The 144,179-nt window shown below is 41.4% G+C and overlaps 2 protein-coding genes across 9 annotated transcripts; both read right to left on the bottom strand.

The window, feature by feature from the left end:
- Positions 1-27,651: 27,651 nt before the first annotated feature.
- Positions 27,652-91,348, bottom strand: epb41a (erythrocyte membrane protein band 4.1a). Of its 7 annotated transcripts, XM_072447811.1 has the most exons (21): positions 91,153-91,342; positions 68,664-68,989; positions 66,977-67,270; positions 65,512-65,616; positions 65,298-65,416; positions 63,587-63,805; positions 63,218-63,305; positions 61,711-61,863; positions 60,753-60,850; positions 60,110-60,285; positions 59,060-59,310; positions 58,036-58,107; positions 56,669-56,713; positions 54,483-54,545; positions 54,357-54,404; positions 52,553-52,723; positions 38,603-38,731; positions 34,520-34,621; positions 33,088-33,168; positions 31,912-32,027; positions 27,652-28,371 (listed from the first exon to the last, which is right to left on the bottom strand). In XM_072447811.1, exons 2-20 carry the CDS (start codon positions 68,979-68,981, stop codon positions 31,929-31,931), a joined length of 2,631 nt encoding a protein of 876 aa, XP_072303912.1. In that variant the 5' UTR covers positions 68,982-68,989; positions 91,153-91,342; the 3' UTR covers positions 27,652-28,371; positions 31,912-31,928. The 7 variants fall into 7 exon arrangements, with proteins under 7 accessions (XP_072303912.1, XP_072303905.1, XP_072303907.1 ...); XM_072447804.1 differs by lacking the exon at positions 54,357-54,404 and having other exon boundaries at positions 27,653-28,371; positions 91,153-91,340; XM_072447805.1 differs by lacking the exon at positions 54,357-54,404 and having other exon boundaries at positions 27,655-28,371; positions 68,685-68,989; positions 91,153-91,334.
- A 10,742-nt stretch (positions 91,349-102,090) lies between these two features.
- LOC140361901 (oxysterol-binding protein-related protein 3-like) lies at positions 102,091-133,399 on the bottom strand. Of its 2 annotated transcripts, none has more exons than XM_072447802.1 (22): positions 133,353-133,399; positions 118,038-118,173; positions 117,260-117,376; positions 116,251-116,304; positions 116,058-116,171; positions 114,037-114,186; positions 113,873-113,963; positions 113,004-113,107; positions 112,232-112,324; positions 111,979-112,138; positions 111,105-111,229; positions 109,766-109,897; positions 108,412-108,499; positions 107,658-107,893; positions 107,016-107,153; positions 106,842-106,905; positions 106,630-106,708; positions 106,406-106,550; positions 106,092-106,236; positions 104,751-104,877; positions 104,264-104,386; positions 102,091-102,597 (listed from the first exon to the last, which is right to left on the bottom strand). In XM_072447802.1, the coding sequence occupies exons 2-22, from the start codon at positions 118,101-118,103 to the stop codon at positions 102,501-102,503; spliced, it is 2,448 nt and encodes an 815-aa protein (XP_072303903.1). In that variant the 5' UTR covers positions 118,104-118,173; positions 133,353-133,399; the 3' UTR covers positions 102,091-102,500. The 2 variants fall into 2 exon arrangements, with proteins under 2 accessions (XP_072303903.1, XP_072303904.1); XM_072447803.1 differs by having other exon boundaries at positions 113,873-113,927.
- Positions 133,400-144,179: the final 10,780 nt, after the last annotated feature.

Here is a 144,179-nt window from a genome sequence, read left to right as displayed (position 1 = left end):
CAGACTCCACCCAGAGAGATCATGTGATATTGGTCTGGTCCGGGAATCGAACCCATGATCTCCTTCAAGAGCGCTAACCACCTTTGCAACCGTGGCATTTCATATTGTAGAAAATATGAAGAATCTTCTAAAACTACACACTACAATTAAACACACCTGAACAAGTCTGCCAATGATTTATGGACATAAAACAGCAGCGAAGATTTAAGAGCTCCATCAATGGAAGAAGAAATTAAAAGTGTTTTCTGAGGTTCAGAGGAAAGGACTGAAGAATAAGTGAGAGGAAACTGTCCCTCTGTAACATGCAGCAACCAAGAGTCCACAATATGAGCCCCAGGTGCAGAGCAGCAGTTCAAGACGCTCCTCTGTCGCTGAACTCTCGCCCGTTCTGTTACCTGTGAAGTGTTCAGATTCAAGACAGATAGAGACTGTGTGTGTCCCTCGTGTCCCTCGTGTCCCTCGTACAAATAATGCCAAAAAGTCACATCTCAGAAAAAATATTTCAGGCGTCAGACCAAATAACTTAAGGAAAATAACAATCACAAATGACACAAATACACAAATGAATAAACACGTAAAATGTGGACTGCTAAACATTAGAGCAATTTCCTCCAAATCGCTCTTAGTTAATGAATTAATTAGTGACTATAACATAGATCTTCTAGCTCTAACTGAAACGTGGCTTCAACAAGACGACTACGTCAGACTAAATGAGTCCACCCCACCCAGCCATGTTAACTTTCAGACTGCCAGGAGCACAGGCCGAGGTGGTGGTGTGGCAGTGATCTCCCACTCAAGCCTACTCATGAGCCCTAAAACTAACAATGCATTTCACTCATTTGAAAGCCTTATGCTGTCAATCACATGTCCAAATATGAAAAACCAAAAAGGAGTTTTGTTCATAGTTATCTACCGACCTCCTGGTCCCTACTCAGAGTTTTTAACAGAGTTTTCTGACTTTATATCAAACTTAGTGTTAGCCTGGGATAAAATAGTTATAGTTGGAGACTTTAATATCCACGTGAACATGAGTGATGACGCTCTCAGTAATGCCTTCAGCGCCTTGTTAGACAGCATTGGTTTCACTCAGAATGTAAATAAACCGACTCACACTCACAAGAACACTCTGGATCTTGTCCTAACGTATGGAACAGAGATTAGTGACCTCAGTGTCCTCCCTCAAAACCCTATATTGTCAGATCATTTCCTAATTACCTTTCAGTTTATTCTTAAAGATCATCCAGTCCCACAAAATAAAGTTATAATGAAAAGGACAATATCTGAAAAATCTATCTCAAAATTCAAAGAAATAATAGAGCCAATATTCAGTGACATGTCATGTGATCCTGCTGAGAACAGTTTTAGTCCCAGTTTAAGTGATCAATGTGTCGACTTGACCATGAATTCTCTGAAGTCTGCTCTTGACGTTGTCGCGCCGTTAAAACAGAAGGTCATTAGGCCAAAGCGCGCCTCCCCATGGTACAACCAAGAACTGCGTTCACATAAACAAAGAGTTAGAAAGTTAGAGGGATTATTTCGTCGCTCTCACACCGAAGAATCCCTAAAAGCATGGAAAAGTTGCCTGCTGTCCTATAAGCAGGCTCTGCGTAAGGCCCAAACCAGATATTATTCAAATCTAATAGAAGTCAACAAAAGTAACACTAAATTCCTTTTCAGCACTGTAGCTAGGCTAACAAACTGTCACAGTGCAGTAGAGCCCTCAATCCCAGCTACACTTAGCTCTGATGATTTCCTCCTATTTTTTAATAATAAAATAAAAACAATCAGAGATAAACTAGATGAAATTACCCCCGCTATTAGCCCTGAACTAGCCCAAGCTGTAAATCTAACGTCCCATATAAATCCACCTGTAAACCTAGAAAGGTTCACAGCTGTTGATCAAGCAGAGATAACTTCAGCCATTATGTCCTCTAAAAGCTCAACTTGTGTCCTAGACCCCATTCCAAGCAGACTCCTCAAAGACATTCTTCCCCTAATTATAGACCCTATTCTTAATATAATAAATACTTCACTCGAAAGTGGCTATGTTCCACAGTCCTTCAAACATGCAGTCATTAAACCTCTTCTGAAAAAGCCTAATCTAGATCCCGACCTATTGGTAAACTACAGACCTATTTCAAATCTTCCCTTCGTCTCTAAAATCCTTGAAAAAGTTGTAGTAAAACAGCTTTGTCGCCACCTGCAGGACAATAACTTATTTGAAGTTTTCCAGTCAGGGTTCAGAGCCCACCACAGCACTGAAACTGCACTAGTTAAAGTCACAAATGATTTGTTATTAGCCGCTGACGATGGACTGGTCTCAATCCTGGTTCTGTTGGACCTCAGCGCAGCGTTTGACACCATTGACCACAACATTCTACTGCAGAGGTTAGAATGTGATGTAGGTGTTGGAGGAACAGCCCTCAGCTGGTTTAAACCCTATCTATCTGATAGGTTCCAATTTGTTAATGTAAACCAGAGCTCCTCACCAAGCTCTAAAGTAATTTACGGTGTGCCACAGGGTTCGGTACTCGGTCCAATTCTGTTTACTCTTTATATGCTACCATTAGGCAACATTATCAGAAAGCATGACATTAACTTCCACTGCTATGCAGACGACACTCAGCTGTATTTATCAATGAAACCTGATCAGAGCGATCAAGTAAACAGACTTAGTACTTGTGTGAAGGAGATAAAAACCTGGATGACACTAAACTACCTGCTTCTTAACCCTGAAAAAACCGAGGTCATTGTGCTTGGCCCTAAGCATCTACGAGACGCTCTATCTGAGCAGATAGTCACACTGGACAATGTCAGTGTAGCCTCCAGTTCTACTGTAAGAAACCTTGGAGTCTTGTTTGACCAGGAGCTCTCATTTAAAGCTCATATAAATCAAGCTTGTAAAACAGCCTATTTCCATTTGCGCAACATCGCCAAAATCAGAAGAATCCTGCCTAAAAGTGATGCCGAAAAACTTATCCATGCATTTGTAACGACTAGATTAGACTACTGTAACTCCCTGCTTGCAGCGTGTCCTAAAAGCTCCATAAAAAGCTTTCAACTGGTTCAAAATGCAGCAGCAAGATTACTAACAGGAACAAAAAGAAGAGAGCACATTACTCCAGTGCTGAAGTCTCTTCACTGGCTCCCCGTCGAGTCCAGAATCAAATTCAAAATTCTACTCTTGACCTACAAAGCCATAAATGACATGGCCCCATCCTACCTCAAAGATGCTATAGAACCATATCATCCAAACAGAGCTCTTCGCTCTCAGAATGCCGGCCTTCTGGTGGTGCCAAGAGTCTCTAAAAGTACTGTAGGAGGTAGAGCGTTTAGCTACCAAGCCCCTGTGTTATGGAATCAGCTCCCGACCCATGTTAAATATGCTGACACAGTCTCTTCATTTAAGTCCAGGCTTAAAACGTTCCTCTTCGAAATCGCTTATGGTCAGAGTAGTTAGGAACAGAAAGATAAACCCACAGCTTCAGCTACGCTGCCCTAGGTGTAACTGTGCTGGGGGAAGTATGACAGCTTGAGCACTATCCTCTTCTTCTGACTACTTATGCTATCAAACAATATTTATTTTTTAATTCCACTTGCAAACTGTTCACCGCCTTCTTTTTCTTTCTCTCACTCCTGAGGACCTGTGGACCCAGATGTCCCTCTCCTGGTGAAGTGGTCCCTGCCCCATGTGGACGGTCCCTCATCTGCCTGAAGAGTGGCTCCAGTTCGCCTCAGTCGGTCCCTCATCTGCCTGAAGAGTGGGTCCAGCTCGCCTCCGACGGTGCCTCATCTACCTGAAGAGTGGGTCCAGCTCGCCTCCCACGGTCCCTCATCTGCCTGAGGAGTGGGTCCAGTTCGCCTCCGACGGTCCCTCATCTGCCTGAAGAGTGGGTCCTGCTCGACTCCGACGGTCCCTCATCTGCCTGAAGAGTGGGTCCAGCTCGACTCAGACGGTCCCTCATCTGCCTGAAGAGTGGGTCCAGCTCCAGTCTCCTCGTGTCCGTCTGTCCGTCTGTGAGAGTCGGATCTCTCCTTCACTGGAACTCCTCCAGGTTTCTACGCTTTTTTCCCAAAGAGGTTTTTTTTGTAGTTTTTCCTGGCCGAGAAGGAGAGTCTAAGGACAGAGGACCCTGGGACATCGTCCCTCGCCACCACAGACATTGTCTGACTTCATCGCCACCACAGACATTGTTGATTCATTTCTCCCTGTGGCCCTCAGAGGCAACTGTTGTTGTGATTTTGGGCCTTACAAAAATAAATTGATTTGATTTGATTTGACAATATCACCCATTCTGTTCTTTTTATAAAACACAAAAATAAAATAATCAGAATAAGTGACAAACTATAACACAATATATTAGAATAGTCCAAAGAAAGGCCCTTATGTGTGCAAATGTGTCTATTTTCATTTTCACAGTAAAAGTTTTCATTTTGTAACTTGCAACGTCCATTGTTACGTCAGTCCGGTCCTTGACAGCTGATTCTGTCCCTGTCACCCATTTCCTTGTTATTGCTTCTTTGCTGGAGCTAAATCCCACAGGTATCCATCAATTATTTCCATTATTGGAGTTTTACGTCCAAGAAGAACGTCAGTGGTGAAGACAGTTTTACAGTAGCTCATTAATCTCAACCCAGTATTAATGAACGCTGAGGCAGTACCAAAACACATAATAGTGCTTTGATATCTGACAGCCACAGTTTTTTACCACCAACTCTATTCTGAACATTCTATCTAACGTCCCCTTCATTCCACCACATTTCTACCTTAACATGTAGGACAGATGTTCCCCTGTCTGCCTCTAAGCCACTTTAACCCTCCTATCCCCGCCCTCTTCACCCCTTCCAGCATCTCACACTCGCACTAATTCACCCGGAGCGCTCGATGATGATAAATTGCTTGCTTGTCTCATTACATTATGGGCTGTCGGGTCAGCGCGGCGTTCCATCTGCTGTGTTTGAGAACGCTAACAGCACGCCGCCCCGGTCTCTTTTCATCTCTTTCTTCCCTCCACACTTCTGAGGACTTCACCGACGTCGTCAAAAAAAAAGCTCCAGGCGGGCGAGACACATGCTAATCTAACTCCCGCTGATCTGACGCGGGAGAGAGGGGAGCGACCAGGAGAGGGGCGTGTCAAATGTTCTTAGCGAAATATGACAAATATGGGGGAACGGGAAAAGTCTTGGGATGAGCGTCGGAAGGATTAGGAGATGTGAAGTTGGCGGGGCTCAGAATGGTCGCGCGATGTACCATCCTGTAATGTTTGAGGATGTAAAGCACGAGAGTTTGAGGGCTGAAGAAAGAGCGCTGAGGGAATCAGGGGGACCTCAAAAACGCTGCTACAGTTGTGTTCAGAGTTAGTTGCGTCAATTGACAAGACACTTCAGCTCTATATACTCTGTCGTTTAAATTTATTTCATGTTTTAATTATTTATCAGTTATGTTTGTTTTTTCTACCTGCCTTTTTGCCCCCAACCTTATGTGTAATACCTGCATTGTGTCCATTATTTATAAGCCTCCTTCGCCTTTGTTCTCTGCTAGATTGTCTTTGTTACCCTGTGTTATATATAGCTATAGGGTTTCGAGGATTTTGTAGTTTCCTGCTATTCCCAAGAAAATATCAGACTGTTTCTGTGTTCTTTCTGCAATTCATTTGTTTGTTTTTTCTTTAACAATTCATTAAATTCGTTTTGGCACACGGAATCCTGTGTTTTGGAGAAGAGACGCCAGGTCGATCTCTTCTTTTTCCTAGCTTTTTGTCTTTCTGTCATTTGGCTGATGATAACCACATCTGGAGATGCTTCAGGAACACCTCCAGCACTTTTCTCCTTTGTGCTGCCAGACTCCAGGTCAATCATCTCCTCTCTCAGTTCTCACTGACAGAGACCTGGACGATGACTTCTCTTCATTCCTTTTCCTCTTAGTCTTCATTTTTTCCCCTCAGATGACCAGGTCTGAAGACTCCCAGATTGTTGCATGAAGTTAAGCTCTTGACTCTGTGTGGCCTCAGGATCCAAAGCTAGGATACGGTGTAGGCCTTGTAGCAGTAGTGTAGACAGTATTAAGTAACATGTAAGAAGTAAAACAACCACGGCACAAGTTTGTTCACATAAAATAAACATAGTAGCAACAAAATAGACCAAACAAACCTTTTTGGAACCTGGCAAAGGCTGTAAATGGAGGGAAAAAAATTGCAACACACTTTTGGACCCCAGTTGAGAACCACTGCAGTATTAGTAGTTTGTAATAATAATGATAAAACTGATACTCAGATACTAATTAGCCACGTTTCGACTGGCCTTGGCCCCACAGACTGGTTCATTTGAGAGCACTTTGGGGCTGTTATTCATTCATGGTTCTGCTCGCAAAGTTACGTGAGCAGCTGACTTCATCCAATGTTTTCTCAATAAATAAAACCTAAATTGTACCTGAATTGTACTTTTTAAGCTTTAGCCACGTCTCACAGCGCCACAGACATGGAATTACTAGTAAACAAGAAACCCCTTCTTGCGATTCTAAGCAGTATTTCTACATCTCTTTATATAATGCATTGGGTTTAGACATTGTGAGATTGCATTTTGCTCGTGTGCTAGCTTTGTTTTGCTAAGTCTGTCCGTTGAACAAATAAAGAAATACTGCAGGTTATCACAGGATCACAGAAGTCAGCATTTGGTGAGCAACTATTATTTTATATATTTATGTCAGCTTTTTGTTTTGTTTTCACCAGTCTTTGTTTTCTCTTATCCAATCATCTAGCTCCAAAGCTCAAGACGCTCCAATGAGAACCCTGACTCTAGATTCAGAAACTACAATAAATACTAAACACATGTTTAAGCAGAGAAAATGGTTTTGTTTTTTTAAAGGACATTTCTGGAATCACGTTGGAATGGTCTTGATATATTTATCAAAACTAGCAAAAGGCCTCATGACTTTATTATATTCCACTGTATGAAAAGTGTTGGTTATATCAAGATGGGTATCGAGTCTTTTTTTTCCATCTCTTTTTGATTGAATTAGACATTTTGGCATCTTAAACATTGTTTATCTGTGAGTGTCTGCACGTCCAAGTATTTCTACTGTCTACAGAATGTACATGGGGCAAGTCTAATCCAGGCTGTAAGGAAGCAGTGGTGGACAAAATGTTAACAACGTGTGTGAAGCAATAATGGTAAGAACAGTAGAAGTTGAAAACAGCTCATCGATCAGATACTCGGCGAGGCGTGTGCGGGGGATGAGGGTGTTTCAGGACCTCCTCTGGACTGAATTTCCGGCTCCAAGTCCAGCATGCGTTTGAGTGATCCTCAGCTTCACTTCCTGCCTTCTCTTTGCATAGAAAATGTGTTACTCTTCCCACTGTGTGTTATTTGAGCATAAAGCAATGAGTATCTTTTTTTTTTTTAAATCAAAAAACTTCAAATTACAAAACAGATGTTACATCCAGAAAGTTGGAGAAGCTGGAGGAGGAGCTGGAGGAGGAGCTGGAGAAGGAGCTGGAGAGGGGGCTGGAGAGGGGGCTGGAGGAGGAGCTGGAGAGGGGGCTGGAGAAGGAGCAGGAGGAGGAGGAGCTGGAGGAGGAGCTGGAGGAGGAGCTGGAGAAGGAGCTGGAGAAGGAGCTGGAGAAGGAGCAGGAGGAGGAGCTGGAGGAGGAGCTGGAGGAGGAGCTGGAGAAGGAGCTGGAGAAGGAGCTGGAGAAGGAGCTGGAGAAGGAGCTGGAGAAGGAGCAGGAGGAGGAGCTGGAGAAGGAGCTGGAGAAGGAGCTGGAGAAGGAGCTGGAGAAGGAGCTGGAGAAGGAGCTGGAGGAGGAGCTGGAGGAGGAGCTGGAGGAGGAGCTGGAGGAGGAGCTGGAGGAGATGAAGTTCCCTCCTTCACTTACTTCTTTGAGGCTTCAGCTGAACTCACGTCAGACTGAAAATATAATCCACATATTTCATCTTCTGTTACAAATAAAAACTGCTTAAATTAATCCATGAATATTATACATGGATTAATTTAAGCAGTTTTTTACTGCTACAGATTCATTTAATGTGTAAATCTTGTATTTACTCAACTCCAAATATTTCTAATTGACACTAGACAATTGAAGCTCAAATTGAAAATGGACACATTAAGACAATGGGGCTCTTGTTGGACTTCCTGTGCTGTTGCCCTTCTGACACCCAGTCCTTATTTTCTAATGTAATGTTTTACTTTGTTTCTCTCTGGTCCTGCTGATTTTGTTTCTGTTGATGTATTATTTTAAGAAAAGTCCAGATTTTTGACAAATTTTTTTGAGTTGTTTTTTAAAGCAATACATTTTGGATTAACCTTAATGTATTGAGTGTTTGTTGTTGCACGTTTTATACTTTTAATCCTTAATAAATCGACCTTTGTTTGATTAGGTTTATTTGGCCTTCACGGTTGAATATTTTTCCACTCTCAGTGAGGGAATGCACAGGCTAAACGACTGTGGAGCCAGTGGGTCCAGAACCCTCCAATGATGAGTCGAAAAGTCTGTAATGTGCAGCATTTAAAAAGGGGTGTGGCTTAATTGCAGTTATATTGTTATTATTTAACATCAGGGAAGAACCCAAATGCAAAGACCAAAAATGAAAGCCTCTTATCCAGATATTGTTTGGTAAAAAGTGGATAAGTTTAAATAATGTCAGTAAATCCTCTGCAGATCGTATTCCACACAATTGTGATTTACTGCTGTGGCGTTGGTCCTTTTTAATTTCCCAGAGGGCCGTGCAAAACAAATGGAATAGTTTTCACTTATTCATGTGCTTTGAAGGGCTTTTAGGAGCGCGAGCCAAGTCTGTCAGAGCTGAGGGGAATATAGACCATGCCTCCGATTGGATTTGTAAAGCTTTTTATTTTCAGGATGAATGATTATTATAAGAGGAACAGTAAAAAAGGCTTTGAGGCCAGACACTCGATAACAATTTGAAACTTTTTGTGTAGTTTACCTACATAAATATAAGAAAAACGATTTAGATACAGCTTCTTGCTTCACTTTGTTGACATAAAGGTACAAAATAGAACAATATTTTACAGACTATTTTTTTGTGTGTGTTAAAACTTAAATAAATCAGGATTTGAATAAGATATCAACAAATCCTTCTTTGTCAAAATCTTCTCCAGTATTATTTGTCTGGTGTGTGTAAATGCTGCTAAGAATAGATCTTTATGCATTTGGAGGAAACATCTTTTAAAGTCACAATGTCCCATATAAATCTATGGATGTGATTAAATTCAATTAAATATTAAAACACCTTTAGGAGTAGATTGGATTATGTTGTTGTTTGTTGCTGTTTGTTGCTGCTCAAATAGAGTATTGGATTTCATCTTTAGATTTGAGTGCGTTTTAGTTTTAGTGTTTTTTTAATGTAATAACCCCAAGACACAATAGTCCAGATGATGCTGTTACTCTTTATTGTAGTGGTTCGTTGTGTTCTGCAGATTTCCCCCCTGCTCTTCACAATCCTTTAGAGCTTTCCTGACTGACATCTACAAAGTAAAAGTCTGACTTCTGTTACTGCAGTGAAGGAACACAACCCTCTCAATACGCAGAATGGTGAGATCTTAGGGATGTATCTTTAAAGAAAGCATCATATTTGGTGCCATCATTCATTCCAAACTGTTCTAAAGTCCTTGAAATTCATTGATGACACATTTATTTGAGAGAAAATCACTGAGAGACCACAACTGAGACTAAAGAGACTGAGACTAAAGACACCAAGGACTAAAATCATCCAAACATTTTGAACATGCTCTGTTTATGTCATTGGTCCAGTGCATGTCAATGAACAGAAGACATTGTAGCCGAGTGCTCTCCATTGTCATAAACTCACAAACACTTACTCAGTCATACACCAGAGTACAGTTGTTTAAGACTGATGTGAGAACGCTGCCTCTGAGTCACTGTTGCTCCTTTACAGTGAGACTTGTGATATTAAACCATACCTGGAGTTGTATTTTGCTTCATTTGTAGTTGTTTCATTAATCCTGTTTCACAACAAATGCATGGCACGATTGACTAAGGGCTTCATTTCTTTATTTTTGATCGTTCCTTCCCACTGCTGACAGCACCAACATATTTTAAGTTGGACAATGTAATGCAAAAGATGTTTAAAATGCAGTGAAAGCCGCAAGAATGCATGAAATCCCACCTCAAAGAGCACTTGAGTTACTGTCGTGTGGACCTTGTCTGTGCTCTGCTGACATGGTGAAAATCCCTGAGCCGAGGGTCTGTGGCTGATAAAAATACAGCTCCACATCACGTGTTCTCACTGCTCCACTCAACACCACAGTATGAGCCTGTGCTGGGCTCGTGAGCAGAGGAAGCGCCCCACCAGCCCCGGGACTCTACAACCGGCTCCATCTCACCACCAGAGCATGTGAAAAGTGGAACCTTTGCACAGTTTTACACAGACTACAAAGCTGCCCAGAGAAACGGTGCATTGTGGATTTGTTGGTACACCTGAAGATTGAAGATTGAAGATAATTCTACCCATCTTCTTCCACTTAGCAGTCTGAGAAGGCACTCCCAGAGTTACCTCACTCCAGTCCTGAGTCTTTCCTGGAAGCTCCTCTCCACCTAAAGGAGCAGTGGTTCAGACTTTCCTCTAGGTCTCCATTTAAATGAACAGAATTGCTGCTTAGCCGGAAATGCCAAAACAAAAGAAATGCCGATCAGTATCAATCAGGAGTAAAAGTGGGCGACATTATAGGAAACAAATGTGCTGCAGCTCTGTTGTGCTCTCTTTAATAGGACAGCAAACTTTTTATTTTACAGATTCTGATAAGCTTTTAGAGATGAAGTAATGTCATTGGTGGAAATCGCACTCGCATTGACTTTGGAGTAAACAGCCCCTTTCTGCTGGTAACACCATCTGTGGTCCTGTTTCTTCATTTTGAAGATTACACGCTCCACTGTGAGACAGCTGCATGTTTCCACTGCATTAATCCAACAGCAGGTCTGCTCCGTGAAGACGCAGCACAGACGCTCTTTCCTCCGGGACCCTGAGCCGAGTGGCCAGTGGGGGGCAGTAGAGGGGCTGTGGACGGAGAGCTCAGGCTAAAGTAAAGTCCCTGTGTTAGTGACAGTCAACTAACCCGCCTGGATACATGGCAGGAGGTTGTTTTCAGAGCTGTCCTGTGCTGGTGACAGGTGGAGGAGTGAAAGGTGGAGGCCATGTTAACAATGTGTTCATTAATCAGATTATTCAGTCATCAGAGTCTGCTTGTTTGGACACGCTCCAGTCCAGGTTCTCAGCAGCATTGTTACCTTTGCACAGATGAATTTCAGGGATATTTCTTGTGCATCTGTGTTTGTTGAATGAGCGTTGAACCAATCACAAGGCAGAACTGGGGTTTGGGTCAAAGGTGAAGCGCCCAATGAAAAACCAAAAGAAAAACAATATGTGTTTGAAAAATGTGCAGAAAAACACCCAAAAAGCATTGTATTTGTATTGTATTTGTCTGGATGTTCTGCCTTTTCCCAAGTGCTTTGAGCGAGAGCCAATCAACATTTATATTTACAGATTTATTTATTTATATTTATATATTTATCGTTGTGATATAAATGTGTTGAAGTCAAATCAAGAGCGCTTCACATATGAACGTGGCTTCTGGCAAGTTAGCAGCTTTGAGCTATAAGAGAGATTCTTTCTTTTTTTGACTGAATGACATGATATACAAAACCTCATAAAGCAAAGACTCTTCTCCTTCTCTGCTGGAGCATCGCTATAAAAATAATGATAACTGCAAACTGAAATGTATGTACGGTCATTTGAGCATTGTAATGAGAGTACTGAAGGTGAATGGGCTTGAAAAACTTGTAAAGGGGTTGAACAAAGCTGAACAGAGAATGTTGTGTACTGGAGGAAACACACTAAATATTCAGGACTACTGAAAGCTTCATTCATGAAATAAACAACCTCCAGTTACAGAGGCCAGATAAAACATTATACTAGTTATTATTTCAACATTATAGCATTTAAATGTAAAAAAAAGCATATCCCTCAGAAGAGTATGCTGTGCAGTGTGCTCTTCTGCTTTGATGCGCTGGCGTCTCAAGCCTCTCTAATATAAATGATCAATATATTTTCAGTGTGGAGTTTGTGCAGCTCCAGGCTTCAGTCCTCAGACTTCAGCCCGTCCATCACAAGAGCATTAATCATTTAGAGTGTGCTCCGTCAAAGAACTGTGTGGAGTTCCATTGTATTTCTATAACAATCTGACAACCCTAACTATATATTTCTTTACCATGGCTCAGTAGCATCTACAAGCTACATTAGACTTTAAGGTGCGATACCTGATTTTTACTATAAAAAACGGGGAAAACAGAAGTAGCTGATTTTAAACTATTGGCAGTGGTTCTTTTCATGTATTCTGAGCATCCCAATCAATCATTTGAGTTTATAGGCTCTTTTCACAACTTTCAGAGTCCAGACAGAGTGTTGCCATCACGACAAAGCTAACAGCAGCAGCAGCAGCATGTTAACCACACACTTCCTGGTTTTCAGAAAATAAAGCTCACTATAATTAGATGCAGAACACACTCAGCTGTCTCATTTTGTACAGGAGCGAAACTAAGTTCGCCTTTTAAGCATTTTTTATTATAAAATGCAACCTCTAACCATCACAAGGGGATATAACTTCAAATCCAAATTTATCAATGAATTTCCGGTGCCACATTTAGACATATTTTAACTGCTAAACTATTATTTTAGACACATTTAAAACACTAAACTTTAATTTTACACACATTCATCCCGCTATGTTGTTGTTGTTGTTGTTGTTAATCCCACTTGGGAAAGAACTATTACAAGTTCTTGTAGTTTGGTTTCTGTATTTATAGTGACTGTACAATATACATTCGTATCAGGAGAGATGCATTGTAACAGGTTGTAGTCTCTGGGCAGGCTGATTAAGTCCTTCTGAGGGGAGGAGCCTATTGTACATGTTTTTAGTGGTAGGACCTTCTCGCTATGAAGTAAAAGCACTAACCGCTGCACGAGTGTGAGGCTGTAGTCTATCAACAGAGAAGGCACTCAAATCCAAATTTGCAATTGGCTGTCCATCTTCACCTTAAGGGCACAAACCATTCGTTTGAAGACAGTGAGGTGCAGATGGTAGCAGGGAGAAAGAACAGTTTAGAAGAGGTGTACAGAAGAGGAAGCTATTTATGGGAAGAAAGAAAATCCCTCTTTGAACACAAAATGGTGGATTAGGAATAATTTTCCATCTGTTGGCAGCAGTGTGCTCTCACCTTGGTCAAGTGAGAAAACCAGCCAGTCAAGTTCTAATTGGTGCTTAACAGTGGGGAAGGAGGATCAGACAGATTACAATAGGAGTGGACTGTCCCGAAACAGGTTTATCTGTAATGTGACTAATTTTCAGGTGAAACCTCTCCCTGAGCGCAGTGTCAATTCTGCTCAGCAGTATAAAGTCTTGATATTTAAATCATTGTCCAGATGACTTCTTTTGAAGCTTTTTCTGGGATGGATCACTCCTGGACTAATGAGGGATTACACATTTCTCACCACAGATTAACCGTGTTGTTTAATGCTTTGCTCAAGTGTTTTTTCTATAATATTTGTAGCACATGACGCTGCATTACCTCCAGTCTCCCGTTCTTGAAGGGACTCACGGTTTCTCTCTAACTGTCCAAGGATATCATTATGAGGCCCTGATCACTGCAGTTAGTCCCAAACAGTTTTGATGGATGGGATACATTTAAGTGTGATCCATGAGGTGTAACTTTCTCTAATACAGATGTGGATCTATTTAGAAAATTCCCACTCTTCATGGGTTCTTGAAATTGAGCTCTCCTATTTCCTCTCTTCCACCGTGTGACTTTTGTTCACATGGACAATTATCCCCAATTTACACCAAAGCAGTATCAGAGCGCAAGCACAGCAGCTACATGCATGTCAAACAGAGATGATGAAAATACATTACCCTTGGAGTCTAAGCCCTGATGGTGATGGAAACTGAAGAGATAAGCTGATGATGGAAGGAGAAGGCTGCAGGAGCAAGAGGGCTGCAGGAGGAAGAGGGCTGCAGGAGCAAGAGGGCTGCAGGAGCAAGAGCGCTGCAGGAGCAAGAGGGCTGCAGGAGCAAGAGGGCTGCAGGAGCAAGAGCGCTGCAGGAGGAAGAGGGCTGCAGGAGCAAGAGGGCTGCAGGAGCAAGAGCGCTGCAGGAGGAAGAGGGCTGCAGGAGCAAGAGGGCTGCAGGAGCAAGAGGGCTGCAGGAGCAAGAGGGCTGCAGGAGCAAGAGGGCTGCAGGAGCAAGAGGGCTGCAGGAGCAAGAGGGCTGCAGGAGCAAGAGGGCTGCAGGAGCAAGAGGGCTGCAGGAGGAAGAGGGCTGCAGGAGCAAGAGGGCTGCAGGAGGAAGAGGGCTGCAGGAGCAAGAGGGCTGCAGGAGCAAGAGGGCTGCAGGAGCAAGAGGGCTGCAGGAGCAAGAGCGCTGCAGGAGCAAGAGGGCTGCAGGAGCAAGAGGGCTGCAGGAGGAAGAGGGCTGCAGGAGCAAGAGGGCTGCAGGAGCAAGAGGGCTGCAGGAGCAAGAGGGCTGCAGGAGCAAGAGGGCTGCAGGAGCAAGAGGGCTGCAGGAGCAAGAGGGCTGCAGGAGCAAGAGGGCTGCAGGAGCAAGAGGGCTGCAGGAGCAAGAGGGCTGCAGGAGCAAGAGAGCTGCAGGAGCAAGAGGGCTGCAGGAGCAAGAGAGCTGCAGGAGGAAGAGCGCTGCAGGAGCTTTCACGTCTTCGTCAAACCTGTATCAACTGTAAACCTCCAATATACACTAAACTATAGTGTATATTTGATTATAAATAATCATGTCATAGACATGTCACCACTAGCTTATTAGCCTCTATCATGCATTTGCGTCTTAATATTGGTTTTCTTTGACTTTTCTATGGTAAAAATGAATGGGAAATTGACTCACTGAATGAGAGTAAAGGCAGGTCTGTTGAGAGCCATTAGAGGAAAATCATCAAACTCACTTTGAGACTTTATGTGTGTTTTGAGACCTGTGCGAGTCCTGTGAGGCAGATGGGATAAATATGCCTGAATCCATCCCCAAACCACACTGACATCCTAACCAGCTCTTCCCTATTGAAGAATAAGAAATGATACTGATTGTGTCATTTGTTACATAGCTAAATATAGCACCAGAGTCTGCTGGTATTGCTGAACTATGGTAAGATGTCAACTTAAACCCAGGGGTGTGGTAATGACACATGGGCACAAAAGGACACCTACAGTCGTCAGAAGAACCAGCCTCGAGGAGCAGAGGGACAGTGCAAGGTCATTGACTGCACACATGAGCTGGGCCATGCTGAGCTCATGTGTCTGTCCTGTTTGATTTGTCATCTGAAGACCAGGTCCACCAGACGAGAGGTTCTTGAACTTTACAGAATATTATGGTTTTGACTTTATCTAGAACTATAGATAAAAGAAACGGCTCCTGTCTTTTATTAAAGCTGGAGGTATCTGAATTCAAACTGTGAAAAGAGGAACTGCTGACTTGTTTCTCATCCTCACAAACCCATTCATTTTGAAGTGAATCAAGCTGGACCGGCTTCACACAGCCAACAAGCACTCAAAACAGTGTATCCAGGACTTGCTTCCTTTCCGTTCCACCAGTGCCGTCAAGGTACTTTACATCGAGATAAGCAGTACACACTTGAGGTGAGTTAATGTTGTGGTCATTTTGGTCCTCGGGGACTCGGGATTCTGACATTCATGTGTTTTTTGTCTTGGAAAGTCTGGATTTTGATGTGACCAGTAATAAATTCACAGAGTCCGCTTATTTAACAGCTATGGACAGCTGACAGAAAACCTCTAAATATAGTAACGTTCAGTTAAAGAACACACAAGATAAATGAACAAACCGACTGGTTTTGAAGAAGTATGGAGCACTTCTCGATCACCACCTGATGATGTGAATGAAAAAAACTAAAATTGAATATATGATTTTTCATGGGGAAACAATATAGCATTTAAATACCTTTTGTTCACTTTTATTACACAATGCAGCATCAGCGGTCAATGTATAGGACTGTTGTGGTGCAGAAGGAGCCGAAAGACAAAGCTCTCGATTTACAGCTACGTTCCTGCCCTCACCTGTGGTCATGAGCTTTGGGTAATGACCGAAAGGACAAGATCGCGGACATAAACTCTGCAGTGCTGTTGGGGTCACTGGATTTGATCACACACTCGCCAGACCACATGCTCACGCAAGAACTAATCCTTATTGAATGGAAAAAGCTTACAGTGGAAAGAATCCGTGCCACTCCATGCTGTGTGGTCTGACCTCCTCTCGTACTTCTAAAGCTCCAGGAAGGCTGAGGTAGAGATAGGGCAAGGAGCTCAGTCACATGGGAGGAGCTTGGCGTAGAGCCGCTGCTCCTCTACGTTGAGTGGAGCCAGCTGAGGACGCCTCCCAGGGGAGGTGTTACAGGCGTGTCCCAGCAGGAGGCCTCGACTTAAAGGAGGGAGTGTATGTGGAGCGGGAAGTCTGGTCCTCCCTGCTCAGTCTGCTGCCTCCGGCCCCGGCCCTGGCCCCGGCCCCGGCCCCGGCCCTGGCCTGGCCCCAGATAAGCGTACTTAAATGGATGGATGAATAATACATCATTATCATTTCAGTCTGACAGAAGTTCTAAGGACGCAGCTATTGTCCAATGTTCCCCATAAATCAAACTAATCTTTTGACAGACTTCTATACTAACTGCATATCATGGTCTATATTGCACCGTTACATAATGCATCGGACTGTTTGCTCGCCGCTGTGTCGTCATGTGACTGGCCTGTCAGCTGAGTCATGTGACCACGGGTGAGCTAACGACCCCCCGAGGCAGAGGTCAGAGTGAGGGTGCGTTTCATTCGTCTCTGAGTGCCACACTGACAGTCACAGCCCTGGGCCCTGCTCCTCCAACACACCACTATCACTCTGAGCCCACCAGAGACCGCTGAGGGGGAGAAGGAGGGACCACATGTATTTTTAATGCAGTCAGTCTGAATACAATATCCTAATCTTTCGCTGATTTTATTTCAAACTTTAATATTAAACATGTATTTAAGTTCAGGTTGTTGTGGAAAAATATAATCTGGCCCTTTGCTTTTCAAATTCTATCTTAATTTGATTTAGTTCTAACACAGTCAACAGCCTGACACAACTCCTCTTGGCCTGGAAATCTACATGTCCGGACCTCCTGGAGTGATTAGGAAGTCCCACGTTATGTTTCACACTAGGCAAGACATGTGAATTGAATTAATGCAAATGTTATGTACTGTCTCCTTCCTGAAATCACTGTTTCTTTGATGTCCCATTTGCTCCTTGGACTTCTGTGTGTGTGTGGTCATGTGACTACGGGTATAAATATGTAGGACATGGGACAAGAGGGAGATTCTGATCATGTAATGTTCCAGAGAGAGAGAGAAACGCCTGATTAAATCACCTTAACATTGAGACAAAGCAACTCGCCTCCTTGCCTTATTTTTGCCATTACAAGGTAGAGTGTCTGCGCAGAAACCTGGGAGAGTTCATGGTGAAGTGAGGGATCTGACTCTCACAGACGGACAGGCTGGATCATTATTCTGTTCATACTCTACACCAGGGCAATCCAACTGCAGTTTACAGGGGGCCAAGGCCTCTGGGCTGGAGGTGAAAAACATGTCACTATTGTAACTACTGTAATTTGGGTTGCACAACAAACACAAACACTATTTTGATCGAAGTTAATCCAATAAAATAACTACTGAAAGATTAGATCTCTGCGAGGAACAACCAACATTGCTTTACAAAATTGCCCATCCAGGACTGAACCAGACCTAAAGGAATAATACAGGATTTTTTTGCCGATTTGAGAACTCAAGCGACTGTTAGTCCCTTTTTTAGAAATGCGCATGCCTACCATCAAAACCTCCTGCAGAAGCACACAACAGCCCCGCTGCTACATGTGCGTTTTTTTTATTAGCAGGACGGATCGCATCGCATCTCTCGTCTCCGCAGATTTCCGTCACTTCTGAGCTTGAACACAGTCTTTCTCTGTCGTCATGTTTGTCCTGTACACTGAAGGAACTCACTGAACACACCCCGGCACATCAACCACGCACGCGCAGCCAGGGAAACGTGCTGCTATCCTGGGAACAAGGCTGCAGGTGTGCAGTAGGACGCAAGGAATGATTGACATGTGGGAGAACTACTCGGCTGTCCACGCCAGGAGGAAATGAGACTCAGATTGCGCGCCAAAAATCCTCTATTATTCCTTTAAACTAGGACTGGACTCTCAACCAGGTCTGAACCAGGACTAGCCAAGAGTCAAAACAAGTCTAAAGCTGAGTTAAACCGGGTCTAAACCAGCCCGAACCCGGTCTAGAATAGTGCTAACACAAATAAATCAGTAAGAGATGAACACGAATGAGAAAAACAAAATCATACCTGAAGAAGTACATCATATTGTCAACATAAAGCTCTTGTCACGTGTAATTGACACCTTTACTCGAGTACTGTTACACTGTCAAACAAGTACAGTTTTATGAAGTAAAGGTAACAGCCATAGATCTTTCATATTTCCGTATATCTGGACTGTTATTATTCATGAGTCTGTTCATCCTGGCTCTTTGTTGCTGCAGTAGATCGGATCAGGCTTCTTCCATCACTTCTCTTGTCCAGACGTTCATTTGAATCCCACATCGCCTCAGTGTATCTCTCCCTTCTCCTCCTTTTCATCTCTCCTCTCTCTCCCTCCCTCTCTCCATATTTTCCCTCTCTCCCCCTTGTTCTTCATCTCTCAGGCTCTCTACCAAGTAACTCTTCCCTCTCTCGTGTCTCTTCCTCGCTCTTTCATTTCGTGCCCCCACAATCATTCATCCCCACTCTCCCATTTCGACTAAATGCTCTCTCTTTTCCTTCCTCTGCCCCCAATCATTCACCCTTTCTCTCTCCCTTCCTTCTCTCTCTCTCTCTGTCTCCGACTCACAATCAGTCATCCCTCCTCTCTCCCTCTTTCTCTCCCGTTCGCTCTTCGCAGGCTCACATTCATCACCCCATTCCCTCTCTCTTTCAACCACTCAACAACCATTCCGTCCTTCTTTTCCGCTCTCGCTCACGTTTGCTTCGTCACTATCATTCGAGAGACAAAGGAACAAACAGGCGCATTTATCCCTTTGTCTCCTTTTCTTTCCTTTCTCTCTCTCTCTCTCTCCCGGGCTCATGATTATAAGCCTTCCTCTCCCCTCGCTCTGTCTCTACTTCATTCCCCCATTCATTCTCCTCTTCTTCTCTTTCCCTTCTCCTCTCGTCCTTCTTCTCCCTTTCTCCCTCTCCCTCTCCTCTCTCTAGGCTTGCAAAAATGTGTCTCTCTCGCTCTCTCTCCCCCAGCCCTCCTCCATCTGAGAATTGCCCTTCTATTTGTTTAATGACCTCTGCTTCTCATGAGACTTTTTCCCTCTCGTCCCCTTAAAGCAAGATTATCCACAAAGAAATCCAATTTTAATAGAGGCATATCCATTCACTCATAAGTAATAAAGACACGAGGATACAATATGCTGCATCAACTTTGAGGATAAGCTATGAAACGATAGAGAGAGCAGGAGCGTGCTCGGGAAAGAAAGCAGGTTCACCGAGGCTCATCTTTTAGAAATGCCATGCCGCGGTTAGTATTGATCTAGTAACATTTGAAAAGACTACACCTCGAGAGAAGTCTTTTTCCAACTTTTCACACTTAATAAGAGTGGGTGGTTATTGTCTTCATTTCTGCTCTGTTTAAAACTGTTCTTTAACAAAATATTGTATTAATCAAGAAGCTTATTGTGTCTCCAACAATGAAAACACAACACACTGTGGGTATTGTCCATGGCATTTGGTCGTGGCAATCAAGGCACGCAGTGATTGGCCAATAAAATCGAAAATGACTGTGCGTCACAAGTATGTATGAATTGTTCTAGAATACATCCATATAAGCCTGTTTTTCCCTGACTTCTGCTGCTGAAGTTTGTCTGAACTCACAGTGTCTTTTACTGGCCTCTACAGGCCGCTGGGCAGTACTGCGCGGGAAGCTTGGTTATTCTTCTCCTGCAGCTGCTCAGTCTGTGGCGTGTTCAGAGGCCTGTTCATGCTCTCTAACATGAGCTTGTAGAACTAAATAAAACCACATTAGTGTTTCCTTTTCCCTTAAAACTAGCTCCTGTTTGGACTGGTAAAAGATGCCTTCAGTGTCACAAAAATGATTGCCAAAGCTGCAATTTTTTTGCCCTAACTGAGCATGTGCAGAAGAGAAGTATTAGAAGTAATTTAAGAACATAGAACGCTAATTTGTGTAAGGAATTGATCAATGAAGTCACGTTGTGTAATCCAATCAGCATCTATCTCTGGTGTGGAGGTTCAGCTCGGTGGGATAGATGCCCTTCATGTGGGAGGCCGGTGAACACATCCTGGTTTGGCATTATAGGTTCTTTTCTTTTCTCCACTAAATATTGAACAGCCCAAGTCTCCTCGTCCATCCATGAAATGCACCGCACGCTACTGGTATGGAATGTTTTTAGCAATTGTGGTGCATGTCAACCGGCGAATGCTGTTTTCGTGGGACATTACATGAATTCCCATAACCCTAGCAACTACTTGCCTAACCTTACATGATTTGCAAAGAACACAGGAGTATCAGGTGTGTATGGATTTATGCCAAGACATTCACCAAACCTGGCCAGGCAGAAGAATCCTCACAATATTAGCTTCACAGAGTCTTGATGAATGTGCAGAACTCAAGACAGAGTGACACATTAATCAAATTCACCTGTGATTGTACTATTTAGAACTCCTAATCATGAACCTCCATAAAAGGGAAAAAATACATTGTTCATGGCGATAAACAGCTGGGGCTTTTGCATACATGTCCTCTGTGCCCGACATGGACCACCACAGACTCCTTCCCCTCACTGTGATTTTCACCAATGACAGGTCAAGCACTGGTTCTCTGGAAAAGCCAGACCACTCTGAAGTTCTGAAGTGAAGAGCGTGCTCAGTTTCCTGCTGCACATGCACAAAAACAGCAAAATCTGCTGCAAGTAATGTGATTTAAAAGTGAACTAATGGAGTGAAGACAAAATGTAAGAGATGTTTCAATTTCCACCTGCACTGATAATCAATCAATCAATCAATCAATCCAACACAATCTATGTTTAGGATTATTAGCTCTTGTTTGTACATGTAAACAGTTATGTGCTGTAACTCCTGCAGTAATGAGTCTGTCTCAGTAAAAGGACTTAAACGATTGTCACCTGGAAAACATCCAACAAGAACATGTGTTGTGTTTGTTCTTGAGGTTGATGTTGCGAGTATGACACACAGTGGAGCCGCAGGAGGACCATGTCAGGCCAGATCAGAGCACACTGCAGCCGCCTGTGGGAAGGACAGGCACAGAACTATGGGACAAACAGGGACATGTACATATTTCTGCTGGAGACTTGGACAGACAAATGTGTGCGGTCATGTGTGAGGTCATGTGCGATGAAAAGTGATGATAGAATGTGTGGTAGAGTGACCACCGGTGTGTATTTACCATCCCCTGTACAACTGTACCAACGAGACCTCCAGTTCTTCTTGTTTTCTTGGTCAAATTGTTTCCCAGATGCTCTTTGCTCTGTTTCTCCATGTGTTTGACTCACTTAGATTTCACTGATGCAAACCCAGGACTAGTTAAACCTTCTGATGTGCAGTTTTACTGGTGGGGAATGTTCTGGAAGAGTGACTGCTCCTCTACACAAGGCAGGTTTCTCGTCGAGCCCTGCTCTCTCAATGCAGATCTGAACCATTGGAACTTCCATGCTACAAATCATGGTCCGGATGATTTTGTCATGGAATTCCAATGCAATTAATTTGCATTCATTTACTAGGACAATAAACAAAGCTGCGACGAGTTGGCCACTGTCCAGGATGTACCCCGCCTAAGGCCCGAAGTCACTGGGATAGGCTCCAGTCACCCGCGACCCCGAAAGGGAACAAGCGGCAGAAAATGGATGGAATAAACAATCACTTAAAGCTTGTGTGCAGACATTTATCTGCTGAACAGCAGCCAATACTAGTTAATTTTATATATTTTCAATTAGTCTATGGGGCCCAACCAATCCCAGCCTTGCAAAGTCACTTTTTGGCTGAGGTGCACATACACAGCTCGTACAAAGCACAGAAAGCACCACAAACTTTCTAATTGGCTGTCAGCTGCGTCACAGAGCAGTGCAGCACATCCGCGTGGATTTGACACTCGAGGATTAACCAGAATTTAGACGAAGAGGAGTTGGCGCACATTTGTGTTATGTAATGTCTTATGTGTTACTGTAATTATGTATGGCCCATATTGCAGCTTTGGCAATCATTTTTGTGACACTGAAGGCATCTTTTACCAGTCCAAACAGGAGCTAGTTTTAAGGGAAAAGGAAACACTGATGTGGTTTTATTTAGTTTTTGGGAGCACACACGTCAGCGTGCTGTTTTTACTCAGCAGTATCACTACTTGCTGATTTTAAATGTATTTTACATAATATCCAGGAGCACTCTGTACACTGGCCTCTCTGCGTTTATGTGAAGTCTTCAAAGATCTCTCTCCCGCTTAACCTGTTAGGATTTGCAGCATGATACAGCATGTGACCAGGAGATGGCGCTAAAAGAAATTGTTAATTTAATTTACGTAAAAGGGTCATTTATTCACCTTTAACAAAAGGGAATTAGACTAAACTCAACTCTTACAAGACAAAGCAGCTGTTACCTGAAATGACAAGAGACTTTATTCAAAAATCCTTCAGCTTCCTTCAACAGATTTTTCATCTTTAGTTACGACCGTGGAACTGGAATAAATAAATAAATAGTTTCACACCATGTAATAAAACAAAAGCGCTGTTGTACCGGTGCGGATCCAGCAGAGTTTTAAAAAAGCAATATCTTGTCCATTTTCATCACCACAAAACTATATGACCGTGATGTGTGACATTTGCAAGCACAAAAACAAATGCAAACTCCATTGTTCCAGTTGTCAAAATGTCTCAGTCTCAGAACATTGATTCTGAACATGGTTTTGTCCTGTTCTAGTTCTTGTTCAGTCCTACTTTACTCGACACTCAACAGCCAGATGCAGCACTGTTCTCTAACCAGAATCCATTGGCCACAGCACCGTAGAGAAAAGAGAAAGAAAAAACGACTTCTGTTGGATCATTTCGTGCGACTTTTTATCGTCCCTCATTGTTCATTATGTCTCAGAATTAGCTGAAAATGAAACAACTATGTTCCAAAAAGTAATTCTTCAAACATTTTGTCACTATATTTGGCAATTTGGTCATAGAGAACACAAAAAGTCTGCTTCTGTTTTCCTCCCAAAGCAGTTTATCAGTCAAATCAGTCCCTGAATTGTCAAGATGTCCTTTTGAGAACATCTTAAAATGCAACCGGAGAAAAGAGATGGTCAAGAAGATGATCTTATCTGTCAATGAGGGAGAAGTCAATATAGAGTGCGTAGTGGATTGCTCTTCCCTCCTCAGGACTGGGGAATGGAGGCCACAGAGGCTGGTAGAAGGTTTGACCTGTGGAGTTTAGGTCCAGAGACTGTGCAGGTCACTTCAGGAGTCAGAAGTAACGTCGACCACCACAGACGCTGCAGAGGAGGCATCTAGAGTAGCAGTTCTCAAACTTTTCACATGAAGTACGTCTTAATATTTAGTACATAAGATAATCCTTTAATATCCACACAAGGGGAAATTTGGTTGTTACAACGCAGTAGAACAGGAGGAAAGGACAGATTATAGGAAGTTTCAAAACACACTCTTAATAGAACTCTTATGAACAAAAACAAAAAAACTCTTATTAACAAAAACTCCTCTCCTATCTTAATAGGGAAAGGAGGGGGGGAAATAAAATAAAATATATAAATAAATAATAAAAAGATAAAGATAAAAATAAGATAATAATAATAAAATAATGATAATAGAATAAAATAAAATAAAGTAAAAATAGCTAGCACAAGACTAGGTAATAGGTAATACTATTTGCAGGTAAGTAAACAGAATAAAAACAAAATAGAACAGTCTTATTTACAGGTATTGCACATGGTTACATCAGTATTGCACATGTTCAGGGCTAGCAGTGTTTGTTATAAAGTCTGAAAGCAGCAGGAAGGAAAGACCTGTGAAACCTCTCCCTCCCACAGCGAGGGTGGATCAGTCTCTCACTGAAGCTGCTCTCCAGAGCGGAGAGAGTGTCCTGCAGGGGGTGACACTCATGGTCCAGCATTTGGCCCTCTGAGTGCCACGATGTCTAACCCAGGACGACACAATTGTTTTACTAGTTCTAAACGAGGACAAAGCCAAAAGTGAGAAGAATCCATCTTTTAGAAGATCGATCTGAGACCTACAAAAAAGCTTTGATTGAGTACAAACTATACAAAGAGCAGTAATAACAACATGTACTAAGGGAAAATATCAAGAATAAAAATAGACTTGATCTTTATACGGATCCTTCACACACCAGTTTAAGTCATCAGAAAGTACATTCTGGCTGCAGGATTTGTCCTCCCGAGCACCACCTGATCCAAACTGAGCTTCAAACGGAACTATTCCAGGTAAACTATAGGTCTATATCAGGACAACACACTTATTATATAGTTCTAAACAAAGACCTAACCCAAATGTGGAGCGTAAATCCAACAAACACTTGACATGACCACGTACCATGAGCGTACCACAGTTTGAGAACCAATGCTCTCACACATGAGATTCGGAGTTTCCCTGTGCGTCCCATGAGCCGCAAACCAAGCAGGATTCCCCTGAGCACGTGGAGCGTAAAGTGCTCTGGTTTGTAAAGATGACATTCAGTACAAAACTATGCGAGGTTTAAAGAGTGACGGTTCAGTCATAGTTCGCTCCAGAGGATTACGGTTGAGGAGGGAGTTTAATAAGTACATCCTGGACAAATCTGGCCTACATTTGGTTTAAAACAAAGACAAAAATCTGGCATGACTTGAATTCATGAATAGTGATCTTAATGTGATTGTTTTGGCTTGATTTATTTCCATGTGATACTCAGAATAGAACATAACGTACATTTCATAAATTACAGCAGCTTTATGTAACTTCTCTGGTGCTTTTCCTCATGGCCTGGAATCCATACACCATTTACAATCTCTGTCATATTCTATTATTCTATACTATAAAATATCACACCACAGCACCAGCCTATAAAGGAGCAAAAAGGTAGATTAGCCGCGGTAAATGTATGTGCAAAACATTTGTCAGATCCATGTTTGACTAAATAATATAATAACATTTGTCTTACGTTTAAACTGATGTTTCGAACGCTTCAAATATAGTTCTCCTCACGTCTGCGCTTTTTGTCCTTTGACTCTAAAACCCTGCAGTGCACACCGGGCTTCACTGTGAGCAGGATTGCCTCTCCACAGCTCTGACACGTAACAGTCTGCGGTCGTCGGCTGCTTTTCCCTGTAGAGGTGTTTAATGCCTCACTAAAGACTCTGGTTTTGCTGCGTAGGTCTGAGCTCGCATCACGTACGTCACTTGATTGATCCACTCTGGTTTTCTCAGTCTCTGAAGCAGTTTCCTGAGTAAGCACGGCCCACTGCGCCTCCGAGGGGCTCAACGCAGAGGCCTAAACTGCACACGGGGTATTGTACCTAATGAAGTACAAGCAGCTGCCAATACCAGTCCATTTAGCTGAGTGTTTTTACCAGCTCCCTCTATGACAGATTATTGATCCATATTTGTGATGATTTAAAAGTCTGATGAGCTTCACAAAAACAGCCTTTAGTAAAATGAGTATGAGTTATTAATTTGCATTTCTTAATGTCTTTGAATGTTCAAACAAAAGCTGTAATAATACCACTGTAATAACTAGAATTGATACAATTAATTGCAATGTGTATATTTTATTACATATAATAGTTTTGTAGTATATTGATGACTAGCAATAGTAACAATGTTTTCTTTGAACTTCACCTTTGTGCAAAAATGTATGTAATATATATTTTTAAACTTTCCTTGTTCACAATATATTCAGATGTTATGGATATCATGAGAATTCTGCTCTATTTCCAATCAGCTGTATTGTATTTCTTAAATAATGGATTACCGTATTTTCCGGACTATAAGTTACACCTTTTTTCATAGTTTTAGCCGGGGTGCGACTTATACTCATATTTATACTTATACTCTGGAGCGACTTTTATGTGATATTATTTGTTATTTTCACACTTGCAACTGCATTTCATACACCAGTACAACTTATGTTTTTTTTCTTTTTTCTCTATTATGCATTTTTTGGCTGTTGCGACTTATACTCCGGTGCGACTTATAGTCCGGAAAATGCGGTGTTCTTATATTTCTTCCCCAAAGATCCCGTTTGTCATCAGCATTTCCTCATTTCCGCATTTGCATATCTCCAAAACAACTGCAATATCTTTCTGTTATTGCAAGTTGCACAAAATCCACAAATCACAATCACATGTCAGATGCGTGGGAGGAGCTTGAGACACACGTGCCATAACGTGACTTTTATTTCGAGCGGCGTCAGCTCTGGACGGGTCAACAAATTGCCATGAAACTTGTTAAACACACAGACTTGTTTCATTGCTCAGGCGCACATTAGTGAGAAAATGTCATTCAGAAGTGGCGTTGTCTGCATGTACTTATTCACAAGTCATCTCATTCACATCTTTAGTATATTAATATCTGCCCACGCTCCGAGCGCGCCAGGAAAACCTCATCCGTCTCCATTAGATGTGAGAGAACAGCTCAATAACGTGCTCTCCGCCTAGTCATTTCCCCTCAGCTCCTCACAGTAATATTAATGTCCCTGGAATATCTAAAAGTCCTATGAGACTGACATCAGGCTATGCAATTATCCCATTTGATTTAGATCGATCAACTGGCACATCTAATAATAATAATAATAATCATCATCAATAATCAAAAATAACATACGTGATGATAAATGACTGAGACGGTTTATTCCATTGTCTACAATAGTTTTTTATTCTGTGCGTGGTGCTTTGTACACGATGTGATGGAAACAGAAGGTTCGACCTGAAAATAGTTCAAACAAAGACATAATTCATAATCCACGACTCAAAGAGGCAGCGGGACGTTACAGAAGAGACAAAACAGAACCCACGTGTCATATTGGGGAGTGGATTGGCCGATGGGGGACAGAGCGGGGCGGCCGAGGCGGGACAGTGCGCGCCGACAGTGGAAACGAGGCGATATTACGCACTGGATCGTTACATTCATTTTACAATCATTTACTGACATCTTAAATTTGAGGTGCGGGAGGCATCCATGGCTTGACGTCATTCGCTATATTGAAATTTGAAGGAATATGTCAAAGTAAAATGTAAAGTTTCTATAAAACTGATTGGAAAGCATGAGTTTGTGGGCCTTTTGCACCGGATCATGATTGGTTAAAAACACGGGGCTCGATACACGTCAGTAAAATCCTTAAAATGTGAAGAGAACTGGGCACGCTCAGTAAACCTCTGTCGGGAACGCTTTTGATACAAGGTCATGAGTCTACGCACGATGCACAACAAAAGTCGAACAACAACAACAAGAGTCGAAATAAAGAAATGAATGAATAAATAAATTAACAGTCACTTTTCAGCTCGCCCACGTCACGCAAGCGAGCGCGACGACAAAAAAATAATAATAATAACATGGGAGAATCACTCAAAAATACAGAATCATAAATACGGTGAGAGAAAAGAGAAAACGAGCGCCCTCTGGTTTGATAAAATTCTTTTGTACATACATTGAAAAAATACTTTTCACATTGAGAGGGAGAAAAATAAAAGACTCGCTGTACAAGAAATGGAATTTGAGAGGGACCTCAAGAAATAGCACCCACAACCCTGTCCAAAAAACTGCTCCGTGTTTTTTGCGACAACCAATTGTGACCGTATGAAAAGTTAGTAGAAAAATAAAGTTGCCGCGGTAATATCAAGGTTAAAAGACCAAATGCCGGTGAAAATGTAGCTAAAACCTCCAGACAAAACAGGAGGATTTCCGCAAATGTAAACGCTACTCTCATTTTCGCCTTAAAAAAGTTTGGAATTGGTCATCAGTCCAGCAGTTGGCCGTGGGTGGAGCCTCTGGAGATTGTGGGTGGAGCCCCAGGAGATGTGGGTGGGGCCTCAAGAGATGTGGGTGGAGCTTCCAGAGATGTAGGTGGAGCATCGTGGGGGACATTGGCAAGTCTCGTGGGGTTAGGGGTTGTTTGTGGCGTGGTCCAGACTGGCAGGGTCCGGTTTAGTCCAGAGCTGATCCCTCGGGGCGTGGCCTGGTGGGGGCGGGGGTCCGGTGGTGGGATGGGTTGAGGGAGAGGGCAGCTGGAACCATCTGAAGGGGGATTTCAGGTGGACAGAAGACGAGAAAGAGAGATCAAAAAAGAGTTAGCAATACAATACAGAGTTGGAACATATAAAAGAAGAGGGTGGGCAATATGAAAAGTATGTCACATCTCCATGGAAACGAGCAGGTGACGGACCCCGCACAATAAAAGTTACAGTGTATCTTAAAGGAATTAAGAAAATAGTACATAATCAGGCAAACCTGCTAACCCTGTAGTTTAGACCTCTGCAAACATTGTGTTGGATTCTTGGAATGTTTGTCAGAAATTCTAGTTAGATATGTTGCCAAAATTGGTCAGCCCTTGTAATCTGGCATATTTACTCATTTTTTATATACTCATATTTACATCTCCCTCTTCGTCTCACAAAACGCTCGTCCTCACATTTCCTTCACACCTCTCGCTTCGTTCACTTCATATTCACTCCGCGCACAATTTATCCCAACTCAAATCACACAAATCTCAATCCTCCCCCATCTATGCTGGTGTTCCTCAGGGCTCTGTCTTGGGTCCAGACCTCTTCATCATCTAAATTCTCCCACTTGGTTTCATCTTCTGTCGACACAATACTTTTCTCTTTCACAGCTACACTATGACACCCATCTCGACCTCTCCACTAAACCTTCTTCATCACCTTACCCTCATTATCAACTCTTCTCTAACTTTTAACTTTCGCCAAATGACCAGCTCTAAAACTGTCTTTCTGGTAGGCCAACTCTCCAATCCCAACAATTTTTTTTCCATTTCTATCAATGATTCCACGGTCTTTCCCCCTTACCCTGGGTGTCATACTCCAGAGTACACATTCTTTTCACTCACACATCACCCAACAATCACCCATTCTGCCTACTTTCACTTCCTCCTCCGTAACGTCTCTTATCAACACCCCTCTCTCACCCCTCTCACCCTTCTCTCACCCCTCTCTCACCCTTCTCTCACCCCTCTCTCACCCTTCTCTCACCCCTCTCTCACCCCTCTCACCCTTCTCTCACCCCTCTCTCACCCCTCTCTCACCCTTCTCTCACCCCTCTCTCACCCCTCTCACCCTTCTCTCACCCCTCTCTCACCCTTCTCTCACCCCTCTCTCACCCCTCTCTCACCCCTCTCTCACCCTTCTCTCACCCCTCTCTCACCCTTCTCTCACCCCTCTCACCCCTCTCACCCTTCTCTCACCCCTCTCACCCTTCTCTCACCCCTCTCACCCTTCTCTCACCCCTCTCTCACCCTTCTCTCACCCCTCTCTCACCCCTCTCTCACCCTTCTCTCACCCTTCTCTCACCCCTCTCACCCTTCTCTCACCCCTCTCTCACCCCTCTCACCCTTCTCTCACCCCTCTCTCACCCCTCTCACCCTTCTCTCACCCCTCTCTCACCCTTCTCTCACCCTTCTCTCACCCCTCTCTCACCCCTCTCTCACCCTTCTCTCACCCCTCTCTCACCCTTCTCTCACCCCTCTCTCACCCCTCTCTCACCCCTCTCTCACCCTTCTCTCACCCCTCTCACCCTTCTCTCACCCCTCTCACCCCTCTCTCACCCCTCTCACCCTTCTCTCACCCCTCTCACCCTTCTCTCACCCCTCTCACCCTTCTCTCACCCCTCTCTCACCCTTCTCTCACCCCTCTCTCACCCCTCTCTCACCCTTCTCTCACCCTTCTCTCACCCCTCTCACCCTTCTCTCACCCCTCTCTCACCCCTCTCACCCTTCTCTCACCCCTCTCTCACCCCTCTCACCCTTCTCTCACCCCTCTCTCACCCTTCTCTCACCCTTCTCTCACCCCTCTCTCACCCCTCTCTCACCCTTCTCTCACCCCTCACACCACTGCAACTGTAACTCTCCTCTTTGGCGTGCTCAACAATTCCATCCAGAAACTGTAGCTTCTCTGGCGGAGGGTCTGCCATCTGCCTTCTCCTTGGAAATGTTTACAGGTCAGATCTGTGGCGAGGCCATTCTCGTTCACAGTAATTAAGAGATTTGAGCAATAACAATACCAGTGATTCAATCAATGCAAGATTTATATGCAATACTGAAGAACAGTACAGGAAAAAGGAAAAGTTACATAGTGCACCTTTAAAGCCCTATTGCAATGCTCAAAGTAAGAAGGCGTGTATACATCACTTTAGGGGACATATTATACAGGTTTGATGAGCTTTTACATAAAAACGGCTCTAAGGACCATTCCTGTTTACACCTGCCCCCTATCCCTGGACTTAGATGAGATTATTTGAAACTAAATCTCCAAGTAATAAATGCAGAGTTCTAAAATGTCTACTAAATTTAGATTGTGGTTTACAATGGACAAAATGTAAAAAAAAAAAAAAAAAAGTTTAAAACTAAGTACATTGAAAAAAAAAACACATTATGTTTTATTAATGAATGAAATTTCCCACAATGAGGCTTTAACAACACAACCACGATGACAAGTATGACATGCAGTGTAAATGTGTCAAATCCGTGTCGAACGTTACCAGTTGACGTGTAAACACTATTTTGAACCACAATGAGCATCTGCAGCTCAGACATGGCTGACTCTGCACATCACTCCACAAACACGACTGGTACTGAAGTGGAGCTGTGCTGAGTGCATGCTGTTTACATACCAGGCTGTCAGCCCCTAAGCAGCCCCAGGCCTGAACTCCACACTGGGCATAAACAGGCAGATTAAAGCCACATGGCACCAGTGCTTTGAAGAGCCCACAGGGAGCGAGGGTGAGCAGGGTACAGTGTGTTCCCTCAGCCCCACCACCACACCCCACAGCTCAGACAACATCTCTATAAATATAACTGTCATCCAAACATTCTGGGTATGTCGCCATTCAATTTGTATTTTAGTTTAGACATTTGTTGGGGTCATTCATTGCTATGGCTGTTTTTAAAGGCGCTGTACCCGGTCTTGAAATGTGAAAAACAGAAAAAGTTCATTCTAAACATGTATTTTCACTTGCCTAATGCCTCCTGAGCATCCTAATCATTCACCGCATTGAGTTCATAAGTACTTTTCACAAATTCCAAAGACCTGAGAGAGTCAAATATAGACAAATATTAGACAGCGTAAGATAAAAAGTAATATTAGTAATCCAATTCTTGCTTCAGTGAAATGCCACTAGGAAAAGGCAGGGCTTGAAGTTGATGTTTTGCCGTTTTTAACAAGGAAATGAATGGTTCTATTATTAAGTCTATTATTAAACTAAAATAAATCCATATCCACATGTCCAAATCCATGAAGCTCCTTTGTGTTTTCAAAGTCCATACAGCTTCACCATTTTTTGTTTCAAACTTTCCTTCACAACTTGACTGATGTAAAACTATGATGAATATTTACCACTGGTTCTGTCGCACTAAACCATGTGACAATTAGAAAAACTTTTCATATGCTCTTTAAATATATTTTTTAAAGAGTTGGTTGGCCACGACTTGGCATTTTGCGTCTTATCCTCATTCTTGCCAATGTGATATTGACGAGGATGAAAACTAAATGAAGAGTAATGGCATAGGTAGTAATGATGTTGGAAGAATCCCTCCGTGCTCCTCACCTTCCCAGGCTCACGCTTCACTCCGGTGTGATCTCCGTCTCCTGATGCACCACCACTTTAGTCACAGACATATCAGGATGCTGCTCCTTGGCCTCTTTGATGGCCTGAGCCAGAGCCTGCGGAGCAAACGGGCATTCATCATTTAACTGCACCGCTTTAGCTGATAGACGAGCGCCGTTCACTGTGCGGGGAAATCCACAAAGAATAACTTCATCTGCACTTTCAACATCAAACACAAACCCACCACACAATAAGCGTGACCATGTTGTGGGGGCCCTCATTGGGGGATTAGGGATTCCTTGCCAACTTGCCAATGTTAAAGATGCACTGCAGAACTTTTCGGGTACATGTGTATAGGGATGGGTACTAAGGATTTATCGATGATACTATTACCATTATTAAATCTGCTTATCAATCCAGAATTTTAACGGTTCTCTTTTTGGTACTTTTAAACCTAAATAAATAAATAATAGTAAAAAAAAAAAAAAGAAAATTCACAGATTTCAACAGATTTCTAATTCATAAAATATGAACAGAAACAAGACACCGAGCGATCATACCAACCATTTGGTCCAAAGTCTATCAAAAGTGCCCATTTTCAGATTAAGTCAGAATGTAATTTTTTTTTTTCCATTTTGCAGATGTCCATTAGGATTTCGGTCCTGTTCTCGATCGTGAATGTGATGAGCTTGTTCCCTGCACAAGTATGTTCCAGATGTATCCATTTATTGTCCATGGCAGGAGTTTGAGGCCCAAATACATAATTCTAAGATAAAGTGTGATGGCAATAGTTGGGCTCAGTGCAATCTCAGACTAATATTGAGGAACAATTGGACAGTCCCAGCCACACTTTCTCCAGCAACCATCATTTCCCTGTTAAGTAGCACTTTGACATGGTGTTGTGACACATTTTTCTAGCACAATTTGAACTACTAGTAAGCCATTATAACTTATTTTACAATTGTCTTCAAGAGTTACCTCGGAAGCACAGAAGGCGCAGCATGTTTGCTATAATCTGATTATTTACACTATAACTGTCACAAGTTGGTGTACCTTCCACTAGAAAAGTTATGCAGTGCAGATATCTTCTTGTTTGTAGTTTTTGTAGAGGTTTGTGAACCTTATGAGTAAAAGTAATCCAAACAACCAAACACATCCCCCCCTGTCACTGCTCACCTTGTCATGGTCAATCTCTGTGTCTCCGGTGATGACAATTCTCTTCTCGATGCGCGTCTCTGAAATGCCTCCTTTCACCGTCTGAAAAACACAACAACAAACGGAGAATCAACATCTGTCATATTTACAGTTGGAAGTGGATGAGACGGGACAAAGTAGCAGAGCAAATGTGTTCCCTGAATGGATAGAATTAGCCTGGCTCACAATGTGTCATAGTAATAAAGTAATTAATTCAGGGTTTGAACTGTTTGAATCAAATCTTCTGCAATTGAGACTCATACAATAAATAAGCCCTTGCAGTTGTCATCACACAATCCCAGCATGCTTTTCACAAAACCACAGTTTGCATAATTGTTTAGAAATGTTGATGGTAAAAAAACTGAAGTTGAACCAATGATTTATGGCGGTTCATTACATAGACATGAGTGAATTAGCCTCTGACATGTACAGAAGCTTCACATTAGTTAAGAGCACTTTAGAGCATTTACGTTATGCAGTAAACGTTATGTGTACAAGGCTTTATAATAACATCTTTCTCACACAAACCTGTTGCAGATTTAGGCCGTTATCTATGCAATCTAAGAACTCCTGCGCCAGGTGAGGGTCACTAAGATTAAGCCTGATTAGTTATTGTTCATGGCTTCATTTAATGACAAAGATAAAGTCCAGGTTCTTTGGTTTAGCCCCGTGTGTGCAGGAGCTCTATAGGCGACATTAGATATTACATGCCATACAAATGTCTTTCGTAACAATAAAAAGTTCAGGCCAAAGTCATTTGGATTTTTCAGTTTCCAAAGTGATGCAGTAGGCCGAACTGTCACAAGGTTTTCTCATAAGTCTAATTTATCTTATTTAACCACAGCTGAGTGAGTTTGAATGAACAATGTCATTATAATTATTCTTCTCAAGTTAAATGTGCCGAGGGAATTAGAATAGAACTGGAGCTGCTATATGGGCACAAGCTTTATTTCTGTGAGCTTTGTCTGTCCATAGTTCAGATAAGGCTTTTTTTAAACTTTTATATAATAATATTAACCACAAACCACCCCAGCCTTTGTATGAAGTATCCACCATCATTTTACATTTCATACACATGGCATGGATAAACAGACCCCTCTCCCTGATTGGAGCGAGCAGTGCAGTGTATATTTTATGTCCGTGCTCCCCAGCGGGACCCTGCCCTCCGTTCACTGGCTAATGCACGTATCGATCAGCACACAGAGGGAGGGGGGAGGGGGCAGCTGGAGGACAGACCACCCTGATCTGATCTGTGACCACGGGAGTTAAGTCCTCACTCTCACACTGCCAGATATGCCCACAGGTCTATTGTAACTGACACCCCGCTGCGGCCCCACCCCACAACATTTGGGTAAGGAAATCCCCTTCAGGTCTCATACATACATAGGAGATCTGGGTGGTGGTGTTGGGTTACCTTGGTGATCTGGGTGGTGGTGGTGGTACTGACGGTCTCTGATGTGATGGTCTGAGCGCTCAGTAGAACTCCGGTGTCCTTCTCAGCCATGTTGTCCCCCGGCTGAAAGATTTGAAACGAGAGATCAATTTAAAGTCATAGAGAATAAGTGAAGAATATTTTGGGGAAACCTTAATGTCCCGTCTCCAGATATCAAGCGAGGTGCATGGTCAGGAATACTTAATTGAGCCCTCAAATGGGAATCCAACCTGCAACCCTCTAGCTGTGAGGTAAGGTTCTAACCGCTGTGCAGTGATAAATAAAAAACGCACACTTAATAGCAGCATTAGTCAAGACTACTAAAATTGCTACTACAAAATGACAGATTATTGATTTTGCCCATGCAGTTCATAACCCCTCCAAATTGCATGTCCTCTGATCAGTGAAACCATTTTCTACACATTTTCTACAGCAAGGTGTACGAACAAGGAACCAAAATTAAACCAAAGAGATGCGTGAAAGTGATACATCATTTTAAGCTTCAAGCATGCGGCCCGGAGAGCGTCCTGTCAGCACAATGTAAAACAGCAGTGTCTGATTGAGCACATGCACTCTCACTCACTCTTCCTCAGTATTGATGCAGGGATCCATTAAACTCTCACATGATTGATTTAAGGAGTAATTATTTACACCAGGCACTGTATATTCATTAAAAAAAATCTTTGGCTTCCGATCAGATTAGCATTAGCTGCGGGTCGGTTCAATGACCAAATCTGATCCAATATGATCATCAAAAATGCCTTGATTGGTGACTGATACTAATCTCTAATGGTGTAAGCAAACTGCAGGGTATTGCGTACTTTTCGGACTTTAAGCTACTACTTTTTCCCCACACTTTGAACCCTACAACAGTGCGTCTAATTGATAGATTTTACTAACTAACGTCCACCTGGGGGCAGGAAGTGCAAGTGTTTGACATGCTGTAGAAGAAGACGTCAGTGGACAGTGGTCACTATCTAGGGGATACATCATGTTTTCTATATTTTAAGCTTCAAAACGCTGTGTGTTTTATTACAATCAGACTCATATTCACGGAGGAATTAGTCTAATGAGGAAGTGAATCTAGACACAGCAAAACACAAAGACAACGTGGGGCGCGGACAAGCGATATACTGCGGTCTACAGTTTAGAACCTGCTGCATTGAAATGAGACTTTCTTGACCAGACCTGACCCACGAGTCAAAAGACAACATGTGCATCACTTCCATGGACCATATTTGTGTGTAAATATCTCATGTTACAACGTAACACTCACTCAATAAGTACAAGCTCAGGAGCAGATGAACCAGATGTGAAGACACAGACACAGGTAAAGCTCACACAGAGTCATCAAGGACAGAAGGAACAGAAGGGACAGAGCTGATGTGTTTTCTGTTTGTCAAAGGTCCCATAACATGCAAAATCGACTTTTCAGAGCTTTTAACCTTCTTACATTGCTATTTGTGCTTCATATATGTACAGGGTGTTTTTTTGATTGATTCCCGCAGTTTTTAGCTATATTACAGACTATCTCCTTTCCGCGAATCTCCAAACTGACGGGCGGTGGGTGCAAGACCGCGTCATAAGGGCAAGCACGCGTCATCATCAAATATTTCATGCTACATCGTCCCTCGTCTCCACGGACATCGCTTAATCCGTTTTTCACTGTCGCCCTCAGAGGTAATTGTTGTTGTGATTTTGGGCGTTACAAAAATTTATTTTATTGAATTGAAACAAGTTTCATAAGCAAAATGATAATTAGGTTTGGGGCAACAAAATTAATTGCAATCAAATCGAAATTGCAATATGAGTGGATCATGTTAGCAAATCGCTATTTTTTAAGAACTATAATTTCCTCCACAAACAACAAAAGATCCTGTTTCATTCTGCATAAAAAACTGCTAATCCTGTAGTTTAAATCAGTACAAAAATACATGTGATTATTGTATAAGTTTGTCAGTTCAGAGGCCTATTTCATAACCTTGCCAGCAAGAAGAATTCTCGCCATATTTGTGAGTGCAAAAACTCTTGAGAATCCATCTTGTTAGGCTCTTGCTTTTTTTTGCAGTCTGCACCAGTGGAAAGCGGGTGGGACTGGAATCAATCACAGAGCAGCATTGTACTTTGGGCGAAAATCAAACAACCAATCCCAAAGCAAACATGGCGGCGCAGACAGATTTAGAACTATTTTATGAGGAATACAGACTATTCTGTTAGTGCACTTTGTACACTTTGTACAGTGAGACGCAGCTCAATCTGGCATGAACCAGGTGACCTATTTCAGTTTATTTTGTAAATTCTCCTGGACGTATTTGAAATGTGAATTTGAATCAATTGAATTAAAACATAAATTACAAATCTAATCTCAATACGTGCCAGAAAAAATGCAATTAGATGTTTTTCCCAAATCATACAGCTCTAGTTAGGTTTGTAGAGGTCGAGGTTGTATACATTGCCTGTCCAAAAAAAAAAAAAGTTGCCACAGGAAAAAAAAGGTCACACACTCGTTCGCTGTCGCATAGTTTAAATAAGCTTCTGCAATATTAACACCTTTATTTCCATCCAGTGCATTATTGTTCACAGTTGATCTTGTATTGATGATGGAGAGAGTGACCACTGCACAAAGCCTTCTCCAGCTCGTCCCAAACACTCTCACTGGGGCTCAGATCTGAAGTACATTAGTTTCTGCTTCTCCTTAGATGTTTTCTCTGCTTGATGCCAATGATTTGATCCTTCTCAAACACATTGACTTCTTCTCCATGACCTCGGGATTTGTCTTTCCACATGGTTGTTTCAGAAATGAGAAGCCTCTCACTGCATTAGTCGGCTTTAAATACCATGTTGCAGCTGAAAGATCATCACCCAAGTGGCAACTCTTTTTTTAGACAGACAGTGTACATTACAAGACCCCAAACTATACAAACTAAAACCAAGTGTAACACCAGGACTAAAACCTCTGATCGTTAGTGGTGTAGTAAGTCTACTAGTCAGAGTACTGTAGTGACATTCAAAGTTGATATTGAGTAAATAATTGGATCAAGATTTCCAAACATGCCACACAGAATGAGAGTGTGGGTTTGAGGGAATTATTTAATCAATAGTAAGTAGTTAGTATGGAGGTTTGTGAGAACGTAGCCGAGACATTGACCCTTTTCTGGAAACGAATGAACACTTTACCAACTGTGGTTTATGAAGATTTATTGACCAAACAATTAAACATAAATAGGAATATGGAATATGCAAATTAGTCATTACTACATGGAGTCTCTGGAGAAGTCAGGCTGATTAGCACCGTATGAGGGCCGCTTGATATGAATATTCCTTGGCTCTAAGGCTTTCTTCTTTCCAGGTGAGGCCAATTTGAAGATTGTCCTGAATCCAAATTGTTGTAGACTTGAAAAGTCGCAAAAAGTCCTTTGCTTGAGTGTGGAAGTACAGACCAACGGGCTGACGGGCACAGACTCATGGGGAAGAGAGTGGGTGTATTGCTCTCTGGAATGTCTTCTGCCCAGGTCCTTTCTCCTGGAGGACCCCAGATGGAACTGGTCTGGGGTTGGCCTGTGCAGTAGTTTTAGTTTAGGCAATGCCTTGAATATTAGTGCAAAGATTCAACCAATCAGACGTGTGCTAGTTTGTGAGTCAGCTGACAGAGATGGGGGTCTGAATCTGGAATTTCCCCAAACACGCAGGCAGTGTTTGAACATTAATTAGGCCTACATAATTACACAGGTTAAAATGTTCACAAGACAAGTTATAAAACAGAACAGTAACAAGCATAACAACATTAACATTATACATAACTTGTATATTAGACCCATCCTGTGAGAGTTCTGACTTAGCTTAGACAGCTGATGGGTTTCAAATCGGACGCAATTCTTAAAATTGAGGCTTAATCCACATTTAGAGCACCGAACATCTGCTCAGGGCAAAGACGTTGTAAAATCCCAGAACGCTGATAGCTCACCAAAAGGGGGATGTGAGCTATCGGCAACGAAAAGGCTAATGTCCGGCATTCACCATGACAAAGCTCAGGGGTCATCTGCAGGTCGCCTGCAGTGGTCCTACCTGAGCAGACTCGTAGGTGATGGTCTTGGTCTCGGTGTGGACCAGGGGCATCTCCTTGTAGGCCACGGTTCCTCTCAGAGAGTTGGTGACGTCGGAGATGGTGATTGTCTGGGTCTTCAGCACTGGAGACTGAAACAACAGAGAGACACTGTTAGCAAAGCAGCCGAGTCTAAACAGTGAGACCCTAACACAAAGTAAGAACACCTCAAGTATTAGAAACCGTAATACTAAGACTAAACCAGGACTAAACCAACACTACACAAGGGCTGAACTAGAACTAAACCAGCAGTAAACTAAACCAGGGCTAAACTAAACCTGGACTAAACTAAACCAGGACTAAACTAAACCAAAGCTAACTCATGACTACATCAGGATTAAACTACACTAAACCACAACTAAACCAGGAATAAAAATGGGCAAAACTGGGACTAAAACAAACGTAAACCAGGGGAATAGCAGGGGCAAAACAGGACTAAACCAGTACTAAGCCAGGGATAAACTAGAACTACACCCAGAATTAACCAGTCCAGAACCAAACTTTATGGCTAAACTAAGATTTAAACCTGAATTGACTGAACCGGGACTAAACTAAAGCCGTGATAAACTTGGACTAACCAACATTTTGAATAGGATTACCAAAAGGCCATACTAGGCCTATAACTGGTCTAAAGATGGACAAGTTAGACCGGGGTCCATTACAAGTCTAAACTAGGATAAGATAAGATCTAAATATGGACAAAACCAGAATAGGTAAAGCAGGCAAAAAAGGAACCAACCAAGCCAGCACCAGCAGGAGTACTTTCCTGCATACCATTCCTGTCAGATAATACCACTTGTTTATGATATTACATTTTATTCTGTGCATGTTTTATGACAGAGAAACAGCCTGCTTCAAATTATGCTCAGGGTTCACATGCAATTAGTCAAGTGCACTTTTCAGATCGATCAGACTGAAGCTAGTGATTTAAGAAAAACTAATAGCAGGATCGAAAATTAAACAGCACAAAATCAAATTTACAGCCAAGACCTAGGAGCCATAAAGCAGCATGGATTAACACATAACTTCAAATGAATATGGCTCTACAGAAACTATACACTGTCCTTCATTAATATGCAAGTCAGAACATGCACCGTTCACAGTTCAAATGGTGAAATATTTCAATAGCAAATCAAATCAGCAAAGAAAAAGCTGTTCGCTTACATTCAAACAAAAAGAGCACAATTCTTATTTCAATTCAGACATTCTTTTGTACCCGGAACCCTTTTTGTACCTTTAGCTAACAAGCCTAATTAGCTTAAGCAGGCAGAACATTTTGAAATAATGATTTGTAAGTGTGTGGTGTACGATTATCATTGTTTAATTGTATTTAAGAAATGTATCTCACAAGACTTTGCCAACAGAAAGCTCCAAAGCAGTTTTATATTGCTATTCTAAGCTAACTTTTTTAAGCTAACAATTAGCATCCACAGCTAATCAGAATCAAAAAGGTTTATTGTCATTGTCAATGAACAGGATTGAAGCTAATGTAGGCTATTCAGGAATTTACAGACGTGAAATGCTGACAATCTTAGTTTACATTACATTGCTTGGTTTAAACATTTAATGGGAGTTTGTGTGTGATTGTTTAGTTGTTTTTGTGTTTAAATCAATATCGAAACTTTAGTAAAACACATAAGGGCGGTAAAACTAAAGGGACAAAAAGGGGCTCTGACAACAGCTCTATACTTAAACACAGACACATGCGGCCTTCTTTTCCCCACCCACTCCTCCTATGGGTGAATGGCAGGGGGAATTAATCAATCACAGTGCAGTGAAACCTTTCTGAAGAAAAAATTAGAATGAAGAACCTTGCGATGGCAATATTAAACCACTAAGTGTACAATAATAAAAAACAAAATAGAAAATTGTGGAAGTATTCGTTTTTTGCTACATTGCCCAAATTGTCACGTAAAATAAAAACAAAAAATAAAATGTCCGAGGCACAAGTTCATGTGTATCACTAAAGCACACCAGAAAAATACTATCACAGTGTTATAAAGCTGAAACACACAAATACCATCCAAATGTATTAAATCATTTTTATCACACTGAATATTTTTGTAAATCCACTTTACAGTGAAAAACACATTGAATCAAAGTGATCAATAGACATGCACTTCCTCGTCCTACAATCTACAGTGGCATGCGCACATCAAGATATTTTATTATAACGTTTTTAAAACTTTCTTACTTTTTAAGTATGACTGTTGACACAAGTACGATTCAGAGAGAGTTTCACACTCTGTGTATTCTTCAGGAAGCAATTATTTAGTAACTAAATTAGTTGACTATTATTTCAAGTCTTAGTCTTAGTCTTTATTAGTTGCAATTAATTGATAAATTAAATTAAATATACCGTTGAACATTCCTGGCAAAGTCAAAAAAGATGGTAGACCTTCCACCAGAAAAGTTACATAGTGCACCTTTAGGTGTTTCGATGTATTGAATGGTTCACTCCGCAGAGGGCTTCTGACACATAATCCTAGCATTCATATAGAAGTCAGTATGTTTCTAGTGTAGACAGGTATCCAAAATAGGCTATTTAAAAGTAGAACAATGACAGTAAGACATTTTTCAGCGTATGTTTTTGGCAAAAATGTATATTGAAAAGTCTGTCGAAAATGAAATATTTGACTGTTATGACAAACCTGCAGATGAGCAATAACTAATACTCAGCAGTGCACCAGGCTATGTTTGGTCTAAATTTAGTGTGTTCTCTCACAGTGGGGGCACCATATGGCAGCGGACACTGGTTGTTGCCAAACTAAAAGACACGACATCCGTAAGGCCCTGCCAAGGCAGTAGCACGAGGCCTGGGGAGCAAAGAGTCTGTGCAGTGACGACATGACTGGCTTCAGAACACTTTGCTTTAAAGTGTGTATCTGATATTTACAGATATCCAGTTTTTAATAATCAGCTGAGTGCTCTGGTATTGGTTAAGTCACTATGGCAGGGTTAAATTGTGGTTTCTAATTGTTTTTATTCTCTCTTCACAGTAAGGAAATAAATCAATGATCCTGTATGTTTTAAGAACATACACCACATAAATAGTCACTTAAAGAGCCTATTTACTTTACTCCGGAAGTTGCCACGGGCACGGCAATTAATTGTGTCCCTTTCCGCTTGTATCGTTTTGCATAGAGCGGCCAATTAAAACAGCAAATAAAGTTCTGTACAGAAACAGAGTTTTCAAGCTGCTCAAAGAAACGGTGAAGTCAGTGTTTACTTATTGGTGCACATGAAGCTTGAACATTTTGCACAAATCAAGATATTTTATATAATATATGAGTGGTGAAAGTTTTCTCTAGTTCTCAATTCAAAATAAAGAAAGTGCCAATTAGTAGGAGTCTGAGAATAGACATAGGGGGCAGTTGGTTGCACATTAAACATGAACAATTATCAGTTATCTAATGGACAACAGTAGGCAGCCAATGTACACATTATATACATGGTACAATGGTATAGGAATGTGATGAGTCAAACTTGATTAATTCAACCTAATATGTAGTACTCTAAGTGAAGAGCTGCTGCCAGCTCCAAAATTACAGGTTAGAGGCTCCTGCCACATTCAAATGACAAATCAATTTAGTGCTTAGACTGCTTTCCAGATTCTATCTGTTATCAACATGTTGGCAATAGTCATACTCTCACTATTGCCAGCAGAGGGCATTAGACACCTTATATAATTTGTTAAAAATAAAAAACAGTAAAAAATAACCATACATACATACATATTATATCAATGCAAATGTTCTCAAAAACATTTAAAATGCCTGAAAAAAGCATAATCCCCTCAAATAATTCAAGGTTTTTTTTGAGCCTGGTATTTTATAAGCATGCATCATATTTGCATCATATTCTACTAACGATATCCTAATTATCAGCAGTGACTACAGCACATGACCGAGAAGGGTAGAAAGTGGCAGTTCTGAGTGATATCTCTTTGGATCACACTCTGCAATGGATTTCATTGATTGTCTGCATTTAGTTGGTCCAAATTTAACCAGATCCTATCAGACGTCAGACATATTAGACATGTAAAAGGTTACATACATTCAAATAGCAATGAAAGTGAAATAAAAAATATAGTGCCATATACTTGCAATGTTACTGTATGTATCCTTAAGCTTTTTAGATGTATAGTATCCTTAAAAGTCCTGGGGCCGTATTTAGTCCCCCAGATTTAGCGTTAACGAGAGCCTTTTCGCTATTTTGCTGCCTGTCTGACCTTAACACGAGTTGGAGGCGGGAGTGGGATGGTGCCAGTCCACATATGTTGATAGTGTTTGGAGCAATGACTGAGAACTGTGACATTCAAAAGCAACGTTTGTCATGCCTCATATCCAGGCAATGAAAGAAGTGAGCAATAACACTGTTTGATTTGCCGTTTTTCAATTTGTTCCCAAAATGGAAAAAGAAATTGAAATGCAGCCTTGGAGCAGTGTTTCTTTATTTAATTTACCTTTATTTGTTTTGCGCAACCCCCAGGGTTCCCAGACTATACCCAGACTATACCCAGACTAAACCAGGAGGCGCTGAGCACAGAATATGGCGCAGTCCGCGCACACATCTCTGCTTATAAACTCGACTTGTGATCCATAAACGAGGCCAGGCAGCAGCAAAGCCACGAGAGCGGATGGTCCTGAAGTGCACACCCCCAGACTGCTGCGATGACCCGCATTAGTCCCGGTGCCAGGCCTCTGAGCCCTCTGTGACACAGCATGGAGAGTTTACAGGCAGCGATGTATGTTCTGTGCTCAGCACCGCTGCACAGTGCTGGACACCTGAATGCTCGGTGGGATGCTCCGGACCGGAGGGCTTGAGGACAGAGCCTACTGTGGTCAATTGCTTCACTTCACCTCATATTTTGGCATGATCACACGTATTGTTTAGAATTCCACAGCCTGCGCTGTCATCAATTGCGCCGACGCAGTAAGTCAGGAAATGAGTTCCGCAACGGCCAAGTTACGGGGGGCAAAATACGGCCCATTCATTCTGTTAAAAAGGCTTATATCACTCTGGGCAATTCTACAGACAAGATATTTTTGGTGCTGTGTGTACTTGATGTGTTTGCAAGTGTGTTCAAAGGAAGATTCACAGAAATATCTAAAAGGTGAGGAAGCTGCTGTGTTGCTCGTCGGAGATGGCTTGACTCCCTGCTGTATCACCATGGAGAAGGCAAACACACTGCACTGCACATTCAATGCTTGAGAGCTTGAGATATATGGATATGGTTAGTTGTTACTGCAGATACAGTGACTTGCAAAAGTGTTCGTACCCCTGGAACCTTTCCACATTTTGTCACGTCACTGCTGAAAACTGCTGTTCACAAATGCTCTCCATCAAATCTGACTGAGCTTGAGCTGTTTTGAAAAGAAGAACGGGGAAAAAATGTCAGTCTGTAAGTTGGTAGAGACATACTGTACCCCAAAAGACTTCGACTTTAATTGCAGAGAAAGGTGGTTCCATAAGGTGTTGACTCAAGGAGGCTGAATACTTTTGTAGGCTGCACTTTTCTCTTTTTATTTTTTAACTTTCTTTTTACCTTCATTTCAAAATTGTGTGCCGCTTTGTGTTGCTCTTATTTCAATTTGTGGTCACTCATGACGTGACAAAATGTGGAAAGGTTCCAGGGGTATGAATAATATTGCAAGTAAATCTACAGACATGAATTACCATAGAGAATATCAGAGCGACCCGACTGAAGCCTGATGTACACAGTGAGATTTTTCTTCTTAAAAGATTTTTGGAGGGTCTACTGCAAAGTCCTAAGCTTCCAATTATTCAACGTTTCAAATTAGGGCCGGAACTAATGATTATTTTAGGGGTCGATTAGCCAGTGATTCATTGTTTCAGTTAACGGTAGTTGACAAGTCAAACAATTATGAATTACTATTGTACATTGAGACTTTTTAAATACAGTACAAGATCATCCAAATAAAGATTGGAATATGGTGACTAAAGACTTCTAGATTTCAACTTTCTTTTTCAACATTTTGATTTAATAATGCTGCAGTCTTAAAATGTCTCATATATGTTTTAGAGTCTGTATAGTCCAGATAACAATTATGATCACCAAAATACAACTACGATTATTTTTTATAGTCTACTAGTAACAATTAGTCAAATCGTGTCAAACGGGCAAAATCGTGTGCAGTGGAGACCAGGCTTAAGGAACAGGCTCTGAACACTTTAAGAGACCAGCATGAATAATTCAGTGAGTCTGTTTTGTCTTTTTTAGATATTGTTTTTTTTAGATATTGTTAAGTCAGATCAGTCAGCGTCACGTCTGACCGAAGCAGAAGCAGTGACGTAGCATTAAACTGCATGTGGAGCAGTGCGTTTCCACAGTGAAGGGCCCTCACTGCAGACAGTACTGTGCTTGGGGCGGAATAAACTGCCACACTCTGGTCCAGCTCTTGTGGGTTGAACATGTGAGGTGCACCTGCAGGTAGAGGACGTCTGCAGAAGCGCTTTCAAACGAAGGCAAACCAGAGCACGGTCAGCGCCATGACCAGCAGCCCGGACAGGAAGAAGGAAATACGAGACTGCTGTATGCGGGATGGGTGCAGCGGGCGTGGACCCTCCTCCGGGACGTTGATGGCCACGCCCCCAGCCTCCTCCTCCGTCTCAGTTTCATCCTCGTCCACCCACTCAAAGTCACTGTAGCCCCCCTGGTCCAGCAGTGGAGGGGAGCGGGGGCCGAGCGTGCGGGCTCCGGGAACCGGGGACATGCTCCAGGCTCTTACCTTGTGTCCGAGCTGAGAGCGCCTCCCCCTCTGTGCGCCGCAGCAGCAGAACGGACACAACAGCAGGGTGGTCAGAGGACAAACCAGAGACACAGGGGCAAATGAAGCATGAGGGTGGAAGGGGAAAACTGGTGTGATCAAATCTAATCGACAAAATTAAATTATATCAAATGTGAAAGATGGCACCGCTGAGAGCGTCTGATACCAGTGAACGTGCCGAAGGGGAATTCAACAGCGAAGACTACTGCTGCTGCTGCTGCTGCTGCTGCTGCTGCTGCTGCTGCTGCTGCTGCTGCTGCTGCTGCTGCTGCTGCTGCTGCTGCTGCTGCTGCTGCTGCTGCTGCTGCTGCTGCTGCTGCTGCTGCTGCTACTACTACTACTACTACTACTACTTCTTCCTACCTTCTGTCACCTGTCACAGCCTGCTACCTTTGCTTTTCAACCAATCACTTCTCAATACATTCATATAAATCCATTCTCTCCCCTCAGTCATCAAATATGGTCAAAACAATTAACAAATGAAGAGTTCATTGCAAAACAAGATGCCATTTGTAAATATTGTTTAAAGGCTTATGGGTTTACAGGGATTAACAATATTGCTATTTTGTCAGCGGCATAAAGTTGTTTTTACTATTGGCTAGCAATATTTTTTAAAAGCTAAACTTATTTTAGCCCAATGTTATGTTATGTTACTGGAGGAACAAGCTTGCGTCTAAAATGTATCAGGAGAACCTATTTGGAGTCGTCATGGAAGAAGTACACCACATACAAGTGGTAAGTAACCAGTTTGATTCAAAACCAGTGCTGTATTATTAGAGACGCCTGTCGCCCGCAAATTAGTGTTACAAAAACAGCAATCAGGGGATTGACTGACATGCTAACTTACTCTGTGCAATCTAATGTGAGCAGTAGTGATATTTTAATAGCTCCATGAACGACTCTTCCAACATCCTACAAGACCTTTGGATACATCTTTAGGCTTTATTGCCGTTATTGGTTAAGCACAAAATACGGCCTGAATGACGCTTCGCCCAACCAGCTTGAATTATTATTATTATATTAGATAATTAGGAATAATTAATGCCACATATATGGCTCATGTCAGATTGATAAATGCATTTTAGCCAGATATATATTAATATTTAATGCCATATTGTGGTACATCTATGGTAAAGCATCATCTTCATGGACACAAACAGGTAGCAAACCTCCACATTAAAAGTCACATGGTGCCCCTTTAAGTTAAACACAAAATAACTTGTATTTTGTTCTTGAAAACTTTTTCACTAAACTACATTTTCATAAGTGCAGATTGGAAGATTTGCCCTGTTTTAAAGATTTAGCAGTGTAGTATTGAATTTGAGCAAATACTGATTTCTGCACAAGAAAAGTCTAACGTGTAACACTTCAAGGTCTCATTAGCCTGTGCTTTCATTTAACTTCTCTCTGAGCAGACAGTTGTAGCCTAATTGGTATCAGCGCTAGGGCCAAGCACTCTTCAGCTTTTAGCACATTCAGCCATAATTGTGATGTAATATGAACCTCAGCCCAGCAGCACAGCACAGGAGCTGTTATTAGAGCTAATGTGGATAGGCCGCTTCTGGGAGGGCGAGGACAGTGAGGTGCTCAGGCTGCCTGATTAATAGGCTCAGTTCCACAATGGGAATTGGCAGGGCCCCGGGCTTGGCAGCAGAAAGACAAACCGGTGCAAGCTGGCAGCATAGAAGGAGCCGGAGAGAAGAGCCGCTGGGCGGACACGGCAAAGGCATCTGGATACACTCACATTGAGACTTCACTGGTGAAGTTTGTTTTCTAGTGCTTAATGTCTTTAGATAGTTTAAAATAGAGTTAAAAATATATTTGAATATAGCCACAGTATAGTCCCAAAAAGCTGCAATCAAAAGCGGCTCACACTCTTTTGGCACCCCTCTGTCCCCACCCTCAGTAACACATCTACCATTTAATAGGCTATCGGGCACTTTTGTCAAGACCATTGTGGGCATTAGTCCAAATTGATTTTGTAGCAGACAGTTTTGAAGGTATGAGGTGGTCTGGATTTTTCAGTGTCAGTGCTCAGTGTGCTCAGTCCCTGGACTCCAGCGCACTAAGCGCAACTGTATGTCCTTCACTTACTTCAAAAAGACTTCAACAGATATGTAGAGAGAAATCTGTGGTTCTGTGGGATGGGATGTAGAACACTATATTTTTTTTAAATTCCAGACTGTTTTCAGAGTTTGGATTTCATTCTGTGCTGTACCATAATACTGTAATGTTCAGGCGCCCTTAGCATTTGCCCGGGTCTGGCTCCATTTCTTTAATGACACTACTAGAGAAGCCAGAGAGCTGTTTTTGTGTCCTCTAATTTGGCATGTTTGAGCCTTCTGTGTCAGGATTTTTTTTAACTGGGGTATACGAGACTTTATTCTTGCTTTTCCCTCAGACACTAAATTGCAAAAGCAGTTCGCTGTACCTTGTCTGTATTTAAAAATATTAAATTAGCACAGCTGTCATAGCAAATAACAACTCAAATAGTATTATGACCTGTAGTAATATCTCTGATAACAATTAAAAACACCTACCTCCTCCTTTCACAATTTGCCAACAGGGAAAATAGAGCTTAAGCTTTACGGACAACAATGGCTGTATTTGCAGAGTAAACTGGTCTTTTTGTCCATCGCGGCCTGGTACAGCTCTGACCGGAGGACAGGAGGACAGGAGGCGTTGATGAGCAGTGCACACTCATGTCTTTGTGCGCCTTGTCCGCTGTGACGTTATGATGCTAATATCTCAGGCTGCACCTTGGAAATTGTCAAATTTGCCAACAAATGCAACTGCAGATTCTTGGAATAGTTTAGCAGTTCCAATTTCAGTTTTCTCTCAAACGTTATTACTCCTGGATGTGTTTAAAATGTGCACTGTGTGCGAACTGAATCATGCTTTTATTTTTATTCAGCAAATCTAATTACGCTCACAATATTTGTCAGAAAAAAATGCTATTAGTTATCTCTTCCGAAATCCTTCAGACCTTGTGTTTGGCATTCAAAGTGCTCTGTAATGAGATTCTAAGCGCAGCATTGAGCCAACTCTGCAGCTGTGAGGATATTGCCAACAGGACAGTTTTGGTCTAGCAGAGGTAGTTTAGATTTTAGATTATTTTTTTTGGGTGATGCAGTGAAGAGTTATAGTTTGTGTGTTATTCAGCAATATAGTGAAATTACAAAAAATTTGCCCCAGGGCCTTTAGCTGGAAAGTGCTGCCATGGCCAGAATCTGAGGCTGAGGCAGTTAGAGAGAATGAATATCTTCAGCTGTTGGGGCAGATGGACCCGCTCACACTGTCTGCAGGCCGAGGCCAGTGTGGAGGTTGTGCTCAAGATGGAGAAACAAGTGGAGAAACAAGTGGAGCAGAGTAAAACTGACAGAAGCCACAAAACAAGTTGAACATAATTCAGTTCAGTTTAGAGCATTAGCCAGGGGTCTAGCCTGGAGTCGGCAGTCAAACCACCAGCCACCTCAAACAAACAAACAAACAAACAAACAAACATATGATTAGAAGTTGATTTTTAACTAAAATGAGGTCTGCAGTGCACAATATATATAAAAATTGTGATTCTGTTTACAGTGTACATTTAAAAAACTTCCAGGAGCATTAATGTAAGAAGATGAAATCTGAATGTCCAAACTATGGCCCGGGGACCACATTCTAAGAACAAAACCTCACTAACAAACATTGTATTGATTTAAAAGTAATCTCCATCCATCCTCCATCTTTCGAGGCAGCAGTTTGAGCTACGTTATATTGCCCTTATCTCAATGATTTACTGTATTCACCATCTGTCTGTGGCCTTCCGCTTTGAATATGTTTCAATATATTCTCTTACATGGAAAAAAAAAGAATGGAACAGTCCCTTGTATCTCAGAATATGTTTTAAGGTCTTAGCTTAGGAGCTTATATACAGAATAAGACACATGGAGACATACATTTAGTCTTCAGAACACTATATACATAACTTCAGCCTTTATGATTTGATCATCACACCCATTCAAATTGGCTCAACTTTGAGTGCAGGGGAGTTTTGAGGTGACATGAGCACCTTCCTCCAGGTCGTCCTGATGGATTTACTTTTGACTTGAATGGAATAGACATGGCACAATAAACTAACAGAGAGCTTTTTGCCTCTTCAGTTGCAGTGGGACGGATCAGCAGCAGAGCAGCTGGTGTGAGAATCAGCTCTCTCAATGTGATGCCACCATTCGCAGCTACAAGAAGGGGTAGAGAGGAGGCTCATTTACCCATGGTGAGGTGGAAAAGGCAGAAACCGCCTCCAAGAAACCAGAGCTTATGACTACAATACTAGGAATAATCAGTTAACATAGTTCATCAATTATAACCATGTAAAACATGTTTGCAGATATGCAGGATATCCTACAGGAGCATTTTAAGATTATATTCAGCATATATTTGTATGATATACATTAAATAGCTCAAAATTGCTTCACAGATCGTGTATTGTTCCTTCACTCCACACCTGGAGGTTGCTACTACTGAAGCCAAGGGCAGACAGAGGGAAGCAGCCCCTCCGCCCACCCACCCACCACTCACACACTACATTCATACTAGGCAGGAGGTGTCTAGTATGTCCAGGAAGGACACAACACTGGTCCAAGCTGCATTGAGTTGGTTGTCGAGCGTGCTAACCACTGAGCCACTGTTGCCCAAAACACACATGGAGTCACCAACTTTATCATGTTACAGTTGGCAACAGTTGAAAATAGAAAATGACTGATGAGGGCAGAAATAAAGACAGGAAGATGAGAGGTGTGACGGCATATGAACATAAGGAGTTGGGGGTGTTATTCCCTGCACATTGCTCATTGCCTGTTGTCCCTGTTGTCCTTCAGAATCATGCGGATGTAAAAGTCCAGAGAAGACCATGCAGCAGTGGCAGAGGGTGGAGCTGCAGTGGCCATTCACAACAAGCCGAGCTGTGTTAGGACTGGAGCAGAGTCAGAAAGCACCTGGAGAGGCAGGAGGACGCCAAGGAGACATATTATGCTCAATCAACTTTTGGAACTTTTGGTGCCAGGATCTTGTATGCATTTGAAATCAGAAAGTGCTCCTCTGTGTTTTTTATTGTCTATTCACTGGACTATATATATTTATATCCACGCTCAACAATCCTTCTCAAAAAAGCATGTATCTGTGAGCATAATGTTGACTGTTTTTCCACAGGTACCACCTCAGAAATCTAAAAAAGTAATACATTAGTAATTATATTATGTTCAAATACTCATTCAATTTACAATACAACATTATACTGTATGTCCCCTTAAACCTCATCAGATATGCAATAATGGCCAGTTAGTATGAAATACAGCAGACTGTGGCAGAATCTTAGTTTTATGAGTTACTTCCTCAATTCCTCAGCTGTAAGTCTCACCCACTGAGGACACAATTGCTGTTCTCTCTAGGTGATTGACAGCTGAGGTGTTGGGAAATCAAAGTGAATAGAAATGTGGCACTCCCTTTGATGGGGTGGCAAAAATAAGTATATATAAGATTCACCCCTTGTTAAAAGCGCCATGGTGACCACAGGGCTCCAACCTCAGCCAGTGGGAGTCAGTTGCCATGGAGAACATAATCAAATGTATCAAAATCAGTGTTTGCGTGTACCCCCATCAGAAATACAGCCAGTCCCAAAGCAAACTGCAGTGTCTCTCATGCGCAAGCAATGCACCAGCAACAAGCCAACAGCGCCATCAAGTGAGCAAAGTGATGAAATGCAAAAACACTGCCAAAGACCTAAGCAATATCATACAGAGCATTGTGTGATTCTATTCAGCAAATGTGTGTTACCGATATATAGCTGGGCACAGAGGATAATGATGTCCATACAGACAAAAGCATCAAACATTTTTTTGTTTTTTTTGACAATAATTTTCACACACACAAAAAATCAAACCCAAAGCAAGGCTGTTTATATATAAAGAAGCTCTTTATAATAGATTAAAATTAATTGTGTCTTGTTAGCAGAACAATGTTATAGTTCCATCTCTATCAGACAATAAGTAATATATAAAATACCATGAAAAGGGACCGGGACTAACAAGGACTGGAGGACCGAATGTCAGATCACTGGACTAGGACAATACAAGAGTATGGGTGTAATGATGCATCGTGTGATTCTTAGATGTCACGATACGCATCATACACAATCCATCTCAATCAGAATTGAGAGATGTGCGCTGAAAAACAACTGGAGGGAGAGAGAACTGCAAGTTCTGAAAGAGCGCGTGCAGGGACAAAGCAGACAGTGGTCAACAGTGTTTAAGTAAATCTGGCAAAATATTTTACCGCTGTAAAGACATAGTAACGATGTAACAATATTGGAAATATCAGAGGCAACCATTGTTGTGATTTTGGGCATTACAAAAATAAATTGAATTGAAATATTGAGATATCGATACAGCAAAAGTGCCACAATATTGTCGTCATCTACTGTCAATATTTAACAGCATGAATCTGCATCGAAAATACTTGTTCTGAGTTTTCTTCAGCGGAAAACAAAGACTACATATCCCATGATTCTGTGCGCTGTACACTTTCCACACTTGGGTTAACAACAGCCGTAGCACGCAGAAGGTGCATAGTTTGCAAGGAACACTGAATGTGTTAGAGCTAAAAGCCGAGCAGAGACGGCACAAACGCTGCTATGAGGTCCCAGATTTGGTTTAGCCAAGACGACGAGCGCAAAAGCAGAAAAGGATACAAGGACTGAAAACGTGTTTAACAACATGACACTCAGGAATTAATCGGAAATAAAGTCTAGTCTGGGACTGTAACATTTAGCAACATTTAGCTTTGGAAATCTCCTGCACATGGGAAACACTTCAACAAACAGGAGCTTAAGACACGACACACAAACCATCGTGTGACTTTTCTGATGAAGACTGAAGAAACCATAGAAACATTTAAGGGAAATCCATCATCTCGTACCCATTGTCTGATAGAGTAAACTATAAAACTATGTCATCGTGTAAGTGCTAAAATGCAGCTGAAGTTGCATTTAGTCCGTGAGCCAGGCTGGGTTATTAGCACAGCAGCAGCAGCAGAGCCCAGTCTCCTCAGTGCTCAGGTGTTTGGATACTTGGATGTACTCACGGCGGGGGGCATCTGTCCGTTGATGCGCGCCGTCCTGAAGGGGGAATTGGTGGACAGGCGCTTGTCCCACTCGCTGGGCCTGGGCTCTGGAACAGACTCCATGAAGCTCCTCTTCAGCTCACTGATGCTGCTGTGGTGACGCATGATCTCCGTCTGCGTCTTGTCCACGTCCTGAACAGAAAGCCAGGTCAGGAACTTCAACAACATCACAGCAGAACTAAGAGGGACTCATAGAAGGAAAGGACGAAGGAAATGAAGGCGGAGCAAATGTACGAAAAGGAGGAGTATGGACAATGTGGAAAATAAATTAGGATAAAGTTAAATAGGGTCTTTTATCATTTATCAGTCTGGGACACAGAGCTGGGTAAGTATGTTCATTTTTTATGTCTTCACATTAAAATAAGACATTTATTTGAGGGTTAAAATGCCTAATAATTTAATTTATTTATTTTTCTAATAAGATAAGAATCTATAATACCATAAATAAATAAATACAAATAAATAAGTAGCATTCATAAATATTACTTTAAGAGAAGATATTTATGTCCCAAAGTGGAAAAGGCTTTTGGAGAAGTGTGTGTTGTTAAAATTTGAGCACACATTATTGCCAGGTGAATGAGCAGGAGAGGGTGGGCCGCTGCATCTACAGTTCAAAAGGACTGGCAAAGAAAGAGGAGCAGAATCAGGGAGAGTGCATCAGAGACAGGAGAGGAGGGCACGACTGGAGGAGGAGGTTATATCAAAGACGCCTCTGGCACAGTTTGGCAGCCACATCTCTATTAGTCCATTAGTCAGCTCCAGGGTGGCTACAACCAAATCTTGCATTAGAGTTCATAAGAGTTCATAAGAGTTCATTAGAGTTCATTAGAGTTCATTAGAGTTCTGATGCAGATTTTAAAAAGGCACACAGACTTATTTTTGGCTAAAGGTCACACTTGTAGTCCCTGACTGTTAACTGTACAGTGTGTAAGTATTATAGTTTTATTTGTCCTTTGCTGCAGCAAATCTGTTTTTTCACTGAGTCAGGTCAGAGTTAGGTTTTTTTCTCCAGTAAAAAATAAAATGGAACTTGAGAGTGTCAAAAACAGCTCAATTTAAGATTCAATATTTTGATAGTTAATATGTGGTGGAAAATCTCAATGTAATGGTTACTAATACTTAAAGAGCCTATGACAAGTTGGACCATTCATTTTACTTAAACACAGCTAAGATAATTATATCTAAGGATTTGCTAAAAAATGTTGTAGATATGGTGACCAAGTAGGCATTTCTTTACTGTATTATTTTACTTCCTGATTGTAAATCATGACATCATACTAGTAAATTATTTGCAAATAAAAATGTATGAATTCAAGTGTTGTTGTGTGATGTTATTGATAGGTTTTTAGAATGTTTTCAACTTTTCCTCACAAATTGAAATTTAATTTATGTATAACAGAATATACCTATTCCATGAAAAAACACACAGAAAAACACAATAATAATAATATTATTAGGCAAGAGCGCTAACCGCCTTTGCCACCGTGCACCCTATATATATATTATATATAATAATATATATTGGGTGTTTTAAACTGACAACCACAGTCTCCCCGCTGCACGTAGAATGATTGAAATGAATGAATCAAGTGGTGACAGCTCTGTATTTTTTCTCCAAATTTTTTCCCCCTCAAAGATAAAAGTTGATATTTTGACAGTTACAGCATCAAAAAGCCGACAAAATCTTCATTATTACCTGCTTCCAGTCATGCGTTGAGGTGATAAAGAACCGAAAATGAGTAGAACAAAGAGTGGAGCTACTTGCATGAGAGTCAGACAGGAAGATAGTGCATGCCAGGCCTTTGGGATTCAGCTTTGAAAACAAAAACATGACAAAACAAAAGAAAGAAGAGTTATGACGGCGGAGGAGAGGGTTCTGTCGGGTACCAACCTCCAGCATTAGATTGCTATGTCTTATATAAATAGTCTCGCCCTCCAGTTTCTTAGCACGTTTCTGTTGAAGGAAAAATTTTGTTAATAAATTAAGGTCTGACAATAAAACCGCATATGGAGGCTGGGACTGAGTGAGTCTCCCTGTACTGCATCCATTTACGGTGACCACCTCTAAAAGACAGAGAAAACAGCTGGAATATATAAAGTATCACAAAAAGACAAAGTACTTTCTGCAGGATCAACAGTGTTCCAAAGGAGACATATTTTGCATTATGTTGTTATTGGACTTTAAACATGCTCTAGAGAACTGTTGCTGTAAGGCGTTCCCTCATCAGGATGTCTGTTAGCATGCCATCTACTGGCAGCAGAGGGAATTACCATGGAGAAAGATAGCTGGCAACTGACATGCTAACTAAGTACGCAGTTGTGCTCAGAACGAGTCAGGTGATGATTTATGGACTTGGAAACAGCCCAGGAGAACTCTGTATCTCTAACTTTGACGTCACAAATCTGGTACATTTGGAATGGAGAATTTTCTGGGGCCTGAACAGGATTGATCAAACCAGTGTGAATGGAGCTAAGTATAACTCCAGGTATGTTTTTGATGAGGGAACAATATTAGAACATGGTTAAAAACTCAAGAATACCCATTTAGAACAATACGTGTCCTTTAATGTATTCAGTAAGCAAGTTAATCCATAAGTTAAAATCCGTTAACATTTTCTTCCCATGTCATGCGCACTGGGCGTGGTGGTCACCCTAAGAACCAGGACAAAGGGACGCAGCTTGTCGTTGGGGGGAGCAGGCGGTGGACAAGGACAGAGTGGAGACATGCTCAAACCCAGAGAGCAGCCATGGAGCATCATTCTGCCACAGAGAACATGCACGCCACATTCAAGCGGTCAGCATATGAGAGGTCGGCCAACAATGAGACAAGTAATGTTGCTGCACAGTCAGAGGTGGGATTAACTCAAGTTATTCTATGAAGTTATTCTCAGAGGTTAGAATAAAAGATCAAGATGGATAAAAAGGATCAGCGTTAGGAACTGTTATAGTGTGATTACTACTACTACGACTCAAGTTATTATCAGTGCTGGAAGAGAAATAAAAATGTGTACTCAAGTAACAATATTGTTATGGCAAAAAATCTACTTAATTACATACCAAATTTGTACTTAAGTAAAAGTATAAATGGAAAATACTACTACTACTCAAACTACAAGTTAGTTTATGCAATGAGAAGCATTTTAGATCATTTTTTCCATACAAAACTGAATTAAGTTTGAAAACACAATTTGCATATTCTCTGAGCACTGACCAATCAGAGCAGACAAAGTACGTGACTAAAAAAATTACTAGAAGAATAATTAGTTACTTCCCAACACTGCTATTTACGTCCCACATCTGCTGCTTAAGTTACATTCATCTGTGGCATTGAAAACATAATTGCCATATTACAACAACTCTCCAGAATTTACTTTTAAACTAAAACTTTTGAAACAAAATCAGTTTATAAATGTTTTATCATTACAATACAAACATTATGGCAATTGACGTTTGGAACATAGTATAGAGCCTTAAAACATGAAAGCCCACACGTAGTACTCTTACACACATGCAGAGCAGGTGAATAGGGATGCCACGATATCAAATTTTAGAGTTACGATTATTGTGAGGAAAAAATATAACGATTAAACAATTATTCACCATCATTGAAACTGTGACCAAACATCGGTTAAATCTTTCATTTTCTTTCATTCCCGTGCTCTGACATGTTGCTATTCCTCAAGTTTGTGACCGGTTTTATGAAACTGAACTTTAGTTAAAATTAAATGTGATTTTTTTGGCTGTGTATTGAACAAAAAATACTTAATTTTGCTTCTAAAATTGTCACAATTATTATTTTTTGGGTCCTGATTGTGACCTGCATAATCACAATTAACCTAATCATCTTGACATCCCTATTGGTGAAGCACAACTTTTATTTAGTCACCCAAACATACACTTGTAAGATCATTTCAACTTTTAAAATTATTTTCTAAATTTTCTAATTAACTTCTAATGACAAACCATCGGTGAGAGTGACCAAATATACTGCGATTGTTCACGCTCATGAGCACAAAAGCAGACACAAACTTCAGCAGCTTGTGTGTGAAGACAGTGGGTTTACAGGGACCAGCTGACCTTTCTCACTCGCATTGTGTCCTTGGACTTGTCCTGAGGCGAGTGCTGTCCCAACACACAGACACAGACACAGACACAGACACAGACACAGACACACAGACACAGACACAGACACAGACACAGACACAGACACAGACACAGACACACACACACACACAGACACAGACACAGACACAGACACAGACACAGACACACACACACACACACACACACACACATCAGAACCACATGTTACTGATAACACCATGGTGGCACCCTTGAAACATTTCTGAGCTGTATTTTGATCTGCTCAATAGAACGCGGTCAAATTGAAATTGCAGTTTGAGTTCGCTCGGTTATCAAATGGCAAAGGCTGCAGTTACTTACATTAGAATATCCTCTGCAAAGAACATAAATCAAAAACAATATACTCTGTTTTCATAGAAATTTCAACAATATCTCTACAAATATGTTCTGAAATGAATTTGATACTTCTAATTAATTTATCAGTTTATATTTCAGTCTTGCTCCTGGAGCGATTTACAAGGTACATTTTGAACAGAGTCGTACTTTTTAAGATCTATCACAGATCTGTCTGTCGTGATCACATGCAATGGTATTTATGTATTTATTTATTTGTCTATGGGAGTTTTTGTTTATAGGAGATCTTCTACTGAAAGTGTTTTTCAGACTTCCTATAAGTGATCTGTTCTTTTCTTCTGTATCTACCTCTGTATCTACCTGCGTTGCATCAATGAAATTTCCCCATGTGGGACAATAAAGGAATATCTTATCTTATCTTAGATCTAACCGCAATTGTTAAAAAATGTTGCACACTGAGACTCAAATAGCTTTGGGGTGCTATAACCATCCTCATGACTATATACATGTATATACATGTACAAATATTCACCAGACATTGGAATGTTTTTCGACCCAAAAATTTTAACAAAAACAAAAAATAAAGTACTAAATTCAAATATTCTGTTTATGTTTAACAGAAAATGGAGACAATAAATGTGCCACTTAAAACTAATTAAAAAACAGATGTCTTTTTAGAACTAGTTTTTAGTAAAAGATTCAAATGTAAAACAACAATAGCAAACGCTGACGTTTGTCAAAGGTGCCAACAATAGAATAGTTTTGTAACCGTCACTGCAAAAAATATATATATACAAAAAACTTGTTAAAAATGTGAGTATATTTTAGTGCTCATGCAAGGTTTGATTTTTACAATTTTAGTGGTTATGCAGAAATTTGTGCTTTTATATTAAGAAGTTAATTTAGTGAGTTGTAAGAATGCACATGCAACTTAATCACTATTTTCTTCTTCTTTTTATTTTGTGTACTGGGCATCATGCAGGAGTGTCCAGCAGGGGGAGACAAACCTGTTTCCTGTCCCGCTCTCCAGGGCCTGCGGTCAGGGAGGGGGAGTGCCTCCTCTCTCTCCTAGACGCTGACTGACCACAACACAGCACAGTTCAGCACAAACCTCTCACCCTGGCACAATAATGGGAGCACTGCTTCTGTATTTAGTCCACTTGTTCTTTTTAGAGAGCTTTTATAGAGCTTTAGATACAGGTTATATTTGGACTTCTAAACGCGGACCATTTCACAAAAATAGATTTCAAAGTGTGGGTATGTGTGTGTAACAACAACTTCAGAAAGACTCAATAGCAAACCAAAATAATGAGACATTTCTGGGTTAGCTTAGAAATGGAGACCAAAAATAGCATTTGAACAGATCATAGGACTGTGTGTTATGTACTGTACACAACTACTGCAACTACTATTTGTGTTCCAGCATCCATGTGCTTCAGAATGATGAAAAATTAGGACCTTTGCATTAGCAATTAACCAAATATTGTACTTCTGAATTGTGAATTAAAAAATGTCAAATGTTATCAATACACAGGAAGCTGAACCCCAGGAAAAGGCGTAGTACGTAATTATCTGTCTGTGTTTCCCATATGGAGTAGTTTTCATGAGGTACACAAAAATATTTCACCATCTTAATTTTTATTCGAAAACTAGCCATTAAATAAATATATTTGTGAATATATTTAATTTAAATTTATGTTAGACTTAGACCGACTTCTATCCATCATCAAACGCCTTTGAAAGTAAATAGAAATGTAGTGAAATATCAATTAAATTATAAATATCATGGAGGTAAATACAAATGAGTTATACATTTGTCATTAAAGGTGGGGTCAGGATTATGTAGTAGTCGATACATAGTCATACTAGTCGTTTTAGCTTGTTTAAAGGAGATACAATTATGTTTTTCATTTGGAATTGTACAGAGGAAACAATGTTATTTACACCTTAGTAAAATACTGCTATTGGCTTTTTTCGTTTGCGAGAGTTTAGTCTGTGACCTTTCCCCATGTGACCTAGAGACAAACCCACCTTGAGCTCCGGGGTGAAGTCGAGCCTGGGACTGTGGCTCCTGGGCGAGTCCGACTGCCGGCTGTCCGCCCTGATCTCTTGCCTCCTGTCTGCGGAGCGCCGGCTTTTGGGGGTGGAGCCGTCGTGATGGTCGATAAGGTGACGGAGGGCGGGCAGGAGCGGGGAGGGCGTGGCTTCACCGGGGGAGACGGGTGACATCACGGGGGCGCTGACGGGGCGGGAGGACTTGTTGTCCGGAGTGGATGCCATGGCTGAGGACGCACACAGTAGTGATGTAAGAGGACAGTGCTGTTTCCAGCTTTGACGGAGCCGGATGCAAAAAGCTGTTCTGGGGCCTCTATTTACTGTTTGAAACGCTCCAGAGCTCCAATCACAGTGCCGTTTTAGTGCTGTGAGCTACTGCTGCTCGATTACGGCAAAAATTACAATCACGCTCACATCATTGAAATTCCAATTATTTCAAGCAATTACCTATACTGACTAAATTAACCTTCAGAGAAAGCATAGGCCTGATGTATTTTATTAGTCATGTTTTGTGGCGCTTTTACTTTCAAAGCCACAGAACGGTTCATTCATTTTTGTAATTGAATTGAAGAGCTATAACGGAAATCACAATGATAAATAAATGTGATTAATTGCACAGCCCGATCGTAAGGCTCTTGTGCCTCTAAATCCCAGCTATGAAAAATGCGATATTACCAGCTTTCCGACTGCACTTCTTTGGATAGTAAAATGACTAAGGGGGGACAGTGTTTTCAAAGGCCCCTGCAAAGCTGTGTGTGGGGCCTGTGTGTGGAATGTCACTACAGCACATGGCATTTAACAAAGAGTCCAGAGAAAAAAAGCCTGCGCACACTAAAAAGACAGGAACGCGCTAGAATACACTCGATTTCAGACCACATTCTACAGGCCGATAGTGGAGCCGAGATAGAGGTATTTATCCAGCTTCATTTTTGTACTCTCCATATGGATTATTGCACTATGTCACTATGTTCTAGGTTTGATTCCGTGGCTGGCTGGGATTCTCTGTGATCAGACAGCGCTACTTACCCCCGTCCAGGCTGCGTGAGTTCCTCTTGCTGTTAGTCCTCTGGAAGGCGGGGGCGGGCCGGTCGATCAGGGAGCTGGCTTGGCGTGTCTGGGCCTGGGTGCGCCCGCTGTACCGGAACTTGGAACCCAGAGCCAGGAACTTTCTGGGGGTGGTGGCCATCTCTGTGGAGGTCAGCCTGAACACACACGACATAAGAGTTGTACAGACTTTATTTGTTCAAGAGGTCACGGTTATTCAATTGGCAATGTTCAAACTGGTTCAAAATGTTTAGGTGTGACTGGAAAGTTACTAACTATCCATCTATTATGATCTATTATTATTTATGACTATATTATATTATTTAAAGATTTCAATGACGCAATTACTTGTTCAGTAAAGTATTTTGGGTCATTTACTTACTGTGTACACATTATGTTCTACAATAAATTGACATTAGTAAGACATTTATAAAGTTACTAAGATATTTATCAAATGTAAATTGGATTTTAAAAAATCCAAATCAATGACAAAACAGGTGCTAATATACAAGATTCCCATATGAAGTATACCGAAACCCGAAGTATACATGATAAAATAGGCACTATAAGCCTGTATGGTCATCTAAGTGTTTTAAGCTGTAGTTGAAGGAGTTTGGCCTCTGACCTGAAGAAGGTGTGGTGCTCCACACACACTTTCCACAGCTTCTTGGCAGCTTTGTAGTTGGGCAGTTTGAATCCAATGGCACTTTCGTACAGCTCCACCTAGAGGACACACAGTTAGAGGGCTGCATGATGCTGCTGAACCCTACGCGTATGACACTAAGTACAGAGCAAAGGGTGTGTATCGGGGGTCGTGCATGAATCAATATTTAGCTGCACTTCATCTGGATGATCTACAAGAGCTGAAATGTCCAATGAGGGCATAGAAAAACGCCCGGCAGCCTCACGCAGACCGATAAGGTTAAACCAGAAACTCCAAAATGATGTACACATTATCGGATATGCACACTTCTCTAAATACAACTTCAAGTGGGTAAATGAGAAAGTAAAAGAATCATAACCTTATAAAACTATTAGGCATAATATGTCTCCTTGAATATAGAATTAGAAAATTGATCTGAATTTGAGTCGTGTTGCAGATTGTATTGTTGATGTGAAAAATGTTCACTGTCTTGAAAAAATGAGTCATATATTGAAAGTTAAAAAAGGGAAATAATCTCTGAGCAGCTGATCTTGAAACACATTTTAAAGACATGATGATGACATGACTTCTAAACCACTTTACCAGCTTCTGAAGATGTCTGCAATAGTACTAAATGCAGTTAGTACTATTGCAGACATATGCGTCTTCAGAAACTGGTTGACCGACTTGCAGATCTGTTCATTTTGCTAAATCTGGAATTTAAAAGGTTTAAATACCAAGTGAGAGGTTAATGTCTCTGGAATGTTGTTAATAAAATGCCCTATATAAATAAAGTGTATTTGGATTGAGAAATAGTGATGTGTACTTTTGCGTTATAATGTATTTTGACTGAACCTATACTGACGGTCTACTTTTCACCTTGTCTTATTGCCCACTGTAAACTTGAAATAATGAAATACATGAATCAAAGTTGATCTACCTCGGAGGGTCTGACTTTGATGAAGAAGCTGCTCCTCTTGTAGGACACCTTGAGCACCTTGGGCCAGGGGAAGCGGTTGATCCTCAGCTTGTCTTTGTAGACCATGAGCCCGGAGGAGCAGACGCCCAGCATAATGTCCACCCCATCCAGGTCCTGCACAACATACACAGCAAGGGATGTCACCAATATTTAGAAAAGAGACACAACTCTTTATCTAAGCACTATCACCTATAAAGACCTTTATGGATTGAAACGCTTCATTTGTGTAAATAAATAACTTTTATTCCCATTTTCAGAATGCACGAGGGCATATTTCTACTTTAACTTCAAGGTGCACATGTAACTTTCCCCTTTTACAACTCAAATAGAGGGTCTTGACATTTTCTCCATCGACTACGTACACAATGTAGGGTCTGCCCTTTGCAGTCCCTCACAATTCAAATTTTACAGTAAAATACAGTAAGCATTTTTTTAGTCTACACATTTCAATAAAAACTTGTGAACATGATTGATTATATTCAAGATTTTACAAAAAATGTTGCCTATTTTCCCCAGTTTGGTTTTTGTCCTGTATATAATTGTCCTTGCTTCATATTGTAATTTTGAAAGTTGTGATTTGACAAATAATGATTTGCTATAACACTTTTATTTTGTTAAATTATATTTTAAACCGTCCGAAAATTGTGTCAGTTGTCGCTGCATTTTAGATGAAATTGTCATATTCCAAGAAGCGGATACTACCATTGGAATTTGATTTTCCTCCATACAAGTAATACAAATTCTGTTTTATTACATTATTTGTGTTTTTTTGTGTAAGTTGAAACTCAACAGTTCATCTTCTGTGCACTTTTGCGTAAGTTCCAGCAGGAGGCAGTGCTGTGTCGACCACTCTCCTCCACATCTGTATAAATCCTTTTGCTGCAGATTGACCTGTTTTTTTGCTGGAGCCAGCGGTCACATGCTTTCCCTGGTTTAAGCCGCTAACATGAGTGACAGCAGGCGTGACGCACAGTATTATGAAAGCACAGGCCCCTCACAGCTGCTGCCAGCCCAGCTCTGGGATCGGACACTACCACCAGACTGAGGCCAAATATGTATACAATCAATACCTTTGTTGAAAATTGTTATGATTTATACATCTGTGGTGTTTTAAGATGCTATTGTCACACAATAGGTTCAATTAATCAAAAAATAAACATGTATACCCATGTATCAAAGGTAAAGTTAGGGTTAGGTACGGTATACTTTATCGTCCTACACATTATGAAATATACTGTTACTTTATTGTAAAATGGTTTTCCTGTTCTACAATGTTCTCATGGTTGTCGAAGTAAAATTGCCAGTTAATTTTCTCCATTGATATTAAAGGTGCACTAATGGTATGTAACTTTTTGTAAGGTGAATTAATTGTGGCTTTGCATCGGTTTATAAAGTTATATTTTCATTTGCTTGTCTGTTCAGCTTCACGTATTTGTGGAGCCTTTAAAAGTGTGTATATCTTCCTCACCTTGGCCTGGTGCAGGTCCACTCCGTACATGGACAGCTTCTTGGCGTTCTCCAGGAACATGAGGTCTGCCTGGGCTGGGGACATCGCTCTGTCACAAACGCACACAGGATCACCTCACATTAGAGCAGTTGGAGTGTGACTTTTATAGCATATATGAAAAGAAAGGTGACTAAAACGTATTTCAAAAAGGCCTGAATAATGTAAAAATATACTGTCTTTTTTGTCCTCTAAACAAGCCCCTCTATTCATTACAGCCTGCCCCTATGACTAATGATCTATCTTGTTACACTCCCTGTTCTGAAGCCCGAGGCCAGCATTTGACCCAGTTTAACCTCCATTTAACCTCCCGGCTTTGCCCCAGCGCTTCACCTGTACGTGCGGTGCAGCTCCATCATCTTCTCCTCCAGCTCGGGCGTCTGTCCCTGGGCGATCTTCAGGCTCTTGGCGTAGTCCGGCAGATGCACCTCCGGGTCGTACTCGCCCAGCTCTGACTGCAGCGCATAAGAGCCGAGCAGAGCCAGGGTGACAAAGGAGCAGGGCAAACGACCGGCCAGGATGTCCTTACGCAGCTGCAGGCACAGATAGTACCTAAGACAGAACAGAACAGGAGTCAAACCTGGTGAGGTACATGGGTTAGGCAGAAGGGAATAGATCAACGCGGCCAAGCTAAAAATAGCCATGTGACGTCACCACGCTAACAGCGAGTACCCGGAAATCAGACAATGAAAACTCCGTGAGCATCAAATCCCATTGAAAATGGGGCAAACAACAACGCTCAAATGGGATTATTTTGTGAAGTATTACGACCCAGAGTTTAGACTTGGTTTAGACCTGGGTTGGACCTGGGTTGGACCTGGGTTGGACCTGGGTTGGACCTGGGTTGGACCTGGGTTGGACCTGGGTTGGACTTGGGTTGGACTTGGGTTGGACTTGGGTTGGACTTGGGTTGGACTTGGGTTGGACTTGGTTTGGACTTGGTTTGGACTTGGTTTAGACTTGGTGCAGGGCCTGGTGCAGGACCAGTGTCTGTTTATGAGCCAGAGAAAGCGCCTCTCCCCGTGCAGCGTGATGTAATAACCCCACATTTCTTATCCATGTATTCACAGTAATATTCTGTTCTGCTCTGGGACAAACTTGTATTCAGTTCAAAAGCCCCTCATCTCATTCAGTCTTGAGACGGCGGGAAAAGTCGAGCATTTGGTTCAGGCAGCGAGGAAAAACAAAGCAAAGAGAAAATATGGACTGGATTTCTAGTAATACTTTATTTTGATTTAGAACTTTCTGGATTGGCGTAAAGCAAACAAAGGGAGGGAGGGGTCCGCGGCCCGGATCCAGACAAGAGTTTGGAGTTTGAGTGACCCTGCACTAAATGATCAGACCTTGGCATAGTTTGGATTACTTACGGTAATACCTATGACAATACCTTTTTGTTTTGGTGCTAGCTTGGGGATATTTAAATACTGCTTTAGAGCAACCTTTTTTGTCTCAAGTGCCCCCTAAACTCTGTCTCACACTCAGAAACACTCAGAAACTCATGTAACAGTGAATATTTGGTAAGTAGAAACCTGTTTACTCGTATAACAACATCTATATGAATGGTCCTACTCGTTTATTTGCCGACAAAACATGAGACCTACAATAAACAGTTTTTAGTGCATTCATCTTACTAACTAGTCAATTTGAAATGTTGCATCATGATGTTTTACTTTGTATTTTTCATCATCATTTACAAAATATTACATCATAATTCATGGCAATGTGCTCCAAGTTATGTAAGTGTGGAAAAATGTACAGTCGACATGTTCTAAAAATACTACAATGACCTAAATTAACAGAATATATGTCACGTACTACAACACACTACCATGAATATTTGATAGAAGGGACTAAAAATCCCTGTGAAAGTAAGTCATGTCCAAATCAAAAAAACTGCTTATACTGTGGAGACAATATCTGTAAGCATAGTAATTAGTATATACCCGATTGACCTGATGACAGTAAAAGTACATTTTGACAGTACATGCAGTACCTGGTGATGTCCTCTAACAGTAAAAGTACAATTTGACAGTACGTGTAGTACCTGGTGATGTCCTCTGATAGTTGGGCAGGGTCGGGGGGGTAGAACTTGACGTTGAAGGTGAAGTTGTAGTTTGCTCCTCGCACCTGCCTCCGGATTTCCTTTGTCATGTCCATCCACGTCTGAGGAGGATAACACAATCATCACACACGCCCAGGCGCACACACAAACACACAAACACACACACACACACAGAAGAGCTGGGGATTGGTCTCACCTTGAGAATGGGCGTGTCCCAGATGGCCAGGCCGTAGTAGTCCTTCTCCAGCAGGTTCAGGTGATCACACACTTTGTCAAACAGGTCCTGGCCTTTAGCATGTTTCTGTAGACACACACACACACAACACATCACATCGGATGAGAAACAATTGCACAATTGTTTGTTTGTGTACTTAACATAACACTTGAATATATCTGTATATAAGATTTACTGTAATAACATTTGTTGTGCCAATAAACCGTGCCCATGGTGTTTTAATAGCTTATAACTTTAAAGCTCCATTTATACAAATTGAATGATTTCTCCATAAGCAGCTGAGTGCCCTTTTGTCTTGTTAAATTCCAAACATGTTAATTAGTTCTGATCATGATTGTTTCTGCCAGTCGTCTGTCTGTTTCCTTCATGTGGACAATAGAAACTATTTTAACATTCATTACAAGCCAAGTAACCTAGTAATTAAATGAACCAATAGGAAGCGCGCACCACAGTTGGTGTTCCGACACAAGCTCATCATTAGCCGGCGCAGAGAGCAGAATGATGACAGCCTGATGAAGCAGTGAGTCAGGGAGCGGAGGAGGAAAGAGGACCAGGAGAGAGAGGAAGAGAAGGAGGAGGAGGAGCAGGAGGAGGAAGTGAAGGAGGAGGAAGATACTCAGCGAGCGATGCTGTGGTCACACACTTTTCCTCACAATTCAGCCTGTTTCAAATGAGTCATTGATCCACTGTTGATCCACTGCTGACACGTGCTTAAGGTGAATTGGCAGCAATCAATAGCTCTTTCAAAAGGAACCACAACACGGGTTTACAATGTTTATTTGAGCAGAGAGAAAGTGGTTTTAGGACATTTGCATTTTGTTTTCCCCTAGTGAATATAAGCTATCATTATTAGGACAGATTTCTTCTAGAATGGGCTGAACTCTGCTTGATACAATAATGAAGGCCTGTCACAATGAGTGAAATGTTTTCTTATGTTTATTAAATGAAAATCTGAAGATTTCACTCAATGAAAAGTACCATTACTTTAAAAGAATATTAATGAAGTAGAAGTTTAAAGTAAGGAGGTATTCGCGAAAAATGTCTGCACATAAAGGCTGTAGTTGACTAATGAAATTCTTAGTCGACTAAAGCAACTAGTTGACTTAAAGGGGCGGGGCAAAAGCTCTAAAACTTAAAATTCATCACTGCAGTTATATAGTAAAAAATCTTTGGGATGAAACTTACATTCACATACTGTGTTTGGCACAGATAAATGTTTAGGTTTAATTTCTTGCTTCCACAAGAAATGTACACAGGGTTTGAGTGAACTGGATCTTACCAATAATTAGCATAAATATTCTAATTGTGCTTCCTTCTGTACAAATCTGTCCATATCTTGTTATGTGCAAGATTGTAAAGTTGGGTGTGTAGGTGCAGCTTTAAGTTAAGTACTGTAGAGTAGCCACGCCCTCCACACGGGGCTCACCTCCAGCTCCAGCTCGTAGGTGGCTTCGTCCAGCAGGGTGACGGTGATCTCCATGTTCCTGGGTTTGCGCGGGGCTTTGGGGGCTTTGTTTTCCTCCTCCGGGCTCTTCTCCTCCGTCTCCTTATTAGCTTCCTCGTCTGGTTCGGGTGCGTCCTCTTTCTTCTCCTTGTCTCCTTCCTTTGTCTCCTCAGTCTCGGCCTTGGGTCCGTCTTCCGGCTCGGGCTCCTTCTCCTTTACCTCCTCCTTGTCCTCGCCCTCCTTCTCCTCCCCGTCTTTCTTCTCCACCAGATCAGCCTGAGAAAAAACATGGACAGTTCAAGTCGAGCTAAGAAATAGGTCTGCAACTTGAATAATACAGAGCCAAGAATGTAAAGAATGGTAAATTGGTCATATAACTAATTCTTTTGACAAAAATATAGGGCATAAATATGTGGCATTGGCGGGTTTTTTCCCCCTAAATTGTTCATGTCTGGCCTTGACATGTAGAATAGTATTTAGTATCAAACAGAGCATATTTATAGTTAAAAGAGCCAAGACGTAACTATTTATGAACTATATTATTATTGTCATTACTAACATTTCGTTACAATAAATACTGAATTTTATGCTTTTTTGTCGTTTTGGATTTGATCTCCAATGTAAAATTAATTGTTAAAAATGAACAAGAATTTTGTATGGATGTAACTCGAGAAAAGTTTTGCACACATCTGCGACTTTAGAGGTAGAACCCAAAAATAAAGAGGGAATGCCGAAATATTAAATGGACTGGAAATGCTGATGAACATATTTGATCCATATCTACTTGATTGTTGAATATAAGATTGTATTTATTTGTTACGGTCTTACACATAGGTCTAAGTGAGGCCAGATAAAAGTCAGTGTGTTGAAATATAACAACAGAGGAAAGCAGAAAGCTCCCTACAAGAGCTGTCTCTTACAGTTAGGTATTATGCTAATGTTATGCTAATCATGTGCTCATTCTGTCTGGGAAATGCTAAAAGCTTTCAACTGAGGTAGAACATTTCCAGGAGAATTATTGCCCAGTTGATCAGTTTCCAAGTGCTTTTACTGGTCAGCTGATATTGGTCCGGTTCTACAACCAACTGCGGGTGTCAAGTTTTTTTTTTTTCTATCTTTAATCGTGATTATTCAGGACAAAATATAAAAAATATAGTTGTGACACTTTTAGAGGCAAAATAATCCAATTTGATATAGCAACATCTATTCTACCATGGTCTGTGTAGGGAGCCAAAAGAGGTTCATCATATTTGAAACTGAAAAACAAAAATGTAAAATGTAAAATCTCATGAAATCGTGAAAAATATAAAAAATAATGAACTGATTTTTGAGAGTTGCAGGAGGTTCTGGACTCGAAAACAAGATGACGCATCTCAAGGGGTTATTCCTCTTAATAAATACATTTCAAACAATAATAATTACTAGAAGACTCTGCCCCTCACGGCAGCAGACTAAAAAGTTTGAATTTGAAAATTGTGATCAGAAGGTGGATCTGAAGGTGAAAATTGAAGTTAAAAATTCAAATTTAATTTAATGATGAAAGCTCTTTTAGTTGCACATTGTATATGTGTGACTGACCACTCAGGACAACTACAACAGGCCCACCCTGACTCCAGCGGACCCATGCCCATGCGCCCCGGCCTGTCCCCGGGGGCCACACTGACAGTACCTCCGCCTCGGCACTGCTCACCGAGTGCTGGTCAGGGGCCGCCTCTCCCTCGGCCCTCAGCTCGGGCTCCGGGTCAGCGATGGGTGCCTTGGCCTCCTCATGGGCCTTGTTCTCCTTGTCGGGGGGGTCGCTCTCGCACTGGGAGCGTCTCTTGAGGAAGGAGGAGAAGAGCCTGGAGAGCCCGCGCCCGGCCGAGTTCCTGTTGCGCGCCCGGAGAAGGTGCTCGTGCTCGGGGGAGGGCGGGTGCTCCTCCTGGACTGCCTCCTCCTGCTGCTGCCGGGGCTTCTTCTGCTGGCTCTCCGCCTCGTCTGTCGTCATGGTGACCGCTGCACCATACATGAGGAGAGAGAGAGAGAGGTTAAAAATAGTGCTTCCACATTTAGACAGACCGGGCTTGTCTCGTAGTGCTTTGGATCAAAAATAACAAACAAAGGGATATAATATTATTGACAAGTCTAACTAAACAGAACTTTGTATAAAAAATAGAGGAAAATATTCAAATTATTCAAAACTGGATGTCTTCAGTTTTTTCACATACAAAGTTGTATTTTGTATAATACTGTGAACTTCCAAACAATATTATAGTAAATACATTACAGTAGATTTATGATGTGACAGTGATATACTCCATGAAATTATTAAGATTATCACATATATTAAGATTATCACATATATCCCTCTTGTACTTAAGTTAGAGGCCTTTAATATAGTGTTTTTCTTCTGGGACCAAATAAAATAGCTCTATTCCAAGGATTCCCATCATTCACAGTACAGACTTTAGGAGTTGAACTGTACCAAATTTCGACAGAGACAGTGAGAATAAAGTTGCCCAAATTTGTATAATTATTCGTGAATGTTAACTGCAGCTGCGGGATAAACGTCACCGTGATGCTAGCGCCGCTTGCTGTATTTTCACATCTACTTTTCTGTGGTAACGCCATGTAAACAGCGTCTACTGAGCCAAAGTGATGAGTGCTTAAAATATACATAATTTGTCAGGAAACATCTTAAAATGGGCAATAAGTAGCGTTTCCCATTGAGTTTTCACCCACGTTATGAACTATGGGGATCCTCCACTTATGTCACGGTGCAGCAGCTTTTATCAAGAGAATGGTATTATACGTTTTACAGAACTTCCAGCGTGTCACTCCCGATTTTCACTTGTCTATCACTGTCAGCCAATCACAACCTGCGAGTGTCATTTAAAAAAAAAAAAATCTTTTCACGATTCCGAGTTTTGCTAAAAATATGCAGAGTTATGATAATGTGAAAAAAATACTTTTGTTCACAATGTCAAATTGGGATGACCTGCAAATCTCATTGTATCATTTTATCACAATATTCATTTCACCGTACAATATTTATCGAGATATTGATACGCTTTCCTTTTAAAATCTCATATTCCAACAAATAAAGACGTAAATGTGCTTAATAAGAGTTGCTTCTTCATGTTGTCTGTACTGAAAAGGAGCAGTAGTTCAATGCATTGAAGCAAAGAAGCTCATAATTTGATATATTATGGGGAGACTTTTAACGATACAATGTCACAATATGTTGTTTATCGTTACATTCCTAATCTCAAATATCTTGAAATTGCAGCGCATTTTAAATTTTGTTTTTTTCTCTCGCAGTAATAAGTGGCATTCTTTCCAGTTCAACATTTCAAGGCAGCAGTATTGTCCCTTCTGTCTCATCACTGACGTCTCGACCTGCAGTGTAAGCGTTTATCTCGCTGAACTCATTTGTCTGTTCGAGCGTCTGGTTATAGCCGTCTCCGGTGTCTCCAGGGCGATCTGTCGATGAGCTCATGTCCCTGTTTTCACACCACGGTCCCAGAGCAGACTGTGGACATAGGAGCGCTGTCAGATCACATTTACTGTACGCAGAACACACATCAACCCTTCAGCACCAGTCTCTGTGGACAGCTCCCGGCAGCACACTCACTGCAGTCGCTCAGAGAGATTATTAACCTAAATATCATGCAAGAAATACAATATCCACTTTGAAGTTTGGAAGATTTGGGAAATGAGTATACTGTACTCCTCCTTGAGCCGACACCTTAACGTGGTGGAGGGGTTTGAGTGCCCGAATGATCCCGGGAGCTATGTTGTCGGGGGCTTCATGCCCCTGGTAGGGTCTCCCAAGGCAAACAGGTCCTAGGTGACGGGTCAGACAAAGATCGGTTCAGAAGCCTCTTATGACGACGACACAATCAAGGCAGTTCACGTCGCCCGGATCGGCGTCACCGGGGCCCCATCCTGGAGCCAGGCCTGGGATGGGTGCTCCATGGCGAGCGCCTGGTGGCCGGGTCTTACCCCACGGGGCCCGGCCGGGCACAGCCCGAAAGAGCGACGTGGGGCCGCCCTCCCGTGGGCCCACCACCCGCAGGAGGATCCATAGGGGGCCGGTGCAGAGAGATCTGGGCGGCAGTCGACGGCAGGGGCCTCGGCGACCAGATCTCCGGACACAGAGACTAACTCTGGGGACATGGAATGTCACCTCGCTGGGGGGGAAAGAGCCTGAGCTTGTGCGGGAGGTTGAGCGATACCGACTAGATATAGTCGGCCTCACCTCCACGCACAGTTTGGGCTCTGGAACCCATCTCCTCGAGAGGGGCTGGACGCTCCACTTCTCTGGTGTTGCCCGCGGGGAGAGGCGGCGGGCTGGTGTGGGCTTGCTGATAGCCCCTCAGCTCAGCCGCCACGTGTTGGAGTTTACCCCGGTGAACGAGAGGGTCGCGTCCCTCCGCCTTCGGGTGGGGGACAGGTCTCTCACTGTTGTGGCGGCCTACGGGCCGAACAGCAGTGCAGAGTACCCGGCCTTCTTGGAGTCCTTGGGAGGGGTACTGGACAGTGCACCGACCGGGGACTCCGTTGTTCTACTGGGGGACTTCAACGCCCACGTGGGCAATGACAGTGACACCTGGAGAGGGGTGATCGGGAAGAACGGCTTCCCCGATCTGAACCCGAGCGGTGTTCAGTTATTGGACTTCTGTGCTAGCCACGGATTGTCCATAACGAACACCATGTTCAAGCACAAGGGTGTCCATCAGTGCACGTGGCACCAGGACACCCTAGGCCGGAGGTCAATGATCGACTTAGTTGTCGTGTCATCAGACCTCCGGCCGCGTGTCTTGGACACTCGGGTGAAGAGAGGGGCAGAGTTGTCAACCGATCACCACCTGGTGGTGAGTTGGATCCGCTGGCGGAGGAGGAAGCCGGACAGACTTGGCAGACCCAAGCGCATTGTGAGGGTCTGTTGGGAACGTCTAGTGGAGCCCTCTGTCAGTAGGGTATTCAACTCGCACCTCCGGGAGAGCTTCTCCCATGTCCCGGGGGAGGCTGGGGACATTGAGTCCGAGTGGACCATGTTCTCCGCCTCCATTGTTGATGCGGCTGCTCGGAGCTGTGGTCGCAAGGTCTCCGGTGCCTGTCGTGGCGGCAACCCCCGAACCCGGTGGTGGACACCGGAAGTAAGGGATGCCGTCAGACTAAAGAAGGAGGCCTATCAGGCCACTCTGGCTTGTAGGTCTCCGGAGGTCATCGACGGGTATCGGCAGGCCAAGCGAGCCGCGGCTCGTGCTGTCGCAGAGGCAAAAACCCGGGCCTGGGAGGAGTTCGGGGAGGCCATGGAGGAGGACTATCGGTCGGCACCAAAGAAATTCTGGCAAACCGTCCGGCGCCTCAGGAAGGGGAAGCAGTGTCTCACAAACACCGTTTACGGTGCGGGTGGAGGCCTGCTGACCTCGACTGGGGATGTCGTCGGACGGTGGAAGGAATACTTTGAGGATCTCCTTAATCCCTCAGTCACGTCTTCTGAAGAGGAAGTAGAGACCGGGGACTCGGAGGCTGGCTCATCCATCACCCAAGCTGAAGTCACTGAGGTTGTCCGCAAACTCCTCGGTGGCAGGGCTCCGGGGGTGGATGAGATCCGCCCTGAGTACCTAAAGTATCTGGATGTTGTAGGACTGTCTTGGTTGACACGTCTCTGCAACATCGCGTGGCGTTCGGGGACCGTGCCTCTGGACTGGCAGACCGGGGTGGTGGTCCCTCTGTTCAAGAAGGGGGACCGGAGGGTGTGTTCCAACTACAGAGGGATCACACTCCTCAGCCTCCCGGGTAAGGTCTATTCCAAGGTACTGGAGAGGAGAATCCGACCGATAGTCGAACCTCGGATTCAGGAGGAGCAGAGTGGTTTTCGTCCCGGTCGTGGAACACTGGACCAGCTCTATACCCTCCATCGGGTGCTCGAGGGTTCATGGGAGTTTGCCCAACCAGTCCACATGTGCTTTGTGGATCTGGAGAAGGCTTTTGACCGTGTCCCTCGGGGTGTCCTTTGGGGGGTGCTCCGGGAGTACGGGGTCCGGGGCCCTTTGCTCAGGGCTGTCCGGTCCCTGTATGACCGGAGCAGGAGCTGTGTTCGCATTGCCAGCAGTAAGTCAGACCTGTTCCCAGTGCATGTTGGACTCCGCCAGGGCTGCCCTGTGTCACCGGTTCTGTTCATAATTTTTATGGACAGAATTTCTAGGCGCAGTCAGGGGTCGGAGGGGGTCCGGTTTGGGGACCACAGGATCTCATCTCTGCTGTTTGCAGACGATGTTGTCCTGATGGCTCCATCAAACCCGGACCTGCAACATGCACTGGGACGGTTTGCAGCCGAGTGTGAAGCGGCTGGGATGAGAATCAGCACCTCCAAATCCGAGGCCATGGTTCTCGACCGGAAAAAGGTGGCTTGCCCTCTCCAGGTGGGTGGGGTGTCCTTGCCCCAAGTGGAGGAGTTCAAGTATCTCGGGGTCTTGTTCACGAGTGAGGGAAGGATGGAGCGTGAGATCGACAGGCGGATCGGTGCAGCGGCTGCAGTGATGCAGTCGCTGCATCGGACCGTTGTGGTAAAGAGGGAGCTGAGCCGAAAGGCAAAGCTCTCTATTTACCGGTCGGTCTACGTTCCTACCCTCACCTATGGTCATGAGCTTTGGGTAGTGACCGAAAGAACAAGATCGCGGATACAAGCGGTCGAAATGAGTTTCCTCCGCCGGGTGGCTGGGCGCTCCCTTAGAGATAAGGTGAGGAGCTCGGCCACACGGGGGGAGCTCGGAGTAGAGCCGCTGCTCCTCCACGTCGAGAGGAGCCAGCTGAGGTGGCTCGGGCATCTGTTCCGGATGCCTCCTGGGCGCCTCCCTCGGGAGGTGTTTCAGGCATGTCCCACCGGGAAGAGGCCCCGGGGAAGACCCAGGACACGCTGGAGAGACTATGTCTCTCGGCTGGCCTGGGAACGCCTCGGGATCCCCCCGGAGGAGTTAGAGGAAGTGTCTGGGGAGAAGGAAGTCTGGGAGTCCCTGCTCAGACTGCTGCCCCCGCGACCCGGCCCCGGATAAAGCGGCAGAAGATGGATGGATGGATGGATGGATGGAGTATACTGTAGTGTGTGTTATGTGGTGCTTACAGTTACAGTTAGTTCTGTTACAGCAGCAGCAGGCCTCTGTCCACGGAGCGGTTTTCTTCCCGTTTCTGAAGCGAGGCGGCATTAACTCTTTCATTACCAGAGTGTAATATTGGCGGACTGATATCGGTGCTATTGGATGATACTGATATTATTCAATGCCGTGAGTTTCGGGCCGATCTTGGGCAGATATATCGGTGCATCCCTGCATTTTATAGAACACAAACGTTTCCTGGTACGTTACATTTTGTATGCGTGTATGCTTTATAAAAGAGACCACAGTTCGGTCTAAAAACGTTGAACTTTGTGCACCAGAGACGATGTAGAAGATCTAATGGAAGTGAGTGGGACCAGCAGCAGAGATAATTACATTTTTTGCAAGATTTGGACGGTTACATTTGACTCTATTTTAATCAAAGTCATTACCACTTATGCTCTTTAGCGACGCTCATAATAATATAATATGACTGCTATTTATAATGCCAATGGGCTTACAGTCCATTTCAGTTTATTGTAAATTGATTTAATAGGTTAAGCTTTTTACATGCTTGTGTTATTTTATCTGCAAATCCTATATTGGGCTCACTCTCACTCAACAAAATATACATTCCACCATCTACAGCTCAAATCTTATCATAATACAAAAAGTAAATAAATAAAACACCTGTAAATAGTTAAATGTTGTGGAACATTCCATGCAAAGCAATAACATCTCCATGGAGACAAAAGTGCCCCCTTTAATAAATAAAACAAAACTGAGGACCCTTTAGTCAAGATATTTTCAGAACAAGAGAATGAATAAGCAATAAATATCAATCGCAATATCCAGTGCCATTTCCAACGAGACAAACAACTGTAAAAAAAAAATAGATGAGGCAAATCATAAACTCCAATCTGAACAACAGCCTGACACAGACGGGCCTGGCCATTTCCACTGTCTATTTATAGAAACTTTGACACATGAAATCCTATTTTTACTCATGTAAAAAGACATAAAAAGAACTCCTCTAAGGTGTCAGGATGCTCTTGAGTAACTTTACTTTGGGATGAGAGGACTTTCAAAACAGAATTGATCAAATGAAAGTGAATAAGATAAGATAAGATAAGATAAGATATTCCTTTATTGTCCCACATGGGGAAATTTCATTGGTGCAACGCAGGTAGATACAGAGGTAGATACAGAAGAACAGATCACTTATAGGAAGTCTGAAATACAAATACAACTCCAGACATGTTTTTGATGAGGGAACAATGTTGTAACATGTTTAAAAGCTCAAAAAAGTCAATGTTGCGTGCGTGAGTGTGAGAGAGAGAATAAATACTTTGGTGTGTCCAAAACTGTCCATTTCAAATGACCAGTGACTCACGCCAGAGCTATAAGACATTGGACACATTGGGTGACCAGCTGTAGACAAATGGCAGATAAAACTCCTAAAGTAATTGAACAATACAATACAATAATAGAATGTACCTTAATACTTTGCTCATCATGATTTTTGAGACCACCACAGTGATAACAAGGCATACATTAAGGACACATATTATGCTAAATTGACATTTCTGAGACTATAACCAAAACCAGTAAGATGACCATAGTTGGCTCCTCATCAAAAATCCACCTGGAGTTATATTTTGTTTCATTCATCTTGTTCACGAGATGGTCTTCTCTGGGCCTCAGAAATACTTGAATTGTGTTCCGTCCAGCACTGGGTAGCCATACATTAAACCAGGGGTGTCCAAACTGTGGCCCGGGGGGGCAAATGTGGCCCTCAGACCAATTTTTGTTGGCCCTCAGGCTTCCTGCTAAGTTGGCCAAAACAACAAAAAGTATTACTTTTTACTTTAAAATTGGAATCATTCAAACATGTTTATGTTATACCAACCTATTATTAATGTTCCAAGTCTTATCAAAGGTGTGGAGGTTCATCAAAACTATGTCAAATGCAAAATTTTTAATGGTTCAATTCATTGTCGGGTTGTCTTCGGCCCTCTGCGCCGTACAAGTTTTAAAATGCGGCCCTCGGTGAAAAATGTTTGACACCCCTGCATTAAACGCTTTATGTTACATAAACATTCATAATTCATGGCCTGTATTGGAATTATTGGTCATCTTTTTTGCCACGCAGAAGGCTCCTTTAAATAAGCCAAACAGGAGCACAGGTAAAAAAGCAGCGCTGTGCAGGGTTCAGAATAAGCGGTATCGCATCGCAAAATGCGACGCAATTTCTCTCAAATCAGGGGTCTCGCTACGTTCATTCAGGGATGGCCCGCAGCGAGCGCAGAAAAGTTGGGAAAAAAATTCGGCAGACGCGGTACAGCAACCAATCAGAGATTACGCTCTAGTGACGTGCTACGCACTACCCGCAAAAGGCCCAAAACAAACTCCGCAACGATATATATATGTATATATATAATTTTAATCCTCAAGATGCAGCTCTTGGAGTAAATAAATTCACTAAACTCTGCTCAGCCATAAAGTATCTGACTCTGATCTTCTATGATCCTGACCCTGTGTCCAATGGAGGAAAAGGAGAAGGAGAGTTGATGTGTCTAGATTATTTCAGCATTATTATAATACTGCCTTCACCCATTAGCTAAAACTGTACACATTTTCATTACATACAAAAATTGTTAATACAAATTGTGTATCATGATACAGTGCTTACTTATTTAAATGACAATGTCTTTATGTTTATTTATGATTTCCATGATTCCATTAAGTTTTGCGTAGCTAATATTCAAATTTCTTGATGTTGAATAGGTCTATACACCATGTAATAGTGTGTTTAGGCTTATACACCATGTAATAGTATGTTTAGGCTTATACACCATGTAATAGTATGTTTAGGCCTATACACCATGTAATAGTATGTTTAGGCTTATACACCATGTAAAAGTATGTTTAGGTTTATACACCATGTAATAGTATGTTTAGGCCTATACACCATGTAATAGTATGTTTAGGCCTATACACCATGTAATAGTATGTTTAGGTTTATACACCTTGTAATAGTATGTTTAGGCCTATACACCATGTAATAATATGTTTAGGCCTATACACCATGTATGTTTAGGCCTATACACCATGTAATAGTATGTTTAGGCCTATACACCATGTAATAATATGTTTAGGCCTATACACCATGTATGTTTAGGCCTATACACCATGTAATAGTATGTTTAGGCCTATACACCATGTAATAGTATGTTTAGGCCTATACACCATGTAATAGTATGTTTAGGCTTATACACCATGTAATAGTATGTTTAGGCCTATACACCATGTAATAGTATGTTTAGGCTTATACACCATGTAATAGTATGTTTAGGCCTATACACCATGTAATAGTATGTTTAGGCTTATACACCATGTAATAGTATGTTTAGGTTTATACACCATGTAATAGTATGTTTAGGTTTATACACCATGTAATAGTATGTTTAGGCTTATACACCATGTAATAGTATGTTTAGGCCTATACACCATGTAATAGTATGTTTAGGCTTATACACCATGTAATAGTATGTTTAGGCCTATACACCATGTAATAGTATGTTTAGGCTTATACACCATGTAATAGTATGTTTAGGCCTATACACCATGTAATAGTATGTTTAGGCTTATACACCATGTAATAGTATGTTTAGGTTTATACACCATGTAATAGTATGTTTAGGCTTATACACCATGTAATAGTATGTTTAGGCTTATACACCATGTAATAGTATGTTTAGGCTTATACACCATGTAATAGTATGTTTAGGCCTATACACCATGTAATAGTATGTTTAGGCTTATACACCATGTAATAGTATGTTTAGGCTTATACACCATGTAATAGTATGTTTAGGCTTATACACCATGTAATAGTATGTTTAGGCCTATACACCATGTAATAGTATGTTTAGGCTTATACACCATGTAATAGTATGTTTAGGTTTATACACCATGTAATAGTATGTTTAGGCTTATACACCATGTAATAGTATGTTTAGGCTTATACACCATGTAATAGTATGTTTAGGCCTATACACCATGTATGTTTAGGCCTATACACCATGTAATAGTATGTTTAGGCTTATACACCATGTAATAGTATGTTTAGGCCTATACACCATGTAATAGTATGTTTAGGCTTATACACCATGTAATCGTATGTTTAGGGTGCATGTACCTTTGGAAATAATGAAGGTACGTTAAACCGTCCTTGGAGGAAAATGCAACCCCGTATGAGGCATATTTACCATCCCTTCAAAAAATCCTGGGGAGAGCACTGCAAATGCGATGCATTCGTCAGAAAAAAGTGTTTTTGTATCGCAGCTTTTGCAATACAAAAATGTGTGTTCAATTGTATAACCAAAGCGCCTGATGGCACTGATCACTCGTCAATCGATCGTCAACAACGGCATGACACAATGTAGGACTATGTGTTGACATGACGAGTCCCGCTGCTGTCTCAGATCGCGAGTCTGAAAGCAGGAGTAGCCACAGTGCGGTAAAGTTAGCGTCACAGATTCGGACTTCCGAGGTCAATAGCTCCTAAACGCAAAAGATCATTCACATGCCAAAATACTCATATTTACACTGCCAAATAAGTCAAAATCAGATGTGTATTTTGGGTGCAGCGAATTACACTGACCCGAATGTGCAGAGCCTAGACGAGTACTTAGGGGCCGTCATCAAATGTGCAACCGGAGCAGAGACGAGTACTTAGGGGCTGTCATCAAATAGAAAAAACAAAAATATAAACGTTTTATAGCTGGAATGGAACGTCAGCTTGATCATAAGCTTAATAAATATTTTTTGTGAGTCTAAAGACAATTAATATGTAAATGAGACTCCTGCAAATAGTCATCTGATTGATTATGATATGGAAGAAAGTTGTAAATAAGGCCATCTGACTTTATCGTTTATTAATTTGTTCAACAACAAATTTTATTTGCAAGTGTTCTGTTTGATTTTGAATTTTTTTTTAAAAAGTGTTTGAAAGTTAATTTGTTAATATTTTTTCTTTTGTAAAAAGAATGTTTACAAATACATTTGAAATACATAATCTTGTTACTTCAATGGAAAATATTGATTGTTAGTCACTTTCATGTGTTTTGCTACGCAATTATCAAATTGCTATACAAATTTGAAAAAAATTAACGGATTGTTTAGCAGCGCAGCAATACAAGAGAAAATCCTTAATCTGAGCCCTACTGTGTTACATTGATGTGGCTTTATTTTGTCACACATCAGCACATAAAGTCTCCTCAAACTGCAATCGCCATCAACCAAGCTGCGGCTCCCTTTTGTCCTCACTCATGAGTTTGTAAATATGTGTTGACTCAAGGAGGCCTATGCGCTTGTGAAGAGGAGGTGCGAGAGGAGGAGGTGTGGAAGGAGGTAAGACTCTGTATGAGCAGTGGAGTGTAAGGGACAGAGGAGCAGCAAATGTTTCAGACTGCGAGAGCAGAGGAGGTGCTGTGTGAGAGGAGAACACGTGCAGTGAAGGTTCACGGGGCAGAGGAGGTGCTGTGTGAGAGGAGAACACGTGCAGTGAAGGTTCACGGGGCAGAGGAGGTGCTGTGTGAGAGGAGAACACGTGCAGTGAAGGTTCACGGGGCAGAGGAGGTGCTGTGTGAGAGGAGAACACGTGCAGTGAAGGTTCACGGGGCAGAGGAGGTGCTGTGTGAGAGGAGAACACGTGCAGTGAAGGTTCACGGGGCAGAGGAGGTGCTGTGTGAGAGGAGAACACGTGCAGTGAAGGTTCACGGGGCAGAGGAGGTGCTGTGTGAGAGGAGAACACGTGCAGTGAAGGTTCACGGGGCAGAGGAGGTGCTGTGTGAGAGGAGAACACGTGCAGTGAAGGTTCACGGGGCAGAGGAGGTGCTGTGTGAGAGGAGAACACGTGCAGTGAAGGTTCACGGGGCAGAGGAGGTGCTGTGTGAGAGGAGAACACGTGCAGTGAAGGTTCACAGGGCAGAGGAGGTGCTGTGTGAGAGGAGAACACGTGCAGTGAAGGTTCACAGGGCAGAGGAGGTGCTGTGTGAGAGGAGAACACGTGCAGTGAAGGTTCACAGGGCAGAGGAGGTGCTGTGTGAGAGGAGAACACGTGCAGTGAAGGTTCACAGGGCAGAGGAGGTGCTGTGTGAGAGGAGAACACGTGCAGTGAAGGTTCACAGGGCAGAGGAGGTGCTGTGTGAGAGGAGAACACGTGCAGTGAAGGTTCACAGGGCAGAGGAGGTGCTGTGTGAGAGGAGAACACGTGCAGTGAAGGTTCACAGGGCAGAGGAGGTGCTGTGTGAGAGGAGAACACGTGCAGTGAAGGTTCACAGGGCAGAGGAGGGTGAGCGTGAGGGGAGGAGGTGTGAAGGCCTTGTGGGGAGCAGGTCTGCACACACTACTCATTCATTGGCTGCTGTCGCTGTCCTCACGAGTTCAATAGTAAACTCACGTCACATTTAATGTAAATGTCCAAAGTAAAATCATATATTCATTAGACAATTGTCTCACTTTGGGTTGTGTGACTAGTTTGTGCAGCAGAATTCTGTGAAGCATTACACAATGAGTTAAACCCTTTAGGACATGGTCGGCTGAGAGGAACAGCAGGACGAGGAGGCTAAAATAATTAAAATCTGTTTTGTGATTAGATGAGTTCAGCAAGAGAGCTGTACAGTCATCTGAACTTCTTTGACCCTTAGAAATGATGGAATAAGCTCCCATGTCTCAGAGTCCAGTCAGCAAACACTTCAGTGCAGTAATTGTGACAGCTAACGAGCATGTGGCCCCTTTATTGTCCTGTTTGCTGACAGGAAGGCTCCGTCACTGTCAGAAGAGAACAAACACTAGAACAAAGGACAAAAGGAGCTCTGTAGAAGATCACACAGAGAGACGCAGACGGTCTGGAATAAACATTACAGAAGTTATCATCTCTTGACTAAACTGGACCACACCTGTGAAAGCAGCAGCAGCAGTGTGGAATACCATGTGTCCACTGTTATCACCGGATGGGATCGGTTGCATTGTATTCACACGTTAAAGTTCTGTTATATGTAGATTCTAACACTTTTGGGTTGAACATGTTTCTTTCATAGATGAAGCCCTAATGTGCTGTAATGATTATTTAGACTGGGCTTTCTAACTAAAGCAAACATTTAGACACAACTAAACTCTTTAAGTTGATCATCAAACAGTTGAAAACGCCTGTTCAAACAAACCCTAACTTCAGTTTAAGTTTGATGTGCTATAGCTATCTGAGTGACTTGTTGGGTATTTTCATGCTGTTTTGAACATTGCTGATTTAATTACTTGATAAGTAAACCACATGGAAGAATTCTGGTTCCTGTGATTTTATAAATGACTGTACAAGTCCCTAAACTGGTACTCTTCCTCCAGACTAAATGAGCCGTGATTTAGGAAAATACAGTATATCTAGCTTTTTGAGTTAATAGTAATAATAACTCTTCCAAATCACTAAATTGGATCTTTCCCTTTGAGACACTACAGTGCATTTAGACAAACTCAGCTTCACCATCTTCACTGCACCATTTGTGTTTGTAAAGCTCCTAAAGGAGAAAATCAGGAGAAATACTAAAATTGTGCCAGAATGAGGGCCTTTTGAGACTTTTAATATGCAAAATAAGATAAGATATTAAATATGATTGACTTCCAAAGAGAAAAGTCTCGACACCGGACACTACATCAAGACGTAAACACATCCCTAGAGTGGACAACCTGAGGGACTTCACAAAAGCAGAATAAGGACAAGGCAACATTAACCAGGACGAGGACATATACAGACCAAATGAATGAAATACTGTTATTCAACTAGGAGTGACCATAGTTAACCAATTAGCATTCATTAAATGCTTAACTCATTAAATGAGAGGAAAATATTTTGGAGAACTTTATTAGTGCGTTTTCTTTGCCTTGCTATACAAGCACAAGCAGAATGTGTAAGAGCTGTGATATTGAGTGAAATAAGCCACTCCAATAATAATGGAAACCTGTGTGATACTGCAGTATTTATGGACTAATATTAATCAAACATGCTTTATTATTCACTTCTTTATCTGAAACTATCGCTCTTTTTCCTCCTCAAGTGAAGGTAACGCTAGCGACTTTACATTTATACAATACCATACAATCTAAGACGGGCTGATTCATAATCAGGACTAAACTGCTTTCATTCAGCCGTGTTGTGCTGCTCTGTGTTTACTCGTAATGCATCATTCATTATGGACCCATCCAGTTAAAATAATAACAATGTTTTACTTTTACCTGGAATAAGTCAGTGGAGTGTTCAACTGTAGAAAGAGATTCAGTTGTAGTCATCAAGATGTTTAGCCTCTCATCCAGGAGTCATTCTCAATCTGCGGATCGAGTCTGAGAACTCTGGTATTTATCCTACTCTGAGTAAGCCCTGCCCACCGGGCAGAGCCTCCTGATAATAGCCTGTTTATCTAGTTGTTTGCACAGTTTTAAATTTGAACTTAAACGAATCTTCTTTGTTACCTTAACAGTCCTGTAATGGACAATTAAAGTCCTATTGTTAGCTGACCGCGGTTCCTCATCACTGATGAGTACCTGATTAACATCTGCCCGGCCAGGGCTGATCCCGCCCCAGGGCTTCAAATGTTTTAGTTTTTTTATTTGCCTTGGACAAAAAAAAGTATGTGAGAGAGGGCAAATTGTGAATTGTACATTTAAATGATAAATATTAAAGTCTTGTCTCGTTCTTTGGAAATTGTCTCATCTCATCCCTAATAAACTATGTTGCAGTGTTTTGTACCCTTATAAAATGTTTTTTTATAAATTGCCTAGATCTTGACCACAGATCTTGACCGTGATGAGCCTGTAGGTGTGGCCTCAGCACTGCCCCGTCCCCGTCCCTGTCCCCATCCCTGTCCCGTCCCTGGGAGGAGAGTGAGAGACTGGACACAGAGCTGTAGAGTGGAGCTTAAGCAGATTTCAGTCTAATCGCACCGACAGGATTACAGCTGTGCACCGCTGGAGGCCCCGCCCACACCAAGCAAACGGTCAGCGACACATCACAGAGGGGGCGGGCTCTGGGATCCCAGGCCATTTCATTCAGTGGAAAATGCTCCCTTTTCATGCGGTCAACAAACACACACTTACACTTCAGCGTTAGTAGAGTAGTTGTTGAACAGTGGACAGAGCAGCTCATTGACATGATCGAGTGTTCTCTCTCCATCAAGTGTCTAAGGTGTCATAAAGTGTCTATTTTTTTAAGCACTTATTTTCTGGCTTAGTTCAAATAGTCGATTATTCCATTTTAAAATGCATTTTAACCAGAACCAGGAAAAATATGCTAACTGAAGGCTTCTAGAGTGGAACATGAAACTCTCAAATTATACTTTGTGGCCATTTTGACTTTAATGTTTGTCTTGTGAAACATCGTTGGCAGGTGTTCTCGAGTCTGTATGGTCCAGATAATAATTAACCATTATCAAAATAGTCAACAACAATTATAATTGTCGATAAGTATTGCCATTAATCCTCTAAGCCTCATTTTCTAACATTGTATTTCCATTCTTAAAGTTGCCCATGTTGTATGGTTCTTTTCAGCACTTGGGTAAGTTTCAGCAGTTTTAAATGTTCTCTACAAACAGTTTTGATTTGATTTCAAAGTCACAGGGGTTAACGCAATAACAACTATACAATCCACATTGCTTTTTATTTATCACCAAAGAAAAACTCATTAAAGAAGTAGCTTTGAGATGTGACCATGTAGATTGTGGTCCAGCCTTTTCACTTTGCTGTCTAAAAGCCAATAAAAAGCCGTGCACATGTGATGTGCCAAAAGGTTTGTGAGAGCCACATCTTACAATCATCAGGAGAGGTCGTTAGTGTTAGCACTCATTAGCTCAGACAGGTATTACTCACAGTGACACCATGTAATTAATCCATTACAACATACTGCGTGGCTAATGGACTGGGCTGATGGAGTCAGAACATTCTCAAGGCCCTGAGGGGCCCACACACATGTCAAACATCACATCTTCTCCTCTGCTTCCAATATTTCATAAAAACTATGATGAATACTTTGATGTGAATGCAATGGGAAGGACAAAGCTTTAAATCGTGTATAAAATCTGATATTTTTAAGAGCAACAAAAACTTAACACAACAAACTTTTGCAGACTTTTACATCTAAGCTTCCTCGTCCACAGCTGCTCTCCGCATGGACAAGTCCTCAAAGCTTTCAAGAGCACGGGCCCTGAGTCTGCAGTGTTCTCACTGAGGGCTTTTGGCATGGCGGCACGCCATGCTGCTGCGTGCACCCGCCATGCCCAAAAGATGCCGCCATGCTGCCGCGGGCACTCGCCATGTTGAAAAGATACCGCTAGGTATTACGATAACCCAAAAGTATGGGAAAGCCAATATGCTCACACTCCGCCACTTAGTAGCGCCATCTGGCGTAAATTACAGCGCTCGTTTACAGCACGCGGCGTAACGTCAGACGGCGCACGGCATTAAAAGCGCAGCTTTATTTTGTAAAAGCGTCGGAAAATACGCCGCGATACGCCGCTCCTAAGTGGCGGAGTGTGATCATATTGGCTTTCCATATCGAGCGCCGTGGGCCGCCGTGGGCGGGTTTTGCTAGTTTTTGCCGTACTTTTTGCTAGCGCTGCCTATGTTTTTCCTTTCTACAGTTGAACGCCATCCTCAAACCTCAGCCCAGCGAGAACACTGGTCTGTGTGGGTGACTGTCCTTTAACACCTGGACAGGAGGAAATGAGGAAAGCCAGTGGTGGTTTGGTTTAACGTGCCCTTTTTACTTCCGTAAACAGTGCGCCACGTGTGACATTCTGTTAACACCCCACACAAACGGTCACATTAAAAAAATCATTCTCTGCAGTGCGAACGTAGCCATAATCCTTTCTATTGATACTTGATGTTGGCACAGTCCGCATTCAGCTTCCATCCTCAAGATGGCAGTAGTGTGCGGACCCATGAGAAGTGAATTCTATATAAAGCTAGTCTGGAGTTCTGCCTATACAGATAAATCCAGAGCAGCTGATGGTCACTTAGCTCTAGGGATATTTGGGGAAAGTATAAATGTCCAATTTTGATCATTTTCCCATAAATAAATATTGTGAAATGCTTAATACTCCAGTACGCTGTCCTGCATATAACATGAGTATAATAAGGTTAAACAACATCAGTAGAAATGATTTCTATATAGCCAAAACCCAAAATGCAGCAGTGTCTTTCCTTTAAGTGGATGGTCAGCCGAAACAAAACATCGGGATAGGCGGGACATTAAAGGCTCCGATCAGAGAAGGATTAACCAATCCAAAGTTACTCAAAAGTTCACAATGAATACAACATTTGAGAACACAATCACACATAAAATTGTAAAGTGTGAAGTTAATTTTACTCTCTTTCTATGACTGTTCAAGCAGAATTCTTCATAGAAAAAGTGTGAAAGGAGGGGAAGGGAAAAGAGAGGAGAGAGAAGACAGACTAAAGAGAGAAGAGAGCGGAAATGAGAGGCGAGAGAAATGAGACTGGAAAATACATTTTAGAAAGAGGAAAGAGAAGAAAAAGAAAGCTGAGAGGGAGAAAGTGGGAGGAGAGGTTGAACACGAGAGAGGAAAGAAGGGAAACTTGGGAGAACAGGAAAGGAGAGAGAGAAGGGAAGGGGAGAAAGAGAGATTATAGAGAGAAGAGAGAGGTGAAAAGAAAATTATGTCAATGTGAAAGGGTGGAGAGAGAAGATGGAAAAAGAGAGGAAAGGGAGAATAGAGAGGAAAAGAGAAAGGAGAGAGGAGAAAAGGGAAGAGGGGAAATGGGAAATAGCAGGTGGGAGAAAAGAGGAGAAAGAGAGAGGATACAAAAAGAGAGTGAAGAGAAAATAGGTGAAAGGAGGGAGAGGAGAAAAGGAGAGGGGAGAAAGAGAGAGGGGAAGAAAATGAGAGCAAAAATAGAGGAGATAATGAGAGAGGGACGGAGAGAGAGAGAGAGAGAGAGAGAGAGAGAGAGAGAGAGAGAGAGAGAGAGAGAGAGAGAGAGAGAGAGAGAGAGAGAGAGAGAGAGAGACTAAGCAGCAGCAGCAGCAGCATGTGGTGTGAGTATCTTTGTTCTGCTCAGGACGTCATCCACACCTCTCTCTGTCGCTCACTCTCACTGGAGCCTCAGCTCCACCAGCTCCACTCAAGAGGAACACAGACATCATGTAGCACTACTGAAGACCAGCTAACCACACAACACACAACACACAGCACTAAACACTAACCACACAACACACAGCACTAAACACTAACCACACAACACTAACCACACAACACACAGCACTAAACACTAACCACACAACACTAACCACACCACACACAGCACTAAACACTAACCACACAACACTAACCACACCACACACAACACTAAACACTAACAACACACAGCACTAAACACTAACCACACAACACTAAACACTAAACACTAACCACACAACACACAGCACTAAACACTAACCACACAACACTAAACACTAACAACACAACAATAAACACTAACCAAACAACACTAACCACACCACACACAGCACTAAACACTAACCACACAACACTAACCACACCACACACAACACTAAACACTAACAACACACAGCACTAAACACTAACCACACAACACTAAACACTAACCACACAACACACAGCACTAAACACTAACCACACAACACTAAACACTAACAACACAACAATAAACACTAACCAAACAACACTAACCACACAACACACAGCACTAAACACTAACCACACAACACTAAACACTAACCACACAACACACAGCACTAAACACTAACCACACAGCACTAAACACGAACCACACAACACTAACCACACAACACTAACCACACAACACACAGCACTAAACACTAACCACACAGCACTAAACACTAACCACACAACACACAGCACTAAACACTAACCACACAGCACTAAACACTAACCACACAACACTAACCACACAACACACAGCACTAAACACTAACCACACAACACTAACCACACAACACACAGCACTAAACACTAACCACACAACACTAACCACACAACACACAGCACTAAACACTAACCACACAACACTAACCACACCACACACAGCACTAAACACTAACCACACAACACTAACCACACCACACACAACACTAAACACTAACAACACACAGCACTAAACACTAACCACACAACACTAAACACTAAACACTAACCACACAACACACAGCACTAAACACTAACCACACAACACTAAACACTAACAACACAACAATAAACACTAACCAAACAACACTAACCACACCACACACAGCACTAAACACTAACCACACAACACTAACCACACCACACACAACACTAAACACTAACAACACACAGCACTAAACACTAACCACACAACACTAAACACTAACCACACAACACACAGCACTAAACACTAACCACACAACACTAAACACTAACCACACAACACACAGCACTAAACACTAACCACACAGCACTAAACACGAACCACACAACACTAACCACACAACACTAACCACACAACACACAGCACTAAACACTAACCACACAGCACTAAACACTAACCACACAACACACAGCACTAAACACTAACCACACAGCACTAAACACTAACCACACAACACTAACCACACAACACACAGCACTAAACACTAACCACACAACACTAACCACACAACACACAGCACTAAACACTAACCACACAACACTAACCACACAACACACAGCACTAACCACACAAAACACAGCACACAACACACAGCACTAACCATACAACACACAACACACAGCACACAACACACAACACTAACCACACAACACACAGCACACAACACTAATCACACAACACACAGCACACAACACTAACCACACAACACTAACCACACAACACACAGCACACAGCACAGAGCACTAACTACACAACACACAGCACACAGCACAGAGCACTAACCACACAACACACAGCACACAACACTAACCACACAACACACAACACACAGCACACAACACACAGCACTAACCACACAACACACAACACACAGCACTAACCACACAACACACAGAACACAGCACTAACCACACAACACACAGCACACAGCACTAACCACACAACACACAGCACAGAGCACTAACCACAACACACAGCACACAACACTAACCACACAACACACAGCACTAACCACACAACACACAGCACACAACACACAGCACTAACCACACAACACACAGCACACAGCACTAACCACACAACACACAGCACTAACCACAACACACAGCACACAGCACACAACACTAACCACACAACACACAGCACTAACCACACAACACACAGCACAGAGCACTAACCACAACACACAGCACACAGCACACAACACTAACCACACAACACACAACACACAGCACTAACCACACAACACACAACACACAGCACTAACCACACAACACACAGCACACAGCACAGAGCACTAACCACACAACACACAGCACACAACACTAACCACACAACACACAACACACAGCACACAACACACAGCACTAACCACACAACACACAGCACAGAGCACTAACCACAACACACAGCACACAGCACACAACACTAACCACACAACACACAACACACAGCACTAACCACACAACACACAACACACAGCACACAACACACAGCACTAACCACACAACACACAGCACAGAGCACTAACCACACAACACACAACACAAGAGTTCTCAAATAATCACATCTACTATTGGCCAATCCACCGGCTTCGAGTCTAGACCGAGATCACAGCAGATCCAGTCCACTTCATTCACTGAGACATATTAGTAGAAGTAGTTTATGTTTTGCAAAAGACATTATTAAGGCAGAGGACATTGTTAAGGCAGAAGACATTGTTAAAGCAGAAGACATTGTTAAGGCAGAAGACATTATTAAGGCAGAGGACATTATTAAGGCAGAAGACATTATTAAAGGCAGAAGACATTATTAAGGCAGAAGACATTATTAAGGCAGAAGACATTGTTAAGGCAGAAGACATTGTTAAGGCAGAAGACATTATTAAGGCAGAAGACATTGTTAAGGCAGAAGACATTGTTAAAGCAGAAGACATTGTTAAGGCAGAAGACATTATTAAGGCAGAAGACATTGTTAAGGCAGAAGACATTGTTAAGGCAGAAGACATTGTTAAGGCAGAAGACATTATTAAGGCAGAAGACATTGTTAAGGCAGAAGACATTGTTAAGGCAGAAGACATTATTAAGGCAGAAGACATTGTTAAGGCAGAAGACATTATTAAGGCAGAAGACATTGTTAAGGCAGAAGACATTGTTAAGGCAGAAGACATTATTAAGGCAGAAGACATTGTTAAGGCAGAAGACATTATTAAGGCAGAAGACATTGTTAAGGCAGAAGACATTATTAAGGCAGATGTTATTGATCCCTATAGAGATTATATTCTGCATTTGACCCATCTTTCATTGGAAGATAACAGCAGCCATATAGTCTATTTGACCATGGTGCATGTTTTGGATGGACTCAGCACATGAGTCCAAGAGTCGCACTGTGGAGATAATCCTCCACTCACCGTATGTACACGTTACTGTTCAGAATGAAAGAGGTCTTATTACACATGAATAGCCTTCAGTTTATAATCTCTCATTTTTTTGAAAATAAAACTGGACTCAAGTAAATTCACTTTACTTCAAAACAATTAACTAAAGTAGAATTAAAGTAGAAGTAAGTCATTTACCTAAATTAGACAAATGGGGGGGAGTCTGGTAATTTCAATTACTTTGAACTTTAAAAATCGAAGGAGCAGTGCAAGAAACACAAATATTTCAATAATTTAACATTGTCTCCATAAAGATTGTGTCACTTGAGGACTTCTTCACAGTCGGAAGAGGAACCAAAAACTTACCTAAAGTAAGCTACAACTACTAGACTGACAAGAGTGATGTTACAGTACAACAACCTCAACCTCGATTTCAATACTAACAAATATACTCAAGTCTTGATACTAATTTCAATACCACAAGGAGAATTTAAAAATTATCTTTTTAAGGTCAAGGTTTTAGTGACATTTTCAATGCAAAACAGTAGCACTTTCTTCACAAAACCCTTTGTCTCTTTCTGATGAAGCTCGAGATCATTCTAGAACTGTTCAGGAAAGGTCAAGGGTCATTTTGTCCTGTTTAAGTTATTTTTTTGCATCAATACATGCTCAAATGAGTATCGCGTTTCGATACTAGTTTTAATACCGAATACCATCTGATTTTTGATAGAAAAATATAGCATAAATTATAACTAGCCATGATTTTAGCCTAGTTTAGTCTTTAATATTTGCAAAACTATGATTTATAACTCCGCAAAGGACGTGAACTCCGCGTCCTCAGAAGGCACCCGGAACAGACTAGCTGCTGGATTAATAACATGGAGTCAATAACATAATACTATTCTTTCTACAAAAAAAACAATAATTAATCCAGCTATTTTCTCATTTCAAATATATATTCTTTCTTTCGTTACAATAACCACAATATTTCCATTAAAGCAGCAGCGCTAGCCAACATCACCATGGCAGATCTGGAGCGCACCTGCTCGCGGTTAAGTAACATCCAGCTAACGCCTCTGTGCTGCTAAAACCAGCACTAGCACCGACCACACGCTGCCATTACGCACGAATACCACTAAATGTGACTGGAAAATTGTCACGTTTATGAAAAGATAAACAAATATAATTTTTAAAAGAACGCATTGTCTTAATACGCCGCGTAATACGGAATAAATCTGTTATATGGCTGTTTACAACGTGTATCCCTCCGTGCATCATCCCCGCGCGCGACACCGACACATTTGAAATAATAAACGCCAAACACGTTTACATTTTTTAACAATTTAAAAACGTTTGAAATGCACAATACGCGGCGTTGGTAGGTGCACCTGTCCGCTAGCTTGCAAATGGCGCTCAATGTGGCAAAAGATGTCAACAAATAGGTACCAGGGATGAGGATGCTGTAGGCAGGGACTCACCGCTGTGTTCGTGTCCGCGCAGGAGGGCTCAAATTCGGCTGTGGACGCAGAGAACCGCCGCTGTCGCACCGCTATTCCTCTGGAGCATCAGATAAACAAAGTGCTCGTTCATCAGCGTTATCCAGCGTAGGCAGCGGCTTTAACAATGTGTTTGAGAGGCAGACGCGAGCGCGCAGGCTCACTACGCCCGCGGATTTGTCTGACAGGCGACACTCCCACTGCTGCGACCAATACAAGCGTAGATCCCCAGTTATTGGCGAGTCGGTAGAAATGTATGAGAGGAAAAAAAAACTCTCCCTTTCAAGTCTATTTAGGGAGTCTTAGGGAATCTTTGTAATAGGTTGCGTTCACGTCCTAAAATTTGATAAATGTAAAATTATTTGATTCAGCGCAGGTGCCAATACAGCTCCAAAGAGATTCCCTGTTTTTGAAAGAAATAGCCAAGCGTATATCTGCAGATGTTGAACCTTGTCGTTGTGTGTTGTGGATTGGCTCCACAAACTTGTTATATTAATCTTGGCTTTTAGTCTTTTCCACTGACAACAATCACAGCATTAGAGTTGCATGATGGCACCACTCATTAACTTCTGTTCATCACATGCGGTTGTAGCGAGAACGTCATCCCGATTCTGGAGAGATTTTCTGTCTCACAGCAATCAATTTACTAAATATGTTGGCCCAGACGTTAGAGGCGCATGTGTGAAGTCTTGAGTTCATCTCCTGCTTTTGGCACAAATAAAAAAAATTCGGGTTTAAACATTAAGATTTAGGCGTTAGGGATAGGATTAGGGTTAGGGTTAGGGTTAGGGTTAGGGTTAGGGTTAAGGTTAAGGTTAGTTCTGGGCTCCAGAATCGGGATGACGGTCATGGATGTAATGTTGACAGAGAAGATGTTGAAATTTGTGCTCGTTTTTGTTTCATGTAGATTAGGCCTGTAATTACAAACCTCTCTTAACCAATAACCAAGTTAACAAATCTGCAATCTGACAGTTAAACAGGAAATGTCACCATAGCATTTTTGACCTCTGTCCAGCTCAATTATCAGGTCACACGAACAAAGGAAGGCTGAAGATTTGTGGATCAACTTTTTTTTTTCAAGGAAGCGCTATGATGACAATATTACATTATAATTATAGTGTAAAAACACAAGATAAGAATAAAACTGCCATTTGTTTTTGATTCAACATTTGTCTCTGTATAAAATAAAGGCAATCGTTATTAGTCATTTGAGAAGTAAAAATTACAAATGCACTCACTAAAAGAGCTGCGTTTTCTATTTTTCTCACTAATTTAGTAACATTAGAAGGTTAGACTGTGTGTTCAAATACCACAGTGTATTCCTCTGACTTTATAAAAGTAACTGTACTCTGAACACCATTGGAAAGAGTAACTGTACTGAAATACAGTCATTTAAAATGAGTATTCTGAATACGTATTTTCAGTACATGTATTCACTTACTTCACAAAACTGAATCATTTTGACAACTCTGCTAAGGTCTTACAATGGCACAGAATTATGCACTGCACTTCAAGCCAGAAAATTGATTAAATGGGCTTTTAAATTGATGTAGTATGACTATTTACAAGCTATTGTCTCAGAATGTCTTGCTGTTTGTTGTTATTTATTGTCAAATTGACAATGGCAATAAACTTTTGTCATTCTGTTTCTGATAACAATTATTTGCATTCCTTTTGTGACACGTTAATGTTGTTTTTCTAAAAGAAATTAATGCTATTTTCAGTCTAATAAAAATATTATGTATAAAAAAGCTATAATTTCTCACATATCTAACCCCTCTACTACTGTCCTGCGCCTGTCAGACCACACTGAGGGAATAGCAGCTCCTCTGGCCTGCTTTTAACCCCTCCCTCCCCTGTGCAGGAGGGGGAGTGCTGTATGTAATGGGCTATGTGTGGGATTGGCCAATGAGAGACGCGATGGGTTCCGCCACGACCAATCAGAGCTTAGAAATCTGCTGCTAGTGCCCAAGCTCCTCCATCAGTAACCAAGGATACAACAGCAGCAGCAGCCTCCCACCAGATCTGGACCAGGACTAGACCTAGGGCCTGGACAAGACTAGACCAGCACCAGGTGTTGTTGAGATGTTTTGGATATGTTTTTTCACATTAGGATCACATTTGGCTGGTTAATATTGACATCAAATTTATATCATTTTTTTTTTTAAAGATGAGGATAATCAATGAAGTTTTGCATTCTATCATGAATGTGCTAACAAGTGCCTGTAAATGTCACGATTAAGATTCATGTTTTGCCAAAAAAGTGAAATTAGTAACTTATTTTGATTTCTTCCATTTTTATCAGATTTTTCAGCTTATCTATCATCTTACTTCAAAATGGTTTCAATATTATCTTACAATTGACAATATATGAATTATTATTTTTATTATTATTATTTACTTAAAATGTTTCCATTTGTAGTCAAAAGCTGGATTAATTGACAAGAGGTTTGATGCCCAGAAGAGTCACAGTTTACAGTATATGTGGACGGTAGCAGCGCGAGAAGGAATAAAACCCGTTTAGACAGGGAGAAGTTGATACTTAAGTAGTTTGAGTAGAAAATTGGACCATTCCGGAAGTCTTGATCTCTATCAGAACTAACATAAGACAACAGTGTAATGTTTATTTGAAAATTACATTCTACTGTCTCAAAGAGTTTATTATTATTATGGATCAAAATCAGAATCAGAAAAGGTTTATTAACATTGCCAATAAACAAAATTCACAAACATAGGAACTTGCTTTGGTGATTTGGTGCAACATAATACAATGAACAATTATAAAACTATCTATATAAAATCAAAAAGGGCACGCATTAAAGAAAAAACAATTCAAATTGACTATAGGATAAAAATAAAAATAGGCTTACTATGTACACAAAATTTACAGCTGAATTTAAAGATGTAGTCCAGAAAGTGGACAGTGTAGTGAGTGATTAAATTATGGTTAAAGTGACAGTATTTAAGAAGTGGCCATGAGTCCAACGGCAGAGGGAACGAAACTCTTCTTGTGGCGGGAGGTTCTGGTTCGGATGGACCAGAGCCTCCTGCCTGAGGGGAGTGGCCTCCTGCCTGAGGGGAGTGGCCTCCTGCCTGAGGGGAGTGGCCTCCTGCCTGAGGGGAGTGGCTCAAATGATCCATGTCCAGGGTGAGACAACCTGTTCGTCCCAGAGCCCTGGAGACGTACAGGTCCTGCAGAGATGGAAGTCTGCAGCCGATCACCTTCTGAGCAGAGCGCACAATGTGCTGTAGTCTCTGTTTGTCCCTGGCTGTGGCTCCAGCGTTCGACACGGTGATGGAGCAGGTGAGGATGGACTCGATGATGGCCGTGTAGAACTGCACCATCATCTGCACTGGCAGCTTGGCTTTCCTCAGCTGCCACAGGAAGTACATCCTCTGCTGGGCCTTCTTGATGAGGGAGCTGATGGTGGGCTCCCACTTCAGGTCCTGGGTGATGGTGGGTTAGAGGAAGGGGGGGAAAGTGACTTTCCTGTGACTTTCCAGTCCATGATCTTCTCCCCGTCCAAGATGAGCCCGATGAGGGTGGTGTTGTCCGCAAGCTTCAGTTTTACGGAGTAGTGGCTGGAGGTGTAGCAATTTGTGTACAGGGAGAAGAGCAGGGGATAAAGTACACAGCCCTGTGGTGTTAGTCCAAGTGTCTAAGGAAGAAATAATTGGATTTATCCTTAGGCCGATATTGATTATTTTGAGCTTTTTGTTGCGAATCTCGCTCTCAATATAAAAACATCCTTGGTAGAGCGCTCACATCCTCTGACCCACAGGTTGATGGTGGGATTCCGGCTGCCTCAGGTGAATACTGCCGTTGTGTCCTTGGGCAAGACACTTAACCTGCCTCATCCCTGTTGTGTACTTACACCTGTGTCTGGTTCCTTGATGTAAAGTGCTTTGAGTGCCTTGAAGGTAAAAAAGTTCTGTGTAAATTGTGACCATTTAAAAGGGCATAAGCTTTATTTGAACACTTTAGAATGAAGAGGCCACTGCACAAACTGTGACTGCACTGCTCAAGAACGCTCTGTAGTAAAACAGGGTTGTAGTTCAACAAAAATAATTTCTACTGATCCTATACTTTTATTATGCAAAGAAGTGCATGACTACAGTTTAAAATTTAATTTGATTTCAAATATTATATTTCAGGAAAATTATTATTTGTTGTTCTAAATTCTTAAATCTTGTTATCGACCATGGAAAAAAACAATTTTGGCTGATCTCAATCCAGTATTGAACCTTTTCCTAAGTATTGAAACTGTCTGAAATAAAACGATTGCACTTCTTTCTCCTTTGAAGACGACAATAACATGTTTGTTATCGTGGCTCATCTCAAACCCCCCTCACACCCTGTATCACAGTTCCAACTCACTCCACATTCTCTTTAACAGGCAGAACTAAGCTGTCTGCGCGTCCCGGCGCAGTACAGTGAGTACCCAAACACAGAGTACACAAAGAGCAGCCCTCTCTCTTCACTTTCTTCTGCCCCTCCCCCTGTCCCTCCCCCATCCCGCAGAGACGAGCAGGTGCTGGGACAGGCGCTCTGCAGGTCCCCGGAGACAACCAGACAATGGACATGCCAAAGTATATTAAAGGAGTGGAGTTTTTGGTGGCCTCTGGTGGTCACATTTGTCCTGCGTTCACGTTGCACTTGTCCACTCCACAGCTCCTCTAACAAACCAGAGCCACAGGTAGTGGTCATAGAGACCATGTGCTGCAACATCATATGTTTGGATTTATTATTCATTGTTTTCATAATTCAACAAATATTTTTACTGTTTAGTAATTGTTAATTTCCTTGTAAATTTGCTGCTGGAAGTGTGAATAAAACAATAGTTTGGACATTTGTTTGTTTTCTGCATAATATGCAATGCTATTGATTTGTTTGGTTTGACACAGACTAAACTAGATCAGGACTAAACAAGGACTGGATCAGGTGTAATATGGGCTCAAAAACATGTTAAATGTTGACCTCACAAGAGCTTTTCAGTTTATATACAGATATTACATACTTTACCATATGAAAAATACTTTTGTGACGCTCAAACATAATTTTGAGATTTTTTTTTACATCCTTTGTATAAGAAAAGCAAAACTAACTGACATTTCTGTGCTTATAACGACTCAAAACCGTTAGCATTTGGATCTTTGATATTTTAAAGGCTCTACAAAAGGTACTATCCTGTGTGTTAGGGTTTATACGACATAAATCACAGTAAACAGTCCCCCTCCCCCTCTTCCTCACCCTTTTGTGGTGAGACACTTTCATTTCCTGACCCCATCGTGTCTAATTAACTGAGGTCCAATAATGCAACAAAAGCCCCCCACCAGGGCCAATCACAGCCAAGCTCACAGATAGGTAGAGGTAGAGAGAGAGAGAGAGAGAGAGAGAGAGTGGAAAAGTGGTAGAGTGGGAAAAGGACAAGAGTATGAGTGTATAGAGAGAGAGAGGGTGGGAGAGAGAGATGGAGGAAAGAGGAAAAAGGAGAAACAGACAGGGAGTGAGAAAGCTGAAAGACAAAGAGAGAAGAGAGAGAGAGAAGAAAGAGCGAGAGGGTGGAGAGAGGAAAGTCTGAGAGAGATGAGAGGTGGAGAGAGGGGAAAAGGAAAAGAGAGGAGGGAGTGAGAGAGAGTAGAGAAGAAGTAGCAGAGAAGTAGAGAGGGAGACAAAAAAGGAAAAGAGAAAGGTAAGAGGGGGAAAGAAAATAGAGGGGGGGCAAAGAGGGAGAAAGAGAGAAAGATAGAGAAGAAAGGAGGGAGAGAGGAAAGTCTGAGAGAGATGAGAGGTGGAGAGAGGGGAAAAGGAAAAGAGAGGAGGGAGTGAGAGAGAGTAGAGAAGAAGTAGCAGAGAAGTAGAGAGGGAGACAAAAAAGGAAAAGAGAAAGGTAAGAGGGGGAAAGAAAATAGAGGGGGGGCAAAGAGGGAGAAAGAGAGAAAGATAGAGAAGAAAGGAGGGAGAGAGGGGGAAATATAGAGAGGGAAAAGGATGAGAGAGAAAGGGAGAAGGTACAAAGAGAGAGAGGGGGGATAGAATGAGAGGCTGAGAGAAAAGAGGGAAAGCAGAGGGTGGAGAGAGGGTGGAGAGAGGGTGGAGAGAGGGTGGAGAGCGGGTGGTGGGGGTTGGACAGATGGTAATGTCAGTATGTCGTTAGTGAGATCATGAGTCAATAAAGGCTCACACATGATTTGATATTTTGCATTTTCCTTTTGATTTATATTAGTTATTGCAAATATAAATCTGAAACCTTTTTACATCATTCATTATTATGGTACTTGTAATTGAGTAAATTGTAGCTTTGTTTGTTCGGTATAAACAATGCAATCTGCCAGGTTTTGTATAAAATGTTGATCCAAAATGTAGAAATACCTTATAGTATTTTTCATGCGTACTTTTGACTATTACTTAGACACATTTTGGCAGCAATACTTGTAACTGAGCACACTATTAGCCATGTAACTCTACGTTTATCTGATTATACATTTGCAGAACTCGCTCGACTAGTGATGGGCAGATCGATACCACATATCAATATACTGATACTGACAGAGGTATCCAAAAGTATAGATAATGATATGATAATTTCCCCAAAAAATATATTTACTTTTTATATTAGTTCAAGCTACGATTGAAAGAAAATAGCCATGGCAGTAGTAGTCGTATTACTTGGTATCAGATCAAATAAAAATCAGTGGTATTGAACATCACTAACCTCTAAAGAATATGTAGTAGTAGTAGCAGTAGTAGTAATAGTAGTAGTAGTAGTAGTAGTAGTAGTAGTAGTAGTATTTGGTCAGAAGGCAACGACTGGCTTATCATTTCTATCTCTTAGGACATGAAACAAATAGATCAAACCTCTGCAGAGCGTGGCAGAGTGCAACAGCACATATGCCTCTGCGCTCAGTGGTGGTAAACAAACCCTGCTGCGTGAGGACAGAGACATGTCCAGATAATCCTGACCACCTGTCCACACGCTGCGCTCTCACGACCCCTGCTGGACAAACACACGTACTACAACACTAAATGCGCTTTCTGTAGGATGCGGCTCTTTTGATGGTTCTGCACTGCTATTTCGGCCCCTGTCCCACCACAGTTTCACCGGGGCCATATGACATGACAGATATAAAACTGTGGTGTTTACATAGAACACGGGATAACATAATTATTCCTTGCAAATAGGCATGTCAAGATTATTAGGTTAATCGATAATAGTGATTATTGAGGTCACAATGAAAGAATAATACTCATAACAATTTTGGAAGAAATATTAAGCATTTTTATTTCAATCTATTGACCTAAATAACTATCTTTTTCTGGCACTTTTTAACTTTATTCTGAAAGTTCAATTTTGTAAAGCCAGTCACAAACTTGAAGAACAGTAACATGTCAGACCACGGGAATTAAAGATTTTTACATAATTTTTTAATAAATCAGGCTGAAACAGATAAACAAATCCCTGCTAACAAAATCGTGTTATGTACAAGATTGGGAAGTTTGGTGTGTAGGTTCTACTAAAGGTGAAAAACGGCTTCTGGAGTGACAACAATGTCCCAGAGAAATTGATTACGTGGAATAAATGAAATAATTAGGAGCAGACTGGACAATTGAGTTCTTTTCACGTGAAAGCCTCTACATTGAGAGAGTAAACTGACCAAAAAAATAAATAAAATAAAATAAAATTACAAGGATGAAGTTACATTTACATGCACCTCAGTTTCATAGGTAGATAAATTCACTGACATACATTGCACATTGGTCTAAAAACACGAGTCAAAGCAAAGTCAGAGCATATTTGACTCACCGTTTGTTCAGAAGAGCCCCGGCCCCAGAGGTCAGAGGTCACACAAGGTCACGCAAGGTCACCAGGTTAGAGGAGAGGCAGACAAACAGAGAATTTTAGTGAATTTTCAAGTTAGAATTGTCTGACAGTTTAGTTTTATGTTGATCAATGAAGCCTAATCCATGGAATCAGGGGCCAAAGATCCCAGGGGTTCCCCAAAAAAAGCTCCAAACTACATTACATGGATTATATCAAAAGCGTGGCATGTTATATTTACTTTAATAATATATTTTATGACGGGAAAATAAATCTGCAACATGTTTATTGGGCAGTTTTCATCATAATAGTTGATCAAGCAGGAGGAGTGAGTGAGTCTGTGTTGTAATATTTGCTGTTACAGATGGCTTTTGTAGCACCTATATTACAACACTGAGGCAATTAATTCAGTTTACAGCTTAATACGGAGAAACAATCTAAAAGAAATGTGCACAAATTCAGAGCTGGAATACATCCTGACAAGATTTCCCAGCGTTTTTAAAATGTATTTCATTGTTTTACTGGAAGAAAAACTGCATTAATAACAACAGGGACAACAAACCGCACACACAGCCTAGTTTGATACATGTCACAATCAGTCTTGTTGTCTTTAATGGTTAATAAGGTTAAAAAACACACATTTCAGACCATTAGTTCTAGATTTCATTCAGGTATAAATGAGTTTTGGGTGTCAAGTTTTGATGATGAGCAACTTTAAAAAGGTGTGACAACCAACCCGTGTATACTATGATCAAGTTTACATTTTATTAACAATTATTTTTTCATTATTTGATCCATCTATTAATCATCTATTGCCAAAGCAAGTTGATAGTTTGTGCATTGTGTGATTCTGATCAAGTAGAGCATCGCAATCACTAAAAAATACAGAACAAACAGTAAAACAGGAATTAAAACACGTTGTTTAAATATTATGCCAGCCTTTGTGAGTAAAAACTACAATTTCTTCAGAAAAAAAAACCCGTTAATTTATTTACGTGTTTTGTGATTGGAGTGCGCTCTCTATTGGTCACTACCCGTTACTACAAGCGTTACTAAGCTCCAATACAGTTTAATTTATAAATCCATGTAAATGCATTCAAAGTACAACCTACATTCCTTACACAACATGGAATACTTAAAAACTTAATGACTGCAAGAGTATTAACTATTTATTTTACATATAATGAGAATTGCCGTGGGTGGCTCGCTTTGCGGCACTGATGATGCCGGAAACAACTTTCATATACAGTCAAATAACAATATAATGTAACACTGTATACCTCTACAATACACAGCAATATTGGGCTTGAATTAAACTTTGAGACACAAAAAAATGACAAGATAAATAAGTTGTGACGCTTTGATGATGTGGATTGTCCCTATAAGTATTTTTAATTACTAGACTAAACTACTTTTCGACGTTTAAAAGAACAAAAAATGTAAATATGTGTACTCACCCCAGAATAAAGCCCCCTCAGAGGAGCATTCACGGTCCTAAACTCCTTTGCCAACACGCCCTTCTGTCCCGTCCTGACGCAGCATCAGCACCACCATCACCACAGCCCATCGGGGCCGGCACTTGTGTCAAAATGAGTGATGAAGAGCACATTTGAAGCTTCGGATGGTCCATGATGATGATAATGATGATGGTGATGGTGATGATGAGGGTGATGATGAGTAAGTCCCGTTGCTGTGGCAGCTATAAGAACGCTGACGGGACAAACGCTTCTTCCCCCGGTGTCCATGCACCAAACTGCGCCCGGTCCCGTCCCAGCATGCTGCAGTTTCATGTCAGGACTCAGGAGCAAACTTTAGTCCGTTTTACTTTTGTGGATTCATGGCCAGTGCAGTGTTATTCTAATTTATTTGTAGATTATTTTGAATGTAATTGACTTATTATTACAGTAGGAACATTGCAGTGGGATTCTGCAAAGTTAAAGGAGATGTATGGTGTTTTTTGTTTATTATGGAACTATGACATAAGTAGATCATCATTTCACATTTTGTTCATTCTAAACTGTAATATTGATCTAAAACGGTTTATTAGTAGAAACAGCTCCTGTTCAGAACTGCAGAACTGATAAGCCCCGCCTCTTCATAGTGACGTTTTTATTTTTTATCTCAGGGTCTTCTTCTTCTTTGGTGTTTTATGGCAGTTGGTATGCAAGTGTTACATTACCACCACCCACTTCATCATTTTGACTTGATCTGTCTTTATTTTTCACACATTAAGTACTGGGATTTGGGTGGGGATAGGTGGTAGGTGAAAACAGGGATTTTCAGAGCACTCGAGCCTTACATGCAGTATAATGTATAGTCAGTATGGATGCTCAAATTAATATCTAGTTTCAGTATTGATTTGTACATGATTTGATACTTTGACAACCCTAGCTTAGAGTGAAAAACCAAAATAAACCAATATTCCCTCATTTATTATAATTGGTTGTGAAAGCCACTCTTCTTTCATTCTATTGTTGATGGTCTTTTTATGGACAAGGGGATATTAAAGGAGAAGTTACATTTGTACTTTATCAAACTTCTTTGAAAGTCCCTGTGATGGTTAAATGTGTATTTCCGGGATGTTTGAAGTGTCAATCGTCGTCCTCTGCTGACTCTGGGCGGAAACACTGCTTTGGAACATCGACCCAAAGACGACTTTCCTGAGAAACCCTGGCACTTTTTCCCTTTTCTTTTTTAACATTTGGCAACATCAACATTTTTGTATGAGATTATACAGTCTTATTTTAATAAGACCATATTAAACAACCCAATAATAATTTTGGGTTGTTCTCTGACATTGTCTTTTCACAATGAAGCTGAAGGGGGAGCTCTATCCCTGAAATTACTTAGTTACGCTTCAATATGCCTAGTTCAGATAACATTATATTACTGATTATTTATGGTTTAAAAAAGTACCAAACAACACCAAAATATACTAAAATAAAGCACTGCTACATCCATTATCCCATTATAAACTGTACTGTACTAATGTAGCGCTAAGCAATGCACTTAAATCTTTACAAAGAGTTAAATTAGTTGTGTAATGTTTACTTTGTGACTTTATGATTTGTAGAAAGAAACGACAGACACAAGGTGCTGGTCCGTTCACACAGTTTACTATCTGAAGATATGACATGTTCATGTAAATCCAGGATTATAGAAAGCCAGTAAATACAATGAAATCTGCATCGGAAAGTACAGTATGTGGAAGGAGCAAATACCCAAATATTTGTAATACCAACATCTCCTGGATATGATACTGACATCATGGACGCTGCGCACCTGCTACAGCCACAGCACAAGGCACTTCGGAAAACGCTCAGAAAACCGGCTTTTTCTTTTCTTTTTTCTAAGTGAAGAAGACAAACAAGTGTACCGCTAAAGAGGAAACGGACGTGTTCTCAGGCTCTCGTCAACACAAATATGTCCAGTTGTTTATGTATACGGCTCCTGAGGTACTCCTGAGGGGAGGGGGAGGTGTCCTGAGGTACTCCTGAGGGGCTCTAGGAGTCACCATAGAACCGGGAAGTCCATCTTAGTGAAGCCCGGCTCTCTCCTCTGCTCCCAGTACGAGTTGTTGCTAATCCACGTGTCGTTCCTGCACTTCCTGTCAACACAGAGCAAACGTGACGCTTTTAAATTGGTTTGTAGCGGCAAATTACGCTTAATTGTGGCTTTTGAAATACTTGAATACATTTACAGCTTTTCTCAGTTGCTTTGTATCATTTCTTGGACTTGAACTTTCAAAGCATTAAATGCATTTCCCAAAATAATTCACACAAAATTGAACACGTCAGTGCAGCACTAATGAAATGACCATCAAACAGTTTTAGGTTATTCACATATAAACTATATGAGGGTCATGGAAATTAAAGACAAAACGTGTTTTGTGATTGTTACGATAACATTTACTGACAGTTTTACTCTTTCCGCTTTCATTTTTTAAACACCAACACGTTTTAGTTGTGTTGATTTAAGATCCTGTCGATGCAAATGGCAGCATTGCATTTCATCAGCACAGGTTCTCACACACATTAAAACACTTCTCCACTTCTTACCTTAGGTTATGCTAAAGGTTCTACAGTCATGACATCATCTCCACACCTCAGTGGAGGAGAAAGCCTGCTGCTCATGTCTGTCTCACTGTCATCCATCTGAATATTTGTGCACATACAAATATTCAGATGGATGACAACTTGTGTATATTTTTGCCAATGTCTGTATGAATAGCTTAAACCCCAGGTCACTATTAGGCGGACCCTGGTTAGAATGGGACCCGAGCGCAGTCCTGTCCGGACCCAAACCTCGGACACGAAGCCCCTCATTCCTGAAGAACGAGCAGTGCAGCCTCCTCATGTGTTAGTGATGAGCGGCTTTTAAGAACATTTTTCAAATTAACTGGGAGTTTGCATCTTTCTGTCGCATCCCCTCTCTCTCTCTCTCTCTTTCCCTCCAAACATGCAGGAGCCCGACGAGCCTGTGAGAAAGCTTTTACGTGGCTTTTACTGATGTCTGTTTCCTTCTGACTAAATAATCACATCGCTGCATTCTTTTGTGCAGAGGAAAGTCCAGAGTGTGACGTTCTGATCAGAACAATTGATATTCAATTTGATATTCTTTACGTATGTTATAAAATAATAATATATATTATAACGTTAACCCTGTGGCCATATGTGGACCTTTTTCAAACTGGACCCCAGTTTATTAAAGACCCCTGGATAAAAACCCTTAGAAACATGACAATTGTTTAAATTATTTTGGTGGCCATGGTTTTTAACAATGAGGTCATACTCCATACAGATGAGAACCATTCTTATGGGTTCTGACAAGTCTGATGAAAGCAAATGTCAGTGTAAAAAACAGCAGATGACAGTGAAAAATCATTAATGATATTCCAAAGAATTGGCTCTTGTAAAAGTAAATGACCTGATTTGCAAGTAACTGAAGGATGTAAAGATTGAACATTGATTACTTTTGTAATATTAAGTTGTAATAAAACAACTGTTAAAAACTCTTAATTGGTATCAGATGTCATAAGCTTATATAAGGCACCTGGGATTTCATTTTAACTTATGGCAAGTATTTACATTTCTTAAAAAGAAAATAAAAAAATAACATTTAATTCTGGACAGAAGTGAGTGTGTAAACGATTGTTTGTTGTACTGTGTTGAAAGCAAGACAGAGGCAGGAGAGTAGTGACTGGTCCTGAAATAATCACTGAATATAATAGAAGAAGACAGTTGCATAATTATGCATGTAGTGCTGGATCGTACTTGAAGAATCGTGGCTGGTGCATCATGTTGTTGTCCAGGAGCACTTTCCTCCTCTCCCTCTGCAGCTGCTCTATCCTCTGCTTCTGCTCCTCAGCACCTTCTGTGTTCCCCTCCTCCAGCAGCCTGCACAGCACAACACGAGTCAAAAGGATATGCACACTTTCTTCTTTCAGCTCATTTATCTGCTTCAGAACTGTTCTGTTTTCTCCCAGATGAACACAAGCTTTCATCCCATAGTGTGATATTCTCACAGCCAATGTGATGTTTAGGCAGGTCAGGTGAGCTAATTTGCTTAACAACGCTGGTTGGAGCCAGGGGCAAACTACAGGGGAAGTAATGGACAGCATCACTACTATCAAATTCTACAAACAAAATGACCCCAAACAACAAACTTCTTTGTGTTTTTGGTTTGATGCTACGTTTGGCATAATTCGATATAAATTGGGAACAATTGGAAACAAAACGACAGATGAAAACCTCTGCTTACCTCTGGTCCGGCCTGAAGCGCGTGTCTGTAGGTGGCAGCAGAGGTCTGAGAGCAGAGTCCAGCTCGTTCAGCTCCACAGCAAACTGAGTGAAGCCGTAGTACTGCTCATGCTCCTCCGGCATCGGGTCTGTGCAGGGTCACATGACACAGCTTTGTTCATATCAGAGGAAGTCACTTAAAGCAGCTATTAGCATGGAATAAAATCATGATTGCATCCAAAAAGGAATATGCAATTAATAAAATAGACTTTAAAGAACAAATATGATGCATTTTCTGGGATTTAAACATGCTCTTGAGGAACTTTGCTTTTGCATCTCATGCTTCAAAACAATAAAAATGGGTCTACAAAAAGCACACATTACTTCATATCAGTCAAGCGTTCCCCACGTCAGGAATTGGGTTAGAGCTCCATCTACTGGCTGCTGGCTGCAGAGGGAGTTACATAGAGGAGAAAAACAAAACTAGCTTGCTCCCCACATGCTAATGTCGGCACGCAAGAACTACTTAGAACGAGCCTGGTGAATGATGGACTGAAAGATCTCAGAGCTTTACCTATGATGGGAGCTCAGAGAGGAGGACTCACTGAACAGGATTCCTCAAACAAACAAGAATGTAACGAAACACAAATAGTATGTTTTTGATGAGAGAACAAGGTCAAATCTGAAATTTCACACAATACGTTTCCTTTCATTTAAAATCTGTAGCTTTGTTTTAACAATTTTAAAAGCAAAATTATGACAATTATTGCAGGAAAACACAAATGTATTTTTACAGTATTATTTGTAACATGCTGTGTCACAAATGGCTTTACATTCCCAACTGCGCCTTGAGGTCATTATCCTTCATATACTCAGGACACATCATGTCATACAAAGCCCTTTTGGGTTGATTACAAACTGGTTTTAGCTGTAGGATCTGGCAACCCAAAGTGAGAAACTCTGCTTTGTGACTGGATCAAATGTAAACACAACTTTTGCATCATGATGAATGGGTCTGTGTAATCCCTCATTTGTCCAGGAGTGTTCCATTGTCAGAAGGTCCCGCCCAGTGGGCAGGGCCTACTCAGAGTAGAATACATATCTGAGTTCCCAGACTCAATCTGCAGATTGAGAATGACTCAATCGAAACGTCTTGTTTTTCTAAAAACTGTGATACAGATACAGATGATACAACGGAATCGTTTTCTACATCATGATTAATTCTTTGGTAATTGTAACTAGACTAGATCCCATTACAGTTGATCTGCAAAAACATTTGATTTGAACACATTGACTTATTTAAGACACAGATAGGTCATGTTCATTAAAAGCTGTGATGTGTTGGATTGGAGAGCAGACTCACTGGCGATCCACAGGCAGGTGGCAGAGGGAGGAGCGCCCTGATACAGAGCCTCGTTCCACTTCCCAAACACACTGTGCACCACTGTCCCACTGGAGTCTGTGACCACGGCCTCCACCTCGTTCACTGTGGAGCTCCACGACTTCGCCTACACAAAGAACACTTTACTTTATTTTTATGGATAGATGTCATACTTGATGCATATTTCCTTCTTTGACCAGAAGATGGTGGTATTTGATTGAATACGAAGCTTGTATAATGTAGTTTCTGAGGGGCACAGTATGGTACAGAATGTGCAGGTTTGTTTCTCTTCTGACCTTTACAAAGGTGACTTTGCACTGGCACTCGTTGCTGTTGCTGTTCTTGATGGTCATTTCTCCGTAGTGCTCGATCCAGCGCTGGCCACTCAGGATGTTGTGGATACAGGAAGTCACCTTGCTCCACTCGTAGTGGTCCCCAAACCTGCACACAGCACATGGGCACGTTATGACCCTGTAGTACAGCAGCTCTGCAGGTGTCACACACAGCACACGGGACTTACTCAGGTAAGGTCACATGAGTGGTTCCCATGGGAACGATCTCCATTGACTTTCCCCAGAATTTATTTTTCCACCGCACATCTGAAGCAAACAAAGATCAAGGTTAACCTCACAGTGAGTAGTGCTCAGTGAAGGTGATGACCCTTATGTCTGTGGCGGGCTTTAGCCAGAGCACACAGAACAAACAGTGTCAACCTGCTGCTCCTGCCCTCACCTTGCCAGAAGGTAAAGTTCCTTGAATCAGCGTGACAGGCCGACACAGGAGGGTGGTGACTCACCTGCAATTAAAAACAATTCTTTGAAAGCTCAGACTATATGGGCTGTTGTCCCGTTTATTACGAGAAGTTCAAAGGACACGTGAAGACTGCAGCCCGTGTGGAAGACGTACCTGCTCAGCGATGAACCTGAAGCCTTTGTCGGGCCGGTCACACTCGTAGCTCTCTCCCAGCACAGGGTTGAAGGGCTTGCTGCCGGCTCGGTGGTACGTGCAGGCGTACGCCGAGATGGCAAACGCAGCCACATACACCTGCAAACACAAGCATCAGCAAACTCAAACACACAAAAGCAGCTTTGTTTTTTACACATTCCTTTGGCCTCTAGGCTTCATTATAAAACTGTCAAAAGGGGAGGGACGTAGAGGGAGAAGTCTACAGCACTACATCACAAGGCAGAACAACTTTAAGGCTTTAATGGGAGGATTAAAGTCAGACACTCTTCTTACTCATATACGACTTACTTATAAAAGGGGTGTTCTGCTGCTTAACAAGCCTGGAACAAGGTAACTGATCCCTGCAGTAATTAAGGATGTAACTACAAGCAATATTTTGAATTATAAGCAAAATATATAGGGAACTTAATAGAACGATCCTTAGCTCCATTTCAGTGCAGAAAACATGAAGAAATAACTGTTATGTATATATAAATATATTAAATTATCTTGGTCTCCTCACAAAAATCACAAAAAACATCATACTTTGAAATGAATATTGAGCTAGTGTGGCATATGTTTACAGCCGCAGTAGCAGCTCACCATGCGCTGGTAGGGGTCATGGGTCTGACTGGCTGTGTCCAGGAGCTCGCAGTACTCCAGCTCCTCGGTCAGCCTCTGCAGAGTGTTGAGCGGCTCGTTCAGCTGCACGGGCATGGCCACCTTGGACAGGTCCTTCCCGATGTTGTTCCTGAGGATGTTCCACAGAGACACGGTGCTGCTGGGGCTGGGGGCGGGCAGTCTGGAGCGCCGCCGCGCCTTGGGGGCCTCGCTGGAAACTGGAAAAACAACAAGATTGTGAGATGTGAGACAGAATGGAGACCCCTCGCACGCGCTCAACCCTCAGTGTGAGCTCACGCTGTCTGGAAGACTGAAATAAATATAGTTTGAGTTTGAATGGGTACTTCTAAACTGTTGTGTGTATGCAAGAATGAGTAGAGCCAAAGAAGAACTCATTTGGGGGACAATAAGAACTAAAAAGAGTTAGCCTGCCCTTACGGTATATTTTAAGATGCTAACTTAGACAGTGAACTCCACTGGACACCTTTATACATACATATTTTGCAAAGCCCAGTGTTCTTGTTGTCATTTCTACTAAACTGAATGATATTAAGGAAACAAAGGGTTTACATAGTGACATGATTCTGGTTTAGCGGTGCTGATCTTGGCACAAAACGCTGTTGTGATGAGGTCATGGGTGTATTTCCACAGTGACTTTATTTGGCTCCGACACTTACTCAATCTCTGCATGTGTGCGCATGTATTTGTGTGCATGTGGGACAGGCGTTAGGCTGACCAGATAAGTGCCTGTGGGTGGCGCCGTCGCACGTATCCATAGAGATTGTGTCGCTAATATCACTGATGTAGGAGTCATCGTCCGACACCTGCTGAGACACGGGCACAGGAAAAGGTCACGCACTTGCTGCACATACTACAGCACCAGGCAGACACGCTGTACCATCAATGACCGTTTAAGACATATTATTTGAGCAAATGTTACAAATGTGTCATGTGTTCTTTAGATGTTCATTTGGCCCATTACCACCTGGGAGGACTCCACACAAAATCTTCTATTCATGGGTTTCAACAGCTTCAGGACATTTGCCCATTCAAAAACAATGCAATATGATAAAGGCTAGAGAGCTCAAGACTATGATAGTAACCAACATCCAGTTCCAGCAGCAATGTTCTGACTGTAAAACTCTACTCAGAAACTCCAGCAAACAGGGACCTGGACACTTTAATAATGGGACTTTTTAATATATATCTGTACTTTATCTAAAATGACCCATGTTATACCACACTAATGTCATTTATTAGCTGTGAAGTGATCAGAATAATGATGATTTAATTCTGTCCCAAGTTTTCCTGCATTATTCGGATCACAAATAAAACATCTTATAAGCCAATTAATTTATAATTCTTATGTTCTTACAATCACGAGATGGCCCTCCCCATTGCCACGGAAACAGAATCCATTATCTCTTTCTATCTTTTTCAATACCTCAAGATACAATATTTGGTTTTTAAGTTGTTGATTGCTATGGCAACGGTGCTAATTCTCCATCTCTCTGATAAACAAGCTTATTGAGCAGTGTTTTATACTGCAACACAATAATTCTAGGTAATCTCTACGATCTAAAAAATCATTAAAAGAATTAAAGAACTTAAGTACTTTATGCTGTATCAATTGTACACCAAGCAGCAGCAACACTGTAACAGTGAGAACATTCACGAGTTCTTGTTCATATCATAATGTAAAAAGAGTTAGAATTGGTATTTTTCATAATATGCCAATTATATCTGATATAAAGTAATGATGGTTTTGAAATCAAACGAAATACTGTACTTTTAAAAGTTGTTTTTGTACCCTCAGTGGTCCATCAATGTTCATATGAAGTGGTTTATGCAACATTTTGAGGAATATTTGGTTTTAAATTGTTCTTCGCTCTGGCAACCATCCTAAATGTGCATCATTCTGAAAGCCATGGATTTGTATTAGAACTAAACACACTTGATCGGTGCATTTCTCCTTTATAGATGGATAGAATGCAGTTTTTCAAAATGTTACAGGAATTTTGTGACATGAAACACTCAAGATCAGAACCATGAAAGTCATATTTCATCTAGAAAAGGCCTTTGAATATGACCTCGTTTTCTGAAGAGGAGGATGACAGCAGATACTCCTGAGCGTCGAAGAACTCGGAGATGGACTCTGGGATGGAGGCTCTGCTGTCGTTGGAGGCCTGATGCACCAGCGAGTGGGAGCCGGCCTGATACTCCTGCAACAGGACAGAGCACAACACATCACGACCTACGAGCAAAAGGAATGACCTCCAACTGGTTCCCAACACACCAGGTCAGAGAAGCCAGCGAACAGACATCGAGACCATAGAGCAGTGTTCTCGCTGGGCTGAGGTAAACCGTGGTGCTCGCGAAAAGTACTTAAAAAAAGTACTGCCGAGTGAAAAGAACCATGGGGCCCGCTCACAGGGCAATCTAGATCACCGTGCGAGCGAGCGCCGCAGCACCCCACGGTTATCTTAATAATAATTTTGAATAATAATAATCTTTTGAGCATGGCGGGTGACAGCCGGAGCAGCGAGAACACTGATACAGCATCACATTTTAGAGTCTAGCTTTATTATCATGTCTCATTGTTCTTTCAATTATCATTCATGTTTTAGTATAATCATATCATCATATAACGCCTGGGGGCAAAAGGTTACATTATAGGTTATTGGTGATATTGTGATTCAGGGCTTTTCCCCTCCCACTCTGCTTTTAATTACCACAAAATTACAATTGCACAGAATAATATTGAAGAACATTTTCGATGTACACAGAATTACCGTCATCATATTGGTGAAGTAAATTCAATTATGCAAAAGTTAAGTTTATTTTTTTGCTTTGTTTTTACAAACTTACCTGACATTATATTTAGCTTAAGTTTAATGAATTCTGTTCAAAATGTTTCCCTCCGTGCGTCACAAACACTTCCTGGTGTGAAGTCATAATCTACCTATGACATGGCTCTGAGATCTTCTGCGCTGTTTTTAAGTCCATAAAATCAACGTTAGACGTTTAAAATCACGATCATTACAACCGTGTGGCTACATTAGCATATCGGAGGGAAGCTAGCATTTGTGTCTGTCTTATGCAATTCCCTCTGCAACCAGTAGCTAGAGCCCATTGGTCAATTCCTAGCGTAGGCTACGCTTCATTCTTTATTTCTTTTTTTAATCTTTTGAAAAGCTTGCATGGTGATTTAGAAAAGTGCACAAAATGCCCTCTGCTGGAAAGTGGCATTCATTAAGAGTGGTTATTGTTTTTACATAGTGCATCTTTAAAGCAAGGAGCTGTATCCAATCAAATCCCTTCAAACAGTCAACAATTGTTTTGTAGGCGTATTGTTTAGTCGTTTTAAAAATGTTACACCCTAGTAATGATATAGTTTAAATCAATAATAGTAATGCCAGAGTGACTTACAGATGCATAGGCCGTCTTGAGCCCCATGACCTGCGCTGGGGGCGGGGCCTGCCGGTCGATGGTTTGCTTCAGATGATCCCTCTCAGACGACAGCGCGGTGTAGGCCGACTTCAGGTTGGAGTAGACTACCGAAGGCACAGGACCACAGTTGTCATGGAAACAGTCTTATAGACCAGCACCCTTTTACACACACGTGGTATTCCAACATGCCTCTACACGATGTTCTATTTCAGCAGGCGATTCAATTTCACAGAGCACATGGATTAATGACACAATTAGCGCAACAATTATTGTGATTGTAATAGAAAAATGCTTAATTGTGACGGCAGTTTGAGCACTGAACTCTCTGAATCAGGTCAAAGTATGTACTGACATTGTTTGTGTGTGTTTTAACTCTGAACTACGAGTCTGTAATGAAAGTTTGATGATCATGACAGTTTGCAGTTGCTTATGAGAGTTCAAAGAGAGAAGCTCAGCAAAAGGCATTATTTGTTGAAAGTAAAAATACTGTTTGTGGGACAAAAATGCCATTAAAAGTGGTCAATTTTATTTTCATTTGGATGCATTATTCTAAAAACGGTAATCTCAAACAATACACACTTTGCATTTTCTCTGGTTACGCCCACTCCGCACTTTCTTTTTTCTTTCTCTTCTTCTCTGTCTTTTTATTCATTTATTTATTTTTTCTCTTCTTCTTTCTCTTTTTTCCTCTTTTGACAATGTTACTGGACTGTATCCTTATTCACACACAAAGTTTTGATTGGTCTGCGTTTATTCTTTCAATAAAAAAACAATAAAAAAATAAAAGTGGTAAACGTTTCAGAAAGATGATTGAACCAAAGGAGAGTGAAACGCAGCCGTGTCGCAGACTCACTGTTGTTGGCCAGCCTGCAGAAGTCCTCCTGCAGCAGGGACACTGGTGTGGGCGAGTCTGGGGGCTCGGGGCCGGGCTCCTGGCACTGCGGCTCAGTGGAGGACAGGTTTGGGTTGGACGCATGGAGACGCGGGGATTTGGAAGAGATACAACTGGGCACCTGGAAGACCAACAATCGGACGGTCAATATGGACGTGTCAAGATTGTTCAGTGAGCGAGTGAGCCAAGAATACTACTGAGTCCAGTCACTGACCTGTAACGTGGCTTTGGCTTCTTTGCCGTTGTTTTTAGAGCGCCATCTTCTGGGTTTCTTCTCTTTCTTGGGAATGTCGTAAGCAGGAACATGCTGCCCCAAAAAGACAAGCGCACCACACCATAAATGCAAAAAACGGTCACGTCTCTACCTCCAATGGGCAAACAAAGCACTTTACATCAAAGAACCACCACACACACACACACACACACACACAAACGTGCATACACCAGCGAGTGTCTTGCCCAAGGACACAACACAGACTCATTTTTATATCCAAGTAAAAAGCTGTTTATAGTTTATGTTGAAATGTTTGTTTGACAGACTTTAATGCAGCTCGTGTACCAGTATTTGACAGTTTGAACTCTTACGTACAAAGGGGACGAGGAATCTCAGTACGATATTACAAAGATATGAAGAGATGAATCTGATGGTTGACGATACCATATTTATTGCAATATTTTGAAGAGGCCAACAGGTGTAAATATGGGTATTTTCCTTTTTAAAATGCCTTGGCAAACAATTACTGTGATAATCCATATGATGAAGTGTTGTGCTTAATAACAGTCATTTCTTCATGAATATGACTGTTTCATGGACTGAATTCCCCTGTTTCTTTAGCTGACGCTGCAACAAAAGCTTATGATTGGATCTACTGTGACAGCGCAGCATATCATTGTGAGACTTTGACGATACGATATCACAATATTCAGTTATTGTTCCATCCCTTGTGAGGACCTTGTACCTACAGTACAGAGCGGTGATCTCGTACCTGTAGAGCAGTGATGGCCGGAGCAGAGTGTGTGCGGTGCATGACCTCCATGCTCTTCAGCAGCAGGTTCAGCTCCAGCAGGTAGGACTCCGCCTCCTCCAGGTCTGAGGGACAGAGGCGGCAATTAAACATTCAATACTTCATTTCAACCCATTACTTCTCTTCATCTCTCAACCAATCAAGGCATTCACATTGCACTCTCTTGCTCCTCTTTATTCAGTCGCTTTCTCTGCCTCTCCTGCTCATTTCGTCACTAATATCAGTGCAGAAAACGATTCAGTAAACTATTCAACTAACTTCTTTTTACGATGATTTTGGTCAGCTCAGGATTAGTATTTTACATTTTCTAACTTCAAATAATGCCTGTATTGAGAAAACACACTTTTAAAAACGACATCTCTGTTTCCAATGAGGTATGTGGGCTTTTGAGCACCATCTGCTGTCACAAGTGGGAATGAGCAACAAAGAAATGTATAAATAAAACCATTAAGCAGTGTTTAAAAGAGCTTTGTGCACGTTCTGAACCCAGTTTGACCGCGGAAAAGCTCAGAACGAGTACAACGATGGGTTTGGGGTCTCTGCAACTGCTAAGGAGACTTCCGCGATCGTTTTCTGTTACGCAAGGACATTTGAAACGGAGTCATTTCTGAGCGCTACGGAGAAGACAACCTCATGAACAGGTTTGATGAAACAAGCGCGAATGAAACAAAATACAACTCGGGGTATGTTTTTGATGAGGGAACATTATAACACAGGTAAAGGAGAGGAAACGGTCACTTTAGCACGATCTGTGTCCTTTACATTATATTTAAATTACACAGTGAAACTTGGAATAACATAAACGCAAAGAGTGATGGGAGTTTTCCGACCTTTGCAGCACTTGTCCATGTCCTCGGAGGAGTGGAGCCATGAACTGACTTTGGCCTGGTGAACAGAGGCTTGCTTGGTCAGAGTGGTTCGCTATAAATGCAAACATCAATAACACAGAAGGTTTTGGGGTTTTTTTTTGCTTCTCAAATGTACAAGTCCTTACTCGTCTGATGGAGTCGGTGAGGGAGGGGGAGGCCACGGCGTGCGGGTTGAACAGGTGTCTCTCTGGATACGTGGCAATCTCGTTCTGTCTAAACACTCGATGGTTCCGCAGCTTGGATACCCACTCCTCAAACAGCTCCGGTGATTTGATCTGAGTGTTACAAGAATACATTTAAACGCTATAAACAAGACGCTTTCACTTTCTTTTGTGGGAGGAGGAGAAACTACATGTGCCTGATGTCTGACATTATTATTTGTTTCTATTGACAGTACATCATCGTTGGAAAAGTACCTGCTATAGCAAAAACTTTTTTTCTTGATAGCTTGTATATTAGGGCTGCAATTAATGATTATTTTAGTCAGCATTTTAAAAGATTATTTCGCTGACATATGCAAAATGGAACAAATACTTAGGACTCAACTTTAAAATAGACAAATTTAAAAGACAATGGTCAAAATGGGACAATTATCATGAACCTGATACTCAGTCATTCTTTTTTGTTTATGTACATTATGTAACATACATACACACACCACACTTTTTGTTTTTAGAAATGTGTTTTAGAGAAAATGACTATGATGATCAAAATCATGTCAACTAGTCACGATTAGTCTATTCATCATTGCAGCCCTACTTTATATTACCTCAATAGTAAATCTGTGGTGTTCAGGGATAATGTGTTAATTGACTAATGGCAAAGCGATCACTGTTTGACTGCAGGAGTCTCATTAGATTTGTTTATGCTATGAAGATATAAGTGTTTCATTAGAAAAATACACACGTTCATGCTACCAGACTGAGGGACCGTGCACTTGTACATCCTGAGAACTAATCAGATAAACACAAACACGGCTGCTAGTAAAAAAAAAAAAAAAAGAGTGTAGATTTTGGGAGAAAAACAAGCAAAGATTCTAAATGTCAGTGGGACTATCCTGGCTCGATAAAAGTCAATAAATAAATAAATCTGAGGTAAAAGAAGTCGGTTTTAAATGAGGATACACAAGAGGAGAGCTTTTCTGCATTTTCAGATGGGAAATTTCATGTTTCAACTTACGTTTTTTTTCTTTAGAACTGTCTTTTTTGTATCAGTATTTGTGTTCAAGTGAAAAAATGCATACATAGTAGTAGGGATGTGGCAATTCGATCGGGCCCGATTTCCGATCACGTGGTTTCAGACTCAATCGAAAATCGGATTTTGAGTCCCAATTAGTGATTGGATATAAATTTTACTCTGATTAGTTTGATCAGCCCTATACATTTCAAGCTTATTATTAGTCTCTCACCTCCGTATAATGCATGAATGGATCACGACATTTTAAACTCTAGTTGTGATTACGCCGTGCGACCCTGCATGTCCGAGGAAGTTCACGGATCCCACACAGCAGAGTCAGATTAAGGAGAAATGCTCAATAACTTGGGCATTGACAAACAACGGTTCAATATAATTTTGCGCGACCAACGCTGACGTGCGGTTTTGTGAGCACAGACACGGGGTGCGGAGTGTGCGCTGTGCGGCGTGACACCGTGGCTACCGCGAGGTACCCCTGGCTTACTCGAAGACATTCAGACGGATTTCATCAAGAAAAACGTACATTTTATTATTTAAGCCAGAAGAGAATTAAGAGTGCAGTTCTGAAAAGCACATTACAGGCCTTACTTTATGACACTGATTCATTTAATACGCACTTTGCTTATTTGTCTACATGCCTGCTGGGTATTTGAAGTTGAGCTGCTATTTTTATTTAATTCAAATTTAATTCAAATATTTATTATGCAAGCTGCCTCAAAGAAAGATGCACTGTTAAAGTGTTAAAAAATAAAATAAAAACTGGGGACAACCTGTTTATGTTGGATTTGTGCATTTTTTACTGTGTTACAAAAGTATCGTATCGGGACTCTGTATCGGCAGATACTCAAAATCAGATGACTCGGAATCGGATCGGGGCCAAAAAAACCTGCTCGGGACATCCCTACATAGTCAGCCATCACCAGAGAAGTCCCGTAGGGCAGCTTTGACTGACCTTGAGGTGGTAGATGTTGTCTTCCGTGTCCAGGTCGACGCACATGGATTTCTTTTTGATGGACATGACGGACAAGCCCACGTCGATGCAGCCATGGATCTTTCCCTTCTTAATCTGGGAAAAACAAACACACAAACCTTGTCTAATGTGTGTATGCAACAACTACAGACAGGTGGCGCTCAAGAGTACTCACGTCTCCTTCGCGTTTGGCATACTTCATGATGCCTTTCTCCAGCAAAAAGTATCTCTGGAAGAAAAGGCACATGTAAAACCTTTGACTAGTAATAACCATCCAAAAAACTGCTACTACCGCTATTATTAACATCAAAAACTGTGTGTGCAGTATTTTATTCTATTAAAACGGATGATTCTTTCGTGTGGTGCAGCTCTGGCGTGTACACCGGTTACATTTGAGGGTTTTTGTGAAAAATCGAATTAATTATAAACACATTTTAAACACTTGAAAGCAAACAAATGGTATCTGCTGAACTAAAACAAGAATTGAATGCATTTCTGACAATATTTAAAAGGCAATACGCAGGTTGTATGGATTATTACATATATAAAACAGGCAAATTCAACTTAAGACCCAAGGCCAGTCTTCTAAATATTATCATCTTTTACTCAAGTTGTTGTTTACTGTTAAAGCCCTGGTTTAATTAGTAGTAGTTTAGTCCTGGTTAAATCCTGGTTTAGTCCTAGTTTAATTCTGCAAAGTAAAGCCTTTTGTATTTTGTTGTCAGGCATGGACTAGTTTCAACCTTTGCGATTATATAAAAGTGTCAATACAATGTTTTCACGTGGCAGTGTAACATGTTTTAGGCTGTGTACTGAATCTGAATCTACCTATTTTGATCAGTCATAAACCCAAGAGTAGTGTCTTGTGCGCCGTTAGCTGGCTGGAAGCTGTTAGCGTGTTGACAAAACTCCACTTCTCCCTGGGAACAAGCTGAGAACGGTTTGAATACCAGGAAAGTGCTACAGAAGGCCGTTAAGAAAAAGTAAACTAGCTCGTCTTTCATGGTTTGAGAAATGTAAATAAAGACGGCTACAGCTCCGTAAAAGTCCAGTGATCTTGCAGGTGAAACTGAAGGACTCAGTCTCACTTTTGTGCAGCATGTTTAGGACCGATGTGGCTCTAATACAAAGCAGCAGGCTGTCTAACGTCTCCAGCCGCTCAGTCCAGTGCAGGTCTGGCCCACCTTGTGCCACCCTTTCATGGGCCACTTCCTCCTCTTGAGCAGAAAGCCTTGCTGTCTGTCGGGCTCCTTGATGCTGGCAGGGGCCCCCCGGAGGCCCTCCACGATCTCCCAGCTGTCCTGCACAGAGCCAGCCATGGAATATAGGATGAGCCAACAGCTTCACGCGGGTCACTATGACAACTGCCAAAATAGAAACTACTGACACAGAAGCTGCATTGAGCAAAGTTATATGATTATGATCAGAGTTTTGAAATGTATTTTTCATGTGCAGTAGATTATTTTTTTCGTTGGTCTCCGGGACGATGTTATTGCTTTGTATGGCACGGCTGCAACGACTGATGAGTCATTAATAAAACTAACTTGTAATTGTATCTTGATCATTGTAATCTGGACTATACAGACCAACACATACAAAAATACCCATTTAAAAACAAAGATGGCAGCATTATTAAATCAAAATGTCAGAAAAGAATAAACAATTTCAATGAACACTATTCATTCATAAATATTCTTTATCTAGAAGCCTTGAATTACCATATTTCAATCTTTGTAATGTATGATAATATATTTAAAGACATAAAATACAATAGAAATAATCATTAGTGACAGAGTTTAAACTAATCAATCCTGTGGAGCAGGAGACGCTACAGGTTAACTTCTTCTCTTCTCTAGATTGTCCTCTACCCCGTTTTTCCATTTAAAACGGTCTTAATTCTTAAACGTTATAATTTTTGGGGTGGAAATCTGACATTTAACGCGCAAACGGACGGACACATACCTGGTTGCTGTCATGTTTGGAGGAGCCGCTGCTGTCACTGAGCGTCGGTGATGGTGATGTCATCATTCAGCGCCGGCGTGTAGTTCTGTCAGCAGCAGAGGCGAGAGGGGAGCATCACCGTGACGATGAGGCGCACCTGTAGAGAGGTGAAAGGCCAAATGTAACGGAGACACAAAGGTACATGTACTGCACTGAACCAGAACATGAGAACACGTGATTCGACAACAACAACACACGTTACGCAGCTAAGCAAATGGCTCCTGCTTGTTTTATTGTATGCAAATGTAGCAGGTATGATCAGGTAACCTACAACGTATAAAGAAACAGTGGCATTTATAAAGCAAAAATGTCAAAAAAGAACTAACTATTTCCTGTATTCCTTAACAAAACGCTTTATTCGTAATTAGTTTCTATCTAGAAGCCTTCACTCAGCACATTTCAAACTTTATTGGTTGATAATGCAGAATAATTGTATGATTAATCAACTACTCAAATTATTGTTAGTTGCTAGCTGTAGCAGATTGGGACTTTCTAAGATTTTAAAATTTAAGAAAATCTACTCAATTACAGTAAACCATACTTTCCACCTTTGCAGATCACATGACAGTGAAGTGAGAAGTATATGAAGAATGAAATGCTAGAAAAAGGATGTGAAATTTTAAAAAGGTTCACAATGCAAATTTCATCATCCAGAAATCAGTAACATTTGAGAGAAATCTGTTAAAACATTACAAGAATCAGAACTGTCGACGTCTCAACTGCAGCGAGCATGTTTTAATGTACATTCCCTCACATAAGTGTATGAATGTAGTGTTAGTTAATACGCTTTGCTTTTAATCACCACAAAGATTGCACTGTTATTAGATCCTCCGCTCCCTGTCCACACGGGCCTGAAACAGCACCACACGTGTTTCCTCCTGTAACTGAAACTTTAAAAAAGGTCTTTTGTGAAGCTTCTGCTAAACATCTACAACTAAACAACTGCAGCACTCACGAGGACAAAAACATGTTAGAAATCCAAACTGAAACATACAGAGACAGTCCTCAGTCCACACCAACGCTCCGGGCATGTTTTTATCAGTCCCTTTTAGAGGATTCTATTTGAAATCACTTTTATACATACCGAAAACCTACATTGAAATGCATGTAATATATTCCATTATTTTGTCTGAATACGACAAAATAAAACAATACTCAAATATAAACTATATAACTGATAAATTAAAAATATATTAAAATAAAGTGTTCAATAGAATAAAATACAAGACTTTGACTAAATATAATCATTTACGTTGCATTATATTAGTGTAAAAAATGTTTTGTTATGCATTCATTTATCACTGATTAGATAAGGAAACAAATCCCACACGCTCGCCACAAGTTTTTTCTTATTTTCTCACCACTGCCATGCTATTTGCAGCTTGTATTGCTTGACGAAGTACAGCCATGTATCTTTAGATTTTATTACAATATTCTGAACACCACCAAATGAAAGAGTTCTCAAGTAGCATACAGTTGGTCTTAAATAAGTATTCTGAATACATATTTCTGGTATATGTATCTACTTACTTCCCAACATTGCTTTTAGAATACAGTTCAAATATATCAATGTTAACAACAGAAAGACACGTGCAATGACAAAACATAACCTTTACTTTTATATTTCTTTATGTTCATTCTAAAGCCACAAATACTCAAAATCTTAAAAATATCCACACTAAAAACTGAAAATTCTACTTTTTACAATTGTATAGAAAGTTTAAAAAGAAAGAATAATAATAATAATAACAATAATAAATAAATTAAACTAAATAAAAATGCAAAATGTAAAGCTAATTGAAAAAGAAAAAGAAAAGAAACTTGCAGAGTGATTTGACAAAAAAGGGGATCTAGGGACATTTTTGAGAGTTATCTTACTTTCCAGTTTTATTTGATTACCACATTTTTGGATTCACATTTTTGAAGTGTCCAAAAACAAAGTTCTTGTTCCAGTCCTGACAATCATATCCATTTCGTGTACTCGTAACCCTGCCCACAGTTTGGGAACTGCCACCATACAAAGAGGAACACACAGGTCCCAGCCTGCTGTGCCGTGGTTGAATAGGGAGTGCTGCATTCTCACTCTTATGTAACATTCAACAATGACCAGCCCCACCCAGCAGCTTTTCCCATGACACATTTATATGAATATGCCTGAAAAAGCTTACAATGGAGAACTTCAGTAATACAAAAATGACCGGCTGAATTATTAGTCAATATCACATATGAAACTCTGCAAATGGCAAATGAAAGTGGTGGTTGGGCTGGGCAACAAAGCAAAAAGTGAGATGGAGCAATACAAGAAAAAAAAAATTATGTATTGATCAATCTCACTTTTTGATTTGATTTGATTTGATATTACCTGACCTGGCTTTTAGAGATTTTTTTTAGGTACCATTATAATAACTACAACATAATTAGCCTTAAAGGAGACCTGGTGCCCACGGGCCCCCAGGTGTCCTCTGGGCCTCACCCTTGAGGACCTGTAATAAATATAGACCACTTCATCTAAAGCTTAGAGTTTCACCAAAAACTGCCACTAATCACACAATTTCAAGCTGCTAAAGTCACCAAACCAAAGTGACGCATCTTTAAGTAACAAGCGCAGACATCGCTGGATCTGCAGCACTTTTAGACAAGTTTAGATCCCAATAATGTTTTAATTTAAAAAGGTAATGATTTACTTTAAAGATAAGCCAGAAGGACACAAATAATGCTCAATACCTTTGAGAATGTCAGGAGCAGGCTGTTCCAGAGAGCAGAGGACAGGACCACTATCAGACCAGGACCGACCCAGAACTAAACCAGGTCTAACTCATGCCGGACTTAACACGTTTTAAATCAGGACTCACACATGACTGAAATGAATATTGAAACATAGAGCCACAAGAGGAGGAACTGTTGAGTGAGAAAGATTAAACCCTCACACGACTATGTTCTTGTACTTGCTTTGCACCTTTTTCATATACTCTGGTAATAACTTAGTGTGAATTGAATACAAAGTTATGTGATTTGCTGATATTCTCTTAAACTGTTGTATTGTCTGGCGTACACGCGACTGTGACACGCTGAACGACCGGCCCTTTCCACACGGAGGGCCACACTAGTGCGAGTCAACGGAGCGGCCGCTCAGCGTGAGCCGATAGTGAAGTCAGGGAACGCAAAAGCTCGACGAAGGAGGAGGAAAGAGAGGGTGGAGGAAAGAGGAAGAGACAGGTAGTGCCAGAGCGTAATCTTACCTGGAAACACGGTTTTATTCCTTACAAAGCTGTTTGTTGTTGATGGGAGCCAAAGGAAAGTGACTTTTCAAGCAGAGAACCTCTCAATAATAAATCTTATAATACTCAAAAAGGGCTACAATTATGTACCAATAAGCTTACATTTATATTATTCAATCCATTTGTGGCCATTATATTTTATTTTTAAAATGATCTGGTGGATTAAATGGTAAGTAGGTTAATTGTTTAAATCCTCAGACAGGAATATTGGCAAGTTCAAACATACATTCTTTCGGCAATAATCGTGATCAATCGTAAAATCGCGACATTTTTCCACCAATAATCGTGACTCTTAAATTTGATACCGTGACATCCCTACTCCAAACAAAATGCTTTTTCTTTTCAAAAACCCAGGTAGATCATTGACAATTCAAAAATGATTACCATAATGTGATTAAAATTGGATTAACTGAACAGTCCTATGGAGGCACAGTATAGTAAAATTGTATACTAAAAATGTGAAAAACCTTTCTAATTGACACGATTATTCCCATGCATCTTCCAATCCCTCAGGTGCATGCATAAGTGTGCACCTGAGAGTTGAAACTACAGAGAACAATATCCTCAGAACATCCTGGGAAAGTAGTCTGGTGATTACAGACATTGTTTGTTATGGTTCCCTGCAGCAGAGCTCGCGGGCGGTGGCATGCCCAGAGCATGAGTCATCTGCGGGGAAAAAATGTGCTGTGCTCCTGTACCCAGCACGGAGACGGAGCATAGCAACACCGGCTCAACGAACCCAAAACAAGCTGTAAGCAGGGCATGGGGGAGAGAAAGGGGGGTGCAGCTGCTAATTCTTGAAAAAGTTTACAAGACCATACTTTGTGTTCAGTATAGATGCACAGAGGTGTGTCTAGTTATAGGTCAAGTAGGTACACGCAAAGGGCCCCACCGCTTTGAGGCCCCCTAAGATTAACATACAGCCATATCAGAATATTTAGGTCTTTTTTCGAAAAAATTCAACTTTAGATGAATAAACTTTAAGCATTCCTGTATCATGTTTGCATAAAAATTGCAATTTAGGATTACTGTTACAAGTTAAAAGGGACTGTACCCAATTTCTATTTATTTTTTAAAGTACCGGTAATCAGGTAAACTCTGTCTTGCCCCAGTACATGTATATCGTAAAAGCAGCTCTGTGGGAAAAGTATGAAAATGAGACCAGGATGTGCTTTCTGCATTTATTTATAGTGTTTTACTCTCTGGCCGTGAAGTGCACTGATAGCATGCTAGGTGTTGTTAGCATTACACTGACAACAAAACTCTGATCTGGCCACTGCAAGTTGGAGAAAGGGCTTATACCGTAAATATACTCCTTTGAATATTTAAGATGTGAGAATGAATTAGTGAGTAATACATGTGGATTGCTGGAAAGGGTTTAAAATGTGATAGTCCCGTTTTTGTACAATTTTAAGATGGCACAAAACAGGTAATGCCCCTTTTATGAAATACAAAATAATACTATTAACACTTTTCAAAATCAAAATGTCAACTGTGGGCATTGTAATTATTATTTTTTCTTAATTTCTTTTTTCAAAATCAAGACTCTAGATGTAATCTAAATCATCAAAGATAAAAGAATGCAATGAAAAAACTCAACCATAAGACATATATAAACTGTATTTAGACAAAAATGCTTTTAAAATATTGTCACAATCCTTGTGTTATACAATAATATTAGTAAATGTTTGTTTTCCATTAAATATTGTTAATGGGTCCAACAGCCATGGTCAAACAAAAGAGAACAACTTACTGAACCATTCATTTAGATTATCCAAAAAAAGGAAGATTTTACTATATATTTTTTTCCTATATTAAAAGAACAATTTGGGTTAGAGATGGAACACAGAATGTTCCCAACCTCGAGCTTTACACCATGAGGAAGTTCAAAGAAATTAACGTTTCTATAACTTGAAAAGTAGTATTTTTTATTTATTATAGATGTATTCTTGATTACAAAAACATTGGACAGAATAGTCAAGTGATGTTTTCATTTGGAGTTTTGGTTCTGAAGACGATTGTCCAATCACAAAGCAGACTGAGCCTCACCTTTGGGTTGCCAGATGCTGTGATTAACACCAGAAATAAACATCTGCATCCTCTCTTTGATCTGAATGATCAATACCTAAATCTCATCACCTGCAGCTGATCATGAATCAGAGCTAGTGCAGCCTCTGCAGCTCAGTGAACGCTCAACACCAACTCCCATTCATTTTCTCTGGGAGCTGCACAAAGAGGAGACTAGCAGAAGTGAACACCAGTGAAGAATTGCTCCAGGCACTAAACTAATCCTAAATATAAGTAAAAGCAACTCACTTCAGGCATAATGATACTAAATGCATTTTTTGTTTTACATTTTGGGAACTAGTTGCAACATGCAACAGTAGCTCTTAAACCCAAAATGTTATGGCCAATACAAGCCACTATTATTACCATTCGGTTAAACATTTCCAGCAAGTGCCAAGACAAACAGAGGTATGAAGAGATGATGTTTTTGTCAGCTCACTATCTCTGAATAAAACTGGCGCCTGCCTTCTACCCTGCTCACCTAAACGCCTCACTGAGCGGCCTACTTACCTGCACTGAGTGATTACTGCTGGACTGAATACCTGCAGACCTCCTCTTCACTGTAACACTACACGCCTGCTGCTGCCGCTGCCTGTTACATAATCACAAGTCAATCATTAATGACACAACACCTTGTAAATGATCTGTAAAGACGGAGAGCGCTCCATTCAGCAGGCTCACGGGGCTTAAACGGAGCAATCGAAGGTTTATGGTGGATGTAAAGGCAGCGCGCTTACGATGGCTTTTGCCCAGAAATGTGATCGAGAGGGAGAGATTATCAAACCATGATACACCCATAATCTGTTCTCCAGTAGCACTTTGAGTAAATGAGTCTAATTCGTGGCGATCTTGGTGACCTTTCCGTTCTGTCCACACAGGCAGATATAATTAAGCGTACTGCAGTGACATATGCCCGACTCGTGTGACAGGCCCGTCATGAAGATGGGAAGATGCTCCAGCAAATCGGCACGTAGTGCTGCAAATCGAGGGCTGCAACGATTAATCACCTAATCATGACTTAAGTCTCACAAAGCAAACTTTTGTCTAGTTAACACAATACTATTTTTGTTTGCCATGAATCATACATGGAGAACTGAGACGGACAGTTTGTGTTTTATTCTGTTTACTGAAATCCAACACTACAGTTTACACACAACTTCTGAAATGCGTGGGATTCTAATAATTATTCAGTATTACAATAATTCTCAAAAATACATTTTTAAAGATATTTGTTCAGGCCCAATCCAACATTATTTGTCTGTTTTGGTTGACTGTAGTGTGTGTCATAGTCTCCAGACCAAAAGACACGACAGGTTCCATTGTACATTATGGATGTGGTCAGATGACCGACCCGTCATTGAGGACGTGAGTGAGAAGTGGAAGTGAAGCACGGACTGGAACGGCTCAGGAAAAGGCCACCAAACATTCTCTCAATTAAGACAAAGCTGGGATTGAAACCAGGGAATGAATTGCTCTTCAATAAGAAAGGAAACTAGTGATTCTAAACATATTAAAAACAGATCCGCTGACTTGCTGTGTAAAACTGCAATGCAACCGATAAGAGTATGTCACAGTAGCGAGCAGTTACATGTTCATATTGAACAGTGGGGGAAACAGATTCATTTTTAGTGCTCAAAAAGAAGTCAACAAATTATGAGAGAAAACCTTGGCAACAATTTCACATCAGTCTTTGTAGATTTGTCATCAATCACTTCTGAAAAGAGACACACTGAGCAAGTGAAACATCTGTTCCACGGAGGAAGTTTGAGGAAGACAGATCCCAGATAATCCTTGAATATTAAAGCTGTTGCCTTCCTCCAAACATTCCCGCAGTCTGCTCTCAATAATACTCATCAGTCCGACCAAAGTCATGCGATGCCTCAACAGTTTCCATCCAGCCTGGAGCTGCAACATCACAACAGCGTTTACAGTGCACACATTCTGAGACGAGGAGCGTTAGCAGTCTGCTGACCATCCACCACTGCTGCGCCCGTCTACAAGCAGCTGACCGCCCGTGCACCATCACTAGCAGAGATAAAAAGGTCTGCATCTGTGATTCTGATCCTGGTTAATCTGTCGGATTACGCCTCCATCACACCTAATTGTGACGGAGAGTGTCTGGGGATTTATGGCGAGCGCTGAGGGGCCAGCAGCGCTTGACCCGCCTGAAGGACAGTTCCAGGCATTAGTCATTTCAATGTTGGAACAGGAAACGCCGTCAAGTGCTGCTTTTATCCTTTTACAGCAAAAGTGCAAAAGCCCCATTGAGTTCGCCGGGGCTTTTCAAATGCACAAAACTAACTGCACTTGAAAATATAGTTCTATTTTTGCTACAGGTGCAAAACAGTAGCATCATTGTGTTTTCCATCTTTTAAACATTGTTATTATTGTCCTTAAATCATGCTTTTTTTGTGGCATCTCAGGATTTAAATTATGTGTAGACGATCCCTTATCAGGATTTGTCTTAGAAATCCATCTACTGGCTGCAGAGGGAATTACAAATGGTAGATCAACAAGCTAGTCTGCCCCAACATGCTAATGCAGGCCACGCAGTGGTAAGGAATTTAATTTGTGCCAGAAATGCTCTGAACAAAGTCGGGCGATGATTTATGGACTAAAAAACAGAGCAGATCGCTGAGCTCGATCTATGACTACACCAATCTGGGAATTTTGGAACTGAATATTCTCAGCCTGTTTTCTGAGGCTCAGAGGGAGAGGACTTAGCATGCTAGTAGTTGTTAGCTTTACCGTGGCGGCAAAACTCGCTTTGAAAATTGTGAAAAGCACTTAGAAACTTATTTCGGTGAATAATTATACGATGCTCAGAGGAAAGTAAGATACGTGAGCAATGCATGTGGACCATCGCAAAGAGATTAAAATAAAAAATAGAGGTATTGTGCCTTTATAGAACACGAAAAAAATAGACAAATGTCATTCTCTGAAGTATATAATCTCATCACTTTGCGAACACAGAATTAGTTGTAGACCTTGTAATGAAAAAATAAGTGAACATCAAATGCTTGAAGATTAGACATAACCAAATCTCTGACTTGATTAAAATGCAATCAATTGCCCAGCCCTACATTCAAAATATTCATTTGGTCAATATTGCCACCTCTAACTATATTCTGTTGAAAACAGAAGCACCCTTTCTATATACAGTTAATATCTTTAAGAATATTATAAGCATGACATCCACCTCATCTTCCTCCCCTCCGCTGCCATGCAACACACAGCTTTTCCCTGGAAGCCTTCGCCTGTCTGCACGCTGTACGCTGCACACGCTGTACACGCTGTACGCTGCACACGCTGTACACGCTGTACGCTGCACACGCTGTACACGCTGTACGCTGCACACACTGTACGCTGCACACGCTGTACACGCTGTACGCTGCACACGCTGTACACGCTGTACGCTGCACACGCTGTACGCTGCACACGCTGTACACGCTGTACACGCTGTACGCTGCACACGCTGTACGCTGCACACGCTGTACACGCTGTACGCTGCACACGCTGTACGCTGCACACGCTGTACGCTGCACACGCTGTACGCTGCACACGCTGTACGCTGCACACGCTGTACGCTGCACACGCTGTACGCTGCACACGCTGTACACGCTGTACGCTGCACACACTGTACGCTGCACACACTGTACGCTGCACACTGCACACGCTGCACACGCTGTACACGCTGCACGCACACTGGATCCCACCACATCCAGACTTAACTTTCCCAAATCTGTCAGTCAGCTGCTCTCCATCCGGAAATCTTCCCTCCCACTCCTGACCGTTAACACTTTTTGAATCTACGCTCCAAGAGAAGTCACAAAAACAAGGGACACTTTGTGAAGCTGCTAGACCACACGACGTTGCTATGGACACAGAAGGCAGAAAATATGCTTCTTTGTTCTTTATGAGGAGAAAAAAATATATATATTTATAGAACTTGAGTGGAGAAGCGTGATTGGGTTGGTAGTTTGCAAAAGTAGTCTGCTTGGAAACAGAAGCAGGGGGCAAGACAAGTTCAAGAAACAAAAATAACATCACAACATTAGCTTGTAGCATTAGCAGTTGTACCAAGTTGCGGCAAAGCCTAGTGTGTCCCTTGGATCTGTAACTAAGGAAACATCAGATTGATTTATGGGTAATCCTTCTTCGCCTTGTCATCAAAGTGAATGTCAACACAAAGCCCGAGGGGGCGCTTGAAGTCTTGCTCAAGGGCAGCTGCTTGGTAAATAGCGACACAATGAGAAGTGTGGTTAGCTGATAAAACGTCATGCTTTATCATCATCACATGTCCTTTGCTCACGGTCACGAGGAATAGGTACAAGTATCGTACAACAGCACAAGTTGGAAGATGAAATAATGGGAAATAATTATGACTATGATTATTAAGTTTGTACCAGGATGTGAACAATGCGTAACATCAGTCATTTTAAGTGTGGGATGGCCAATTGATAATGGTAAGTATCTAAGTTTATTTGAGGATCATCATCATCATCATCATCATCATCATCATCATCATCATCATCATCATCATCATAATAATATGTTTGCATGGGTTCAAAATGTGTCTGTAAATGCCTGGCTGATTGATGGTCAAGATTACAGTTATTTTTATCAGATCGTTATGGCAACTTTGTGACACTTTTCTAATCAGACACTTGACTTGATATCCAAATGTTGTGCAGTGTTACTAGTTCATTTTAGAATTGTTTGCAGCAGTCCAAAATAATGATTCGCTGCGGGTTTCTGAGCCCAGAGCAGAGTTTATCGTCACGGTGAAGCTAATATTAGCATGCTAACAGTGCAGTTCTCGTTTTGCTGAGGCTGAAGTGCTTTATACACACACACACACAACAGCACCTGGCCATCTCAGAGTCAACATCAGCACTTCCAATATAGCTTTATATGGTTTTAACTATGTCAGTCTAAAATAAAAAAAATAAAAATCTTGTCTTGATGTTGATGGCATGAGTTGTGAGAAACAGTTAGCCTAGCTCCTGTGCACAGAGCCCTTTAGATGCAGCCAGGGCACGACGGTCTCATTTTCACCCCATGATCTGCTTTTGCAATATCCTGCCCCTTTAAATACATCAACTATGGCCACAACCATTTAAAAAGAGACAATTAGGACTAAAGATTATCATTAAATAGCGTGCAAGTGGTAAAAGTAGCTTAAAGTAGCCTATAACTGGCATGTGCTTGGGTCATTAAAACGCCCAACTGGATACTGTCCACGTCACATGATCGACAAGTGAAAAACGATAAAAAAAACATGTGGAGACGATGTGTTTTATGAGCGAACCTTGACATGATAAAAAGATACTGCACTTAAACTTTACAAGGAGCAGGAACTTTCCCAAGCCTAAATGACAACCTTCTGACTCATGTCACTTTACAAGGGCACGTGAAGGTGACAAGGTGTAATCGAGCAGCCCGTGACACTGGTCCACCCAGACAGTCAAATGTAGTGCTTTGTATTGTAATTCACTAAAGGACAGCAAAGATGTTTCACTATTTTAGTTTCACTGCCTCAACCTTTATGCAAATGCAGTGTTTCCCTCTCAGTCCTTCGACCTTAATCTAGTCAATTTAGATCCAGGAAAGATTCAAATTAAAGTAATGAGAGTTTTTTAAACAAATTAGTTGTACATTTTTGATAACCCTATTTTGAGGCAAATATAGAAAACATACAAAATGTAAATATATGTGCAAAACAACAAATATATAAACAATGCATTTCACAAATATATTCAAATTAAAAAAAGAGCATTTAATGAAACAAATCTGTTCATATTTTTGCATGAGAATCCACATTTGATACCACAGTCAGTATTGATTTATAGCGATTTTGTGTTCAATCTGCCCAATAGATAATATAAACCTAAATCATTAGCCAACCAGGTATTACGTTTTTTCTAAGTACTTAGCGTTGAAATAGAACCATTTATAGGTCATGTGTGCACTGTAAATTGCTATATTGATCTAAAATGGCTTAGCAATAGAAAGAGATCCATTGAATTCACACTCAAAACAGCAGAACTGATAAGCCCCTCCCCTTCATAGTGACATTTACATGTTTTTAACTTTGAAAAGTGACATTTTATAAGTCTACATTTATCACTCACAATGGTAATGTTTAAAAAAAAAAAACAACAACAACTAAGTACAAGGATGTGTGTGCATAATATGTCCCCTTTAATACAACAACTACATTCACCCTCAATCAACAAAAGCTCTATCAGGACGAGATTAGCTTGACACCAGCCTTTCCCTGACAGTGGATGGCGTCTCCAGTGGAGCAGAAAATGAGCCTGTGTGTGACATGTGCAGCCTCTCCTCACACTCCAGACCGTCACTGCATAGAGAGCGACCAGAGAACGACTTTAATAGCACTTTACGCTCAGCAGCACAACACGGGACGCGACAAAGAGCAACAGGGATTCAAAGGCCACTGACACAACTAATATATGTTAAAGACCACATGTTATGCTTCCTGTCCTGGTATTTGGCATTAAACTATGTCATACACAGATCTTTGTTTTACATTTTGGCTTAGTAATAGAAACAGGTCCATTAACTTCCTTTATTTGCTTGTTTTTGTTGGTGAAAAATTGTGACGTGACATTTTTTGAAAACGAGTACATGTAGAGTATGACCTGGAGTCAAATACAGAGTTGTGGGAGGTGACAGGGGGTCGGTGAAAACTGACATTTTCAGAGTCTTGAATGCATAGAATAATACAGGGTTACTCAAACATGCCTGAATTAACTGAAATATGACTTTTGAGCGAACTAACTATGAGGGAACAAATTATTTCTGTATAATCCGTCAATTTTAAAGGTTTGATATGATGCCAACTTGACTTTTTTGAGCTTAAGTTTCCTCAGAAAATGTGTCTAAATATCAATATGAGAATAGAACAGTCAGAAATATTAAATATCAAACAACCTGAAGTAATGTGTTTGTCTCTCCACGTTTCAAAACGCTTGTTCCTCACCGCTCTACCTTCGAGCACTGTAATTCATGTAGCTCCTCTGCGTTTTTAAAAGCCCACACACCTTGACCAGACTTGTTCAGATAATTTAGCACCTTTGACACATCCTTTCCATCCTCAACTTGAAACTCGTACGCTATTTCATCACTACAAGAAATGCTCAAGCTAAAGGGCTAACAAGACTTTTTTTGTCCACTCGTCTTTAGCTATCCAAATATTGTCAATCTCAGTACCATATGTATCCCGATGCATAGATACCTTAAAAGGGTATTCAAAGTTTAACTGTGCGGGGGAAAAATCTTTGGAATTTCATGTTCCCTGATATAAGAACACACTTGTTTTACGCTCAGCACACTCGGCCACAATGCAGTGGTAAGCAGACAGTCAAGTGTAAAACTCAGCCATTTATAATGAATTTATGCTGATTAAAACCACGTAGAGCAATGCGGTCACTCGTAACGAAACGTGTATTACAGGATTATAAGAGGTCAGTCACAATTAGGGCTGTAGTCCCTTGAATCACACCATTTATGCATCTCTATGATCAGACAAGCGTTCACACAGTTACAAAACTAACATTTAAACTGTAAAACTGCAGATTAAACTCACAATTTGCTCCCAAATATCAAACTAATGCAAATAATATCATTAGTCATAGCAGAGATGTCAAATCTTATGATTATTGTGAGAAAAAAACAATTATGTTCATGATTATCACTGAGAAATGTCTCCTCACACATGACTATTTCTCAAGTTTGTTACCAGCTTTATGGAATTTAACTGTGTAAATGACAAAATAAATCAAGTAAATGTGATTAAAAGATAAAAAAAGTACATTATAAATTAGGGTTTTGTTTTTTTCCACTATAGAATGAATTAAAACCACTTAAAGACTGTCCTACTAGTCAACTAATAAAAAAGTTTATTTAAAAAGGTGGTATGGACGATTTTTTTCAGCAAATTTTTTATCATATTTCCTCGTGGCGTGGATAAATCATTAGTCCTGCCACGTATTAATCATAAAACGCACCTACCGCTCACCTGCAGCTGCGTCAGGCTCGTCCTCACGTTTCCGCGTGCCTAAGCGCATGGATCTATCATAATATAGTTCCCTCGGTGTACGGGGCAAAATGAAGACGGAGAAAGACAGTTCGAGCTGACGCAGAAGTGGACAGAAATCTACGGTAGACGAGCGATGCGATGCGCTCCGTTGCGCTAATAAACAAACGCACGTGTGTGTTGTATTGGTCCCTAAAAGTGATACAGCTTTAGTCACATAATATCACAATATCCGGAACAAGGAAATGGTCTAAGAAATAGTCATACATTTTGCCCTGAAGAATTACATCTCAAATATCAACACAACAGCATTCCATGACAATGAAGACAAGATCCATGGCCCCACAACAAACGATTCACTTTACAGGCCACAAAACACAAAGACTTCTTGTAGTTGTGTTATCATAAATAATAATTAAATCAATAATGCTCCAAAACTTCCAGATAGCTTATCTTAAGAATATTCTACTCCACAAGTAAAATGACTGGAAGTGAACAGCACAATGTTGCAATCTGACACTATGAGAAAGCAGTTCATGGAAATGCAATAAAAAGTACAAAGTTTAGGTTGATTATGTCTGAACCAGGTCGATACGATAAATCACAATATTACACACGTATTATGACAAAAATAGAAATAGAAATATTCACAAATAAAGTGTATTAGTATTTCATTTGATTCCAGTCGTTGTTATAAAAAGTCATTTTGTATTGTGTTTTAGATTCTGTCCAGTCCAAATGATCAAAACACAACTACTTATTGGGGGTTTTTTGGTCGACTAATCATTGCAAAATAACATATTAAAAACAGTTTTAGTCTGGAGATGTATCTAAAACACCAAAACTCAATTCCATAAGAATAAATGAGATTTAATTTTGTTTTTGTAACAATTTGTGTAATTTTTCTTTGATGTTTTGTCTTTTATATGTTGTTGTTTTTTTTTAAATATTGAAAAATCGTAGTTGTATTTTGATAATTGTAATATGTCGGCGTAATCCCTCATTCGTCCAGGCGTGTTCCATAGTAGAAAAAGCTTCAGTTGTAGTCATCTGGACTCAGTTAGATAATTGTAATAGTTATTTGGATTATACAGACTGTAAAATACATACATAAAGAGCTTTTATAGCAACGACAAACTCAGGTTTTCTCAATAATACACTTTATTTGTTATTATTCTGAATTTAGTAGCTATAGTTGAACCTTTAGTCGGTTAAAAAAGTCACGATGTTCATTACAAATCGTTTGTGGTCGAAAAACATAATCGCCGACTAGTCAACTGCTAAAAGAACCGTCCGTGACAGCCTAAACACCACATTAACCTTCATTAAAACAGTAAAGTAAGAGCCAATACTTCTTGTAATTGTAAAAACCCAATTGAACCTGCAACTATGAAGTAAACCAAACTTATCCAAAGCCAGTTAATCGACTATAACCGACACAAACACGAGCCCGCTCCACCGTCAGCACTCCGCTTCAAAGCAAAGCTATTCAAAGTTGTCAGCAAAAACATGTCCAACTTCCAAAGCAATGCATGTGCTCGTAAACCCTCCAGCTGCTGCCCACAGACGCCATCAGAGCACCAAACACCGCGCGGGAAACAGATCATCCGCCATGAGCCATAAAAAACGACAAACATTAACAATTCTATCGAAAACGAAATTCGACCAGACGTTTAAGCGAAGAGGAGCGACGGCGCTGTCAGCTCTGCCGGTTAATTCAAAGTTTAACAACAAAACCAGCGACAGAGAATGTAGAAATGTGAAATAAATTAAAGTATGAAATGAGTATTAAAGGCACAAAAGCTTACGTTTTGTAGATAAGCGCTAAAACATCCTATTTTCGTGACAGATGGAAACAGACAACACTACCTGCTCCGTGCCTCGTCGTGGCTGGGGGAAGAGGGCGGGGACTTGTCTGCGTGACGGCCAATCAGGTCTAGCAAAGAGAGTGACGGACTTGACAGTTAGCCAATGAGACGTCAGAGTGGAGAAATAGGCGGAACTCCCAAGCTGAGGCTGACACGTTTTTGAAAGAATCAGGTAATGACGTAGCCAGAAGAGAAAATGCGTGACTTTACGGAACAATTGTGGTTCAGGTGAGTGAGAATACGTGGATTGGACATAAAAACAGTTCGAAATACGTCTCTGTGTAAAGTAAAGTCTAATATCCTGCAGCGATTATGAGATACAGCGGTTTTATTGTGGGTAGAATGAGTCAACATCACAAGACTACATTGCGTTTATTTATGTGTAGGTTATGTTGTTGTTGTTGTTGTTGTTGTTGTTTTATGGCGGTTGGCATCCAATTGTTGCATTACCGCCAGACTTTATTCCTCAGACTTTTCGTAGTCCTCAGACTGTCGTAGTCCGTAAAAGTACTCCTTCCATTGCTTTGGTGTTACAAAGCCCATGAGGTCATGATATGTTTTTGTGACTAGAATAGTTGTTGTTGTTGTTGTTGTTGTTGTTGTTGTTGTTGTTGTTTTATGGCGGTTGGCATCCAAGTGTTGCATTACCGCCAGACTTTATTCCTCAGTTCAGAGACCAACCGGCTTTATTCCAGGGAGACTCTTCTTCATCTTCCTCTCCTTCTTTGACGTTCGGTGCTTCCACCGTACAGCTTTATTCTTTAGGTTCATTCTATAGGCTTTAATATTTCCACTGATGTCGCTGCTTGGTAGCCGTGCGTCTACGAGACTGGGCGAGGACAGGAGACCACCCCCACCCCCATCTCGTCACTCTGATCACTCTGACTCCCCACAAGCAGACCCCCATCACTCCGACTCCCATTTAGCGCCTTTAGCCTGTTTTCTATATCTGCCCAATCAAGCTCCTTTGTTCCAAGGAATCTCCCTGCAGCTTTAGCAATGATCCTGATCCTTTCAGTTCTGCTTTGAGTCTGAGCAGCACAGTTTACAACATCCACCATAAAGAGTACAAAATCCTCTCTATCCACAACCAGGGTATTCTCATTAATTCTGGAACCTGCACACTTGGAACCTCCACTCTTGAAACCTTCACACTTCTTGGGAGCCACGCTGGCCTTTCTCATTTCGCCCTGGCTGGGAGCAGCGCTGGCTCCTCTCTCTGTATTTACTCTAAACTCGTTACTTGAAACTTTCTTGACTGCATCTGCATAGGATATACCTTGAGAGACCTTTATTTTATGCACCTCAGCAGCTCTTTTGCTAAACCTGCATCCCCCGTAGGCAGAGCTATGTTCTTCCCCACAGTTACAGCACTTCAGTTTTGCACCCACGTCACACTTCCCATACTCGTGATCTCCTGCACATTTACCACATCTTTGCCTCCCTCTGCAGACCGCTGCAATATGCCCAAAGCGCTGGCACTTAAAGCAACGCAGGGGCGGTGGAACATATGGCCTAACGTCATGGCACATGAACCCAATGAACACCTTACTAGGCAGGCACCTCCCTTCAAGTGTTACCATTACCGACAAGCTGTCACGTCTTAACCCCAGACCGGGTCACCTTCAACCGCCTAGCGTCCACCACCCTAGCTCCAGTCAAATTCTCCTTAACTTCATCCACAGACGTCGCCGTAGGGACGCCTACGATAACTCCTCTGACCATGTTTCTTTCAGCATCAGACACAAGAATGTCCTTTCCACCCAGACATTTAGTTCCAATCGCCTTCCGTTGCTGAGCCGCGTCCTTGCACACGACCAGCAGCGAGCCATCTCTAAGGACACTCGCACTCTTGATCACTCCCACAGCTACAGTTAGGCTCTTTGACAATGCCACTGAATTCCACTCCTTAAAGGATGCACTATCCTGTGCAAGCTTTATGATCACCTTACAGTCTCTGCTCTCACCCCGGATATCAATAGCTTCAGCCTCATCCTGCTGCTCATTCCCAGAACCCTCGGACGAGCTAAGGGACTTTTTACGTTTCCGGGCACGTGCAGCCAGAAAAGGCTGCTCCTCCACGCCGTCCAGAACGTCTTCGACCACCGATCCACTCTCCTCCGCCATCTCCCGTCTCTCCAGACCGGAGACTAGCTCATTTACAGTGTCGTTCATGTGCCTGTTTTTATGTAAAGTGTGTGTTCTAATACTTATGAAGTTGGTTCTAATGCCTTTTTACGTATGCAATATAGAACCTTAGATTATGCACTATAAATAAGTGTATGCATTAAATGTGATTTTGAACGTCAGAAGGTCAGACTTCTATGGTACAATGTCCTGTTTACAATGGTTAATATCTCTGTAATTAAGGTCAATCTACATGAAACTAAAACTGACACAAAGCTCAAGTCTTCTCTGTCAGTTTAAATAAGCAAAAGTTGAATTATTGTCTCAAACAAAAGCTTCAGGAAGTGCTGCTATTCTTTCTGAAATTAAAACATAATCAGGTTCTAGAATGTGAACAGGTCAGTGTTAAAGTTATGCTGTGGGACTTGTATGAAGTTAAAACCATACTTCGGATCATCCTTCAGATGTACGTTTTATGCCATACTATGGAAAACTATGGGGCAAAGGAGCAACATTTCCATGGAAACAAGCTGGAGGAGGCTTCTCCAGGCAAAAATGTAAAACTGTCTTGTAAGGAACAAGACAAACATGTAAAAACAAAAAATAAATGCTTTCTTTTTTGCTGGTAGGGTTTGTATATGGAAATTAAAATGAGGGAACACATAAGGGTGAAAATGTGTGTTTATATTTTTAAATACAATAGGAGACGTAACAATACCTTCCGGACACTTCCGAGGAAGGCTGGCAGTTCAAACAAAGGACCTTTATGTAAAATACATTTCCTCCAGTAACATTTGTTCATTATTTGAAATCACTTAAACAACTAAATCATTGAAATAAGACTAAAGACTAAATTAATACTGGGTCCTTTGGGTTTTTTTGAGCAATTAACCAGAAGGATTTCTTATTAATAAAACATAGGCTCCAACATGCCCTGATGGAGGCCCCGTGGGGCCAACATGCAGAGCCATTTCTTAAACTTTTGCTGTGATTTAATAAAGGCCATCGAGTTGTGTGCCACAGCAGCATTTGGACCTTCTCTCGAGCTGAACACACACAGTTCCACTGATTTACTGTACATCATGTGTGGTGGTAATCCAGGAAGAGCTCTGTGTTTTTAAAGTCCAAACCCTTCACCCAACCACACCTGACTGACCAACACACTGCGCCCGCTTCATGCCTCACATTGCTTTTCTCCACAAAACCAAATTATTTTTTGCATGAGGCCATCCCATCCGGCTGCAGCTCATTCCTATGGCAACAGTGAAGAGGAAACGTTTGTGTGTGTGTGTGTGTGTGTGTGTGTGTGAGAGAGAGAGAGCGGGGTGTGGCTCTGCCTGTGGAAAGTTCTAGAAGGTATAGACCAGGAAGAGGAGGCAAAAGTGTGCTTAGTAGAGCGTTAAAACGATTATTTTCAAGTCAACTATCAAACCATTATATTTTTGCATTTTAACGAAATAACGGTTTAAATATGGTGACTGAAAGCGTCTAGATATAGAATATTAAGGAATAAAGTGTTTTAGCAATGAAATAGTTTATTATTTTTTAGTTATAAGGCATGTTTTTTTAGTCTGTAGTCTGATCAAAATACGATTATTTTAAAAGGTCGACTACTCCAGATTATTCTGATCAGTGGCAGCAGCCCTAGTCTTCATAGTACTTTTATTTAATGGTGGAAACACTGCATTCATTGCATCAAAGCACGAAGTCTCATTCCTGTCATGTCCATCTAATAGAGCACGCCCACACACCTGCACCACACACGCTTACACACACACACACGCTTACACACACACACACACATACGCTTACACACATACACACGCTTACACACACACATACGCTTACACACACACAAACACGCTTACACACACACATACGCTTACACACACACAAACACGCTTACACACACACACACACACACACACGCTTACACACACACACACGCTTACACACATACACACACACACACACGCTTACACACACACATACGCTTACACACACGCTTACACACACACACACGCTTACACACACACACACGCTTACACACACACACACACTTACACACACACACACGCTTACACACACACACACGCTTACAAACACACACACGCTTACACACACGCTTACACACACACACACACGCTTACCACACGCTTACACACACACACACACGCTTACCACACGCTTACACACACACACACACGCTTACACACACTTACACACACACGCTTACACACACTTACACACACACGCTTACACACACTTACACACACACACGCTTACACACACTCTTACACACACGCTTACACACACGCTTACACACACACACACGCTTACACACACTTACACACACACGCTTACACACACTTACACACACACGCTTACACACACTCTTACACACGCGCTTACACACACACTTACACACACACACTTACACACACACACACGCTTACACATACTTACACACACACGCTTACACACACTTACACACACACGCTTACACACACACACACACACGCTTACACACACACTTACACACACGCTTACACACACGCTTACACACACACGCTTACACACACTTACACACACACACACACGCATACACACACTTACACACACACGCTTACACACACACTTACACACACGCTTACACACACTTACACACACACTTACACACACGCTTACACACACTTACACACACACTTACACACACGCTTGCACACACTTACACACACACTTACACACACTTACACACACACTTACACACACGCTTGCACACACACTTACACACACACTTACACACACGCTTACACACACGCTTACACACACTTACACACACACGCTTACACACACACTTACACACACACTTACACACACACGCTTACACACACACTTACACACACTTACACACACTTACACACACACACACGCTTACACACACACACACGCTTACACACACACTTACACACACACTTACACACACTTACACACACACGCTTACACACACACTTACACACACACTTACACACACTTACACACACTTACACACACACACACACACACACACACACACACACACACACACACACTTACACACACGGTTTGGTTTGTCAGAAGAGCTGTTACTTCTAATACACTCCTGTGATGTGAATGAACTGACTTTGCTCATCACTTATGCCTGGACATCTGAACGTGGAGTAAAAGTGCCTTTGCCCTTGAGCCTTATAAGACGGATTTTTTCAGAAGTTTGTCACCCTAAAAGTCTCAACGTTCGGTTTGCACATTGAGGTAAATGTGTACAATTACAGGCATAATACACTTCTTCTGATTGAAACAACTGACTCCCAAGTCATTTGTATTTATTGTTTGCTCAAAGCCGGGACATTTTAAACATTTTAAAGTACAGATACCTAAAAAATTTACTTAAATACAGCATTTTACTTTCCACCAGTGTAAACATCTATGGTTTGTAGAAGGCATAAAATCAATAGAAAAAACTTAGATTTTTGCAGACAGTTTTGCGTAAAGTACCAGTTGAATTATTATTTAAATGTATTATGTAAATGTATTTCACACATATTTAAAATCAGCATCAAATGTTAAAAGAGGCAACGGAATAGATAACTTCATTTATCAAGCCATTTTTATTTATATATTATTTGTGAAAACACGGCCTTAAATTCAAAATCTTTAGGCAATAACGTCACCATGGCCTTTACTTTTCAGTCCAGTACATAAATGTAGTAGAAAGTGCAGGTATTTTCCTCCACTGCCATTTGTCCCTCAGTTTGAATCACATATAGAATTGTCATAGAACATTGTATTATGCATTTAGCCCCACGCCTCTCTTAAAGGTAGGTCAGGCCCTTTACCTTTGTCCTTGGCCCTTACATAAGTGCGTGGAGTTTCCGAGGCGGTCAGAGGAGAAGGTGAAGTCATGACAAAGAGAAAGAGGAGATGGTTCACTTTGCTAAAGACTCCTGGCCCTATTTTGACCTCTCCTTCCAGAACTGATCACATTTCTGCCCTCAGTGTCCCTGGACTGCGGAGAACACTGACATCTGCAGGTCAAACTCATCCATTACCTCAAAGCAAAGAACAAGTCGATTTGTGGCTCATTTGCTCAGCTACAGATTGTAAATTACCCATAAATCTAAAAGTTTGAGGTTGTGTCGTAGCTCTGGTCAATACTTGCTGCTGCCGATGTGTCATTGGGCAAGACACTTCACCCTCTGTGGTGTTTATCCGCTCTGGTGTATAGACGTGTGGGTGTTTGAGAGTGATAATCCGGGACAACTATTATAAAAGTAGCTTTACGGTTAATCCAGCGTTATGCATATCAGGAATGTCCTCGTTTTATTCACTCCTCTTTACAGTTGATGGATGTGATTTCAATTTTTTATTAGGATCAAATGGGAATATGACACTAGGAATGTCACAATCTCAAATTTTAAAATGATTTAGTAATCAATCACGATTTAATGAACAAACAACAGTGACATGTTTGATTTTATTTCATTCCCGTGGTCCGACATGTTCCTGTTCCTTAAATTTGTGACCGGCTTTACAAAATTGAACTTTCTGAAAAGCAAAATAAAGTTGAATTTCACAAAAAACAGCCAGATAAAAATAATTTTAGTTTAGTTTTTTTGGCTATAGATTTAACTAAACTGACTGAATTTTGCTTCTGAAATGGTACAATTATTATTTTTTGGTTCTTACTCGGTTCATACTGTGACCTAAATAATTACCATCATTGATTAACCTAATAATCTTGACATTCCTACATAATTCTGTGATAACTTGGACTTTTTTTTTTTTAAAGAGGAACGCTTCACAAAAATCATATAAACTGCAAAAAATATGACAGTATGAAGTGCAGTATTCTGTAATTTTGTGTAAAGACTTGTAAAAGAACTTGCAAACCCAAAGTAGTATGCACTTGACCTGGACTTGTCATGGGACTTGACTTTGCACTTGACTCAGGACCATAATGTTTATAAAGGTAGATAAGATTTGACTAAACTTGCTGTAAAAAAAAATTTACTGCATATGGTCATTTTAGGGCCAAGAAAAAATCTGGGAGGTCCGTATTTGGCCCCCGGGCTGTAGTTTGGACATTTATGGTCTATATTGTATTTAAAAAAACTAGATAAACAAAGTAAAAAGTCTTGCCACAAAGCAGAATTCAACCGACAACAGTGAATACGTTTTTTTTGTCCTCTTTCTTACACATTTTGCAAAAGATGTTATTGCACCACCTCCATTACTGATGGACATTGTTATTATCAGTGTAAAATAGGCTATTGTTACTTAGCTCTCCCACTTTTCTGAGGATGTCTTTTAAACCTCCTGATAAACAGAGAAATTATGTATATAGTTCAACATATTTCCTTCACATTTGGTGCTTTTGTTTAAGGGCAGAGTTTGCACATGCAGAACATCCCTCCTCAGACTGACCTCATTGTTGAAGGCTGGTTTAAATTAGGACTCTCCGTGGGTCTGTGTGGCCTACATTCAGATGCTGCTGATGTTCTCTGTCTTAACAGTAGAGGGGGCTGGTGCATAGATGCTGTGTGATGAGTTCAAGGAGGGTGAGGAATGACGTGTATGTCTGAGATGATTGAGCTCTGGATTTCTTTGTGAGAAATGTAAATCTGACCTACAATTAATATGGTGACACAAAAGTGACACGTTCTCTGAATAAGTTGGATGAGGTTGAATGAATTTGCAGGACAACAAGAGAATCAAAGCTGGTCACCCTTGTCCAAAAATCTTGTTTGAACTGTTTTCAATGTTATTTATCGTTGTGACGGAGCCAGTCCGTCTTTAACTGGTGTCGCCGCTTATTTGCTGAGCAACCGCGCGGTCGTCATGCCCGCGCGCACTTTCCAACACACACTCATACATTCCCCGCTCCCCGCGTTTCCCTCCGTTTCATTCATTCGCATCAGACGCTACACACGCTTCTTTCCCCGCACTCCTCCGTCACTAATCCGCCAAGGGTGCACACTTGCGCGCGTTAGGTTAAGTCTAAGCACACACACGTCAATTGTTGCCTGTTTTGTCACGAAGCCGCGCTCCGCCGATGCGTCGCGTTGGGTCGAAACCGAGCCAGGACTTCCTGGAAGTTTAAATGCGCGTTGTTCGCGCCGTGGTGCTGACCATGTGACACCGGGTATTCTATGTGTTTATATTGCTTTATTTTGAACATGTGTATATAATTAATGATGTATTAGGTTGTAGGAAGAGGCCACAACAGTTTATTGTCAATTTATTTGGGATTTGAATTATATAGTTATTTTGCTCAGTGGGAGGGGCAAGTGAGGAATAAAGGGAGCCGCTCTTGGCTGGGGGGGAGTCTGTCCCCAACATCAGAGAAGGAAACAGTGTGAGAGAGAGTGAGTAAAAGAGAGAGAGTTAAAAGAGAGAACGAGTTAAAGTTGAACTCATAGTTGGAACTCTGTAAATATATGTTTTTGGATTTTTGGACCTTTTTTGCTCACTGTATATATTTTGCACTGTTACACTATTTTTGCACTTTGGTTTGGCACAATAAATCCACCTGAGCACTTGAAATCTGACTTCGCCATATTTTTGAGGGAGAGCCCCGCTACAATCGTACTTAAGAAGGGAATGAAATGTTTGTGGAAATATAATAATTTAACTTTTCTAATGTATTTTTAAATATTGGTCACATCTTTCATAATTCAGTGTGTCGTACATTAACAAAATTAATACAGAAACACGTTCACACAATTAAACATTTAGATATATACAAACAAAAACTGTCCCTCTGCTTAACCCTCCCCAACATCTTCATTTTCAACATTCTCATTGTTGGAGCACCGTTCCTTCCACATTTTCCCATAGAGCAAAGTCTCTAGCATTTTTCCAACACAGATCATTTCCTCTATTATCCATTTTATGGAGCCTTGACAGGGTAAAATACATTTACCCTAGTGATACAAACATACAGGCCTTCATGGTCTGTCTAATGACATCACTTATAAAACATACATTTTATTTGACTCAGTATTTAAAGGTGCACTAACTTATTCTTGTGGGGGTTCGGCATTTGTTTGTCTCCTTAAAGATGTCATTACTTTTTCTGAAATGGTCACAATATGGCATTTCTTATCCATCTTGCTGTTATTCATCAGCCTAATGATGTTTTTATTGCTAAAAAAAACATTCATTTTTAACTGAGCAGCTCACCTCTCCACAGATATGACCTGTATCTTGTCCATCTGCTTGAGCCATGCAAGTTAGTAAGTTTAATGCCATACTATGGAACATTCCAGGCAAATAGGCAAGGCAAGTTTATTTGTAGAGCACATTTCATAGACAAGGCAATTCAAAGTGCTTCACACAGCAGGAAAAATGCATTAAATTCACAAAGAAATTACAGAAACAGAAATACAATAAAATTGACTAATTAAAAACAATTTAAGTCATAAAAGAGAAGAGTCCAAACAAAAATCCTTTCAGTCATATGCACAGCTAAACAAAACCGTTTTAAGCAGGTCGGACCCTCCATGAGAAAACGTTACATAAACCACCTTTGTTCAGTCACCAGGGCAGTGATCAGTGCGATGTACATCAGGTTGTGACACTTTCCTTGTCTGTTTGAATGCAAGACATTGAAGAGACAGCTGGGGACGGAACGACAGTCTCATCTGTTATTGTGCCTCAGGGCGACTGTTGCTACATTCATATTGTACCTCCAGAGTGTGACTGCAGACTGAATGAATCAAGCAAAGTGCCAAATAAAACGGAGCTATTACCATTTGACATAACAGATGTTCTGCAGCCGCCAGTGCAATTAGCTGGAGACTTGAGAGATGCTGCTAACCCAGACTTCTGCGTTCGTTTCTACCCTCCTCTTTCATCTTCGTCGTGTTGGTTGCCGTGATGATGTGATGTGAACCGTTGCGATGTCATTATGTGATTGTGGCTGAGTTTGTTGATGCAGACAGCTCCTCTCAAACAGCTCAGATCAAAGCGCTCTCTGTAAAGTTTCTACCTCGCTCGGCTCTGCCCTCCTCTGAGCGGCTCCACCAGGCTAACGCTAATGTTTTCCACATGCTAACCCCCCTCGCCTCTTCACTACTCACCAAATGTTTCCCTCCTTTTTACACGACTGAAGCTGAGTCATGTTTCAGCGCTTTTCAAGGTTTCCATAGCTATAAGACTCCAGAAATGTTTCCCCCTCTCGAGACACTTCCTCTAATGCTGAAACCTATGTGTGTGCCAGGTTAGTATTATGTAGACTTTACTAAATACATTTTAAAGTATTCTTCTTGACCCATGATCATGAGGTTGTCTTAACCAGGACTGGGTTCAAGATACAAGCCTCCAAAATTAGCTCCATCTACACATCTTTGTTTAGATGTTGCATGGGCAAGAAGCTTGGGGTAGAGAAAAGACTCAGGCCATGTCCTGTATAGAGTGTTTCCTGACCAGGGGTACACAAGCGCTTGGGTATTTGGAATGATTTCAGTCTTCATAAGAGGGTGAAATTGAATAGTAATTAGGTACAAATGCTTTGCCATGAATGTCATTAAAATAACAGAAATATTTGACAATATTCTATAGCAAATAGATATAGTCACCGAGTGTAGTCAAAGCTTAGGGGGTCTTCGAGAAAAAAAGGAGTATCTTTTATTAACTAATTTGATTTATTTATGGTTTTTAA

Source organism: Eucyclogobius newberryi, unplaced genomic scaffold, assembly GCF_026437365.1.
Source record: "Eucyclogobius newberryi isolate DKJ021-1_F unplaced genomic scaffold, fEucNew1.0.hap1 SCAF_16, whole genome shotgun sequence".
In the NCBI taxonomy this organism is placed as follows: domain Eukaryota; kingdom Metazoa; phylum Chordata; class Actinopteri; order Gobiiformes; family Gobiidae; genus Eucyclogobius; species Eucyclogobius newberryi.
This window is presented reverse-complemented; position numbering and strand designations above follow the sequence as displayed.

What these genes read in the sequence shown, in the direction of transcription:
- LOC140361901 (XM_072447802.1), bottom strand. Translation starts at nt 118,103, where the DNA reads ATGATGACATCACCATCACCGACGCTCAGTGACAGCAGCGGCTCCTCC. An exon ending in CCATGAAAGGGTGGCACAAG is followed by an intron (nt 116,305 to 117,259) that starts GTGGGCCAGACC and finishes CTTTTCTTCCAG; the next exon opens with AGATACTTTTTGCTGGAGAA. An exon ending in CGGCCATCACTGCTCTACAG is followed by an intron (nt 112,325 to 113,003) that starts GTACGAGATCAC and finishes TTTTTGGGGCAG; the next exon opens with CATGTTCCTGCTTACGACAT.
- epb41a (XM_072447811.1), bottom strand. Translation starts at nt 68,981, where the DNA reads ATGACGACAGACGAGGCGGAGAGCCAGCAGAAGAAGCCCCGGCAGCAG. An exon ending in GGGACACGCCCATTCTCAAG is followed by an intron (nt 65,417 to 65,511) that starts GTGAGACCAATC and finishes TATCCTCCTCAG; the next exon opens with ACGTGGATGGACATGACAAA. An exon ending in ATAGCAATCTAATGCTGGAG is followed by an intron (nt 54,405 to 54,482) that starts GTTGGTACCCGA and finishes TTGTTTTCAAAG; the next exon opens with CTGAATCCCAAAGGCCTGGC.